Raw genomic sequence first — 115,780 nt, 5'->3', positions numbered from 1 at the left:
ACCGAACACCAAAGTTAAAAATCAAGGTGCAGGTTTGGATGCTTTACTTGCAAACAAAACTTGCGCAAGTAAAGCTGTGCTCGGGTACGCGTGGTGCTCAGCCCAGTTCGAGACGCTTGCAGTGTTTGAACGGCGCACACTGGGGGTAACAACAGCGTGATCGGATGTAATGTGTAACACAAAAAAGAGTTTGCAAAAGCCCGCCCACTCTCCACCGGAAGTGATCTGCTTATGGCTGATAGTATGTGGGCGGAGATTCAAACTGCCAATTAGTGACTTGATCCAGGGCTCAGGTCAAGCTCGAACCTGTGGAGCTAGGCTCATTTACTGCCAGCGAACCAAACCTCCAAAGGTTCGCTCATCTGTACTCCTGCGCTCCTCCTCTGCTGCTCCAGCGCTGCTTCTCCTCCTCTGGTGCTCCAGCGCTGCTTCTCCTCCTCTGATGCTCCAGCGTTGCTTCAGCTCCTCTGGTGCTCCAGCACTGCTCCTCCTCCTCTGATGCTCCAGCGTTGCTTCAGCTCCTCTGGTGCTCCAGCACTGCTCCTCCTCCTCTGATGCTCCAGCGTTGCTTCAGCTCCTCTGGTGCTCCAGCGCTGCTTCTCCTCCTCTGATGCTCCAGCGTTGCTTCAGCTCCTCTGGTGCTCCAGCACTGCTCCTCCTCCTCCTCTGATGCTCCAGCGTTGCTTCAGCTCCTCTGGTGCTCCAGCACTGCTCCTCCTCCTCCTCCTCTGGTGCTCCAGCGCTGCTTCTCCTCCTCTGATGCTCCAGCGTTGCTTCAGCTCCTCTGGTGCTCGAGCGCTGCTCCTCCTCTTCTGTTGCTCCAGTGCTGCTCCTCCTCTTCTGGTGCTCTCGAGCGCTGCTCCTCCTCTTCTGGTGCTCTCGAGCGCTGCTCCTCCTCTTCTGGTGCTCTCGAGCGCTGCTTCACCTCGTCTGGTGTTCGAGTGCTGCTTCTCCTTCTGGTGCTCCTGCACTGCCATGTCGCCAGTTCAAACTGTCAGTCATCAGGATCGCACAGTTCCCCAGCAAGCAGGAAGTTGGGAGGCAGAGGAGCGGTGTGACACTTCCCCTTTAAGATCATTGTCTGTCTCAACACAAAAAAAAATGTAAAGGCAGTGAATATTCCTAGAGATACAGATGGAAGAAGAGTTCACAAGTTCAAGGTTATAAGAGCACTGGTGACACAAACTTGACGTAAAAAGAGGAAGAAGCTGTCACCAGCTGCCACGAGATTCCTGGTGCTCAAAATCCCTCAAGTGACTAGAAAAGATTTAATGGTAGCCGGACTTTTCTTTCAAGCACACGATTTAATCTCAATTTGATTTATTCATGATTTTTCTGCTCTCGTTGCTTCTTGTCAAATAAATAAAGGTCCCTTTTTAATAAGGTTTACATATATGGATTTCTGCATATGATTTTCGCATTTAAGTTTTATGTGTTGTTTAAAAAAAATACACAATGAGCGGTAATTTTAAACTAGTGATTAGAACTCTCCTTCATGTCCCCTGAGGAAGCTGTTAGGCGAAACCCTCCAAGGCAACGAGATGTAAACAATAGTGTTAATATCTTAAGAACGACTGAAAATTTTAAGAAGAAGCAAATAACGAAATTGCTTGTATTTACAAGAACTATCCGAATACCCATTTGTGAAGATGGGTGATTACCCCTGTAAGGATGCCATACCCGACAGACTCTGGCACTGATAATATGCTGTCTTGTCTGGATTACGTCTTTCTAACATTTTTGTCAATTTAAAGTTGTTGAAATCACAGCAAGCGACGGTATAATCTCCATCCATGCTCCAGCTATTATCCCATTAGATCCTCTGAAGCAATACATCAGTATCGTGGTTCCTGCATTTCTCAATGGAAGATAAATTCTTTCCAGATGTCTTGAGTGGAGGATGGGCATTTCTTAAATGGCAACTACCAACACTTAAGGGCTCATGCAGAATCTTGTTCCGAACATGGACCACAATGCTCGAACTGAGCGCAAGTCTCCCGACAGCTTCATATATGCCTACGAGGCTGTCGGTGCAATATGTTCTGTGCTGTAACAGAGTTTCACAGAGCCCTAAGAGCATTCAGTCTTATTGTGGGAATTTGTAAAAATATTTGGGGGTAAATGCAGTTTTAATAATTTTTTGGGGGAAAATGTGGTGACTCAAACTGGCTACAGCTCAGTATATAGAAAAATGACGCTCAGTAATCATCTGGGGTTCATAGGAGGACCAAGATGGTGGTGACCGGGGGCCTTCTGCAGGTCCTGGCTACCATGGCAAACCAATGACTTTTATCAGCATGAAGAAAACTATAAAATCATCACGTCACAAAGTGCATAAAAAATAAATAAATTGCTGTTTACTGCAATTTTGGGCTATGCTCATCTTTTAAGGCCATGCATGTTAAAGTCCCAGCCATGGAAAATACCGTAATAACACTTCTGTGGCAAATGTGGTGGTGGTGGTGGTGGTGGTGGTGGTGGGGGGGGGGGGCATACTGTATATTTGGAAATAAAGCTCAAATAATGGGTTATAATATTGATGTGGTAAATACGGACATATACATTCAGAAATAAAGTGCTCTTCACAGCGAATAATAATGTTTATGTAGCATATGTCGCTAGTGGGGCCATATATAGTCAGAAATAAAGAGCAAGTAATGGCGAATAATAATATTTCTGTGGTAAATGTGGCTGGTGGGAACACATATTCAGAAATGAAGCGCCTGTGGTGGCAAATAATAATTTTTGCGTGGTAAATGTCATTGGTGGGGACATACATTCAGAAATAAAGGGTAAGTTGTGGTAAATAATGCTGATGGGGCCATATCCAGAAATAAAGTGACTGTCATGGCGAAGAATAATATTTGTAGTAAATGTCGCTGGTATGAACACATATTCAGAAATGAAGCTCCTGTTGTGGCAAATAATCATGTTTCTGTAGTAAATGTCACTGGTGGGGACATATATTCAGAAATAAAGATTAAGTTGTGATTAATATGGCTGACAGGGGAGTCATATTCAGAAATAAAGTGCCTCTCATAGCGAGTAATATTTTTGTGGGAAAACATTTAAAAATGAAGCTCTCGTCATGGCAAATAATCGTGTTTCTGTGGTAAATGTCACTGGTGGGGACTTACTCTTTATTTCTGAATATAAGTTGTTGCAATTATGGCTGATAGGGGGACTTATTCAGAAATAAAGTGCCTGTCATGGCCATTATTAATATTTCTGTGGTAAATGTGGCTGGTGGGGACATATATTCAGAAATAAAGCGGCCATCATGGCAAATAATCGTGTGTCTGTGGTAAATGTCAGTGGTGGGAACACACATTAAGAGATAAAGAGTAAGTCGTGGTAAATATGGTTGACAGGGGAGTTATATTCAGAAATAAAATGTCTGTCATAGCAAGTAATAATATTTCTGTGGGAAAACATTCAGAACTGAAGCTCCCGTCGTGGCAAATAATCATGTTTGTGTGCTAAATATTACTGGTGGGGACATATATTCAGAAATAAAGAGTAAGTCGTGGCAAATATGGCTGACAGGGGGACATATTCAGAAATAAAGTGACTGTCATGGCAAACAGTAATATTTCTGTGGTAAATGTGACTGGTGGGGACATATATTCAGAAATAAAGTGCCCTTGGTGCAAATAATCATGTTTCAGTAGTAAATGTCACTGGTGGGGACGTATATTCAAAAATAAAGCGTAGGTTGTGGTAAATATGGCCGACGGGGGGTGGGGGGGGGGGCATATATTCAGAAGTAAAACACCCATCATGAGGAGTAATAATGTTTATGAGGTAAATGTCGCAGGAACGCATTAATTCAGGAATAAGACGCCATTGACGGTGTTAGGTTGACCAATAGGTCATAACAGTTGCCAGCGATGACCAAATGCGGATTGAGTCCCTCAGCCCCAATGATATCCACACAGAAGGCAAGGGCTGTGCGCTCCAAAGAAGATAGTTTATTTTCACACATACAGGGTTTATCAAACTAATAGGGGCGTAGCTATGACGTATACAAAGAATAAGTTTCTGTTTCTCGGCAAAGCATATATGAGTTTCGATTCTTGGTGTAAGCGTAAAACACAACTCTTATTGTCTTAGACTAGGCGCAGGTGTTATCTCTTGTCCTTGGGTCTCCGCATCTAGAGCCCTGGAATGCGCTCTCAGAGTCTTACGTAAACAAGTCTGGTCGTGCTCTTTGCAAAGGCGAATTATATTTCTGTGGTAAATATTAAATATGGCTGACTGGTGGGGGTGGGGGTGAAATAAAGCGCCTGTCATGGCAAGCAGTGATATTTCAGTGGTAAATGTCGCTGGCAGGAACACATTTATTCAAAAATAAGGCACCAGTAATGGCGAATAATAATATTTATGTGGTAAAAGTGGGTTTTGGGGACACATTAAGAAATAAAGTGCTGTCATGACAAATAATGTTTATGTGGTAAATGTCGCTGGATGAGGAGACATATATCCAGAAAAAAAATGGCAATAATGGCGAATATTAACATTTCTGAAGTAATGTGGTTGGTGAGGAGATATAGAAATGAAGCGACTGACGTATTTCTGCGGTAAATATGCATGGTTGGGACGTGAGTATATTATTGATGTGGTAAATGTCGCTGGTGGAGACATCACTCAGATATGGCAAATAATAATAATGTTTATATGGTTGCTGAATCGCCATTGATGTGAAGGGGTTAACTGCTGACTGACATTTGGGCGCGCAATGCTTCGTTACGTCACAAGGTTCTGACAGGTCGCTATTGCGCTTGCGCAGAAAACACCAGCGCTCACTGCCTACGCGTCACGTGCCTCTCGGTGGTCAGCTGACCGGAGCCAGGTCATGTGATGAGGAAACTTCAGCTTCTCCCTCAGTCACTTAGGAAGAGGAGTCCGGTGCGGACGGGATGTTATATCCGCCGCCATAGAGGGAGGAGAACAGCGATACATCTCACCATGCGCGACCTCCCGGCTGCAGTCCGCCTCTCCGCAGCCCTGCTGGGAATCTACCTGCTCACCGCGACCACCTGCACCGCCAGCAACCAGGTATCCGGACCTGCCGTAAAGCGAGGCCGCAGCCGAGTGTCGTAAAGAGCGCCTGCGATGGTTTAAATGACAATTCCTGCTGCTGGGGCGGTTTTTAATCCCTATTTTTGGCTATTTTTTTTTTTTTGCTCATTTACTGCCAGCAAGCAGAGGATTGAGGATTTCAGATCTGCTGGTGCTTAAAAAGGCCAATCTCCTATCCTGCAATTACCTAATATAGTAGGGGGCATTAAGTCCTTGTGATCATTGGACCAGGTTGTTGTTAAGTTAATTTATATAGCAAAAAGGAAAATTGCTTAAATGCCAATTCCATAATGTATTTCTGTGGTTTCTGTGTGCGCCCCATGCTGTCTGAAGGGGGATGTGCAGGGTTATGTCCCCTGAGCTGCCACTCTGCAGGAAAAATACAATTGCTTAAATCCCAATTCTGTAATTTATTCCTGTGGTCTCCCTGTGCGCCCCCTGCTGTCTGGAGGGAGGGGGATGTATGCAGGGTGACGTCCACAGAGCCGCTGCACCCCTGAGAGCTGCCATTCTGCAGGAATAATACAATTGCTTAAATACCAACTCCATAATATGTTACCCTTAGGCTATGTGCCCACGGGAGCTCATACCTGCAGTTATATCCGCAGGTTTACCGCAGCGGCTCCCCGGAATCCGCAGCTATACATAGCTGCGGGATTCCAGCGAAATAGCTGCGTTAAACCTGCGGACATTCATGCGACTTACCTGCGGAAGTCCCGGGCTCTATCTCCATAGTGGAGGGCCGGGATTTCTGCAGGTAAATCCGCAGGAATAATTGACATGTAGTTACGTGCGGCTGCGGGACATTTGCAGCACATTCCACAGCATGGACACACACTCCACATGTCCCATAGGATAACATGGGGAGTGCCTGTACTTGCTAAAACCTGCGGATTTATCTAGAAAATCCAGATAAATCTGCAGGTTTTCTGTGGCAAAATCCGTGGGTGCAGAGTCCTGTGGGCACATGGCCTTAGGCTCTACCTCTGATTCCTCTGCCACTTGGAGCCCGATCTTTGTGTTATTGCTTCTTCCGCTGCTGCCCTCACCTCCTGTGATCACATTAGAATATGTTGTTGCTATTTTGTCAGTTTTCTAGTATTTTCTTCTTATAGTGCAGTCCCCTGTCCTGTGAATGCAGTGTGGTGCCTGGCGCTGGGGCGTGCCTGGGCACACCTGGATACGGCACGCCTAAACATTGCATCCTGGGCTGCATCTGCTGTGATCGTGTATACACCTCTCAGGCAGGTGGGACACTACAACGTCCAGCATGAACAGGGCTGTGGCTTGCAGAACATGAAGGGTTAACACATAGTGAGGACGGCAGTTTGTGGCCTTGGCTGTGACCGTTTGATCATCGGTCTGATCATCTGATGGAGGAGCCGATAACGCTGCGCTGTCAGTGGTCAGACCGGTTATTCCCAGGGCTGTCAGTCTGCTTGCTGCACACAGAGCCTTCCTTAAAGGGGAAGTTGTGGTTAAATTCTTGTTAACCCTTATGTAATGGGCTGGTTTCTTCCTTCTCAGTCTCCTCTATATGTAATTGGGATGAGATGAGCGGTGCCGGACGCTATTCACTGTCGCCTTGTGATGGGAGACATTAGTTACACATTATTATTAATTCACGCCCTACCTTCTGCTCCAAATGAGGTTTAAAGGAGTTAACTAGGATTAGAAAGACTGTTTCAGGAAGAGCGCCACCCCTGACCATGGGATGTCTAGTATTACAACTCAGATCTGTTCACTTCAGTAGGGGCGAGTTGCAATAGCAGACATAACCATTGTTCCAGAGTGGCACTATTTTTTTTCTTTTTTTTTTTTTTAAACATAGAAAGCAGCTATGTTTTTCTTATCCTGAAAAAACCCTTCAACATTCTCTTCCTGCAGAGGTGATTCTGCAGTTCACACAACCACCACTAGAGTGCATGAGTGCACAGCCTGACATAATTACGTACTGTATAGTGGCACTGTTTGCGGTCAGATGGCCGTGGACACATCATGGAGAGGAGATATGTATCACAGAGGTGATTCTGCAGTTCACGCAATCATCACTAGAGTGCACAGCCACCTGCCACAGCCTGGCATACTTGCCTAAAGGGGGCATCGTGTTTCGTGTTAATGGCTGTGGACATTTCATGGAGGGGAGATATGTATCACAGAGGTGGTTATCCTTTGTGATGTAAGCCTGGGAGCAAGCTCCATAACGTATAGTACTGAGAGGTTTTATAGGGCGGACGGAAGGCAGGTTTACAAACAATTGGAGAGATGTGTGGCTGCTCATACATCTCCCACCCCTAGCCATGGGATGGTGGACACAAGAAAGTCCAGGTGTCTTCAATAGCTGTCTGTGTGTGGAGGGAAGAAGGCCTGTGCTCCTGCATGCTGGAGTAACACTTTAGTGCCTTTGCTGGGACTGTGTATCCTGTTTCCCAGAAACAAATAAAGGCATTTATTTCCCTGGTTTGTGTCTCGCTTTATGGAGACTTAACAAAGCAGCCTGGACATTTAATGTCGCCTCCTGACCCTACCTCAACGCCGTTGTGGGCAACTTCATTGGCACGAAGTCCAGCTTACATGTTAAAATTCAAATTGCTTTTCCCACTTTTTTTTTTTTTTTTCCCCTCTAGGTGGCGCCAGTCATCTCAATGGAGCAATTGCTATGGGTGAGCGGCCGAGTGATCGGGGAGGTGGACACTTTCCGTATACCCTTGATCACCTACACCCCTCGGGGGCATCTCCTTGCATTTTCTGAAGCCCGTAAACACTCTGCCTCTGACCTGGGGGCAAAATTTATCGCCACTCGGCGCTCACATGATGGAGGTAGGTGTGATACATCAGAGAGGGTGCAGAATAAATCGTGTGTGTGTGTGTGTGTGTGTGTGTGTGTGTGTAATATATCTATGTACTCTAGATTATCCCATATGGGAAAGCTCCATTAAAGGGAACCTGTCACCACTTTTTTGTCCTATAAGCTGCGGCCACCACCACCGGGCTCTTATATACAGTATTCTAACATGCTGTATATAAGAGCCCAGGCCGCTGTGAGAACATTAAAAACACTTTATAATACTCACCTAACGGTCGCTTGGTTGTCCAGATGGGCGTTTCCGTTCTCCGGTGCGGCCGCCGCCTCTTTCGGCCATCTTCGTCCTCCTTCTCTAGCCGCGGTGCAGGACGGGTCCGACGTCGTACACACACGCCGGCATTCAGGTCCTGAGCGGGGCAGATCAAAGTATTGTAGTGCGCCTGCGCAGGACCGGCGAGTGTGTATGACTTGGCTGCGTCATGCACACAGGCTTCAGAAGAAGGACAAAGATGGCCGAAAGAGGAGGCGCTGGCACCGGAGAACCGAGAAGCCCCTATGGCCAACCGTGCGACCGTTAGGTGAGTATTATAAAGTGTTTTATATGTTCTCACAGCGGCCTGGGCTCTTATATACAGGATGTTTGAATGCTGTATATAAGAGCCCAGTGGTGGTGGCTGCAGCTTATAGGCCAAAAAAGTGGTGACAGGTTCCCTTTAAACCTGCAAATTCCTGGAGTCCTGGTTGCATAGATCTTTGGTAGCAGCATGTCGCCACCTTGTGGCTAATAGGGAGCATAGCAGAATTAAAATTGAAATAACTCCTGGTCCTGGACTTCCCCTGATTTCTTGAGTAATATCTGTCTGTGTTGACTGTTCATTTTATTTATGACCTGCTCTTAATCTAGCGGACCCTCCCCCACCCCCAAAAAGGGGAAGGCTCAGCATTACCACAGGTATTCAAACCAACAGCCAACCATGTAATGCACGGATGGATGGGTCAGGTGTGGCAGAGCCGGAGCCGCTCTTACCCCTTTGAGTACATAGACCTAATCCATATATTGATGTGTTTGTAGGTTACACCTGGGGTCCAACCTCCTTCATAGTGGATGATGGGACGACGCCCGATGGACTGAACCTCGGCGCGGTAGTGGTGGACGACGATACGAAGAATATCTTCTTGGTTTACACGCTGTGTGCCCATTACCTTCAGTGCGAAGTCTCCAGCGTTATGGTGACTAACAGCTCGGATGACGGGATCACCTGGAGCACGCCGAGGAACCTGTCCCAGGAGATCGGCACTAAAATGTTTTCCCCCGGTCCAGGATATGGAATCCAGGTGGGTGCGGGGCCAAGAATGTGGACCCCCCCCCCAACCAGACAGATTAATCTGGCTGCTCTGAATTTTAAAGCATATTTTTTTTTTTCTACACAGAAAAAGTTTTCTCCAAAAATGGGCCGCCTCATTGTCTGCGGGCACGGGACGCTGGATGAGGACGGCATCTTCTGTCTCTTAAGTGACGACCATGGGAACACCTGGAAGCAGGGGGGAAAGTTGGAGGGGCTGCCGTTCAAGCAACAGAAGCGAACGGGGGACTTCAGCCCGGATGAGTGTCAGGTAACTGTAATCTCGCTTTTTTTGGCCCTCAATCCTCTGTGCTGCCTCTAACTGTGTCCTCTTATGTCGCACAGCCCTATGAACTCCCAGATGGCACCGTGGTCATTAACGCCCGGAACCAGTACTTCTATCACTGCCACTGCCGCATCGTGGCCTTCTCCACCGACGGCTGTGACACGCTTCCTCTAGAAAATGTTCGCTTCGACGAGGGATTACCGGACCCGGCGGTGGCAGCTGGTGCTTTGTACAAAGGCGGCGTCACCTACTTTGTCAACGCAGCCAATCAGGCTAAAAGTAAGTCTGTCAGTCGGCTTGTCCTGGTAGAAGTAATCGAGCTGTATAGGGGTGTATATGGGGCAGCGCCATCACTTTCTAGGCCAGAGTTAGAAGTTGTCTAGTGCCGCAGACTTCTGCATCGGGAAGGAGCGGCGCTGATGACGACACTGCTGCACACTCCTATCAGGATGCAGCGTGCACCTTGTTATTTATTAGGAGAGGTGCATGATACCTGCCATGTACATCTTCTTCACCATCACCTTCTTTGCAACCGAGCGATGCTCGACAACCTCTTCACGTCGCAACCAATTTTAATTTCTTCATCGTTCCTATGGGAGACCCAGACCATGGGTGTATAGCTTCTGCCTCCGGAGGACACACAAAGTACTACACTAAAAAGTGTAGCTCCTCCCTCCGAGCTATATACACCCCCTGGATAACCAAATATAGCCAGTTCAATGCTTTGTGTTCAGGAGGCACACATCCACACATGCATTCTCATCTAATTTTTGATTTTAAAGAATTTGAAGAAAAGCGGGTCCAAGCCTGGACTCCCAGCATGTCCCTTCTCACACCACTGTGTCGGCGGTGCTGTTAAGGTTGATTTACAAGGCTGGAGCCTTACATGCCGCGCTCCTTCACCATCCCTCGGGCTCTGGCTTGAAGTGGGAGCCAGCACGGTTCTCACTGCCTTGCAGGAGACCGGTCTCCATCCGCAGCCCTTTCAGGATCCTGCCGGACGGAGCACTCATCCCTCAGGGACCTGGCCCTGCGTCTCACAAGCTAAGTATTTGAGACGTTATTTGGGGGGTCCCTTGTACTTTATTGTTGGGGAGAGTGTGTTATTTAACTTTTGTGACTTTTCCGGCCGGTTCTCTGGTTTTCACCTGAGAACCGCGCCGAGGGTGCCTGCGCGCCGGCCGCATTGTAAAATTTAGGCCCCGGCTTCGCCTGAGGCCTAGTTTCGTTTTCACTGCCCCTGCATGTCAGTCATGCAGAGGGACAGTGCGGCTCCGCCCACCGGCCGTTCGGCACAGGGGAGGACACTCCTCTCTGAGGAGATGTTTCCCTCCCCTGTATATCTCCTTGGCCCTCCGGATCCCGCTCTTTGACTAGGCTCCGCCCCCCTCTCCTCGCTCCGGCGCCATTTTATCAGCGTTCTCACACCGATCGGCGCTGACTGCAGCATCTCTGCTAATCTGTCTGGGGGTCCGAGCTGTGGGATCCGGAGGGCACACAAACGGTCTGGTAAGCCACAACCTCCGGTTGTGGACCTTCTTATACACTCTCTGGGGGTCATTCTGGCTCAGAGCCCCCACTTCAGCAGCATGTCTCACACTAGGAGCAAGGCTGTACTCAATATGCACTGCATGTAGGCTCGTACTGCCTGAACCGAGCACTTATCCACATTGTGACGCCTGCTCTAACATGGTGGTGCCTCAGCCTGGAGTCTCCCCAGTGGTCCCTCCGGCTGCTCCGGCCCCGGTGGCTGAACCCCCGGCTTGGGTAGAATCCTTCTCTAAGTCTATCTCCCAGTCCTTTGCCGACTCCATGGGAGAGTTGTCCCAGACTCTGCTGAGCATACATCAGCCCCCTTCACAGGGCGCCTCTGCTGCTACGGCTCGCTCAGCAGAGCCCACAGAGGATTCTTCACCTGCTCCCAGACCCCGTCCTCCTAAAAGGAGACGCAGGGTCCCCTCTCCTTCCTCGTCCTGCGGCTCTGATTCACGAGCTGACTCGCAGGATGAGGAGGATGCCTTTACAAGGGGCTCGGAGGCTAACTCCATGTGCCCCATTGATCTGACCGAGGGTGACACAGATGTTAGTGATTTGATTGCGTCCATTAATTCTGTACTGGACCTCAATCCACCAGTATCAGAGGAGCAACCCTCTCTGGCAGAAAAACACCAGTTTACCTTGCCTAAGAGAACAAGGAGTGTGTTCTTTAACCACTCCAGTTTTCAGGCCACTGTGACCAAGCCCAGGGCCTGTCCTGACAAACGCTTCCCAAAGCGTGGTTCTGATGACAGTTTTCCCTTTCCACCAGAGGTGGTCAAGGAGTGGGGTCATTCCCCAAAGGTAGACCCCCCTGGTGTCTAGACTCTCAGCCCGGACCGTTGTATCAGTGGCTGATGGCACCTCTCTTAAGGATCCCACTGACCGCCAGGTTGACCTTCTGGCCAAGTCTGTCTATGAGGCGGCAGGGGCCTCGTTCTCCCCGTCTTTTGCAGCAGTGTGGGCTCTTAAGGCCGTCTCTGCCTCTCTGGAGGAGATGCATTCTCTCACCAGGGACTCTATACCCGAGATGGTTGCCTTAACTTCCCAAGCTTCAGCTTTTTCATCCTATGCCATGTCTGCCATGCTGGAGGCTTCTCACCGCACTGCGGTGGCTTCGGCTAATTCCCTCGCTATCCGCAGGATCTTGTGGCTTTGAGAGTGGAAAGCAGACGCTTCTTCCAAGAAGTACCTTGCTGGGCTCCCTTTTGCTGGGTCCCGGCTGTTCGGTGAACAACTGGATGAAATTATTAAGGAAGCTACTGGCGGGAAGAGTACTTCCTTGCCACAGACTAAAACCAGGAAACCTGTCCAGGGCAGGAACCAGTCGAGGTTTCGTTCCTTTTCGTTCCTCTAACTGGTCGTCCTCTAAGCCCTCGGGCTCGTCCACTAACTCAGCCAAGGACCAGAAGCCCAACTGGTGCACAAAGCCGCGTCCACAGAAGACCGCAGGAGGAGCTGCCACCAAGGCAGCCTCCTCTTGACTATCTGGCCGAGCCAGCAACGTCCTTAGTCGGTGGCAGGCTCTCCCACTTTGGCGACGTGTGGTTTCAACACGTCTCCGATCAGTGGGTAAGGGATATCATCTCCCACGGCTACAGGATAGAATTCTCTTCCAGCCCGCCAAACAGATTTTTTCTGTCAACTCCCCCCTGCTCCAAAGCCGCCGCCTTCTCTCAGGCTGTGGCATCCTTGCAGGCAAACGGAGTAATTGTACCAGTTCCCGCCCGGGAACGTTTCAGAGGTTTCTACTCAAATCTCTTCCTAGTCCCCATAAAGGACGGTTCCTTCCGGCCCATCCTGGATCTCAAACTTCTCAACAAGCATGTTCAGGTGCGGCATTTTTGCATGGAGTCTCTGCGATCAGTCATTGCCTCAAGGTGGCTCCCTAAGGTGGTATCTCCTTTCCACCTTAACCAGGACATTTCATTGCCTTCCTTTTGTCCGGCTCCTGTTCATCGCTTTGAAAAAGCGTTGCATACTTTAGATCTGGTGCGGGCGCTCCGGATCTATGTGTCTCGCACCGCTGCTCTTAGGCGGTGCACCTCTCTTTTTGTGCTAACCACAGGTCGGCGTAAGGGCTTCTCTGCTTCTAAACCGACCCTGGCTCGTTGGATTAGGTCGGCCATCTCTGATGCCTACCAGTGTACTCAAGTGCCTCCCCCGCCGGGGATCAAGGCACACTCGACCAGAGCTGTCGGTGCCTCTTGGGATTTTAGGCACCAGGCTACGGCTCAGCAGGTCTGTCAGGCGGCCACTTGGTCTAGTCTGCACACCTTTTCGAAGCACTACCAAGTGCATGCTCATGCTTCGGCAGATGCGAGCTTGGGCAGACGCATCCTTCAGGCGGCTGTCGCCCATTTGTGAAGTTAGGCTCCGCCTACTTCTCAGTTTTCTGTTTATTCCCACCCATGGACTGCTTTGAGACGTCCCATGGTCTGGGTCTCCCATAGGAACGATGAAGAAAAAGAGAATTTTGTTTACTTACCGTAAATTCTTTTTCTTATAGTTCCGTAATGGGAGACCCAGCTCCCTCCCTGTTGCCTGTTGGCAATTTCTTGTTCCGCGTGTTATCACCGGCTGTTGTCGTGGGCAGAGTCTCCGGTTGTTCCGGTTCTTGCTCTATCTCTACTTGTGGGTGGCTATTCTCCTTCAGCTTTTGCACTAAACTGGCTATATTTGGTTATCCAGGGGGTGTATATGCTCGGAGGGAGGAGCTACACTTTCTTCGGCGCTCCATTAGGAGACCCAGACGATTGGGTGTATAGCACTGCCTCCGGAGGCCACACAAAGCATTACACTAAAAAGTGTAAGGCCCCTCCCCTTCTGGCTATACACCCCCAGTGGGATCACTGGCTCACCAGTTTTTCTGCTTTGTGCGAAGGAGGTCAGACATCCACGCATAGCTCCACGGTTTAGTCAGCAGTAGCTGCTGACTATGTCGGATGGAAGAAAAGAGGGCCCATATAGGGCCCCCAGCATGCTCCCTTCTTACCCCACTTGTGGTCTGTAAGGTTGAGGTACCCATTGCGGGTACAGAGGCTGGAGCCCACATGCTGTTTTCCTTCCCCATCCCCCTGAGGGGCTCTGTGGAAGTGGGATCTTACCGGCCCCCAAGCCCTGAGGCCGGGCTCCATCCACAGACCCATTGAACCTGCTGGATACGGAGCTGGGTACCGTTCAGGGACATGGCCCTGCAACTTTCAGGTACTCTGTGTCCCCGTACTGACAGGCACGCACACGCCAGACTTGCTGGGTGTGTTAGTGCGCCGGGGACAGTAGCGCTGCGCGCTGGGGTTTGAGTCACAGCAGCTTAGCTGTGTGCCTTCATGTATTGGGAACTACCGCGCCGGCCACTCTCAGAGCGGCGGCGCGGCTGGGACTTGTAGTGCACCGGGGACTTAGCGCCGACCGCGCTTTTACGGCGGCGGCGCTTATAAATTTACTCCCCGGCTTTTGCGGCCTAGCTCCGCTTCGTTCCCGCCCCCTCCCTGTCAATCAGGGAATGGGACAGGCGCTGTGCAATCGTCAGCGCCGAGGGCTGGAGCCTTATTTACATGCTCCAGCCCTCTCACTAGGCACAGTGGGAAGCAGGTTTCCCGCTTTTAGTCTGAGCACGCCCAGGGCCCGCCCCCCCCTCCACAGGACGCCGGCAGCCATTCCTGCATGCAGTCTGGCTGGAGGACGGACACAGGCTCTGGGAGACCCAGACTAGGGATTTCTGGCGACCACACACCCGCGTTTAGCGGGCGGTAAGCAGCACATAAGTGCTGGCCCCACTACTGCCACAGTGTTGTATTGGTGTACTTTTTCCTGTACCAGATATATATATATATATATATATATATATATATATATATATATATATATATATACTGCACTGGACGGTCGCTTCTTGGCTGTATACCCTATATTGCTCTGAGGAGACAACAACATGTCATCCACAAAACGCAAGGGTGCCAAGGCACGGGCTGTATATACTCCTTGTACAGCATGTGGGGCTAATCTACCAGCAGGCTCCAACGACTCTCATTGTGTGCAATGTTCAGTCCCAGTGGCACTTCGTCAGCCAGAGCCTATGGTGGTGGTAGCCCAGGCAGAGACGCCTGTGAACCCTGCCCCGGTGACTGGGACAGAATTTGCAGTCTTTGCTGATAAAATGTCTGTGACTATGACAAAAATCCTGGAGACCTTGCAGTCCAGGCCAGTTGCTCAGACCATGGACACTGCTGTGTCTATGTTCCCCGGTCCCCCTCAGTTGGATCTAATCCGTACTTCAAGGGGGTCCCAGGCATCACAGGCTGGGGGCTCTGACTCTGATGACAGTCCCAGGCCGCCTAAGCGAGCTCGCTGGGAGAGACCCTCCACGTCATCACGCGGGTCAGGGTCTCAGCGAGAAGAGTCTCTATATGATGAGACAGAGGTGGGTGATCAGGAGTCTAGTCCTGATACCGCACTCAATTTGGATACGCCAGATGGTGACGCCATGGTAAATGACCTTATAGCGGCCATCAATAGGCTGTTGGATATTTCTCCCCCAGCCCCTTCAGCAGAGGAGGCAGCTGCCCAGCAGGAGAAATTCCATTTCCTGTATCCCAAGCGTAAATCGAGTACTTTTCTGGACCACTCTGACTTCAGAGAATCAATCCAGAAACACAATGCTTATCCGGACAAGCGTTTTTCCAAACGTCTTAAGGATACACGTTATCCCTTTCCCCCTGACGTGGTCAAACGCTGGACCCAGTGTCCAAAAGTGGACCCTCCAATATCCAGGCTTGCAGCTAGATCCATTGTTGCAGTGGAGGATGGGGCTTCACTTAAAGATGCCAATGACAGACAGATGGACCTTTGGTTGAAATCTGTCTATGAAGCTATCGGCGCGTCGTTTGCTCCAGCATTCGCGGCCGTGTGGGCGCTCCAAGCTATTTCCGCTGGTCTGGCGCAGGTGGACTCTCTCATACGTCCAGCAGTGCCGCAAGTGGCGTCCTTAACTACGCAAATGACTGCGTTTGCGACTTACGCTATGAATGCGGTACTGGACTCTACGAGCCGTACCTCAATGGCATCTGCCAACTCTGTAGTTTTGCGCAGAGCCTTGTGGTTAAAAGAATGGAAAGCAGATTCTGCTTCTAAAAAATGTTTAACCAGCTTGCCATTATCTGGAGACAGACTGTTTGGTGAGCAATTGGCGGAAATCATTAAACAGTCCAAAGGTAAGGACTCTTCCTTACCCCAGCACAGATCAAGCAAACCTCAACAGAGGAAGTGGCAGTCAAGGTTTCGGTCCTTTCGAGGCTCGGGCAAGCCCCAATTCTCCTCGTCCAAAGGGACTCAGAAAGAGCAAAGGAGCTCTGATTCCTGGCGGGCTCACTCACGCCCCAAGAAAGCAGCCGGAGGTACCACTTCCAAGGCGGCTGCCTCATGACTTTCGGCCGCCTCCCTCCGCATCCTCGGTCGGTGGCAGGCTCTCCCGCTTTTGCGACATTTGGCTGCCACAGGTCAAAGACCGGTGGGTAACAGACATTTTGTCTCACGGGTACAGGATAGAGTTCAGTTCTCGTCCTCCGCCTCGGTTCTTCAGAACTTCCCCACATCCCGACCGAGCAGATGCCCTTCTGCAGGCGGTGAATTCTCTAAGAGCAGAAGGAGTGGTGGTCCCTGTTCCTCTTCGGGAACAAGGACAAGGTTTTTACTCCAATCTCTTTGTGGTGCCAAAAAAGGACGGCTCATTCCGTCCTGTTCTGGACCTAAAACTGCTCAACAAGCATGTGAACGCCAGGCGGTTCCGGATGGAATCCCTCCGCTCAGTCATTGCCTCAATGTCTCAAGGAGATTTCCTAGCATCAATAGACATCAAAGATGCTTATCTCCACGTGCCGATTGCTACAGAGCACCAACGCTTTCTGCGCTTCGCGATAGGAGACGACCATCTTCAGTTCGTAGCTCTGCCATTTGGTCTGGCGACTGCCCCACGGGTGTTCACCAAGGTCATGGCGGCAGTGGTAGCAGTCTTGCACTCTCAGGGACACTCTGTGATCCCTTACTTGGACGATCTACTTGTCAAGGCACCCTCTCGAGGCATGCCAACTCAGCCTGAATGTTGCGCTGGAGACTCTCCAGACGTTCGGGTGGATCATCAACTTCCCAAAGTCCAATCTGTCACCGACCCAATCTCTAACGTATCTTGGCATGGAGTTTCATACTCTCTCAGCGATAGTGAAGCTTCCGATGGACAAGCAGCGTTCACTACAGACAGGGGTGCAGACTCTCCTTCAAAGTCAGTCGCACTCCTTAAGACGCCTCATGCACTTCCTCGGGAAGATGGTGGCGGCAATGGAGGCGGTTCCGTTTGCGCAGTTTCATCTGCGCCCACTTCAATGGGACATTCTCCGCCAATGGGACGGGAAGTCAACATCCCTGGACAGGAAAGTCTCCCTTTCCCAGACGGCCAAGGACTCTCTGCAGTGGTGGCTTCTTCCCACCTCATTATCACAGGGAAGATCCTTCCTACTACCCCCATCCTGGGCGGTGGTCACGACAGACGCGAGCCTGTCAGGGTGGGGAGCAGTTTTTCTCCACCACAGGGCTCAGGGTACGTGGACTCAACAGGAGTCCACCCTTCAGATCAATGTTCTGGAAATCAGAGCAGTGTATCTTGCCCTACTAGCCTTCCAGCAGTGGCTGGAAGGAAGGCAGATCCGAATTCAGTCGGACAACTCCACAGCGGTGGCATACATCAACCACCAAGGCGGGACACGCAGTCGGCAAGCCTTCCAGGAAGTCCGGCGGATTCTGATGTGGGCGGAAGCCACGGCCTCCACCATATCCGCAGTTCACATCCCCGGCGTAGAAAACTGGGAAGCAGACTTCCTCAGTCGCCAGGGCATGGACGCAGGGGAATGGTCCCTTCACCCGGACGTGTTTCAGGAAATCTGTCGCCGCTGGGGAAGGCCGGACGTCGACCTAATGGCGTCCCGGCACAACAACAAGGTCCCAACCTTCATGGCACGGTCTCGCGATCACAAAGCTCTGGCGGCAGACGCCTTAGTGCAAGATTGGTCGCAGTTCCAGCTCCCTTATGTGTTTCCACCTCTGGCACTCTTGCCCAGAGTGCTACGCAAGATCAGATCCGAATGCAGCCGCGTCATACTCGTCGCCCCAGACTGGCCAAGGAGGGCGTGGTATCCGGATCTGTGGCATCTCACGGTCGGCCAACCGTGGGCACTACCAGACCGACCAGACTTACTGTCCCAAGGGCCGTTTTTCCATCGGAATTCTGCGGCCCTGAACCTGACTGTGTGGCCATTGAGTCCTGGATCCTAGCGTCTTCAGGATTATCCCAAGGGGTCGTTGCCACCATGAGACAGGCTAGGAAGCCCACGTCCGCTAAGATCTACCACAGAACGTGGAAGATATTCTTATCCTGGTGCTCTGCTCAGGCAGTGTCTCCCTGGCCATTTGCTTTGCCTACCTTTCTTTCTTTCCTGCAATCTGGGTTAGAAAAAGGTTTGTCGCTCGGTTCCCTTAAAGGGCAAGTCTCGGCGCTATCCGTCTTTTTTCAGAAGCGTCTAGCGCGACTTCCTAAGGTGCGCACGTTCCTGCAGGGGGTTTGTCATATCGTACCCCCGTACAAGCGGCCATTAGATCCATGGGATCTGAACAGGGTACTAGTTGCCCTCCAGAAGCCGCCCTTCGAGCCTCTGAGGGAGGTTTCACTTTCTAGACTATCACAGAAAGTGGCTTTTCTGGTAGCGATCACATCTCTTCGGAGAGTGTCTGAGCTAGCAGCGCTGTCATCCAAGGCTCCCTTCCTGGTCTTCCACCAGGACAAGGTAGTGCTGCGCCCCATTCAGGAGTTTCTCCCGAAGGTGGTATCCTCTTTTCATCTTAATCAGGATATCTTTGCCTTCTTTTTGTCCTCATGCAGTTCATCGGTATGAGAAGGATTTACATTTGTTAGATCTGGTGAGAGCACTCAGAATCTACATTTCCCGCACGGCGCCTCTGCGCCGTTCGGATGCACTCTTTGTCCTTGTCGCTGGTAAGCGCAAAGGGTCGCAGGCTTCTAAGGCCACCCTGGCTCGATGGATCAAAGAACCAATTCTTGAAGCCTACCGTTCTGCTGGGCTTCCGGTTCCATCAGGGCTGAAGGCCCATTCTACCAGAGCCGTGGGTGCGTCCTGGGCATTACGACACCAGGCTACGGCTCAACAGGTGTGCCAGGCAGCTACCTGGTCGAGTCTGCACACTTTCACCAAACATTATCAGGTGCATACCTATGCTTCGGCGGACGCCAGCCTAGGTAGAAGAGTCCTGCAGGCGGCAGTTGCCTCCCCGTAGGGGAGGGCTGTCTTCGCAGCTCTTACATGAGGTATTCTTTACCCACCCAGGGACAGCTTTTGGACGTCCCAATCGTCTGGGTCTCCCAATGGAGCGCCGAAGAAGGGAATTTTGTTACTTACCGTAAATTCCTTTTCTTCGAGCTCCTATTGGGAGTTCCAGCACCCGCCCTGTTGTCCTTCGGGATTTTTGGTTGTTTTTCGGGTACACATGTTGTTCATGTTGAACGGTTTTCTGTTCTCCGAAGTTACTTCGGAGTGAATTTGTTTAAACCAGTTCTTGGCTTTCCTCCTTCTTGCTTTTGCACTAAAACTGGTGAGCCAGTGATCCCACTGGGGGTGTATAGCCAGAAGGGGAGGGGCCTTACACTTTTTAGTGTAATGCTTTGTGTGGCCTCCGGAGGCAGTGCTATACACCCAATCGTCTGGGTCTCCCAATAGGAGCTAGAAGAAAAGGAATTTACGGTAAGTAGCAAAATTCCCTTCTTTAGTGTAGTACTTTGTGTGTCCTCCGGAGGCAGAAGCTATACACCCATGGTCTGGGTCTCCCAATACGGAACTATAAGAAAAAGAATTTACGGTAAGTAAACAAAATTCTCTTTTCTTCAGCGCTCTATTGGGAGACCCAGACGATTGGGGTATAGCTACTGCCCTCCGGAGGCCACACAAAGCACTACACTAAAAAGTGCAAGGCCCCTCCCCTTCTGGCTATACCCCCCCGTGGTATCACGGGTTCTCCAGTTTTCAAGCTTTGTGCGAAGGAGGTCAGACATCCACGCATAGCTCCACAGATTTTAGTCAGCAGCAGCTGCTGACTATTTCGGATGGAAGAAAAGAGGGCCCATATAGGGCCCCCAGCATGCTCCCTTCTCACCCGTGGATGGTGTTGTAAGGTTGAGGTACCTATTGCTGGTACAGGGGCTGGAGCCCCACATGCTGTTTTCCTTCCACATCCCCTTGTAGGGCTCTGTGGAAGTGGGATCCTGCCGGCCTCTAAGCTCTGACGCCGGGCTCCATCCACAGACCCAGTTGAACCTGATGCATATGGAGCAGGAGTACAATCAGGGACATGGCCCTGCATCATACAGGTACTCTGTGTCCCCGGCAGGCACAGACACACTCCGGGCTGGCTGGGTGTTGTAGTGCGCCGGGGACCGTAACGATTGAGTTGGTGTTCCTGCAGTTTACTGGGGGACTTTTGTGTTGTGGGAACGCAGCGCCGACCCCCACTGGACCGGCGGCGCTGCTGTGACTTGTAGTGCGCCGGGGACACGCCGACCGCGCTTTTACGGCGGCGGCGTTTATAAATCCAGTCCCCGGCTTTTGCGGCCTAGCTCCGCTTCGTTCCCGCCCCCACCCTGTCAATCAGGGTAGGGGAGAGACGCTGTTTCGCAGCAGCGACGAGGGCTGGAGCCTGATTTACATGCTCCAGCCCTCTCACTAGGCACAGAGGGAAGCAGGCTTCCCGCTCTTAGCCAGGAACGCCCAGGGCCCGCCCCCCCTCCTCTCCCAGGACGCCGGCAGCCATTACATGCAGTCTGGCTAGAGGAAGGACGCAAGGCTCTGGGAGACCTGGACTAGGGGGCTTTTGGCGACCACACACCCGCTCTTAAGCGGGCGGTAAGCGGCATTTCAGCTGGCCCCTCTAGTGCCTCAGTGTGTATTGGTGTACTGTGTCACCAGATATATATATTTATTTATTTCTTGCACTGTGAGGTCGCTTCCTGGCTGGATACCCCAGATCGCTCTGAGGAGGCAGCAACATGTCATCCACAAAACGCAAGGCTGCCAAGGCTAGGGCTGTGTACACTGCGTGTGCTGCATGTGGGGCTGCTCTACCAGCAGGTTCCAAAGACCCCCATTGTGTGCAATGCTCAGATCCGGTGCTGCTTCGCCAGCCGGAGTCCGGAGGGGTAGTGACCCAGGCTGAGACGCTTGTAAGTCCTGCCCCGGTGTCAGGGACAGACTTTGCAGTTTTTGCTGATGGAATGTCTGTGACTATGGCAAAAATCCTTGAAACTTTGCAATCCATGACTGGGGCTCAGTCTATGGACACGGCGAGGTCTCTGTCCGCTAATCCCCCTCAGTTGGAATTAATCCAGACTGCAAGGGGGTCCCCGGCTTCCCAGGCTGAGTATTATGACTCAGATGATAGCCCCAGCCACCCTAAGCGAGCTCGCTGGGAAAGACCCTCAACGTCATCACACTGCTCAGGGTCTCAGCGCAATCAGTCGCCCTGTGATGCGTCTGAAGAGAGTGATCAGGAGTCTTATCCTGGAACCCCTCTCAATCTGGATACCCCGGATGGGGACGCCATGGTAAACGAGCTTATCTCAGCCATCAATAGACTGTTGGATATTTCTCCCCCAGCTCCTTCTGCAGACGAGGCAGCTGCAGAGCAGGAGAAGTTTCGTTTCCTCTATCCCAAGCGTAAATTGAGTGCTTTCTTGGATCACTCTGACTTCAGAGAGTCAATCCAGAAACACGACGCTCATCCAGAAAGGCATTTCTCTAAACGTTCTAAGGATACACGTTTTCCTTTCCCCCCTGATGTGGTCAAGCGCTGGACCCAGTGTCCAAAAGTAGACCCCCCGATTTCCAAACTTGCAGCTAGATCCATAGTTGCAGTGGAGGATGGCGCTTCACTTAAGGATGCCAATGACAGACAGATGGACCTTTGGTTAAAATCTGTCTATGAAGCTATCGGCGCGTCGTTTGCTCCAGCATTCGCAGCCGTATGGGCACTCCAAGCTATTTCAGCTGGTTTAGCAAAAGTGGATGCTGTCATACATCCAGCGGTGCCGCAAGTGGCGTCCCTTACCTCGCAGATGTCTGCGTTTGCGTCTTACGCTATCAATGCGGTCCTAGAATCTACCAGCCGCACCTCAATGGCGTCCGCCAATTCGGTAGTTTTGCGCAGAGCCTTGTGGTTAAAGGACTGGAAAGCAGATGCTGGTTCCAAAAAATGTTTAACCAGTTTGCCTTTATCTAGAGACAGACTGTTTGGCGAGCCATTGGCTGACATCATTAAACAGTCCAAGGGTAAAGACTCTTCCTTACCCCAGCCCAGATCAAGCAAACCTCAGCAGAAAAAATGGCAGCAGAGGTTTCAGTCCTTTCGAGGTTCGGGCAAGACACAATTCTCCTCGTCCAAAGGGACTCAGAGGACTCAAAGAGTCTCAGATTCCTGGCGGGCTCACGCACGCCCCAAGAAAGCAAATGGAGGAACCGCTTCCAAAGCGGCTACCTCATGACTTCCAGCCCCCCCCCTCCGCATCTCCGGTCGGGGGCAGGCTCTCCCGCTTTTCCGACATTTGGATGTCACAGGTCAAAGACCGGTGGGTGACAAACATTTTGTCTTGCGGGTACAGAATCGAGTTCAGTTCTCGTCCTCCAGCTCGGTTCTTCAGAACCTCCCCACATCCAGACCGAGCAGATGCCCTGCTGCAGGCGGTGGACTCCCTAAGAGCGGAAGGAGTAGTGGTTCCTGTACCGCCTCAGGAACAAGGGCGAGGGTTTTACTCCAATCTCTTTGTGGTTCCAAAAAAGGACGGCTCGTTCCGTCCTGTTCTGGATCTAAAGCTGCTCAACAAACATGTGCACGCCAGACGGTTCCGGATGGAAACCCTCCGCTCTGTCGTTGCCTCAATGTCTCAAGGAGACTTCCTTGCCTCAATAGACATCAAAGATGCTTATCTCCACGTGCCAATTGCTACAGAACATCAACGTTTTCTACGTTTTCTGATAGGAAACGACCATCTTCAGTTCGTAGCTCTGCCATTCGGTCTGGCGACAGCCCCCCGGGTCTTCACCAAGGTCATGGCGGCGGTGGTAGCAGTCTTGCACTCTCAGGGACACTCGGTGATCCCTTACCTAGACGATCTACTTGTCAAGGCACCCTCTCAAGAGGCATGCCAACTCAGTCTACATGCTACGCTGGAGACTCTACAGACGTTCGGATGGATCATCAACTTTCCAAAGTCGAATCTGTCACCGTCACAGTCGCTAACGTATCTTGGCATGGAGTTTCATACTCGAGCAGCGAGAGTGAAGCTTCCGCTGAACAAGCAGCGGTCCCTACAGACAGGGGTGCAATCCCTCCTTCAAGGCCAGTCGCACCCCTTACGGCGCCTCATGCACTTCCTCGGGAAGATGGTGGCAGCCATGGAAGCAGTTCCCTTTGCGCAGTTTCATCTGCGCCCACTTCAATGGGACATTCTCCGCCAATGGGACGGGAAGTCAACGTCCCTGGACAGGAAAGTCTCTCTTTCCCAGACGGCCAAGGACTCTCTACAATGGTGGCTCCTTCCCACCTCATTGTCTCAGGGAAGATCCTTCCTGCCCCCATCCTGGGCAGTGGTCACGACAGATGCGAGTCTGTCAGGGTGGGGAGCAGTGTTTCTCCACCACAGGGCCCAGGGGACGTGGACTCCGCAGGAGTCCACCCTTCAGATCAATGTTCTGGAAATCAGGGCAGTGTATCTTGCCCTACTGGCCTTCCAACAGTGGCTGGAAGGAAAGCAGATCCGAATCCAGTCGGACAACTCCACAGCGGTGGCATACATCAACCACCAAGGAGGGACGCGCAGTCGGCAAGCATTCCAAGAAGTCCGGCGCATTCTAATGTGGGTGGAGGACACAGCATCCACCATATCCGCGGTTCACATCCCAGGCATAGAAAATTGGGAAGCAGACTTCCTCAGTCGCCAGGGCATGGACGCAGGGGAGTGGTCCCTTCACCCGGACGTGTTTCAGGAAATCTGTCGCCGATGGGGAGTGCCGGACGTCGACCTAATGGCGTCCCGGCACAACAACAAGGTCCCGGCATTCATGGCGAGGTCGCGCGATCAAAGAGCTCTGGCGGCAGACGCATTAGTTCAAGATTGGTCGCAGTTCCGGCTCCCATACGTCTTCCCACCTCTGGCACTCTTGCCCAGAGTGTTACGCAAGATCAGATCCGATTGCAGCCGCGTCATACTCGTCGCCCCAGACTGGCCGAGGAGATCGTGGTATCCGGATCTGTGGCATCTCACGGTCGGTCGACCGTGGTCACTGCCAGACCGACCAGACTTACTGTCCCAAGGGCCGTTTTTCCATCAGAATTCTGCGGCCCTGAACCTGACTGTGTGGCCATTGAGTCCTGGATCCTAGCGTCCGCAGGATTATCTCAAGGAGTCGTAGCCACAATGAGACAAGCTAGGAAGTCAACGTCTGCTAAGATCTACCACAGAACGTGGAAGATTTTCTTATCCTGGTGCTCTGCACAGAGAGTATCCCCTTGGCCATTTGCATTGCCCACCTTTCTTTCCTTCCTGCAATCGGGGTTGGAAAAGGGCTTGTCGCTCAGCTCCCTTAAAGGGCAAGTCTCGGCACTATCTGTGTTTTTTCAGAAGCGTCTAGCACGTCTTCCTAAGGTGCGCACGTTCCTACAGGGGGTCTGTCATATTGTGCCCCCGTACAAGCGGCCGTTAGATCCATGGGATCTGAACAGAGTACTAGTTGCTCTGCAAAAGCCGCCCTTCGAGCCTCTAAAGGACGTTTCCTTTTCTCGCCTGTCACAGAAAGTGGCGTTTCTTGTTGCGATCACATCGCTTAGGCGAGTGTCTGAGCTGGCAGCTCTGTCATCCAAGGCTCCCTTCCTGGTGTTCCACCAGGACAAGGTAGTGCTGCGCCCCATTCCGGAGTTTCTCCCTAAGGTCGTATCCTCGTTTCATCTTAATCAGGATATATCCTTGCCTTCCTTTTGTCCTCAGCCGGTTCACCGGTATGAGAAAGACTTACGTTTGCTAGATCTGGTGAGAGCACTCAGAATCTATATTTCTCGCACGGCGCCTATCCGCCGTTCAGATGCACTTTTTGTCCTTGTCGCTGGCCAGCGCAAGGGGTCGCAGGCTTCTAAAGCCACCCTGGCTCGATGGATCAAAGAACCAATTCTGGAAGCCTACCGTTCTGCTGGGCTTCCGGTTCCTTCAGGGCTGAAAGCCCACTCAACCAGAGCTGTGGGTGCGTCCTGGGCTTTGCGACACCAGGCTTCGGCTCAACAGGTGTGCCAGGCAGCTACCTGGTCGAGTCTGCACACTTTCACCAAACATTATCAGGTGCATACCTATGCTTCGGCGGATGCCAGCTTAGGTAGAAGAGTCCTGCAGGCGGCAGTGACATCCCCGTAGGGGAGGGCTGTTTTGCAGCTCTAACATGAGGTATTTCTTTACCCACCCAGGGACAGCTTTTGGACGTCCCAATCGTCTGGGTCTCCCAATAGAGCGACGAAGAAGAAGGGAATTTTGTTACTTACCGTAAATTCCTTTTCTTCTAGCTCTTATTGGGAGACCCAGCACCCGCCCTGTTGTCCTTCGGGATTTTTTTGTTGTTTGCGGGTACACATGTTGTTCATGTTGAACGGTTTTTCAGTTCTCCGACGTTATTCGGAGTTAATTTGTTTAAACCAGTTATTGGCTTCCTCCTTCTTGCTTTGGCACTAAAACTGGAGAACCCGTGATACCACGGGGGGGGTATAGCCAGAAGGGGAGGGGCCTTGCACTTTTTAGTGTAGTGCTTTGTGTGGCCTCCGGAGGGCAGTAGCTATACCCCAATCGTCTGGGTCTCCCAATAAGAGCTAGAAGAAAAGGAATTTACGGTAAGTAACAAAATTCCCTTCTTTTTGCATTTTACGTTTTGTCCATAACTTTTTTTTTTTTTTTTTTTATTGCATTGTTAGAGTTGTGAAAAGCGAAAACCCCACATTTTTAGTGTTTAATTGTTACGGCTTTTTGTTTATGATTTTTCACTTTTCTATTAATATTTTCAGGAACTTTGCTCTATATAATGCAATACTTAAAGAGTAAACGTCAGGTTCAATTTTTGCTCTCTGCAGAAATCAATAGTACACAAGAACAGAAGAAACGTTTTGTGATAGATTTTATCAAAGAAATCTTCTCATTTCTCCTCCCTCTGGACTGATCTTTCACTGTCAATTCAGTGAATACAGATTTATTTATTTTCCCATTTCAGAAACAGGAGATGATAGTTGGTGCTTGTCATGTTCTATGGAGATGGAAGCAGCTAGAGAAAGACAGATTTTCTACTGGAAGTTCTAAAATTAGTTACATTTCTTCATAGAACTTAATGAGCACCAAACATCATCTCCTATCTCAGTAATTGGAAAATCTGTGTTCACTGAAGACTTATTTTACCTGTAAATTGAGGGTGAAAGATCCGTCCTGGAGCAGAAAGAAGCAATTTCCTTCATAAGAAACATTACAAAGGCAGCTGCGGTTATCTTCTTGATCCCCCTCCATACATGCACATCACACATCAGGTATGAGTGTATGTCACTTGTCGGGTTAATGCACCACCCCAAAATCTTCCCAAAGTGACCGCTGCTTTAGTATGATGCTATCAATCTACTTGCAGCCCCATTCCTGTATCCACAGGACAGTCTCGTAGCAGACAGGTGGCCATCATCACCGCAGCTTTTTTTTTCCCTCCCCCTTCCTCCTAACACTTCTTTCTTCTTCCTCCAGGGGTTAATCTCACTCTACGATGGAGCTTCGACTTCGGGGACTCTTGGGAGCAGAATTCTATCCAAATCTGGCCCGGACCCAGCGGCTACTCCAGCCTCACCACCCTGTCACGTAACATCGAAGACAACGAGAACCTCTACATCATCTATGAGAAAGGAAGGCAAGATATCACAGAGTCCATCGCTCTAGTGAAAGTCAACCTGTACGGGAACATCTGACCCCTGCTCAATGCTGAGAAGAATGGACTTGATCCCCTTCTGCCCCAAAGGACAAAATATCAGATGAATGGATTCCTATGTAGTGATGAGCGGGCACTGCCATGCTCGGGGGCTTAGTACTTGTAACTAGTGATGAGCGGGCACTACCATGCTCGGGGGCTCAGTATTCATAACTGGCTCCACTTGTATAGAGTATAATGGAAGTCAATGGGGAACTCAAGCATTTTCTGGGAAATCTTCCGGAAAAATGCTTGAGTTCCCCCATACTGTTCCATTATACTCTGTATGCAAGGTGAGCCTGTCTGAGAGCCCGACCTGCTCGTTTCTAGTACTGGGTACCCGAGCATGGTAGTGCGCGCTCATCACTAGTTACCAGTTCTGAGCACCCGAGCATGGTAGTGCGCGCTCATCACTATTTACCAGTTCTGAGCACCCGAGCATGGTAGTGCCCGCTCATCACTAGTTACTAGTACTGAGCACCTGAGCATGGAAGTGCCCGCTCATCACTAGTTACCAGTTCTGAGCACCCGAGCATGGTAGTGCGCGCTCATCACTATTTACCAGTTCTGAGCACCCGAGCATGGTAGTGCGCGCTCATCACTAGTAGTCATCTCTGTTCTCTCCAGTTTTCCCCCCACTTGTTCTCTCCTCCTATTCGTTCACTTTAAAGAACCAGCCTGGTATCACATACGGAGGTAATAAAGAAGGGGTCTGACTTCCGGGATCACTGAGCGCCTCTTACAATAATGCTGTCCTTGAGGGACCACCGATGTCCCTTCTTTACATGGACACTGAGTGAGGAGATCATAGACAATCACTTTCAGCTTTTAAAAGGATTTTCCACCATATTAGATATAAAAAAAAATGAGGGAACCAGAAAAAAATAAAGTGCAACGCTGCCACTTGAAAAAGTCTCTGCTGGGAGGACCCCTTTAAATTTTTCACGTGGTCTACTGAACTTACGTTCTGGACTTTTTCACCCATCTTTCCCCATTTTTAAATTTTTTTTTTTTTTTTTTTTGTGTCCTAATTGAATGGACACAATTGTGTGAATGGACACACAAAGCGCTTTATCTGTAACATATAGCTGACGATTACTCTACGCTTTGGGATCAGATTCAGACTGCATGTGTGAACAGGGTCATCTCTCGATTTGTAAAATCAATTTCTGTATATAATGTTTGGAAGTAGTAAAAATGGATGAAGTGTAACCGAGAAGTGTAGCAGAGCTGAGCTTGTCATTCAGAGCTGCTTCATTCTTCTGGGCTCTGCTACATCTGTATGGTGGGTACATATTTTTTTTTTTTTTTTGCCTTATGTATAGCGAGATAACCTTGACAAAATTCTGAATGCCAATTTTGATAGTCTCCAGATCCTGGTCTCCAACTTGTCACTTTTTTTTTTCTTAATTACGGCACAATGGGCGTTATAGTACCGCATATGTGAGAGCAGTAAACTGCACATCGCCGTTTTCTAAGGCACCTGAGTAGAAGAACATAGCTCGGGTTCTCCAGAAACTGTGCCGCACCTGTCCGCGGGCTGTAAACAGGTGTGGTGCCGTTCAGCAGCACCATTTAATTTTTCTAATCCTTTTACAACCAATGTGTACATAACGTATGTGGGCGAATACTGGGCACAGATATTGGATGGATGCATCTCTCAAAACACCAAAAATCAAACCTCTTTGTAGTTATTAAATTATTTTTGGAATGTATTCTGTTTTTCTTATTATTTTTTTTGTTCTTTGCACTTTATTTTGGCAGCGACACAGATCATGTTGCCAAAGATCGCTCTGCGCCGCATCACCGGAGATGTCAGAGCCGGTTCTGCGCATGTGCGGGGTGCGATCCACAACCTCCAGGGATTAACACCAGGGGGGGGGTTTAATCCTGTCTCCAAATACAGCCCCCTTTAATAAAGCAGTTGATGGTGAGTGATTTTTGGGAAAGTTCACCCAGGTAATAAGGTCTTTTCTTGTTAATTGCTAGGAAAGACCTGGGCGGTGTACTGCAAACCTTACAAATAAGGGGCGTGCGCTCTGCAGGGATAAATTACTCAGCTTGTGGCAGGAGAATCCACACCGCCGGGGTCCAGAGGTCCAAATGTGAGGAATTACCAAATTCTGCCATGGACTTAAAATCGATCGTTAAGGTAGAAATTAAAAATTTCCTTAATGGTCTAATCTATCACGAAAGACAGAAATGAGGGGAAACTAGATCCAGGGAGTGGTCTAGTGATTCAGATTAGGCCAAAGGAGAATGTGACTCCCTCGGCTGTTGGGGGAAGGCCTTACTTCTTTGTCGCTCCATTGGGAGACCCAGACAATTGGGTGTATAGCTACTGCCTCCGGAGGCCACACAAAGTATTACACTTAAAAGTGTAAGGCCCCTCCCCTTCTGCCTATACACCCCCCGTGGGATCACGGGCTCCTCAGTTTTCATGCTTTGTGCGAAGGAGGTCAGACATCCACGCATAGCTCCACTGTTTAGTCAGCAGCAGCTGCTGACTATGTCGGATGGAAGAAAAGAGGGCCCATACTAGGGCCCCCAGCATGCTCCCTTCTCACCCCACTTTTGTCGGCGGTGTTTGTTAAGGTTGAGGTACCCATTGCGGGTACGGAGGCTGGAGCCCACATGCTGCATCCTTCCCCATCCCCCTTCGGGCTCTGGGTGAAGTGGGATTTTACCGGTCTCCAGGCACTGAGACCGTGCTCCATCCACAGCCCCTGGGGAATCTGCTGGATATGGAGCGGAGTATCGTCAGGGACAGGGCCCTGCTACGTCAAGGTACTCTGTGTCCCCGTACAGACCGCGCGCAGACACACTGCAGCATTGCTGGGTGTGTTAGTGCGCCGGGGACAACAGCGCTGCGCGCTTGTGCCATTACTAACTACAGCTCTGCTGAGTGAGTCAATGTATTGGGAACTGCCGCGCCGGCCGCTGCTGTCAGTTTTACACTGCGGCGCGGCTGGGACTTGTGGTGCGCCGGGGACTTCCGCGCTGGCCGTGCATATATGACGGCCGCGCTTATTACTCGAGTCCCCGGCTTTTGCGGCCTAGTTTCGTTTCGTTCCCGCCCCCAGGCCTGCCAGTCAGGGGAAGGGCGGGACGCTGTACAGAACGTCAGCGCCGAGGGCTGGAGTCTACTTTACATACTCCAGCCCTCACACTGGGCACAGTGGGACGCCAGTTTCCCGCACTTTGTCTGAGGCACGCCCACGGTCCGCCCCTCTTCACAGAACGCCGGCAGCCATTCCTGTGTGCAGTCTGAGCTGGAGAGGGGAGACAAGTTCTGGGAGACCCAGACACGGGATTCTGGCGACCACACACCCGCTTTTGAGCGGGCGGTAAGCAGCACCTCTGGTGCTGACCCCACTAGTGCCGAAGTGTACATTTGTATTTTTATGCTTGCATGCTATACATTGCACTGTACGGTCGCTGTTGATTCTTGGCTATATACCCTCCTAGATTGCTCAGAGGAGACAACAGCATGTCGTCCGCAAAAAGCAAGGGTGCCAAGGCACAGGCTTTCTATGCTGCTTGTACCGCATGTGGGGCTGTTCTACCGGCAGGTTCCACTGACCCCCATTGTGTGCAGTGCTCGGCCCCTGTGGCACTTGCTTGGCCGGGGCCTCTGCTAGAGGTGACCCAGGGAGAACCACCTGTGAATACTGTCCAGGTGACGGGGACGGAGTTTGCAGTTTTTGCTGATAGATTGTCTGTGACTATGACTAAAATTCTAGAAACTTTGCAGTCCAGACCGGTACCTCAGACCATGGGCACTGTTGAATCATTGCTCCCTGGTCCCCCTCAGTTGGAACTGCTCCGGGCTCCGGGGGTGTCCCATGCATCCCAGGGTGAAGGCTCTGACACGGACGACAGTCCCAGACAGCCTAAACGAGCTCGCTATGAGCGGCCCTCGACTTCATCACACTGGTCAGGGTCCCAGCAGGACTCTCGGTATGATGAGGCGGAGGTAGCTGATCAGGATTCTGATCCTGAGACCGCTCTCAATCTGGATACACCTGATGGTGACGCCATAGTGAATGATCTTATAGCGTCCATCAATAGAATGTTGGATATTTCTCCCCCAGCTCCTCCAGTGGAGGAGTCAGCTTCACAGCAGGAGAAATTCCATTTCAGGTATCCCAAGCGTAAATTGAGTACTTTTCTGGACCACTCTGACTTTAGAGAGGCAGTCCAGAAACACCACGCTTATCCAGATAAGCGTTTCTCCAAACGACTTAAGGATACACGTTATCCCTTTCCCCCTGACGTGGTCAAGGGCTGGACCCAGTGTCCCAAGGTGGATCCTCCAATCTCCAGGCTTGCGGCTAGATCCATAGTTGCAGTGGAAGATGGGGCTGCACTTAAAGATGCCACTGACAGACAGATGGAGCTCTGGTTGAAATCCATCTATGAAGCTATCGGTGCGTCGTTTGCTCCAGCATTCGCAGCCGTATGGGCACTCCAAGCTATTTCAGCTGGTCTTACACAGATTGACACGGTCACACGTACATCTGTTCCGCAGGTGGCATCCTTAACCTCTCAAATGTCTGCATTTGCGTCTTACGCGATTAATGCTGTCCTGGACTCTACGAGCCGTACGGCAGTGGCGTCCGCCAACTCCGTGGTTTTACGCAGAGCCTTGTGGTTAAGGGAATGGAAGGCAGATTCTGCTTCCAAAAAGTGCTTAACCAGTTTGCCATTTTCTGGTGACCGACTGTTTGGTGAGCGATTGGATGAAATCATTAAACAGTCCAAGGGTAAGGATTCATCCTTACCCCAGCCCAAACCAAACAAACCCCAACAGAGGAGGGGACAGTCGGGGTTTCGGTCCTTTCGAGGCTCGGGCAGGTCCCAATTCTCCTCGTCCAAAAGGACTCAAAAGGATCAGAGGAGCTCAGATTCTTGGCGGGCTCAGTCACGCCCAAAAAAGACAGCCGGAAGACTCGCTACCAAGGCGGCTTCCTCATGACTTTCGGCCTCCTCTCTCCGCATCCTCGGTCGGTGGCAGGCTCTCCCGCTTTGGCGACATTTGGCTGCCACAGGTCAAAGACCGTTGGGTGAGAGACATTCTGTCTCACGGGTACAGGATAGAGTTCAGTTCTCGTCCTCCAACTCGATTCTTCAGAACTTCTCCACCTCCCGACCGAGCCGATGCTCCTCTGCAGGCGGTGTGCACTCTAAAGGCAGAAGGCGTGGTGACCCCTGTTCCTCTTCAGGAGCAAGGTCACGGTTTTTACTCCAATTTGTTTGTGGTGCCAAAAAAGGACGGGTCTTTCCGTCCCGTTCTGGATCTAAAACTGCTCAACAAGCACGTGAAAACCAGGCGGTTCCGGATGGAATCCCTCCGCTCCGTCATCGCCTCAATGTCTCAAGGAGATTTCCTAGCATCAATAGACATCAAGGATGCTTATCTCCACGTGCCGATTGCTCCAGAGCACCAGCGTTTTCTACGCTTCGTTATAGGAGACGAACACCTTCAGTTCGTAGCCCTGCCTTTCGGGCTGGCGACAGCCCCACGGGTCTTCACCAAGGTCATGGCAGCAGTAGTAGCAGTCCTGCACTCTCAGGGTCACTCTGTGATCCCTTATTTGGACGATCTACTTGTCAAGGCACCCTCTCAAGAGGCATGCCAACACAGCCTGAACGTTGCGCTGGAGACTCTCCAGAGTTTCGGGTGGATCATCAACTTTTCAAAGTCAAATCTGACCCCGACCCAATCGCTAACATATCTTGGCATGGAGTTTCATACTCTCTCAGCGATAGTGAAGCTTCCGCTGGACAAACAGCGTTCACTACAGACAGGGGTGCAATCTCTCCTTCAAGGCCAGTCACACCCCTTGAGACGCCTCATGCACTTCCTAGGGAAGATGGCTGGCCGAGGAGGTCGTGGTACCCGGATCTGTGGCATCTCACGGTAGGCCAACCGTGGGCACTACCAGACCGACCAGACTTGCTGTCTCAAGGGCCGTTTTTCCATCTGAATTCTGCGGCCCTGAACCTGACTGTGTGGCCATTGAGTCCTGGATCCTAGCGTCTTCAGGATTATCTCAAGAGGTCATTGCCACCATGAGACAGGCTAGGAAACCAACCTCCGCCAAGATCTACCACAGGACGTGGAAGATATTCTTATCTTGGTGCTCTGCTCAGGGAGTTTCTCCCTGGCCATTTGCATTGCCTACTTTTCTTTCCTTCCTGCAATCCGGTTTGGAAAAAGGTTTGTCGCTCAGCTCCCTTAAAGGACAAGTCTCAGCACTATCTGTATTTTTTCAGAAGCGCCTAGCACGACTTCCTCAGGTACGCACGTTCCTGCAAGGGGTTTGTCATATCGTCCCTCCTTACAAGCGGCCGTTAGAGCCCTGGGATCTGAACAGGGTTCTAATTGCTCTCCAGAAGCCGCCTTTCGAGCCTATGAGGGAGGTTTCCCTTTCTCGCCTTTCACAGAAAGTGGCCTTTCTAGTAGCGGTCACGTCTCTTCGGAGAGTGTCCGAGCTAGCAGCGCTGTCATGCAAATCTCCCTTCCTGGTGTTTCACCAGGACAAGGTGGTTCTGCGCCCGATTCCGGAGTTTCTCCCTAAGGTGGTATCCACCTTTCATCTCAATCAGGATATCTCCTTACCTTCTTTGTGTCCTCATCCAGTTCATCAATGTGGAAAGGATTTGCATTTGTTGGATCTGGTGAGAGCACTCAGAATCTACATTTCCCGCACGGCGCCCCTGCGCCGCTCGGATGCACTCTTTGTCCTTGTCGCTGGTCAGCGTAAAGGGTCGCAAGCTTCCAAATCCACCCTGGCTCGGTGGATCAAGGAACCAATTCTTGAAGCCTACCGTTCTGCTGGGCTTCCGGTTCCCTCAGGGCTGAAGGCCCATTCTACCAGAGCCGTGGGTGCGTCCTGGGCATTACGGCACCAGGCTACGGCTCAGCAGGTGTGCCAGGCGGCTACCTGGTCGAGTCTGCACACTTTTACCAAGCATTATCAGGTGCATACCTACGCTTCGGCGGACGCCAGCCTAGGTAGACAAGTCCTTCAGGCGGCGATTGCCCACATGTAGGAAAGGGCCGTTTTACGGCCCTATCACGAGATATTATTTTACCCACCCAGGGACTGCTTTTGGACGTCCCAATTGTCTGGGTCTCCCAATGGAGCGACAAAGAAGAAGGGAATTTTGTTTACTTACCGTAAATTCCTTTTCTTCTAGCTCCAATTGGGAGACCCAGCACCCGCCCTGTTTCCTTCGGGCTTTTTGTTTTTTCGGGTACACATGTTGTTCATGTTGAATGGTTTCAGTTCTCCGATATTCCTTCGGATTGAATTTGTTTTTAAACTAGTTATTGGCTTTCCTCCTTCTTGCTTTGGCACTAAAACTGAGGAGCCCGTGATCCCACGGGGGGTGTATAGGCAGAAGGGGAGGGGCTTTACACTTTTAAGTGTAATACTTTGTGTGGCCTCCGGAGGCAGTAGCTATACACCCAATTGTCTGGGTCTCCCAATTGGAGCTAGAAGAAAAGGAATTTACGGTAAGTAAACAAAATTCCCTTCTTCCCCTTCAAAGCTTCGAAGACACAGACAACTTTGGTTAAATGCATAAGGACCACAATGGGCATCACCGAACTTATGGGGTCTCAGTCAGCACAAGATATATTTGGGGGGTTAGTACAGAGTAAACTGCGATCAATAAAAATTTACAGGCTCTCATTAAAAAAGGGACCGCACCGACAAAATAAATTAACAGCCAAGAGAGCACTGCTGATTAAAAATATATTTATTTATTGAAGATATTAAAAATAGAACAAAACAAAAAAAGTGAATAAAATGGGGATAATCAAGGAACAGTTCCTCTTACTCATACAATCCAATTATTAAGCAAGTGTGTTATTACAAAACAGTTCAATACTACAAATACAAAGTAAAGACACCAGAGATATAGATATTATAAATTCAGCCACTGGGGGTCACTATTATGCAAGAGATCAGTCCATACACTACATTTAACCAGATTTTTAGATTTTTTTATATATATATATATATATATATATATATATATATATATATACATACATACATATATACACACACACACACACACACACACTCACACTCACACTCACACTCACACTCTCACACTAACTAGCTGTTCTCAGCCAGCTAACGCTCGGCTCAAGGGTATACAGCTCACTTCGTTGATATATAGCTCCCTCCAAGGGTATACAGCTCACTTCCATGATATATAGCTCCCCCCAAGGGTATACAGCTCTCCTCTCACCCCCCCAAGGGTATACAGCTCACTTTGCTGATATATAGCTCCCCCCAAGGGTATACAGCTCACTTTGCTGATATATAGCTCCCCCCAAGGGTATACAGCTCACTTTGCTGATATATAGCTCCCCCCAAGGGTATACAGCTCAGTTCTCTGATATATTGCTTCCCCCCCCCCAAGGGTATACAGCTCTCCCCCGAGCGTGCAATGTAGACAACAGGATTTGTCTCTGTGCTTACAGGACCTGTGATGATGTCACATGGAGGGGAGGAGTCAGGGGGTCACATGATCAACTCCTCAGTGTATGCAGGACTCTGCTGTGCTAATTGTCATGGTGCTGGATGAGGTGAAGTTTGTGTGGGGTCAGGAGGGTTTTAGGCTATGTGCCCACGGGAGAAAGTAACTGCGGATTTTCTAGATCTTCCAGAAAAATCCACAGGTTTATACAAGTATAGACACTCCCCATGTTATCCTATGGGATTTGAGGAGTACTGTATCAATGCTGCGGTATGTGCAGCCAGCGGAATATGCTGTTTATGTCCCTCAGCCGCACGTAACTGCATGTCAATTATTCCTGCGGAAGTCCTGCTCCTTTACTATGGAGATATAGGCTGGGACTTCCGCAGGAATACCAAATGAAATCCGCACTATTTCTGTAGGTTTACTGCCAACAATTCTGCAGATATACCGCAGCAATGTATAGGTGCGGATTCTGGGGAGCAGCTGCGTGAACCTGCGGAAACACCTGCAGAAAACTCCGCAGGTACGATCTCCCGTGGGCACATGGCCTTAGAGTGTGGATGTAGCAGAGCCGCGTGTGGTAATGTGCAGGATTAGCGAGTAACCACGAGTAATCACAGCGGCTCTTTATATATATATATATATATATATATATATATATATATATATATATATATATATATATATATATATATATATATATAAATAAATCAGTAGATAGATGTGTGCTCAAGCTAGAGTAAAAAACAAATCATTTATAAATATATTGCATAGCCCGTACAACAAAAGATGCTGTAAATAAACATTGCACACATTCCAAGAGGTACTGTGCATAGGACAAAAAATATATTACACAGACCCTGTAGTGGGATGTATAGAATAAAAAGATCCGGAGCAAATAAGGTTGTACAAAAATAGAGGAGTAAGAAATGTTATTTCAAATTTATCCAAAAGGACATGCCCTAATCTTCAATGGCAGACCCTACCAAGAAGGAGACATATAAAAATTAAAAAATCGGCAAAAAAATCTTCACATAGGAAAACTCAAATATAACCAAAGAAGGGAAGATTATGCCTGATAAGAGTGCACCAAGCGAGTATGATAGACAGTATATGTAGGTGAAGAAGATTAGGAAAATTGTCCAGAAAAACAGCACAGCCACATAAGGACAGAATGGCATGCTCAATATATACCATGCAGGATTGAAGAAAAGAGGAATGACTATCCTAACGCGCGTTTCGCCAGGGGCTTCCCCATTAAAAAGGAACGGAGCAATCCAGAAAACAGGTTTGCTACCCTAATTATTAAATAGGAGGTGCCCCTTTGGGGAAACGTCCTGAAGGTAACTGGAGCACTGGCTAAATTGTCCAAAAAAAATCACTACCTTTTGAAGACATGGGAATTCTGAAAGACCCTTTGGATAGGAAGGCTGATAGATATCTAAGGCTATGTGCCCACTGGAGCTTGCACCTGTGGATATATCCACAGGTACGTCCGCAGGTTTCCCGCAGCAGTTCTCCGGAATCCAGCGCAATAGCTGCGGAAAACCTGCGGACATTCATGCGACTTACCTGTGGAAGTCCCGGCCTCTATCTCCATAGTGGAGAGGCGGGATTTCCACAGGTATTTCTGCAGGAATAATGGACATACAGTTACGTATGGCTGCGGGACATCTGCAGCATATTCCGCGGTGGGACATACCGCAGCATTGATACAGCACTCCCCATGTCCCATAGGATAACATGGGGAGTGTCTGGACTTGCTAAAACCTGCGGATTTATCTAGAAAATCCAGATAAATCCGCAGGTTTTCTGCGGGTGCAGAGTCTCGTGGGCACATAGGCTAAGACTTGCTCGGGAGCCCTGGAACCGGCTATTTAAGTGACCGGCAATGCCAGATCCATGATGATCTGGATGGACCGACACGAGGGTCAGCTAAGGAATAGTATACCAAGATAAAAGATCCTCGCTACTCTCCCTCTTTTGTGGTGAGGAGCAGCTTATCTGGCAGACACCTCTGCAGACTCTGAAGTTGTCAGCCAGATCAGTGGGCCTGTCCAGCGCAGCCTGTACGGTGCTGACCAGGAGATGTTTAGTATAAGGCCTCGGTTACACTTGCGTATAGCTTCTGATGGGAGAGCATCTGAAGCGAAATGCTAATGACCCTCTGCTACGAGCGTCAGCCAAGGTCATGCGACTGTGATTTGATCTTGTGATCAGATCACAGCTGTGCAGAAGAGGGAGGGAGCACTTTCTCCCCATCACCTCCACTGTCTGCCTCTGTGTACATCGCACTGTGGTTGGATGACATGTGAGTGCAGTGCGATGTTTCACACGCTCCCATAGACTTGGCCAAACGCACCGTGCTGTGACTCATTTCTTATGCCAATATGGCATGGGAAATCTGTCGCAGATCGACACTGCCCTAGGCTATGTGCACACGCTGTGTTTTTTTGACGCTGCGTATTTGTGCGTTTTTGGCCGATAAAAACGCACCCGCGGCAAAAGAACGCGGCAAAAAACGCATGCGTTTTTACTGCGTTTTTGGCTGCGTTTTTGATCTCTTCGTTTTTCTGCGTTTTTCCAATGGATTGCATGGGGGGAAAACGCAGAAAACCGCAGGAAAGAATTGACATGTCCAATTTTTTTAAGCTCAAAAACGCAGCTTAAAAAAAAGTTGTGTGCGGAGAACAAAAATGAAAACTCATAGACTTTGCTGGGGAAGCAAAGTCATGCAGTTTTGAGGCCAAAAACGCACCCGAAAAACGCAGCGAAAAACGCACTGTGTGCACTATAGTTTTCCCCTCACCCATGACAGCACCACGTGATTATATGGGTGCTGTCATGGGTTCTGGAAAAACCGGCTACCGGTAAGTAATGTCGCGGGCGGAGGAGGGGACGCTGCGCTCTCCCACTGCTTGGGTACGGCCGCCGCTGCTCTGCGGCTGCTGCTGCTGCTCGGTGGCTTGAGCGATGGGCCGGATCCCGGGGACTCGAGCGGCGCTCCTCGCCCGTGAGTGAAAGGGGTTTGGGTTTTTGGGATAGTTTATTGTCCGTGACGCCACCCACGGTTGTGGTGATTGTAGGGACACCACCGCTGCTCTGTATGGGAATCCCGGGAGCGGTGACAGGGAGCAGCTAGTTGTTGATTGACCCCTCCGTGGGTAGGGGGTTTGGTGGTCCCGGGGCCCAGTGATGGGGTTGGGATGGTGGACAGGCGGGTTATGGGGCCTGTGGAGGTGCAGGGACGCAGGGGCAGCGCTGTGCCGCACGGCACGGAGGTACTCACTCAGCCCAAGAATGATGACACAGTTCACGGTAAACAAACGGCTGGTTGGACTGGTCCCTCGGACGGCTACGGTGCTGATGTTTCCTGCAGTTAGCGGTGACGGTCACTTCCCTGCACCTAAGTACGGTTCTTTGGTAGCGATGGATTCCCACCGGTAACCCGCTCCCCAGCTTGGATATGAGCCGGAGGAGCCCCTCTCTTGTCCGCAGGCGCTGGCCCTGGGAAACTGGTGCCTTGGCGGTGGCGGTGTCTCCCCTTAACGGTCGGACTGTTGCCTTCAATCGGGACTTTGTTGCTGGGAGACACGGAGGTCCCCTTCACTGACGGATTTGGCAAATTATGGCGACTCCTAGCCTTGCCGGGATCCGAAAGGCCCCTGCCACTGGTGCTGACTGTTCTTTGTATACCGCTCTGGTACCGCCGGGCCACCACCCGTCCACGGTCCTTTCGGCAACCTCCGAGCAGTCTCTCCTGCAGACGGTCACCGCCGTCTGTCAACCTTGCTGTCTCAGTCCGGGGCACACACCCGGACCAACTTCAGGCTCTTTGCTGTCACTTTTCTCCTCTACCACTTCACTGTTTACTCCTTCACCTCCCTAGCTTAACTGCCTGGTTTTCCCGCCTCCAGGGCTGTGAACTCCTCGGTGGGCGGGACCAACCGCCTGGCCCACCCCCTGGTGTGGACATCAGCCCCTGGAGGAAGGCAACAAGGGTTTCTGGTCTGACCTTGGTGTTCCTGCAGGGAATGTGGGGTGTGTGTTGTGTTGTGACCTGTGACCCCTGGCTTGCCCAGGGCGTCACATTAACCTAGGTGTTTTCCACTGGTGCGAGTGCAAACTGATTGTACTCGTCTGCGCATAACGCACGTGGAACCGAACGCTGAGCCCAAGTTATGTTGTATCCCGTGTGATGGAGAATATTTGGTCCTATTCTTAGTGACTTCCTGAACAAAACCAGATATGGGAAGAAAGGCCTTCTGAACGTGTCTATCCTGCAATATAGGAGATCCTTTTTGGAGGAGAAGGTGTAACCGAAGAAGACCTCCCAGAGAGCAGGAGAAATGGCATTGACAGAAGAAGTACAAATAGAGGCTTCATGTTTGGTGGTCCTTCCTCAGGCGGAAAGATGTCATCCATGTGATGCCGTTCCCCAGGTGGGAGGAAGACTTACCCGCCTCTTCCCCGCCTGGGCAAAGATCACATCCAATGGTTCGATTTGGAGTATAGTAGAGTCAGGCCTGAGGCTGGGGTTCGGGACCATTCCCCCACAGACACTTGCAATAACATCCCACAGAAGATCTTTGGTGGAGCAGAAGGCCCTGCTGGACACGGACGTCATGGATCACCCAAGAGGACGATTTTATACCTTCCTCCCCTCTCCCCACCAGGGAAGCCAGACAGCTCCTTCAGAACCATCAACAATTAGAAGAGACTGAACAGATTCCTGATCTATCGACCTTGCAAGATGGAGTCAAGAAGATCGGCTAGGAAACTTATTTCCAGACGGTTACATGAATGGGCCAGACCCGGAGGATTCTTACTGCCGTGCTCCAATCCATTCAGACATGGCTCAGAGTGGCCCTCTACATAGACACCCAGACCACACATTTTTGTATCATGGGTAGGCACTGCAGAGATAATGCCAGGTCCGTTAGTCACAGATGCCATTCGTTGGCCTCCGCGGAGCCCGTGCTGTCTGCCACGTGAGTCTGGACCCTCCTCTATTGCTGCTGCACAGATGTAGGACAGATTTACTGTTGCCTCAACTTTGGCAAAAAAATAAAATCTCCAGAAATTTTGTTTTAGACTTTCAAGTGTTTAGTGATGTGGAAGCAATGTTATAAAAACTAAACAGATTTTGGCAAGTGATCCAAAGGTGAGACAAGAAATGGGGTGTGTAATGCTAGGCAAGTCATTAGTCATTACCATCAGCACAAACACTGCACCCGCCGGGAGCTTCATGGCCGAGCAGCAGCCGTACATCACCAAGCACAATGCCGAGCCGTACATCACCAAGCACAATGCCGAGCCGTACATCACCAAGCACAATGCCGAGCCGTACATCACCAAGCACAATGCCGAGCCGTACATCACCAAGCACAATGCCGAGCCGTACATCACCAAGCACAATGCCGAGCCGTACATCACCAAGCACAATGCCGAGCCGTACATCACCAAGCACAATGCCGAGCCGTACATCACCAAGCACAATGCCGAGCCATACATCACCAAGACAATGCTGAGCCGTACATCACCAAGACAATGCCGAGCCGTACATCACCAAGCACAATGATGAGCCGTACATCACCAAGCACAATGATGAGCCGTACATCACCAAGACAATGCCGAGCCGTACATCACCAAGACAATGCCAAGCCGTACATCACCAAGCACAATGCTGAGCCCATATATCACCAAGCACAATGCTGAGCCGTACATCACCAAGCACAATGCTAAGCCGTACATCACCAAGCACAATGCCGAGCCGTACATCACCAAGCACAATGCCGAGCCGTACATCACCAAGCACAATGCCGAGCCGTACATCACCAAGCACAATGCCTAGCCATACATCACCAAGCACAAGGCCGAGCCGTACATCACCAAGCACAATGCCGAGCCGTACATCACCAAGCACAATGCCGAACTGTACATCACCAAGCACAATGCCGAGCCGTACATCACCAAGCACAATGCCAAGCCGTACATCACCAAGCACAATGCCGAGCCGTACATCACCAAGCACAATGCTGAGCCGTACATCACCAAGCACAATGCCGAGCCGTACATCACCAAGCACAATGCCGAGCCGTACATCACCAAGCACAATGCCGAGCCGTACATCACCAAGCCCAGTGACGAGCGTCAGATAGAGCGGTGTAAAGCTGCCACCACTGGAGTCTGGAGGACACGTGTTCTGTGCAGTGATGGATCGCACGACTCTATCTGCATCTGATGGATGAGTCTAGGATTGGTGAATGGAGAACGTTACCTCCTGACTGCATTATGCCCACTGTACAGTTTAGTGGAGGATGGGTAATACTATGGGCTGTTATTAGGGGTCAGTTTTGACCCCCGATGCACAAAGTCCATTCAGACATGGTTGGGGGAGTTTGATGGAAGAACATGACTGACTGCACAGATCGCGGACCTCAGCCCCATCCAACACTTTTGGGATGAACTAGATTGGAGACTGTGAGCCTGGCCTCCCCCCAACATCAGTGTCACCCCACAAATGCTCTTCTGGATGAGGGGGCAAAAATTCCCTCAGACGCCTTCACAACTTATGGAAGCTGTTCTGGTGTCAAAGGGGGATACAACCACATAGATAACCGGTCACTTGCAATAAATATGTAACGTATATATTTCCCCTGGTGTAAATGCCGTCGTTCTCCTGAATCCGGCGATGTTTGCCTTTTGTTCCTGCGCCTCTCTGTTTCTTAGATATGGCCTCCTTTTCCCTGTTTATAAATCTACATTTTTTTTAAGCCAAGTGGGCGTGGTCCCCAACTGTTCCCTAGTGTATTATGCTTGGCCACACCCACTTGGCTTAAAGACTAGATTTATATACAGGGAAGAGGAGGCCATATCTCAGGAACAGAGAGGAGCAGGAACAAAAGGAAAACATCGCCGGATTCAGGAGAAGAGTGGCATTTACACCAGGGGGTGTGGAATACATATTTAGATCAAGTGACTATAGACTTAGAACTGGATGAATGTTCCGTATTGTGTAGAGGTCCCAAAACGTTTGTCAGTATGTGTGTGTACATGTATATAATATATAATATATATATATACTGTGTATATATATATATATGTATATATATATATATATATATATATAAATATACTGTATATATATATATATATATATGTATATATACATATATATATATATAAAATATACTGTGTATATATATATATATATATATATATATATATATATATATACACATTTAGCACTACACGTCTGACTGGAGTATATACTTTCTCCATGTATATATACAGTGCCTACAAGTAGTATTCAACCCCCTGCAGATTTAGCAGGTTTACACATTCGGAATGAACTTGGCATTGTGACATTTGGACTGTAGATCACCGTGGAAGTGTGAAATGCAGCAAAAAAGAATGTTATTTATTTATTTTTTTTTTTAAATTGTGAAAAGTTTATTCAGAGGGTCATTTATTATTCAACCCCTCAAACCACCAGAATTCTGTTTGGTTCCCCTAAAGTATTAAGAAGTATTTCAGGCACAAAGAACAATGAGCTTCACATGTTTGGATTAATTATCTATTTTTCCAGCCTTTTCTGACTAATTAAGACCCTCCCCAAACTTGTGAACAGCACTCATACATGGTCAACATGGGAAAGACAAAGGAGCATTCCAAGGCCATCAGAGACAAGATCATGGAGGGTCACAAGTCTGGCAAGGGGTACAAAACCCTTTCCAAGGAGTTGGGCCTACCTGTCTCCACTGTTGGGAGCATCATCCGGAAGTGGAAGGCTTATGGAACTACTGTTAGCCTTCCACAGCCTGGACAGCCTTTGAAAATTTCCACCCGTGCCGAGGCCAGGCTTGTCCGAAGAGTCAAGGCTAACCCAAGGACAACAAGGAAGGAGCTCCGGGAAGATCTCATGGCAGTGGGGACATTGGTTTCAGTCAATACCATATGTAACGTACTCCACCGCAATGGGCTCCGTTCCAGACAAGCCCGTAAGGTACCTTTACTTTCAAAGCGTCATGTCAAGGCTCGTCTACAGTTTGCTCATGATCACTTGGAGGACTCTGAGACAGACTGGTTCAAGGCTCTCTGGTCTGATGAGACCAAGATCGAAATCTTTGGTGCCAACCACACACGTGACGTTTGGAGACTGGATGGCACTGCATACGACCCCAAGAATACCATCCTTACAGTCAAGCATGGTGGTGGCAGCATCATGCTGTGGGGCTGTTTCTCAGCCAAGGGGTCTGGCCATCTGGTCCGCATCCATGGGAAGATGGATAGCATGGCCTACCTGGAGATTTTGGCCAAGAACCTCCACTCCTCCATCAAAGATCTTAAGATGGGTCGTCATTTCATCTTCCAACAAGACAACGACCCAAAGCACACAGCCAAGAAAACCAAGGTCTGGTTCAAGAGGGAAAAAATCAAGGTGTTGCAGTGGCCTAGTCAGTCTCCTGACCTTAACCCAATTGAAAACTTGTGGAAGGAGCTCAAGATTAAAGTCCACATGAGACACCCAAAGAACCTAGATAACTTGGAGAAGATCTGCACGGAGGAGTGGGCCAAGATAACTCCAGAGACCTGTGCCGGCCTGATCAGGTCTTATAAAAGACGATTATTAGCTGTAATTGCAAACAAGGGTTATTCCACAAAATATTAAACCTAGGGGTTGAATAATAATTGACCCACACTTTTATGTTGAAAATTTATTAAAATTTAACTGAGCAACATAACTTGTTGGTTTGTAGGATTTATGCATCTGTTAATAAATCCTGCTCTTGTTTGAAGTTTGCAGGCTCTAACTTATTTGCATCTTATCAAACCAGCTAAATCTGCAGGGGGTTGAATACTACTTGTAGGCACTGTAAATCTGCAGGGGGTTGAATACTACTTGTAGGCACTGTATACTCCTGTAAAGCGTGTGATGGGTGGCGCTGTAGTTGTCTTGTTTCCCACAGATTATAGCTGATCTTTAGGATTTCTCAGTTTATTATGTGTAGCACACGTGTATATAGAGGGAGGGTCCATCCTATATCTGCAGAAGCCCCTTATGGGTGCTAGGATATATGCAAACACATAATATTTTAATGATTTCTAATAACATTATTGCAAACATCTAGTAAATATCCCAGTAATGCAATGTAAAGCAGTTGATGCTGGGTTTGCAGACATACTGGGGCAGATTTGTGATTGTTTCTTTCCATATAATATAGATATAATCATGGTGGACGTTGTGCAGCAGTGGTACCCGGAGATAGAGGATAGTGCTGAGGATGGAGGCAGGCGACTGCCGTGTGTATGGGAGGAGGGCAGAGGATGCTGGAGATGGCAGGGGGGGAGGGGGAGGATGATGCTGAGGAGGAGGAGGAGACGTGTGACTGCAGCGAGAGCAGAGGACACCAACCACCAAGAAAAATACATATCACAACCCACTGGCCTGTGCATCTGTATATATTATATATACTCTGAAGGGACGCCATGACCAGTCAGTCCCAGGGCATCCAGCAGCTGCTGCAGGCAGAGAAGAGGGCGGCCGAGAGGGTGTCAGAGGCCCGGAAACGTAAGGATCTGCCATCTATCTATCTATCTATCTATCCCATATCTATCTATCTATCTATCTATCCCTCTATCTATCTATCTATCTATCTATCTATCTATCTATCCCTCTATCTATCTATCTATCTATCTATCCATCCATCTATCCCTCTATCTATCCATCCATCTATCCCTCTATCTATCTATCTATCTATCTATCCCTCTATCTATCTATCTATCTATCCCTCTATCTATCTATCTATCTATCCATCCATCTATCCCTCTATCTATCTATCTATCTATCCCTCTATCTATCTATCTATCTATCTATCCATCCATCTATCCCTCTATCTATCCATCCATCTATCCCTCTATCTATCTATCTATCCCTCTATCTATCCATCCATCTATCCCTCTATCTATCTATCTATCTATCTATCTATCTATCTATCTATCTATCTATCTATCCCTCTATCTATCCCTCTATCTATCCCTCTATCTATCTATCTGTCTATCTATCTATCTGTCTATCTATCTATCTATCTATCTATCTATCTATCTATCTATCTATCTATCTATCTATCCATCCATCTATCCCTCTATCTATCCATCCATCTATCCCTCTATCTATCTATCTATCTATCCCTCTATCTATCTATCTATCTATCCATCCATCTATCCCTCTATCTATCTATCTATCTATCCCTCTATCTATCTATCTATCTATCTATCTATCCCTCTATCTATCCATCCATCCCATATCTATCTATCTATCCATCTATCTATCTATCCCTCTATCTATCTATCCCTCTATCTATCTATCCCTCTATCTATCTATTCCTCTATCTATCTATCTATCTATCTATCTATCTATCTATCCCTCTATCTATCCATCCATCCCATATCTATCTATCATCTATCTATCCCTCTATCCAGCTATATATCTATCCCTATATATATCTATCCCTATATATATCTATCCCTATATATATCTATCCCTATATATATCTATCCCTATATATATCTATCCCTATGTCCGTCCGTCCGTCCGTCCGTCCGTCCGTCCGTCCGTCCGTCCGTCCGTCCGTCCGTCCGTCCGTCCGTCCGTCCGTCCGTCCGTCCGTATCATCGTGCCCTGTCTGACCCATTCACCCAGCTAATATCCATTATTTCCGGTACTGAGTTTCGGAGTATTATTATCTACAGGTAAGGCCCGGAGGCTGAAACAAGCCAAGGAGGAAGCCCAGGGGGAGATTGAACAATATCGGATAGAAAGGGAGCGGGAATTCCAGAGCCAGCAGCGCACCGTACGTAGATGGCGGGTATTATTCAGGGGTTGGCGGTGGTATGTTCAGTACAGACTGATATAGTGTCCGAAATCAGGGTATGCGCTCAAGAATTAATAATCATGCTAAAAATGCAAAAAAAAAAAAGATTGCTGTAGGGGCCCATACATTGTGATGTCCTCACTAATATACTGGGTGGTCCAAAAGTAGGTGGGCAGTATGTGTAATAGGGTTATGAAGGGGGACTGACTCAGTTGCCCCTAGCAACCAATCAGATTCCACTTTTCATTCTTCACAGACTCTTTGGAAAATGAAAGGTGGAATCTGATTGGTTGCTAAGGGCAACTGAGTCAGTCCCCCTTCATAACCCTATTACACATACTGTCCACCTACTTTTGGACCACCCTGTATACCACCAGGGGCCCATACATTCTGAGGTCCTCACTAATATATACCACCAGGGGCCCATACATTCTGATGTCCTCAATAATATATACCACCAGGAGCCCATACATTCTGATGTCCTCAATAATATATACCACCAGGGGCCCATACATTCTGAGGTCCTCACTAATATATACCACCAGGGGCCCATACATTCTGATGTCCTCACTAATATACACCACCAGGGGCCCATACATTCTGATGTCCTCACTGATATATACCACCAGGGACCCATACATTCTGAGGTCCTCACTAATATATACCACCAGGGACCCATACATTCTGAGGTGCTCACTAATATATACCACTAGGGGCCCATACATTCTGAGGTCCTCACTAATATATACCACCAGGGGACCATACATTCTGAGGTGCTCACTAATATATACCACCAGGGGCCCATACATTCTGAGATCCTCACTAATATATACCACCAGGGACCCATACATTCTGAGGTGCTCACTAATATATACCACTAGGGGCCCATACATTCTGAGGTCCTCACTAATATATACCACCAGGGGACCATACATTCTGAGGTGCTCACTAATATATACCACCAGGGGCTCATACATTCTGAGGTCCTCACTGATGTATACCACTAGGAGCCCATACATTCTGATGTCCTCACTAATATATACCACCAGGGGCCCATACATTTTGAGGTCCTCACTGATATATACCACCAGGAGCCCATACATTCTGAGGTGCTCACTAATATATACCACCAGGGGCTCATACATTCTGAGGTCCTCACTGATGTATACCACTAGGAGCCCATACATTCTGAGGTCCTCACTAATATACACCACCAGGGGCCCATACATTCTGAGGTGCTCACTAATATATACCACCAGGAGCCCATACATTCTGAGGTCCTCACTAATATACACCACCAGGGGCCCATACATTCTGAGGTGCTCACTGATATATACCACCAGGGACCCATACATTCTGAGGTCCTCACTAATATATACCACCAGGGGCCCATACATTCTAATATCCTCACTAATATGTACCACCAGGAGCCCATACATTCTGAGGTGCTCACTAATATATACCATTAGGAGCCCATACATTCTGAGGTCCTCACTAATATATACCACCAGGGGCCCATACATTCTGAGGTCCTCATTAATATATACCACCAGGGGCCCATACATTCTAATATCCTCACTAATATATACCACCAGGAGCCCATACATTCTGAGGTGCTCACTAATATATACCACCAGGAGCCCATACATTCTAATATCCTCACTGATATATACCACCAGGGGCCCATACATTCTGAGGTCCTCATTAATATATACCACCAGGGGCCCATACATTCTAATATCCTCACTAATATGTACCACCAGGAGCCCATACATTCTGAGGTGCTCACTAATATATACCACCAGGAGCCCATACATTCTAATATCCTCACTGATATATACCACCAGGGGCCCATACATTCTGAGGTCCTCATTAATATATACCACCAGGGGCCCATACATTCTAATATCCTCACTAATATGTACCACCAGGAGCCCATACATTCTAATATCCTCACTAATATGTACCACCAGGGGCCCATACATTCTAATATCCTCACTAATATGTACCACCAGGAGCCCATACATTCTGAGGTGCTCACTAATATATACCATTAGGAGCCCATACATTCTGAGATCCTCACTAATATATACCACCAGGGGCCCATACATTCTGAGGTCCTCACTGATATATACCACCAGGAGCCCATACATTCTGAGGTACTCACTAATATATACCACCAGGGGCCCATACATTCTGAGGTCCTCACTGATATATACCATCAGGAGCCCATACATTCTAATATCCTCACTGATATATACCACCAGGGGCCCATACATTCTGAGATCCTCACTGATATATACCACCAGGGGCCCATACATTCTGAGGTCCTCACTGATATATACCATCAGGAGCCCATACATTCTAATATCCTCACTGATATATACCACCAGGGGCCCATACATTCTGAGATCCTCACTAATATATACCACCAGGAGCCCATACATTCTGATGTCCTCACTAATATATACCAGCAGGGGCCCATAGATTCTGAGGTCCTCACTGATATATACCATCAGGAGCCCATACATTCTAATATCCTCGCTAATATATACCACCAGGGGCCCATACATTCTGAGATCCTCACTAATATATACCACCAGGAGCCCATACATTCTGATGTCCTCACTGATATATACCATCAGGAGCCCATACATTCTAATATCCTCACTGATATATACCACCAGGGGCCCATACATTCTGAGATCCTCACTAATATATACCACCAGGAGCCCATACATTCTGATGTCCTCACTAATATATACCAGCAGGGGCCCATACATTCTGAGGTCCTCACTGATATATACCATCAGGAGCCCATACATTCTAATATCCTCGCTAATATATACCACCAGGGGCCCATACATTCTGAGATCCTCACTAATATATACCACCAGGGGCCCATACATTCTGAGGTCCTCACTAATATATACCACAAGGAGCCCATACATTCTAATATCCTCACTGATATATACCACCAGGAGCCCATACATTCTGAGGTCCTCACTGATATATACCATCAGGAGCCCATACATTCTAATATCCTCACTGATATATACCACCAGGGGCCCATACATTCTGAGATCCTCACTAATATATACCACCAGGAGCCCATACATTCTGATGTCCTCACTAATATATACCAGCAGGGGCCCATACATTCTGAGGTCCTCACTGATATATACCATCAGGAGCCCATACATTCTAATATCCTCGCTAATATATACCACCAGGGGCCCATACATTCTGAGATCCTCACTAATATATACCACCAGGAGCCCATACATTCTGATGTCCTCACTAATATATACCAGCAGGGGCCCATACATTCTAATATCCTCACTGATATATACCATCAGGAGCCCATACATTCTGAGGTCCTCACTAATATATACCACCAGGGGCCCATACATTGTAGAAACGCATGCACACACTTTCCACCATTCCATCCCCTCTTTAGTACTTCTGACGGTGACATCATGGTCACATGACCAGTTCCATGATCGTGATGTCACCAAAAGTCATCACGCAGTCTCCACATGGGAGTTACACTGATCACTGCGCAACAAAAAAATAACTTTTCGTCTGCTACTGCGCAAAACCCTTTTGTCCTATACTAAATCGAGAGTGCACATTCCAAATCCGAAGTCAGAATTGTTGTAACACTTCAGGAAATTTTGTTATGTTTAACCCCTTCACCCCTGGGCGATTTTCCGTTTTTCCGTTTTTGTCTCCCCTTCTTCCGAGAACCGTAACTTTTTTTTTTTCCGTCAATCTTGCTATATAAGGGCTTATTTTTTGCAGGACGAGTTGTACTTTTAAATGAAACCATAAGTTTTACTATGTAGTATACTGGAAAACGACAAAAAAATTCCAAGTGCGGAAAATTGCAAAAAATAAGTGCACAATTGTTTTTGGGGTATTTTTTTCACCATGTTCACTATATGGTAAATCTGTTGTGTGGGTGTGATGCCTCAGGTCAGTACGAGTTCGTAGACACCAAACATGTATAGGTTTACTGTTATCTAAGAGGTTAAAAAAATTCAGACGTTTGTCCAAAAAAAGTGGCGCACTTTTTGCGCCATTTTCCAAAACAGTAGTGTTCTCATCTTTCGGGATCTGGGGCTCGGTGATGGTTTACTTTTTGCGTTTCGGGCTGACGTTTTTAATGGTACGATTTTTGCGCACATGCTACGTTTTGATCGCCTGTTATTGCATGTGGCGAATAGGGGGTGATTTTAACTTTTAGCTAGGATTCTTTAAACTTTTTTTTTACTTTTTTTTTTAATTTTACTAATCCCCTAGAGGACTATAAGGCTATGCTCACACCAGGCATTTTTGCTGCGTTTTTTAGCTGCACACTTGCCTTGTTTTTATGGAAATCCATGCTAATAAAAAGCTGCTTTTTACAGGCCCAGCAAAGTCTATGAGATTTCTGAAATCTCATACACACACAAACACCTGCAGATTTTTTCCTGTTTTGTCAAATACCTGCGTTTTTGCTGCAGATTTCAAAGAATGAGCATGTCAATGTTTTTTCATTGATACGACCCATTTTGTAGAAAAAATACACCAAAAATGCCACTAAAAAACGCACCAAAAACGCCACTAAAAAGCACACAAAAAAGCCACTAAAAAACATACCAATAACGCCACTAAAAACGTACAGAAAACGCACCAAAAACGGCACTAAAAACCGCACCAAAAACGCCACTAAAAAGTGCACCAAAAAACGCACCAAAAACGCCACTAAAAAATACCGCACAAAAACGCCACTAAAAAGCGCACCAAAAAACGCACCAAAAACGGCACTAAAAAAACCGCACCAAAAACGCCACTAAAAAGTGCACCAAAAAACGCACCAAAAACGCCACTAAAAAATACCGCACAAAAACGCCACTAAAAAGCGCACCAAAAAACGCACCAAAAACGGCACTAAAAAAAACGCACCAAAAACGCCACTAAAAAGCGCACCAAAAAACGCACCAAAAACGCCACTAAAAAATACCAAAAACGCCGCAGAAAACGCACCAAAAATGCCACCAAAAATGCCACTAAAAACTGCACCAAAAAACCCACTAAAAACGCACCAAAAACGGCACTAAAAAATGCACCAAAAACACCAGTAAAACACACCAAAATGCCACTAAAAACGCACCAAAAACGCCACTAAAAACACACCAAAAATGCTACTAAAAATGTACCAAAAAAGCACCAAAAAAGCCACTAAAAATGCACCAAAAGCGCCACTAATAAAACGCACCAAAAACACACCAAAAACGCCACTATTAAACGCACCAAAAACGCAGATGACTCAAATGAGATTTCCTGCCACAAGATCACGTTTTGTTCAGGAAAAAAAACTTACCAGAAAAAGCCCTTTGTGAACATAGCCTAAGGATCAACAATAGGGAAGATCGAATACCTCAAATATTCGGCTTCGCGAATATTTTCCGAATAGGTCACCACTATTCGCGAATATTCGATGCGCAATGTAAGTCTATGGGAAACCCGAATAACAACTATTCGGAACTATTCGGGCTTCCCATAGACTTACATTGAGCATCGAATATTCGCATAGCGGCGACCTATTCGGAAAATATTCGCGAAGCCAAATATTTGAGGTATTCGATCATCCCTAATCAACAACCATCAGGACCACACGGTCATCATCTCAGAATGCCCCCCACACTCTATTAACCACCTAGATGAGGTAGTCACTATTTGCAGCAGCATCTAAGGGGTTAATTGGCCATGGTCAGTGACAGCACCCATTGTGACTGATACAGCAACATGTCAGCTATACAAGGCCAAAAGAAAAGAAAAAAACAGCTCACGTGCGAGACGTGCACGGATCAGAAAAAACCCAACAGGGAACAAACAAAAGGAGAAAGGATCCAGCAGTGAAAATTAACTCATTTAATGCAAATTACAAGTACAACCTGTGAACATGGAGGAGACAGACACAAACCACACCTGGATCCGGTTTCCGTGTTTCGAGGAAAAACTTCTTAATTACATTGTTATGATTAAGAGCTTGTTCCTCGAAACATGTAAACCGGATCCAGGTGTGGTTTTCGTCTGTCTCCTCCATGTTCACAGGTTGTACTTGTAATATGCATTAAATGAGTTCATTTTCACTGCTGGATCCTTTCCCTTTTTGTTTGTAACATGTCAGCCATGGAGGACAGCCGACAGCTGCTGCATTTCCACCCGTTGGGAGATGCTATTCTCTTATAAGGCAGGTTAGTAAAAAGACTTATTGCGGGTCACTAAGGGGTTAAAGAGAACCTGTCAGGTGTAATATGCGCCCAGAACCACGAGCAGTTCTGAGTCCAAGTTGCTAATCCCTGCCTAACCGTCCCTGTATACACAAGCATAGATAAAGAGATCTTTAGAAAATTTGTAAAGATCCAAAGATCCTTTATGATATGCTAATGAGCGAGGGGACTAGTCCCCGGGGCGTTAGTCCCCCTGACTAGTCGGCTCTATTACCATGTTAGTACACCGCTGTGGGTAACTGATGGCGTCCTAACATACTAATGAAAGTGCAGCGTCGGAGGATGATTTCACTCACCTCTCCGCCGCCATCGCATCCGATGCTGGATTTCGGCTTAGTGCGCATGATACCGGAGTTTTGGTCATGCGCACTACTTTAGTTTGAAGCCAGGACGCTTACACCCGGCTTCATAGTGCGCATGACCCAAACTCCGGGGTCATGTGCACTGAGCTGAAATCACCTGTCGGCGGCAGAGAGGTGAGTGAGATCATCCTGTGACGCTGCACATTCATTAGCATAATAGCACGCCCACAGGGGTATACTAACATGCTACCTAGGGAAGCAACGCCCTTGGGACTAGTCCCCTCTCTCATTAGCATATGATAAAGGATCTCTACAAATACTTTTTCTAAAGATCTCTTTATCTATGCTAGTGTATACAGGGACGGTTAGGCAGGGATTAGCAATATACACCCAGAACTGCTTGTGGTTCTGCCTACATATTGCACCTGACAGGTTCCCTTTAAGATTATAAACTGCTATAACAATAACAGATCCGATCTCTTTTACAAACTCTGTCCAACTTGCCTTATATATTTACTGCTGACATCAACCGATAGACCTGTTTGAGCGACTCCGGAGCGGTCCGGGCATGTGCGCAGGAATATTTACAATATAACTGAATGCATTAATATTATAATGAGGGAATTTAGGCTTTGCATGCTTAACTTAAAATCTAGACGTGCCAGGCAAATTCGGAGTTCATATTTGGAATCAGCGCATTCAACTTAGTATAAATCACATGTTTTTTTCTCAGTAGCAAAATCATTGTTAAACAGTGTTATAATCAGGAGTATATGGTGCCAAATACAGAAATATACTTTATAGAAACAATAGACAGTGAAAGAGGCAAACTCATGTTAAAAATGTGACCAAAAATGACAGCAAATGAATCAAGAAATAGATATGAAAACTCCTGCTGGGCATATAATGAGTACAGAGAATCTGTCAAATGCCGCCACCACCGGATCACAAACCCCTACGTACGTTTCGCATTAGTAATGTAAGGTAGCCACCATGGCCATCACTTCTTCACAGGGCGGACTCCTCCCCCTGATGAAACGAAACGTACGTAGGGGTTTGTGATCCAGTGTTGGCGGATCAGGGTCCGGCCAATCATTTTGCTCAGGTTTGATTTCTTTTAGGGTCTTTTTTATGTACCCGGATGACTTGCATCTCATATGTGTTCTGATTGACACCTTGTATACAGGCTTTGGGCACCCAGGGGGACCTCTCCTCCGAGATTGAGGCCCGAACCCGGCACACGCTCCAGATGGTCCAGAGCAGTCATGGGAAGAATAAAGAGGCCGTGCTGAGGAGACTACTGAGCCTGGTGTGCGACGTGAAACCCGAACTGCACCCCAACTACCGCTTCACCAACTACTGAGTGCCCCCGCCGGGACCCCCTGTCCCCGTGTGTATGTGGAGTGCAAGTGTCCATGTCGTGTCAAGTAGGAGGGGCTCGGCGTCTGTGCGGTTGCAGTCTCAGAAGACATCACATATCCCAGGGGAAGATTTGGAGAAGGAGCCCACCTCCCGCCGCTGCTGTATCTTTACCCATAATCCTCTCTGTTATGTAATTCTGAAACAATAAAGGCACTACTTGTCGTGTAGCCTCTCGTAGCTCTACATGTCAATGGCATAGGACCAAAGACCCTACATACCTATTCATCTCACTGCGGAGAACGTCTTAAAGGGGTATCCTCAAGTTTGAAAGTTATCCCCTGTATATGAGATGGCGGATAACTTCCTAACTGCTGGGGGTCCGACCACTGTGACCCCCGCTGATCCCAATACCCTGAGCTCTGCTGCGCCACTCATTATTCATGTGACCACTGGAGATGGCCGAGCGCGGGGTTCAGATGGTCTTAGTAGTCCCATAGAGGAATGATGAGCGTGACGGACCACCACTAACCCCGTTCACACGGGGGGTTTTTCAGAGCCCAGGTTCTCGGGATCGTAAGGAGGACTTTTGGGCCCCCTCGGTTCCAGGGCTCAGATGTGACTACAACCCCTGCACCTACTATTTGTAGACAGGATACAATTGCGACAAACCCTCAGCTGTGAGAAGTATTGAGCCGCACAGAGAATGTATTGGAGAATGTTTCCATTCACTGACAGCAAGCACAGCGCCTGAAAATGGTGAGTAACTAAAATACAACTGGAGAGATAAAAACACTTTATATAGTCATAGGTTATAATATAATAATAATATAATATTTATTCATTTTTATAGCGCTATTAATTCCACAGCGCTTTACATACATTGGCAACACTGTCCCCATTGGGGCTCACAATCTAGAGTCCCTATCTGTATGTCTTTGGAGTGTGGGAGGAAACCGGAAAACCCGGAGGAAACCCACGCAAACACGGGGAGAACATACAAACTCCTTGCAGATGGTGTCCTTAGTGGGACTAGAGCCCAGGGCCCCAGCGCTGCAAGACTGCAGTGCTAACCACTGAGCCACCACAAGACTGCAGTGCTAGCCACTGAACCACCACAAGACGGCAGTGCTAAACACTGAGCCACCACAAGACGGCAGTGCTAACCACTGAGCCACCACAAGACGGCAGTGCTAACCACTGAGCCACCACAAGACGGCAGTGCTAACCACTGAGCCACCACAAGACTGAAGTGCTAACCACTGAGCCACCACAAGACTGCAGTGCTAACCACTGAGCCACCACAAGACTGCAGTACTAACCACTGAGCCACCACAAGACTGCAGTGCTAACCACTGAGCCACCACAAGACTGCAGTGCTAACCACTGAGCCACCACAAGACTGCAGTGCTAACCACTGAGCCACCACAAGACTGCACTGCTAACCACTGAGCCACCACAAGACTGAAGTGCTAACCATTGAGCCACCACAAGACTGCAGTGCTAACCACTGAGCCACCACAAGACTGCAGTGCTAACCACTGAGCCACCACAAGACTGCAGTGCTAACCACTTAGCCGCCTTGCCACCCACGGTTCTGTGTGCCATTCAGAAGTCTAGCAAAAGCTGGATGTCAGTGGTGTTGTCAGGGCCGTATTTACCATTAGGCACCCGTGGTCCGGTGCCTAGGGCGGCAGATTGTGAGGGGCGGCACCTTCTGGCAGCAAAAAAAAAAAAAAAAAAAAAAAATTTTTTTTTTTTTTTTTTTTTTTACATTTTTTTTTTTTTGTGGCCGCCGAGCACAGGGAGCTGATTGACCCCGGAACTGCCGGCGCCTGCACTTCCGGGGTCAAAGGCGCGCGCCAATCAGCTTCTTCCTCTGTGCTGCGTCCACTGCTGTGTGGACGTCACATGCAGAGCTCACAGCAGGACGCCGCGGAGGACGCCGTGATGGAAGCCGGTGTCAGAAGAGGATACTCACGTGAGCCAGGAAGATGGCGGCGGGCACTGGAGCAGGTAAGTGGATTCATAAGGAGCGTGGGAGTGTCTCTAATGCAGACCAGAGATCTGCGCATGCGGGGGGAGGAGGCGGCAAAGGCAGATACTGGAGGGAGGCAGAGGCTGAGACTGGGGGGAGGCTGGAGGGAGGCAGAGGCTGAGACTGGGGGGAGGCTGGAGGGAGGCAGAGGCTGAGACTGGGGGGAGGCTGGAGGGAGGCAGAGGCTGAGACTGGAGGGAGGCAGAGGCTGAGACTGGGGGGAGGCTGGAGGGAGGCAGAGGCAGAGACTGGGGGAGGCTGGAGGGAGGCAGAGGCAGAGACTGGGGGGAGGCTGGAGGGAGGCAGAGGAAGAGACTGGGGGGAGGCTGGAGGGAGGCAGAGGCAGAGACTGGGGGGAGGCTGGAGGGAGGCAGAGGCTGAGACTGGGGGGAGGCTGGAGGGAGGCAGAGGCAGAGACTGGGGGGAGGCTGGAGGGAGGCAGAGGCAGAGACTGGAGGGAGGCAGAGGCTGAGACTGGAGGGAGGCAGAGGCTGAGACTGGGGGGAGGCTGGAGGGAGGCAGAGGCTGAGACTGGAGAGAGGCAGAGGCTGAGACTGTGGGGAGGCTGGAGGGAGGCAGAGGCTGAGACTGGAGAGAGGCAGAGGCTGAGACTGGGGGGAGGCTGGAGGGAGGCAGAGGCTGAGACTGGAGAGAGGCAGAGGCTGAGACTGTGGGGAGGCTGGAGGGAGGCAGAGGCTGAGACTGGGGGAGGCTGGAGGGAGGCAGAGGCAGAGACTGGGGGGAGGCTGGAGGGAGGCAGAGGCAGAGACTGGGAAGAGGCTGGAGGGAGGCAGAGGCTGAGACTGGGGGGAGGCTGGAGAGAGGCAGAGGCTGAGACTGGGGGAGGCTGGAGGGAGGCAGAGGCAGAGACTGGGGGGAGGCTGGAGGGAGGCAGAGGCAGAGACTGGGGGGAGGCTGGAGGGAGGCAGAGGCAGAGACTGGGGGGAGGCTGGACGGAGGCAGAGGCAGAGACTGGGGGGAGGCTGGAGGGAGGCAGAGGCAGAGACTGGGGGGAGGCTGGAGGGAGGCAGAGGCTGAGACTGGGGGGAGGCTGGAGGGAGGCAGAGGCTGAGACTGTGGGGAGGCTGGAGGGAGGCAGAGGCTGAGACTGGGGGGAGGCTGGAGGGAGACTGAGGCAGAGACTGGGGGGAGGCTGGAGGGAGGCAGAGGCAGAGACTGGGGGGAGGCTGGAGGGAGGCAGAGGCTGAGACTGGGGGGAGGCTGGAGAGAGGCAGAGGCTGAGACTGGGGGGAAGCTGGAGGGAGGCAGAGGCAGAGACTGGGGGGAGGCTGGAGGGAGGCAGAGGCAGAGACTGGGGGGGAGGCTGGAGGGAGGCAGAGTCAGAGACTGGGGGCAGGCTGGAGGGAGGCAGAGGCAGAGACTGGGGGGAGGCTGGAGGGAGGCAGAGGCTGAGACTGGAGGGAGGCTGAGACTGGGGGGAGGCTGGAGGGAGACTGAGGCTGAGACTGGGGGGAGGCTGGAGGGAGGCTGAGGCTGAGACTGAAGGGAGGCTGAGGCTGAGACTGGGGGAGGCTGGAGGGAGGCAGAGACTGGGGGGAGGCTGGAGGGAGGCAGAGGCAGAGACTGGGGGGAGGCTGGAGGGAGGCTGAGGCTGAGACTGGAGGGAGGCTGAGGCTGAGACTTGAGGGAGGCTGAGGCTGAGACTGGAGGGAGGCTGGAGGGAGGCTGAGGCGGAGACTGGGGCAGGCTGAGGCTGGGGGGGAGGCAAAGGCTGAGACTGGGGAAGAGAGGCTGATGCTGAGGGAAGATAGAGGCTGATGCTGGGGGAGAGAGGCTGATGCTGGGGGAGTGGGAGAGAGGGGCTAATGCTAGAGACAGAGGACAAGGGATGAGGGATAGTGCAATGACAAAATCGATTGGGTGGGGGGAGTGTAAGGACTCAGAATAAGAGGGGGCAGCATTGGGAGCTCATTGTGAAGAAGGGGCAGCATGTGTGGGATCAGTATGGAGTGGAGCAATGTAGGGGAGTCAATATCAAGAGTGGGGTAGTGTGTGTGGGGGGGGTCTCAGCATAAGCGTTAGTGTGGTGGTCTTAGCATGAGTGGGGCAATATGAAGGTCTCATTATGGAAAAGAGGAAGGCAGCATTAGGAGCTCATGGAGAGGGACAGCATGCATGGGACATTGTGAGAAGGGGGCAGCATGCATGGGACACTGAGGAGGGGGCAGCATGCATGAGACATTGTGAGAAGGGGGCAGCATGCATGGGACACTGAGGAGGGGGCAGCATGCATGAGACATTGTGAGGAGGGAGCAGCATGCATGGGACATTGTGAGGAAGGAGCAGCATGCATGGGACATTGTGAGGAAGGAGCAGCATGCATGAGACATTGTGCGGAGGGAGCAGCATTCATGGGACATTGTGAGGAGGGAGCAGCATGCATGGGACATTGTGAGGAGGGAGCAGCATGCATGGGACATTGTGAGGAGGGAGCATCAAGCATGAGACATTGTGCGGAGGGAGCAGCATTCATGGGACATTGTGAGGAGGGAGCAGCATGCATGGGACATTGTGAGGAGGGGGCAGCATGCATGGGACATTGTGAGGAGGGAGCAGCATGCATGAGACACTGTGAGGAGGGGGCAGCATGCATGGGACATTGTGAGGCGGGAGCAGCATACATGAGACATTGTGAGGAGGGGGCAGCATGCATGAGACATTGTGAGGAGGGAGCAGCATTCATGGGACATTGTGAGGAGGGAGCAGCATGCATGGGACATTGTGAGGCGGGAGCAGCATACATGAGACATTGTGAGGAGGGGGAAGCATGCATGAGACATTGTGAGGAGGGAGCAGCATTCATGGGACATTGTGAGGAGGGAGCAGCATGCATGGGACATTGTGAGGAGGGGCAGCATGCATGGGACATTGTGAGGAGGGAGCAGCATGCATGGGACATTGTGAAGAGGGGGCAGCATGCATGGGACATTGTGAGGAGAGAGCAGCATGCATGGGACATTGTGAGGAGGGGGCAGCATGCATGGGACATTGTGAGGAGGGGGCAGCATGCATGGGACATTGTGAGGAGGGGGCAGCATGCATGGGACATTGTGAGGAGGGGCAGCATGCATGGGACATTGTGAGGAGGGAGCAGCATGCATGGGACATTGTGAAGAGGGGGCAGCATGCATGGGACATTGTGAGGAGAGAGCAGCATGCAAGGGACATTGTGAGGAGGGAGCAGCATGCATGGGACATTGTGAGGAGGGGGCAGCATGCATGGGACATTGTGAGGAGGGGGCAGCATGCATGGGACATTGTGAGGAGGGGGCAGCATGCAAGGGACATTGTGAGGAGGGGGCAGCATTCATGGGACATTGTGAGGAGGGGGCAGCATGCATGGGACATTGTGAGGAGGGGGCAGCAAGCATGGGACATTGTGAGGAGGGAGCAGCATGCATGGGACATTGTGACGAGGGAGCAGCATGCATGGGACATTGTGAGGAGGGGGCAGCATGCATGGGACATTGTGAGGAGGGGGCAGCATGCATGGGACATTGTGAGGAGGGGGCAGCATGCAAGGGACATTGTGAGGAGGGGGCAGCATTCATGGGACATTGTGAGGAGGGGGCAGCATGCATGGGACATTGTGAGGAGGGGGCAGCAAGCATGGGACATTGTGAGGAGGGAGCAGCATGCATGGGACATTGTGACGAGGGAGCAGCATGCATGGGACATTGTGAGGAGGGGGCAGCATGCATGGGACATTGTGAGGAGGGGGCAGCATGCATGGGACATTGTGAGGAGGGGGCAGCATGCATGGGACATTGTGAGGAGGGGGCAGCATGCATGGGACATTGTCCTCACATCATGCTGCTCCCTCCTCACAATGTACAGATCATATTTCATAATCGAGGAAGGTGTGGTGGATATACAGTAGTTTATAAGGGAGGGCAGTGTGGTGTTTATTAGGGGCAGTGTCACAGTCACAGTATATAAGTGGGGACGGTGTGGTGGGAATATTTTATACTCATGCTATGTTTTGATGTGCCTGTGGTGATTCCCATTGGGGGGGGGGGTTCGTTTCTTATTGATACTTTTTAAAGTGTGCTACAGAGTAGATCTGCCTTAAACAGATGTCGTGTGCGAAAACTCAGTTTTACGTTGTCACTAAGGGGCGCGACCACTTAAAGTGCCTAGGGCAGCACGAAGGCAAAATACAGCCCTGGGTGTTGTTCTACATGATGGTTGTCACCCAACTTTTCCAGAAATTGATATAACGGAAAAACAACTACCGTATATAGAACACAAGGGGGCGTCTCGGACGTCTATATCATTGGGAAATACCGTATACCTGTGTTGTGTACTTCTCTGCCCTCTAGAGGTGGAGTGAGGAATTGCACAATCCATGCACTGGCTGACACTATACAGAATTCTCATGCCTTTACTAAAAACACGTTTTTGCTGTGCAGGGGTATTATTTATTGTTCTCTGTTATCAGCTTCTAGGTTTTTTCCAGTATTATAATGCGTTCTGTTATTTTTTTTTCTTATATAAAGTCTGACTCTTGGTTTTTGCATTGATCAACCCTGCGTTGTTATAACAAGAAATAGTTCCTTCAGGGTAATGTTCACACCCGGGCCCTTCCCAAACCTCCCGCACTGCGCATTCCTCCACATCAGCTGCTCAAACATTGCACATAGTTATCCCGACTCTACTGTAAATATGTAGCCGAACTAGTGCACTGTGTATAGAAAAGTGTCGGGCCGCATACTATATCATCCAGCCCCATTGCCCCAGGTGTATTATGTCCCCCCCCACCCCCCCAAAGACTGTCTACTAAAATGAGACAGAACGGCCGGTGGTAAAGCTCTCACTGATACCAGCGCATCCTGTAATGGAAGCCACTGGGGTAACAAGTCCATTCATGACATTTCTTCCTCCTAAATCTTCCCCATCACCAGTGATTGATATTACTGAGAAATGGAAGGAGCCGCAGCAACTCAGATCCCGTAACCCCAGAGCGGGGGGCCGAGTGCTGAGGATTAGAGGGCAGAAAAGTCACCACCGCTCTGCTGACCCCATAACTGAGAGTCAAGACATCCTCGTCATTGTGCCCTCTACATAGTTTGGTGGAGGAGGGTAATGCTATGGGATGTTATCGGGGGTCGGCCTCGGCTCCTTGATTTCAATGAAGAGAAATCTTCATACTTCGGCTTTGTGGGAACAGTTAGCAGAAGACCCTTTTCTGTTCCCCCTGACAGTGCCCAGTGCACAAGGCCTATACAGACATGGAGGGGGAAGATCATGACGGCTGACCAGAGCCCGGACCTCCCACCCAACACTGGAGATTGTGCGCCCGGCCTCCCCCCAACATCAGTGTCACCTCACAAATGCAACAATTTCCCCAGTCGCCTCCAAAATCTTGTAGAAATCCTCCCCAGAAAAGCGGGAGCCGTTCTATCAGCACAGGGGCAGACTCCATATTAATGTCTATGGATATAGAAGGGAAAGTCAGGTGGATGTGGAGCCCACGATCAGGACCCGCTGCGTCTTGGAGGTGGTGGGTCCTGACCTTTGCGTCAGCGAGTTTCCTACGCAGGAGGCCGCAGCTGCTCGTGCCCATGTAGGTGGTGGTCGATTCTCTCCCCCTCCTGCGATACAGTGTTTTATACCTGCAATATGTATTAATTCTTATCTTATCTATTGATTTAGTATTAGAGCCCACGCACAGCACCACATCCCTGTCAGCCCTGCCACGGGGGCCTCTAGGAGATCACAGTGCAGTTTGGAGGATTAGTTTCCAATATCTGTGCAGGGAGCCTGAAGAAGCAGGGGGTTGTGGGAAATGTAGTTTACAGAGTGGTCACCGAGGCAGCACTGAAGCACCGCCCACTTCCCACTGAGCACAGACACAGACACAGACACACAGATACACAGATACACAGACATGGAGGAGCTGAAGTCAGAAAAATATGTAGGAAATTAGCCAGCTACAATCTGAATTCTGGATTGGGCTGCTTTAGAGAGGCTATTGGGCTACCATGAGTGTGAAGAAATATAATAGATTCTGGAACAACTCCTTTAAGGCTATGTGACCACTTTGCTTTTTTGCGCTTATTTTTTGCACATAAAAAAGTATGTTTTGGCAGGAAAAAAGCAGCTGAAAAAATGCAAATTTTGCGTTTGTGCATTTGTTCACTTGCGTTTTTTTTCTGCATTCTGGTGCTTCTTTTAGCCGTGGCGATCGCGGGGGTTCAGGCACTGTACCCCCACAATCGCTGACGGGTCTCCAGCAGATGTTACAGCCGGGACCCGGCTCTCACTGCCAGGGGCGGAGCTCACACCTCTCCCGTCAGTTTAACCCCCTGAATGCGGCAATCAGTGTGATCACAGTATTCAGAAGGCAGAAAGAGGAGGGATAGGTAAGTGTGCCGCCCTGGCAAAACCAGGGTGTCACAGAGGTCTGCATCCATCTTTTTGGTGCAAATCTCACTCTCCCTTGGGGAGTTTCCCACACCAATACACACCAGCCAATCAGGCCCCACTCGCCCCCTCCTCAGGAAAACGGGAGGGGGAGAGAGGAGCTCGGAGAGATCAGAGTGTAGTTTCAGTCAGTCTGCAGGAGGAGAGAAGTCTGGAAGCAGCTCCAGTGGGAGCTAGGAGAAGTGGTAGTGAGGGCCTCAGGAATAGGCCAGCCGCTTGTGGGACCCGAAGTGGACCGGGTGAGGGTAGTGCCCCCCCCCCCCCAGTGCCGACTGTCAGGACCCAGTCCGGACCTGTGTACGGAGCAGAGACAGACACCAGGCAGGAGAAGAGCACCTGAATTACACACACGGGTGTGGGACCCGACCTCACAGCAGCCGTGGGCACCAGTTACCAGCAACTTGGCTAATTCTTGGACTCGTGTCAGTTATTGCCTTATACTCCTGCAACACCCGGTCCAAGCCGTGGACTGCACCCGTTACTCCCCAATCCATCACACCGGGGTCCCGGGACATCAACACCCTACCCGTGGAGGGAAAATCACCACCTTGCTGCCCATTACCATCCCCGGGATCCTGTGACCGGCAGCAGCGGTGCTCCATTACCTCACCGCACACCACGGGTGGCGTCACGGAACATAGACTACCAATCTCCCCTGTATATGATGCCCCTTTTGTTGTGGTGCCTGGGATCACAGACCGGGTCACGCCACCGTGATACTCACAGAAGTGACCCTTTGGCCCGGATCTGAGTACCCCCTATCCCTGGGCGACACATAATAACTTACTGATTGATGGGATTCCTACAGTATCTACCCGCATCGATCGGCAGAAGAGGGAACTTTTATCCCCATTAGAATGGAGCAGCAGATCGGACGCCCATTTATTCTCTATGGGGTTAGCTGAAAAAGCTCAACATAGGCCATATGGACTGCAAAGATCGATGATAGCGCATGCCCGCTGCCACTCTGTGCTATCGGGAATCAAAACGTCCAATTCTGCCAATCAGTTTTCACTAGACAACCACTTTAAGAAACAAAATCTAAACTAAAATTAAATAAAAATCAGAAAGTTGTAAATCGCTCCAAATGATAACATTTAAAACTATAGCTCGTCACACAAAAAAAAATACAACCCTATTGACTTGAATTAAAAAAAAAAAAATATCAGACAACTTTGAATGCAAAGTGAATGCTATAAAACAAAATGAAAAAAGAAAAAAAACAAAAAAAAACAAACAGAATTGCATTTTACATTTTTTTTTTTGCTGCTTTTTAGTACATTACGTAGTAAAATGATGAGGGTGATTGAAAACTAGAACTGGTCCGGAAAAAAAAGGTTAAGGAGCCCATTACAGAGGAACGTCAGCTGTATTGCAAATTTTGGCAGGACTGACCGATGATCTGCTGGGGTCTGGGGTGTCCTGATTCTTTCCCAGTGGTCACATGTAAGGGAAAGGCTGGATTCATAGGATCATATGGCATCCGATGCGCTTGCATCAGATACGATATGCTAATGACCCTCGGCTCCCGCTGTACTGCCATTGTGAGCTAAGTGTCATGCAACTCCGATCAGATCACAGCTGCTAAGGAGAGGGAGGGATTAATCCCCCATCTCCTCCATTGTCAGCTGATGCGATTATCGCACTGCACTCCGCTGTCATCCTAGTGCAGTCTGATGTTTCATTCGCACCCATAGACTTGTATGGGATAGATAGATAGATGGAAAAAGATAGAGGGATAGATATACGATAAATAGATATGGATTGTTGTTCATGGGAAAATAATAAGACGTCCCCTGAAAATAAGCTCTAGCCCATCTTTGGGAGCAAAAAAATAATATAAGACCCTGTCTTATTTTCACGAAGACACAGGTAGTTAATTTATGGGTTGAAACACTGCTTTTTTTTTTTTTTTTTAATTCCACTCTATGTATACAGACTAAAATATTTTAATCGTTTATCTGATCTTTGGGATGTAGAGAGGAAAAAAAAAACTAAAATTGATTTACTTTAGTCCCACCGTACACCATGAGATTTCTTTGTTTTTTCACGGATAGCTGAGTCGCATCTTCCTATCTCGGCACGGTGGCTCAGTGGTTAGCACTGCAGTCTTGTGGTGGCTCAGTGGTTAGCACTGTAGTCTTGCAGCGCTGGGGTCCTGGGTTCAAATCCCACCAAGGACACCATCTGCAAGGAGTTTGTATGTTCTCCCCGTGTTTGCGTGGGTTTCCTCCGGGTTCTCCGGTTTCCTCCCACACTCCAAAGACATACAGATAGGGACTCTAGATTGTGAGCCCCAATGGGGACAGCGGTGCCAGTGTATGTAAAGCGCTGTGGGATTAATAGCGCTATATAAATAAATAAAATTATTAATTATTATTATTATCTCGGAGACGTGTCCAGACTCCAGACATCTAACTACAGAGAACATCTTTCCGGCTATTGATGTCGATCATTTAGCGTCACTGTTTTTCCTGCTAAACAAGGTGCGGGAACAGAATAATAAAAAAAAAGAAATCTTAGGAATTTGATCTGTTGCTTTCTATTTTTTTCCCCTTTATTATCATTATATTCCTCACATGAGACAACGTCCCCTGCTCTAAATTCTGGCAAAATGAAGACCATGTGGAAGTCCCAGTAATTGACAATGTTATGTTTGTTCTCATATGGCAAGATTGACGGAAAAGTAAAAAGGCTACGGCTCTTGGAACAAGGAAAGCAGAAACCGAAAACGGAAAATCGCCCGGGGGTGAAGGGGCTAAATATTTTGATAGCGCGATCTAAGTGGTTAGCAGGCACGGGTGGATCTCTGCGGGGACGTGTGCGGGGAATACCGTGGCTCGCCCCCCGGGGTCCATAGTAACCGTCCAAGATCGTAAAGGAGTTAAACGTGTTTTTCTCTTTGTTTTTTTTCTACCTCTAACCAGTGTGATTGATTGGGAGTGTCTCACTAATTCTCCCCACCTCGCTTTCGTTGGCTGACAGCCAGGGATTCAATGTGTATTTAAACAGAATCGGTATCAGAAGTGTGAACATGTACCTGAGGGAGGCGTTAATAGGCAAAATGCATTGTACATTGCTAAATATTGTAACCGTTTTTAACAAAAAATAAACATTTTTTTCATTCCAATTTAGATCCACTCTCCACTTTGTACATCTCAATCCATTTTTTAAGGGGTGCGATCACCGACCATATTCTCTTTTACTTTCTTTATGCTAAAATTCCCTGAGGTTATTAGATCAAAGGATGGATTGAGATGCTGGTATTAAAGGGGTTGTCCACTACTTTGACATTGATGGCCTAGCCTTAAGGGGGCTTTACACGCTGCGATATCGGTACCAATATCGCTAGCGAGTGTACCCGCCCCCATCGGTTGTGCGTCACGGGCAAATCGCTGCCTGTGGCGAACAACATCGCTAACACCCATCACACGGACTTACCTTCCCTGTGACGTCGCTCTGGCCGGCGAACCGCCTCCTTTCTAAAGGGGCGGTTCGTGCGGCGCCACAGCGACGTCACACGGCAGCCATCCAATAGAAGCGGAGGGGCGGAGATGAGCGGCCGGAACATGCCGCCCACCTCTTCCTTCCTCATTGCCGGTGGACGCAGGAAAGGAGATGTTCGTCGTTCCCGGGGTGTCACACACAGCGATGTGTGGTGCCGCAGGAACGACAAACAACAACGTACCTGCAGCAGCAACAATATTTGGTAAAGGAGCGACGTGTCAGCGAGCAACGATTTTTCACGTTTTTGTGCTCGTTGATCGTCGCTCCTTGGTGTCACACACTGCGATGTCGCCAATGGCGCCGGATGTGCGTCACTAACGACGTAACCTCGACGATATATCGTTAGCGATGTCACAGTGTGTAAAGCACCCTTTAGGATAGGTCATCAATGTCTTATCAGCCGGGGTCCGACACCCCACATCCCTGCCAATCAGCTGTTTTCGGTTCCAGCGGCAGCAGGCATTCGGAAATGCTCAGTTCTGGAGTTGCTCCATTTTCTATTAGTGGCCACGGCTGGGTACTGCACATCCGCCTCCTATTGATTAGAATGGAAAGCGGATGTGCAGTACCCGGCCACGGCCGCTATCAGAAGGCGGAGCAGCTCCGGAACTGAGCATTTCCAGCTGCCTGCCGCCACTGCCGGGACCGAAAACACCTGATCAGCGGGGGTGCAGAGTGACGGACCCCGGCCGATCAGACATTGATGACCTATCAAAAGGAGAGCCCATCAATGTCAAAGTAGTAGACAACCCCTTTAACTACAGAAGTCTGGAAAAGTCTGATATGTCCAACACAAAATTGCGATTTACCACCGGGGATTCCACATGATCCACTCTAGTATTCCCATTCAGCGGGTCCGATCAGCGGTATCTGGACGTTGCTCTCCTACATGCTTGACCTTTCCACTGCAAGGTGAGTTTAACACCATAATGATATGAAATGGTTAACCACTACACCCAGAAAGTGACGCGTTTTCTCGTTCCTTCACATGACACTCTCCAGCATAATCAAAGTGTAATGTTTACATGGGCTAAACTGGTTTGTTGAGTAGATCTACATAAATATTTTTTTTGCATCTCTCCCTCCCTCTTCCCTCTTGTTATTTGGGATGGTCCGGGGTGGTTATGGGTAGGGCATTGGTTGGGTTTATTCTGTTAGATGCACCTTCTTCTTTCTAATATCACCTTTCTTTGGAATGATGATATGACTTATTTGCTTAAAAATAATACAAAACTACTAATTATGAAATATAATTACCCTTTAATTGTCACTGAAATTCTAAGGCTAATTATTGGATATTTTTTGAGTGTTAATGTTAGTATACTGTCCGGAAACTTCACCTATATTGGTCTTTATTGACCTTGAATTGGTCAAAGACTCATTTTTGGTTTTCTGTTGAGTTAAAGCAACACTCTAGCCGGCCTGTGGAGTGCAATGCTTGACATTGTTAAAGAATACCATAAACGTTTTCGTGTATTTCTTCTGTTTAGCTGATGTGCCTTTTTTTTGGATTGTTTCGCCTGCCTCCTGCTGCTGATAAGTTTTTCCCTGTCAGCTGTTACAAGCAGGGGGCAGGGGAGCTAGGTTGTGTTAGGCTAGGTTCACATTTCCGTCAATTTGTATCAGTCACAATGCGCGGCTCTGGTAAACAACGGTATCCGTTTGGCGGATTCCGTTGTTCCCATAGACTTGTATGAGCGTTGGATTGTAACTGATGATGCTGCGTTGCATCCTCCGCCCGACTGATCAGTCGTGGAACGACTGACCGTCGGGGGGCAGGAACGCAGCATGTAGCGTTTTTTGAGAAGCGGAATCCTTTTGATTTCGCTGCGCATGCTCTCTCTTGGCAGCCGAACGATCAGCTGATCGCTCGGCAGCTGCCTTCTGTGAGCGATCAGCTGATCACCCGGTGGCCGGCTAATGAGAGCGATCAGCTGATCACCCGGTGGCCGGCTAATGAGAGCGATCAGCTGATCACCCGGCTAATGAGAGCGATCAGCTGATCACCCGGCTGCCGGCTAATGAGAGCGATCAGCTGATCATCCGGTGGCCGGCTAATGAGAGCGATCAGCTGATCACTCGGTGGCCAGCTAATGAGAGCGATCAGCTGATCACCCGGTGGCCGGCTAATGAGAACGATCAGCTGATCATCCGGTGGCCGGCTAATGAGAGCGATCAGCTGATCACCCGGCGGCCAGCTAATGAGAGCAATCAGCTAATCACCCGGCGGCCAGCTAATGAGAGCGATCAGCTGATCACCCGGCGGCCGGCTAATGAGAGCGATCAGCTGATCACCCGGCGGCCGGCTAATGAGAGCGATCAGCTGATCATCCGGTGGCCGGCTAATGAGAGCGATCAGCTGATCACTCGGTGGCCAGCTAATGAGAGCGATCAGCTGATCACCTGGCGGCCGGCTAATGAGAACGATCAGCTGATCATCCGGTGGCCGGCTAATGAGAACGTTCAGCTGATCACCCAGTGGCCGGCTAATGAGAGCGATCAGCTGATCACCCGGCAGCCAGCTAATGAGAGCGATCAGCTGATCACCCGGCGGCCAGCTAATGAGAGCGATCAGCTGATCACCCGGCGGCCGGCTAATGAGAGCGATCAGCTGATCACCCGGCGGCCGGCTAATGAGAGCGATCAGCTGATCACCCGGCGGCCAGCTAATGAGAGCGAACAGCTGATCACCCGGCGGCCGGCTAATGAGAGCGATCAGCTGATCACCCGGCGGCCGGCTAATGAGAACGATCAGCTGATCATCCGGTGGCCGGCTAATGAGAGCGATCAGCTGATCACCCGGCAGCCAGCTAATTAGAGCGATCAGCTGATCACCCGGCGGCCAGCTAATGAGAGCGATCAGCTGATCATCTGGTGGCCGGCTAATGAGAGCGATCAGCTGATCACCCGGTGGCCGGCTAATGAGAGCGATCAGCTGATCACCCAGCAGCTGCCTTCTGTGAGCGATAAGCTGATCACCCGGCGGCCGGCTAATGAGAACGATCAGCTGATCACCCGGTGGCCGGCTAATGAGAACGATCAGCTGATCACCCGGTGGCCGGCTAATGAGAACGATCAGCTGATCACCCGGTGGCCGGCTAATGAGAACGATCAGCTGATCACCCGGTGGCCGGCTAATGAGAACGATCAGCTGATCACCCGGCGGCCAGCTAATGAGAGCGATCAGCTGATCACCCAGCAGCTGCCTTCTGTGAGCGATAAGCTGATCACCCGGCGGCCGGCTAATGAGAACGATCAGCTGATCACCCGGTGGCCGGCTAATGAGAACGATCAGCTGATCACCCGGTGGCCGGCTAATGAGAACGATCAGCTGATCACCCGGTGGCCGGCTAATGAGAACGATCAGCTGATCACCCGGTGGCCGGCTAATGAGAACGATCAGCTGATCACCCGGTGGCCGGCTAATGAGAACGATCAGCTGATCACCCGCTGGCCGGCTAATGAGAACGATCAGCTGATCGTTCTCATTAGCCGGCCGCCGGGAGATCATCTGTTCGCTCTCAAAAGCCGGCGGCCGGCTAATGAGAGCGATCACTTGATCATTCTCTCTGTCTCTTGTTTTATAACGGAATCCACTTTCTCTTCCAATACTTGTCATCCGTTGTACAACTCATCAGTCACAAGCGTTAAGCAACGCATCTGACTGATGCAACACAACGGAAATGTGAACATAGTCTTACATAGAGCACAATGCAGATTTTGCACACAGCATCATGATATGATCGGGGTCCCAAAGCTCTGTTTTGGGGGAGGGGGGGGGTTAATGTAGTGGGGTTATGCCTAATACCATTTCACTTGAAATCTTTGGAGTTTATGGAGCTGAGTAAAGAGATTGGCTATCTTCATTGGTGAAATAGACAGATATTGCAAATGAGTGACCACTGATTAACTCAAACTTTTGGGACCCTTGCTGAAGAAATCAATTGGGGTCCCAACAGTGGGGTCCCCGATGTTCATACTTCTATCCTCTACCTTGTGGATACCCCTTTTAATTCACAACACAAAGTCTATTATTTCTTTTGTTCTGCACTCATATATTTAGCAACATTATGTGAACAGTATATGGAAGGGTTTTTTTTAGGTATTCTATGGCGGTATTATTTGAAACCAGAATGCTAGTTTTATTTTGGGCAGTATTGAGAAAGCTCTTTACAGCAGTGATATAAATGCACTATATAGCAGTACATACTAGACAATTCTCCCAGAACATCTAGGAGGCTTAGAGAAAGAAAGGAGATCTCTCAGGTTCCCAGTAGACTTGGCACATACAGTATCCTTTAATCTTTAAATATACAAAATAAAAAAAATGGATAAAAAGTGGAAAACTTTGTATTTTGGAATCTTCATGTTGATGCCAGGCAGTGATAGACATTACATCCTTCTGTTTCATGGTGGTCAATACTCATTGTCCAACAATTTATGGTAAGGAACCATCTCATGGCTTCATGTGTCGAGGTCGTTCTCTTTTTTTTGCATAGTTTTTCGGTGCCCAGCTCATTTTGTGATACCTCAGCCATAACCTTTTGTCCCAGCAATACTCAGGTGATAGCAACTTGGATGGTGGACGTTCCATCGTTAGGTATCTGTTGAGGTGGCTTTCATCGTGCCAGATAGCTTCTACACCCCGTTTCTTGTCTTCTAAGATTCCCCTCAAGCAGCTGGAGGTGAGGTTGGTGAGGTGAGTGGGCGTTCCACCAAACACTGCTCCATGGTAGTAAAACGTACCCATCCATGGAGGTATGAAGGCCACAGATGAAGGGTTCCTCTCAAGGGGAAAATTCTTTTTGCTTGCTAAGTAATATCCAGAATGTAGCTGAGCCACAAGGTCACCAAGAGCCTCTGGTCCGTAATCAGAGGTGAATATCTAAAGATATGAAGAGAAGAAAGAAAATCTAAGAGTATAGTCTTAGATCTATCTAGTCAGTAGGTCTCATTTTTTTTCCTCCTCAAAAGCCTACGATCTATGAGGAAATAGGCAAAACACAAAAGGTAAAAATAAAGTGCTTGTCGTATACGGTCAGAATATCAGTATAGTAAATATGGGTATTCAAATAATGCTGTATAAACCAAACATCAGCCAGTATTTGTGAAAGTACAGGTACAAATTGCTACTGAGTTCCTGGAAAAGAAAAGAGGAGATAGATCGTTAGATTAGTAAGATGACATGATAGCCCAGTCTAAGGAAATGTGTTTTTAGGGTGCACTTGAAACTGTGGATATTGGGAATAAATCGGATTGTCTGGGGTAGTACATCCCAAAAAGCTGGTGCAGCGTGAGAGGAGGATAAAAAAGTGGGAGGTTCGGATTAAAGAGGATGGTAGTCTTAGGTCATTAGCTGAACAAAGAGCACAGGTAGGGTGAGGAGATGTATGGTGGAGTAGAACTGAGGAGAGCTTTGTATGTGTCGCGGGCGGGGAGGACGCGCTCGTCGCTGCGCTCTCGCTAGCGCTCCGGTCCAGCGCTGCTGCGGCTGCTCGGTGGCTCGAGCGGTGGGCCGGATCCGGGGACTCGAGCGGCGCCCCTCACCCGTGAGTGAATGGGGTGGTTGGTTTGGGAGATTTAGTCCATGACGCCACCCACGGGTTGTGGTGAAGGTGGGCACCACCGCTGCTGGTGACGGGGATCCCGGGAGCGATGGTAGGAGCAGCTGGGATGTTGTTTTTCCTCCTCCGTGGGTAGGGGTTGGTGGTCCCGGGGCCCGGTGAGGTGATGGTTGAAGGATGCTGGGTTGGTGAGGTGCAGGGTTGCAGGGAGAGCGCGGCGCGGTGCCGGATGGCACAGGTGTACTCACTCAGCAAGAAAGGTACAAAGTCCTTGGTAAACCAAACGGCTGGATGGACGGGTCCCGCAGCCAGCTGCAGTGTCTTTCTCTCCGGACAGGTGATGGCGGCTGTCTTTCCCTGCATCTTGATGTACTTATTGACTCCAATGGATTCCCAATGGTAGTCCGCTCCCTGGTGTATGGGTACCAGAGGAGCCCATTTGCCCGCAGGCGCTGGCCCTTGGGTCTCTAGCCTTAGGCAGTAGCTGTATACCCTCACGGTGTGGACTGTTGCCTTCAATCGGGACTTTGGCAGCTAGGAAACCCCTGGGGTTCCAGTCACATTCGGATTTGACTATTGTCGGCGGCTCCAAGCCTGGTCGGGGTCCGATGGCCTTGCCTGTGTGTGCTGGCTTCACTTTGCTCCCCCGGTCGGTACCGGCGGGCCAACGCCCGACCCCGGTCCTACGGTTCCACGTTGCTTCACCACTCCTGCAGACGGCCACCACCGTCTGCCGACCTTGCTGTCAGTGCCTGGGCCACTACCCAGACACCCAAGTGTTTACTCCTCACTCTTTGACCTCCAAAACTAATCTGTCACTTTTCCCGCCTCCAGGCCTGTGAACTCCTCGGTGGGTGGGGCCAACCGCTTGGCTCCGCCCTCACCTGGTGTGGACATCAGACCCTGGAGGGAGGCAACAAGGATTTTGTGTTTGGCTGTTGTCCCTGTCTAATGGGGGTGGGGGTGTGTGTGTGTGTTACCTGTGACGACCTGGCTAGTCCAGGGCGCCACAGTATGTAAGGGTGTTTTATATTGGATTCTGTAGTGGGTAACCAGTGCAAATACTGGCACAGGGTGGAGGCTTCAGTGTATTAGTTGGACAGAAATATGACGCTGGTTGCCACATTCATGACAGATTGGAGAGTGGAGAGTTTGGTGAGAGGGAGACAGGTAAGTAGAGAGTTACAATAGTGCAGAAAAAAATGAATCAGAGCAACAGTAAGGGGCACTTTGCACACTGCGACATCGCAGGTGCGATGTCGGTGGGGTCAAATTGAAAATGACGCACTTCCGGCATCGCATGCGACATCGCAGTGTGTAAAGGCTGGATGATACGATTAACGAGCGCAAAAGCGTCGTAATCGTATCATCGGTGCAGCGTCGGCGTAATTCATAATTACGCTGACGCGACGGTCCGATGTTGTTCCTCGCTCCTGCGGCTGCACACATCGCTGTGTGTGAAGTCGCAGGAGCGAGGAACGTCTCCTACCGGCCTCACTGCGGCTTCCGTAGGATATGCGGAAGGAAGGAGGTGGGCAGGATGTTGACATCCTGCTCATCTCCGCCCCTCCGCTCTGATTGGCCGCCTGCCGTGCGACGTCGCAGTGACGCCGCACGACCCGCCCCCTTAACAAGGAGGCGGGTCGCCGGCCACAGGGACGTCGCACGGCAGGTGAGTGTGTGTGTGAAGCTGGCGTAGCGATAACTTTCGCTACGCCAGCTATCACCACATATCGCTGCTGCGACGGGGGCGGGGACTATCACACTCGGCATCGCAGCATCGGGCTGCGATGTCGCAGTGTGCAAAGTGCCCCTAAGAGTCTTTGCTATCAAAGATAAGAAAAATACAAAATCTAGGGTTGTTTTTGAGGCCCAGAGGAATTAGATATAGGGAGTGAAGAAAAGATTTGAGTCAAATGTAACGCCAAAAAAGCGGCTTGCAGGTAGAACTGTCGCGGGCGGAGGAGGGGACGCCGCGCTCTCCCTCTGCTGCTCGGGTCCGGCTGGCACTGCGGCCTGCTGCTGCCGCTGCTCGGTGGCTCGAGCGATGGGCCGGATCCCGGGGACTCGAGCGGCGCTCCTCGCCCGTGAGTGAAAGGGGGTTTGTTTTGGGTGTGGGGATTGTTTATTGTCCGTGACGCCACCCACGGTTGTGGTGATTTGTTAGCACCACCGCTGCTCTGTATGGGGTTCCCGGGAAGGATGGTATGGAGCAGCCAGTTGTTGTGTTGCCCCTCCGTGGGTTGGGGTTGGTGATCCAGGGGCCCAGTGATGAGTTGGGAGATGCAGGGCTTGGTGGGCGCAGGGACGCGGGGGCAGCGCTGTGCCTTGCGGCACTGTGGTACTCACTCAGCCTGAGACGATGACACAGTTCTCGGTAAAACACACGGCTGGAAAGACGGTTCCCACGGACGGCTGCACTTGCTTTCCCCAGTAGGTGACGGTGACGGTCACTCTGTCCTGCACCTATGTTTCTGTGTTGGTAGCGATGGGTTCCCACCGGTAACCCGCTCCCCGGCTTGGATATGGGCCGGAGGAGCCCTACTTTGCCCGCAGGCGCTGGCCCTGAGAAACTGGTGCCCTGGTGGTGGCGGTGTCTCTCTGTTACGGTTGGACTGTTGCCTTCAATCGGGACTTGGTTGTTTGGAGACAGACGTCCCCTTCACTGACGGATTTGGCAAATTTACGGCGACTCCTAGCCTTGCCGGGGTCCGAGAGGCCCCTGCCCTGGGGCTGACTGTTCTTTGTATACTGCTCCAGACCGCTGGGCCACTACCCGTCCACGGTCCTTCGAGCAACCTCCGAGCAGTCCCCCTCCAGACTGTCACCGCCGTCTGCTGACCTTGCTGACCCTGTCCTGCACACAGCCGGACCAACTTCAGGCTTCACTACTCTTTTTCTGTTACTTCAACTTTTCTCCTTTGCTCCACTGCCACTTCCTTCACTTCACTTCACTTCACTCTTCACTCAAGCTCTCCCTGAGCTAAACTCTCTTTCCACTTCCTCCTCCTTTCTCTATCTTGCTTCCTCTCACTTTCCACTTTCACTTCCCTCACTTGACTCAAGCTCTGCCTGAGCTAAACTGCCTGGTTCTTCCCGCCTCCAGGGCTGTGAACTCCTCGGTGGGCGGAGCCAACCGCCTGGCCCACCCCCTGGTGTGAACATCAGCCCCTGGAGGAAGGCAACAAGGATTTCGGTAGCCTTGGTGTTCCTACTGGGGTGTAGGGTGTGGTGGTGTGATGACCTGTGACCCCTGGCTTGCCCAGGGCGTCACATTCCCCCTTAGCAAAATGCAGACCGTCCGCGGGCTGCCCGTCCAACACCGGTTTTATTTTCTGCAAAAGGTAAAAAGATAAATGGTAACATGACAACTTATGACAACATCCCACAACGGGAGGCACATTTCTTAAACGTTACTAACGGTTTACGGTTACGGTTTCCGCTCTCTCCCACCCAAGCAACCTGGCCCTGATGCTGCCCCTAAAACCGAGGCAGCACCCCTTCTCCCAAGTCCAGCATAAGCTACCCGAGCGGGATCTGTCCTTCCCCTCCAGAGGGTAGCCACCGGTTCCTGTGGTGGCTGGGCCCCAGCCTGCTCTGCTGGGGGCCCTCCCTCCAACCTGCCTCTCCGGAGGCGGCAATGCGGAAACGGTAACGGTAAAACAACTTATTTACAAGCCACTAACGTTTGTGGTTACCCTGCAAGTTCACGGGCTTGTCCATGAGCAGTTCCTCATGCAACTTTTTAAACGGTCCCCACGGGGACAACGGTGCCGGCAACGGCCGGTTTAATCACGGTTAATCAGGTCAATCTTCGGTGATTATTCTCATTTTTAAACTTTCAAACTTTTTCAAACACAACTCAGACAAACTCAGTGGTGGTCCCAACGGGGACTGGACAACGGAGCTCCGCTGCCCTACTCCGGACTTTCAGCTTCATCCGAGGGAGGGTGTGCAGGACTCACTCGGCTCTCCTGGCTGCCCCTCAGTTTGGCATCCAGGGCGAACCACCCCCTCTCTCCACAGTGCCGGGTATATTGTACAATGTCACCCGGCATTAGGTTACGGCCGGGGTGCTCTTCAGGCAGGTGGGCATTCACATCCCGCCGGGCTATAAGCACTTCGGCCTCCAGGCCCGGTTCATCTATAAACCCATAGCCCCGGCGGACATCAAACCGCCTCACCTGCCCCTAGTACAGCGGGCCCCAGACTCGAAATGTTGCTTGCCGGAGGTTCTCCTTTTCCCTAATTGCTCGGGCCACCAGCTCCGCCTTCTTCTTTTCCCTCTCGCCGATCTCCGGACCCAGCGGTACCGGCTCCCTGTCCCAATACGGTGCTGCTGCGAGCTCCGGCGCACGGATCGGGCCCCGCGGGACATCCTGGACGTTGCCCACTGTCAGGGCTCTGGGCGGCAGGTCCCGCGGTGTCTTGGCCTTGGGCGCCGCCTGGCAGCGACAACCCGGCGCCACCTCAGCCGAGGTGTGGCGGATGGGCACAGGGGCTTTCCGCGGCTGGGCCTTCGGCTCGGAACGGGTCATCAGCTCCGGCTCGGGGAACTTCTCAGGGGCTGCCTCCGGTGCAGACTTCGGGGCCTTCCATGGCAGCACCTCCGACTTGCTACGGGCTCCGGCTGCAGGTCGGCCCGCCTGGGCGGGCATGCTGGGTAGTGCTACCGGTTGCGGTGGTAGCAGGCCTAGTGGCGGGGTCACGGCCTCCGAGACGGGTGGCGACGGAGGCAGCGAGGGGAGAGGGCTTGGACCGGGTCCCGCAGCCGCGATGACCGGCCCTTCCAGGGCATCGGGGCGTGGGTCACTCACCCTCCCTTCCTCCGCTTCCTCCTCGCGTCTCCGCACGGCTGCTATAACGTCCGCCATGTCGGTCTCCCACTCCTCCATGAGGAGCTGCATCTTGACCTGCAGCCTTAGGTAGAGCTGCGCGGTCCGGATTTCCACCCACGCCGCGGTTCCCGGCGCGGGGGCTACGGTGCTTCGGGACGGCATCCACATTCTGCTGGCAATTCCTTCCAGGAATAGGGTGACTGCAGAGTCCTGGCGTCCCTGCTTTTATAGCTGCGCTCACATGCAGCCAGCCGCCATCGCGTCCCCCTTAGCTTCTTTCCGACCCCTCCTCTATTGGGGCGGAGTTTTTGGCCTTCGCGCCTCTGCTACTCGAGAAGACGCTCGAGCGGGAACTTTTCGCTCCAAAGATGGCGACTTCCGAAATTTTTCAGCCGGATACCTCCGGCGGTCACAAGGCGCACCTCTACCCAACGGCAGAGCGGTAAGATCCTGTTCGTGACGCCAAGTTGTCGCGGGCGGAGGAGGGGACGCCGCGCTCTCCCTCTGCTGCTCGGGTCTGGCTGGCACTGCGGGCTGCTGCTGCTGCTGCTGGGTGGCTCGAGCGATGGGCCGGATCCCGGGGACTCGAGCGGTGCTCCTCGCCCGTGAGTGAAAGGGGGTTTGTTTTGGGTGTGGGGATTGTTTATTGTCCGTGACGCCACCCACGGTTGTGGTGAATTGTTAGCACCACCGCTGCTCTGTATGGGGTTCCCGGGAAGGATGGTATGGAGCAGCCAGTTGTTGTGTTGCCCCTCCGTGGGTAGGGGTTGGTGATCCCGGGGCCCAGTGATGAGTTGGGAGATGCAGGGCTTGGTGGGCGCAGGGACGCGGGGGCAGCGCTGTGCCTTGAGGCACTGTGGTACTCACTCAACCTGAGACGATGACACAGTTCTCGGTAAAACACACGGCTGGAAAGACAGTTCCCACGGACGGCTGCACTTGCTTTCCCCAGTAGGTGACGGTGACGGTCACTCTGTCCTGCACCTATGTTTCTGTGTTGGTAGCGATGGGTTCCCACCGGTAACCCGCTCCCCGGCTTGGATATGAGCCGGAGGAGCCCTACTTTGCCCGCAGGCGCTGGCCCTGAGAAACTGGTGCCCTGGCGGTGGCGGTGTCTCTCTGTTACGGTTGGACTGTTGCCTTCAATCGGGACTTGGTTGTTTGGAGACAGACGTCCCCTTCACTGACGGATTTGGCAAATTTACGGCGACTCTTAGCCTTGCCGGGGTCCGAGAGGCCCCTGCCCTGGGGCTGACTGTTCTTTGTATACTGCTCCAGACCGCCGGGCCACTACCCGTCCGCGGTCCTTCCAGCAACCTCCGAGCAGTCCCCCTCCAGACTGTCACCGCCGTCTGCTGACCTTGCTGACCCTGTCCTGCACACAGCCGGACCAACTTCAGGCTTCACTACTCTTTTTCTGTTACTTCAACTTTTCTCCTTTGCTCCACTGCCACTTCCTTCACTTCACTTCACTTCACTCTTCACTCAAGCTCTCCCTGAGCTAAACTTTATCTTTCCACTTCCTCCTCCTTTCTCTATCTTGCTTCCTCTCACTTTCACTTCCCTCACTTGACTCAAGCGCTGCCTGAGCTAAACTGCCTGGTTCTTCCCGCCTCCAGGGCTGTGAACTCCTCGGTGGGCGGAGCCAACCGCCTGGCCCACCCCCTGGTGTGAACATCAGCCCCTGGAGGAAGGCTACAAGGATTTCGGTAGCCTTGGTGTTCCTACTGGGGTGTAGGGTGTGGTGGTGTGATGACCTGTGACCCCTGGCTTGCCCAGGGCATCACAGAACCACAAACGGAAATGGAAATTTCATAGTAATTCTTACCTGATCAACATCCATACAGAAAAGGTAATCCACTTGATCATGAGCCAGTGGCAGCACTACATCTCTCAGATCCATCATGCGCAGCATGGAAATGTCCTGCCAACGATCTTGTTTGGTCACTTTGAGGATGGTTATAGACATACCGGACCGTTCATGTATTTTTGGCACATCTGATGGACGATCAGTGAGGATATAGACTACGCAGGGCAGCCCAGGCATGAAAAAGCGATTGGCAGAGACAAGAAAGTCTTCAAGGTAGGTCTCAAGATACCTAAGTAGATGAAAGAGGAGATGACCTATGTTTTTCAGCAGTGACCCATCAACTTTCAAGTACGCACAGACTTTTCCTCGCTTTCTCCTTCTTCCACCATACCTACCACCGTGCCTGTTGAGCTTGTGAATATTATTCCCTATATTTTGGAATAATTTGTGACCTGATAGCCCACATACATCATCCTGTATGCTTCTTATGGAAATAAATCATAAGCACTCACTTTCCAACTGCAAAGACTGAGAGGCCAACCACAGTTCCACGAACCCGATGAAGAAGATTTTCCTCCTCACGATCAAATGTTCCTTCCCAAACAATGGGAGCTCCCCAAGACGTTGTAGAAGACTCTTTAGGAAAGCATCTGGAAGAATAGGGAGCGTTTAAAACCCAGAATAATCCCAAAATTTAATTGCCATGTCAGGCTAGGACTCTAGAGCAATCTTGAGTATTGGATTTTTTTTCCTTCTGAAGGATAATACTGATATCAGGGTGACTCCGAATTATACACAAGTACTTGCTGCAGAGTCCTAGTCTATAGATCATCCACTTTTCACTTATTGAGGTCAATGGTAAAAAAAAAATCACAAGGCAAACAGTAAGTAACGGTGAAGTAAGACGAAAATAGAAATGGTGTCACTCCCAGAAGTGTAGTGTAAAGGCCGCTTTACACGCTACGACATCGCTAAAGTGATGTCATTGGGGTCACGGAATTTGTGACGCACATTCGGCTGCATTAGCGATGTCGTTGCGTGTGAAACCTATTAGCGATTTTGAATCGTTGCAAAAATGTTCAAAATCGCTAATCGGTGACATCCCCCCTAATCTCAATTATCGTTGCTGCTGCAGGTATGATGTTGTTCATCGTTCCTGCGGCAGCACACATCACTATGTGTGACACTGAAGGAACGAGGAAGTACAGCGTACCTGCGTCCCGCCAGCAATGAGGAAGGAAGAAGGTGGGCGGATGTTACAGACGCTCATCTCCGCCCCTCCGCTTTGATTGGGCGGCCGCTTACTGACGTTGCTGTGACACCAAACGAACCGCCCCCTTAGAAAGGAGGCGGTACGCCGGTCACAGCGACGTCGCTATGCAGGTAAGTATATGTGATGGGTGTAAGCGATTTTGTGCGCCACGGGCAGCGATTTGCCCGTGACGCACAAACGATGGGGGCGGGTACGCACGCTAGCGATCTCGCTAGCGAGATTGCAGCGTGTAAAGCGGCCTTAAGCATGCAGTGTAGAAACGCAATTCATCCATTTTTTTGGGTGCAGATTTTTTTGGGGGGTTGGTGATTTATTTCTGGCATTCATTATTTGTTAAAAATGACGTGGTAACATGATTTTCCAGGTCAATATGATCTTGTCGTTGCTGAACCTGTATAGATTTGTTTTTTCCTACTGATCAGAAAAAATCATAAGTTTAAAAAAACAAACAAAAAATAAACAAACTGGTTTGTGTCACCATATTTCAAGACTCTAAGGGGTACTTTGCATGTTGCGACATCGCTACTGCGATCTCGTCGGGGTCAAATCGAAAGTGACACATATCCGGTGCCGGTAACGACGTCGCAACGTGTAAAGCCTAGAAGCACCGATAAACGATCGCAAAAGAGTCGAAAATCGGTGATCGGTGTAGTGTCGGTCATTTCCATAATGTAGCTGCAGCTACAGGTACGATGTTGTTCCTCGCTCCTGCGGCAGCACACATCGCTGTGTATGAAGCCGCAGGAGCGAGGAACATCTCCTTACCTGCCTCCACCGACTATGCGGAAGGAAGGAGGTGGGCGGGATGTTTACGTCCCGCTCATCTCCGCCCCCTCCGCTTCTATTGGCCGCCTGCCGTATGACGTCGCTGTGACACCGCACGACCCGCCCCTTTAGGAAGGAGGCGGGTCGCCGGCCAGAGCGACGTCGCAGGGCAGGTAAGTGCGTGTGAAGCTGCCGTAGAGATAATGTTCGCTACGGCAGCTATCACAAGATATCGCAGCTGCGACGGGGGCAGGGACTCTCGCGCTCAGCATCGCTACAATTGGCTAGCAATGTCGCAGCGTGCAAAGTACTCCTAAGGCTGTGTGCACATGTTGCGTTTTTTCCGCGGGTTTTTTTTTTTGCCGTATTTTTTCTTGCAGAGTTATAACAATCTGCACAGAAATCCTTATGCCAGCAAATACTATGAGAATCTTGTATTGTATTGTGCACACATTTAGGATTTTTTTTCCTCGCAGATTTGGCTGCAGAAAAAAATTTGTAGCATGTCAATTCTTTCTGCATTTTTGACCCCCTTCACACGTCAGTGATTCCAGTACATATGAAGCTGTTTTTATACGTACCGGAATCACAGACATACGCAGATACATTACAATCAATGGGTTTACGCACATGTCAGTGATTTCTCACGGACCGTGTGTCTGGTGGCGCACATGCGTGTCCGTGTGTTCCGCACGGAGACATGTCCGTTTTTCTCCGGCAGCACTGATGTCCCACCGACCACACAGTAATGTGATCCGTGTGACACGTACCGGAGAAAACACGTGTCTTTGAAATAAAATGATTTTTATACTCATCTGTCTCTTGCTTCAAGGCCCGATCATTATGCTCATGAATATTCACTACACCGAGGACCCAGAAGCAAGTGTGACCGCAGATATCAGCACCACGGGCAGCAGCCCTGGGGACAGGTGAGTAAAAAGTTCCTTTTCCCCGTGTGCTATCACGGATAGCACATGGAGAACACTTATGTGCCAAAATCACGCCACACAGAGGGCCATACGCACCTTCAACACATCCGTGGAAAACGTGTGCGTTTTCACCATTGAAAGCAAAGGAAAAAAATGCATAAAAAAAACACGTAAAAACGTGACAAATACGCGTGTTTTTGCCACAGTGTTTTTCCTGCCAGGAAATGCAGATTTGGTTGCAGAATGTCAGCAATCAAAATGTTTTGTTTTTTTTCTGTTGATGGAACTCCGCTCGTCCAGTATAAAACTTCATTCAAACGTCCGTCACTTTATCACTGGTTGCTGTGCTTTGTACGTTGAAGTTGAGCGCATTAGCCAGTGGCAGTCATCTCGTCTGCCGCCCCTTGTACAGGTAGCAGTAAAGCCTCTTTCAGATGTCTGTGCATCACGTACGTCTGGATGAGGCTTACACTGACTGAGCAGAACTGAGTGTTCAGAGCGCTGCAGCGTGATGATGACACTGTTCAGCTTTGAAGCGTGATGATGGCACTGTTGAATTTGAACACTGTAGCAGTGGCAGTGGAGGTGAGAACCGTTTGTGAAGCCTGACATTGTACTATTAATAGCAGACTACTGACCTATTTGTAAGGGGTGGGCAGACCCCTTACAAGGAAGCACAGGTTTTCTCTGAAGTGGTTAATGCTGTCCCCATAGAAACTGTACAGGAGGGAGGAGGAGCCGGCAGCTTAGGGGGAAAGGAAGTGTGTGCTGAAGGCAGTTGTGTCCGGGATGGGAGAGAAGAAACAGCCAGGGGCAGAGTGTGGAGCTGAGTGGGCAGAAAGAAAGAAAGAAAGAAGGGAGCTGGAAGAACAGGGAAGCCGGAGAGAAAAGGAGCGGGCGGAACCTCGTAGGGTGAAGCAGTCCGGTGTGGGTCCGGGCTGTGGGTAGCCAGAAGTGGGAGCCGGGCGAAGAGGAGTAGTCAGGCAAGTCACCCACTTGAGGGGACGCTAGGGCAGGCTTTCCCTCAGCTAAAGGAAGCGCCACAGCACTGTGTTTTGTTACTGCCACGTGTGGAGACTTGCGAAGAATAAAACATGTTTGTTATTTGCATTGAACCATGCCTGAAGAGTATTTGTGCGCCGGACGACATCTGCACCACCACACTCTGCCCCACCAAGACATCTCCCGATAGTGACGGCGGAGCCAGGGGTAAGCCTGACAGAAGGGGCCACGACTACAAGCCCAGAGGCGCCCCTGGCACCCCGTTACATGTGGCGTAGTCGGCAGGATGCGGATTCCATGCCTGGGACCCAAGAAGCCGGAGATCAAGTGGTGCCTAGGGCACAGGATCCGGATCATTGGAGAAGATTCCCAGTCCCATGGTGGGAAGAAGAAACAGTGCCTGCAGCGTTGGACCGGGCACAAGATGGCGGCAAGATGGCCGTCGTCTGTGAAGATGAAGAAAGCACGCGAAAAGTTGGCGCCAAAAGAAGAGCCTGGGGCTGGCCAGTGCCGAAAAAGAAGTTCGGAGTACTCCGCCCAAAGAGGGGAGGTGCCGGTCCCAGGGCACGAAGAAAAACATGTGAAGTGGGCGGTGTTTTGTAGAAAAAGAAGAACCGCCGCGGAGGGGTCGATATGATGTGTGAGACTGGGGATGGAGTACACCCAAGAGCGGGAAAAGTGGGCCCGCCTCCACTTCCTCCAGCATCTCCACTGACCTCGCCGCCATTACCAGAAACGCTGACTCCGAGCAAGATGGAGACTCCAGGAAGACAGCAAGCTGCGGTAGCCGCACTAGTAGCGACTAGCCTGGGCAGAGGACGCCCGAAGCAGACTGCGGCTGCGGAAGGACCCACCCTTAACCTACCGGCTGTGCCAGGAGGACCGGAGCGGCCCACTACACAAGAGGCCGCACAGTGGCAACAGGAAATCGAGTGGGAGGAATGCCAATACCGGCGGCGGTCGCAGCAAAGACCGGTGCTGGCTGAACTCTCCCACCCGAGACGTTGGCGCAACCCGCCAACTACGAGCCCTTCCGGAGGCTGCGCCGGTTGCCCGGACAGTCCCTGTCGAAGTACGTGCAGGCCCAACGAGCCGAATGGCAACGTGCATATCATCCGGAGTGACTTTTCAAGACCGGAAGATGGCGGGCCTGTTTTTGTTCAACACCGGCGTTGTTTTGAGCCGGAAGAAGGTGTGTTGTTTGTAACCGTTCAAGTTGCTGAGCCCGGAAGAGAGCCTGATGCTGGACTGAGCCAGGGGCTCCCTCCGCGTCGTTAAGAAGATTTTTGCCGAGTTGTGTTCCTGCCAGCTAACGTCTAAGACCGGGAGTGCTGCAAAAGCCTCCGGGCAGAAACTCCACTAAGACCGGGAGTGCCTGCCGACGGCCTCCGGGCATGACTAAGACCGGGAGCTTCCAGGAGGAACTCCGGGCGCTGGACTGGTGTGCCCTTGCGGGTGCCCTCAGGTGAACATGTTCGCAGTTTCATTAAAATGACTTTGTTTAGTTTTAAAATGTGATTTTTAGATTTGTGCCTTGCCGGGAGGCTTAGGCTTAAAGAGGGGAGGTATGTAAGCGGTGGGCAGACCCCTTACAAGGAAGCACAGGTTTTCTCTGAAGTGGTTAATGCTGTCCCCATAGAAACTGTACAGGAGGGAGGAGGAGCCGGCAGCTTAGGGGGAAAGGAAGTGTGTGCTGAAGGCAGTTGTGTCCGGGACGGGAGAGAAGAAACAGCCAGGGGCAGAGTGTGGAGCTGAGTGGGCAGAAAGAAAGAAAGAAAGAAGGGAGCTGGAAGAACAGGGAAGCCGGAGAGAAAAGGAGCGGGCGGAACCTCGTAGGGTGAAGCAGTCCGGTGTGGGTCCGGGCTGTGGGTAGCCAGAAGTGGGAGCCGGGCGAAGAGGAGTAGTCAGGCAAGTCACCCACTTGAGGGGACGCTAGGGCAGGCTTTCCCTCAGCTAAAGGAAGCGCCACAGCACTGTGTTTTGTTACTGCCACGTGTGGAAACTTGCGAAGAATAAAACATGTTTGTTATTTGCATTGAACCATGCCTGAAGAGTATTTGTGCGCCGGACGACATCTGCACCACCACACTCTGCCCCACCAAGACATCTCCCGTCCCAATAGTGACGGCGGAGCCAGGGGTAAGCCTGACTGAAGGGGCCACGACTACAAGCCCAGAGGCGCCCCTGGCACCCCGTTACATATTCTGCCTCCTGGAAGAAGTCACTGTTGCGGCCCCTGACTCTCTCCATTATTTAAGGTGATGCCTGGAGCATTTCCTGGGGCTAAATTCTAGCAGCAAACCTGTAAAACAGGTATTGATAGTCACCACTGTTTTCTCCCAGACAAAGCATGTCATTTTTCCTCCTTGATCTGGTCGGTTCATAAATATACATCAGATGCACAATGATTATTTGTCTTCATAGTACTACAAAAATACTAGCAACAAGCCAAGAGGAATGGAGACCAATCAACTAAGCCCCACCATTTTTTGGCCTAAAATCCTCTCCCGACTATTTACTGTTCTCAGTGGTTGAATACTCACCGATGGGCACGTTATCACATATCCTTCAGATAACTCTGAGTGATGGGAATAACGTAAGATTGTGTATGTTAAAGGGGTTGTCTAGATAAAATAAAAACTTTGCTCAGGGTTTAGGATATCTAAAAAATAACAAACTCAGCCATACTCACCTAATGGCCCACTGTGTTACATACAGCCTGGCACATTATCTGAGGATGTGCTGCTGAGATCACCTGACCACTGCAGTCAGTCACATGCTGCAGCAGTCCAGGGCTGGGGGAACAGTGACATCACTACTTCCCATCTCTGCACAGAGCAGGGAGCGGCTTACACTGGACCCAGTTTGTTAATTTTTTTTACATTTCCCATCTCCTGGGAAGAGTTTTATGATTCGTTTCATTCTCATAACCTCATGTGAACATAGAAAACTGGTGACGGACCATAATGTTCCAATATCACAGTTGGATTTGGTGGTCTGTCCATTGTATTGAATGCGTGCTACTTGGAGTCATGGTCCATAGTTTACGTAAGAGCCACGGGACTCCATCTTGCATAAAGTCACTTATTTCAGATCCTCTCCTCCACTGTTTTCTTCTCTATTCCACCCCTTTTGTTTCTTCCCTTGCGTCTTACTATTATCCAACTGCTCCCAAACAATGCAGAGCTGGAGGAGATTACTGCCGCTGCAAGCCGCTCCCCAGCCTGACCTTAATAAACCTTTAGCACTCCCTTTTTTAATGTATTGGAGACCTGATGTGTTTGTAGTATTATTAATTTTAGATAATTACAAGCTTAAAGGGAACCTGTCAGGTCCCATATGCATTCCAACCTACAAACAGGGTGATGTGTGGCCTAGAAATACCTTCCTACCCATCCCTGTGTTGTAATATTGTGTAATATGAATGTATTATAAAACATTTATCACTTACATGTTCCCTATGTAAATGGTCAGAGGATCTAGCCCCCTGAGCGTCGCATCGCCCTGTGGGCGTTTGCACGCTTTACATGATTTACATGAGTGACGTCACCATCGCTCCTGGAGATCCCGCACATGCGCACTTGGCATTTCCGCAGCCTTGTTATATGGGTGCTTGCTTCTCGGCTTCAGACGCGCTGAAGACTCCTGCGGTTCCGGTCATGCGCAGAGCAAGCACCCGGATAACAAGGCTGCGGGAATGGCAAGTGCGCATGCGCGGGATCTCAAGGAGCTGACAGTGATGTCGCTCATGTGAATCCATGATATCACGCCCACAGGGTTGTGATACCACAGAAAGCGTGCAAACGCCCACGGGGCGAAGCGACGCCCAAGGGACTAGAGCCTCTGATCATTTACATAGGGAACACGTAAGTTATAAAACTTTTTTTATACATTCATATTACACAATATTACAATACAGGGATTGGTAGGAAGGGGTTACGAGGCCACACATCACCATGTTTGTAGGTCAGGACCATATGGGACCTGACAGGTTCCTTTTAAATTCCTTTTTAATACTCACATTAAGGACCTGATGTAGATGATGTAGCTCAGAGCCAGGAGGGGTGTGCACCAAAGGAGCTGCTGCTTGGAAATCTAGTATTGAGAGATATAAAATTTTTCCAAAATGTTTAGTCCAAAAACACAAATACAATTTTGATGGCTTAACCGAATGTTCACTAAGTTGATCCACTACACAGCTTCTTATCTGAAAAAAAAGCATTTTGAAGGAATCTGATAGAGAGCGTTTCCTACCCAAGTGCATTACAACTTTCCATTTCATCTGGTTGGTGGGCATGGTGTACAGCCCTACAAACTCTACATTTCGGGATAGTATGGTGGCTCCTATTAGAAGAACACATCAAAGAGTTTGGCCACTTACTCTGATGGAGCTGCTTTGTTCCAACAGCATCTGAGAACTTCTGTCTGCCATCAGTAACAGCTGCTCGGCGGGGTGCCATGTGTTTTTACCACCCATTAATCAGATATTGATGACCTATCCTAAAGTTACGGTAGACACCAGGTACCACTCCAGGACTGCAGCAGCTGCCAGGAGGCGCGGGAACAAGGTACAGTAGGGCGAGACAGAGGCATAGTCAGACTGCGGTTCTGGCAGGTAACACAGGATCAGAGTACAAAGCTGAGGTTGGGATGAATGGAACAGCTGTAAGTCCCATGAGGTGGCAAGACCTCAGCCCCCTTTTCACAGACGACATTTGCAAAGGCAAGGTAAAAGGTGGACAGACTCAACACCACAGAAGATAGAGTCCCGGGCGCGCCTGGCCAGTTGGTAGCACAATACGGTCCCCAGTGAATCATCTGACCGGTTGACTAGTCAATAACTTGCATGTGAAAACGCAACCAAGGAAGATTCAGGAGAACAAAGTTTTATAGATCTGGATAGAACAAAGTACACATTTTTTCCAGAATGCCAGGCTCCAACATGCAAAGTGACTGGCAGCATGATATCTCGGATACACTCTACCAGAGCCAGCCCATTCATGGAGCCAATAGCCAGGGGTTGATCTAGCCATCATGTAAGGAGCTGAAGTTGAGAAACTAAATTCTGATGGATGAAGTTTATACGGATACAGAGTGTAGAGGTGCTGCTCTGAACAGAGACCTCACTCTCCAGAACAGGAGAATCTTGGTGAATAGTTTCAGATGGCAAGGATTCCTACCTAGGGTCATCTTTCCAACCAACCCTGGGGGCCAGGGTTCACCAGGCCTCATTGGACACTGTTGGACATAATGCGCTTTGCCTCCAAATAGGATTTTCCCAGGCAAGGACTTGACCGGATAAGGGTACTTTCACACATCCGGATTTTTGCTCTGCGGCACAATACGGCGTTCTGCAGAAAAACCGCAACCGGCTTTTGTAACGCCGATTGCGGTTTTTTTTGCATTGACTTACATTAGTGCCGCATTGTGCCGTAGGGGCTTGCGTTCGGTCCGGTTTTTGCCGCATGCGGCAGATTTAGCCGATGCGGCGGCCAGATCGAACGTACCCTGCAACGTTTTTTGCTCCGGCAAAAAACACCGCATCGCGCCGCATCCGGCCGCTGCGGCGCATTTTTCAATGCATCCCTATGGAGGCCGGATGCGGCGCGATGCGGAAAAAACCGCATCCGGTCGCCGGATGCGGTATTTTCCACTGCGCATGCTCAGTAGCATGCCGCAACCGGAAAAAACCGGACCGGCCGCATGTAAAAACGTATGCAAAGGATGCGGTGTTTTCACCGCATCCGTTGCATAGTTTTCACAGCCGGATTGAGCCGCAGGGCTCAAACCGGATGTGTGAAAGTAGCCTACCACAAATGCAACCTTAGTTTGGTAAGAAGGAAATAGATGAACATGGAGAGTGAAATGGATTAAACACTGGTTAATAAGGCAGCTACTCTCCTTGGGATCTCCATCGAAATGGGAAGGAAGTGGCAGCTATAGCTTAGCATTGCCACCAGATACTGAAGCCTTCAGCGGTTCCCCAGGTGAGGCAGCTAGTCCAGAGGGAGGGTGACCTGACATGGCATAGGCACGGGACAAGGTGGACATTGAGGTGCACAAATCCTGCGTCTGGGTAGCCCTCAGATTAATTGCCTGCCTCAGCTGGGACAGACGCCTCTGTTTCGAATGGACTTAGTTAAACAGGATTTGTACATTTGAATTGGCATCACTAGGTCCTGATCTGTCAGTGGAGTCCATGGCCCGGAGGTGCTGGTAGCGTTCCCGCCAACACCTGAGATCCTGCTGGCGGGAACGCTACCAGCACCTTCGACCTTGGTACCTGGTCGCGGCAGATCAAGTGTGGCCTGGGATGCTATGGTCACCAAAGAAAAGGACTTGCAATTCCCCTTGGAGCCCACCATCACAGCGGGCTCGAATGCAGTGGCCTGCGAGCAACAACTTAGGAAGCTGCTCGCCAAACAGGAGGAACGCCGGGCACAGCAAGAGGTCCTAGAGGTCCGGAACCTGGCCACCAAACAGCGGTGCCGTAAAGAGAGACCCTCAGCCCGGGGACCGCTGCGGCACGGTGTAGTGGTCCGTTTTGACCTGGAGTGGGGGTGGGGATTTGTGATGCCCTGGCAAAACCAGGTAGTCACAGATAGGCCCCTGCATAACACCCTTCCCTCACTTAGGAAACAAACAGCCGACCTGAAACCCTAGTCACCCCCCCTTAGAGAAAGACAGACACACTAGTGGGCTCGACCAGGTGGTTGGACACGCCAACCCAGGGGTCTAGACAGCCTGGGGCGGGAAAACAAGTAGTGAAGTTGAGTAGTTCAAGTTGAGAGGAGTGTGGGCTGGAGCTAGGTGTAGCTCCAGCAGAGGAGGTTCAAGTTGAACGGTGCCAGGGTTGTAGCCCTGGTGCCTTTGGCTAGGCAGCAGATGGTGGTCAGCAGGAGATGGGAAGACGGCTCGGCAGCACCGAGGTGGACCGGGACAGGGTTGGAGCCCGCCAGTACTGACACGAGGAACCGACCCGGAAACCGGAGCACAAAGGGGGGTACTCGGACCCTGAAGCCAGGAACGGGAACCAGCGGCCTGGTTAATTAACCGATTGAGGTAAGGACTAGAGGTCCTGTCCCACCCAAAGTCCCTCATAGAAGACAACAGCCCACCGATAAGGATAGGAGGTCACCGTTAAGGCCCATAGATCCCACGGGCCAGCGTCTGCGGGCACGGCTCCTTAGGCCACATCCAGCCGGGACCGGACTCCTTAGTTTCAGACTAGGAAGTCCACCTTACACAAAGTCAGTCCAGAGGAAAAGGACAGCGACCACCAGCCTGGGTGGCTGCGGCGGGCCACCAGCACCTTTGGTTTACCGAAAGACTCGTGTGATTCATTTACTGTGAGTAACCAAACATCCCCCTGCTTGCTCAGGTGCGCCGGCCCTTGCCATCGCCATACCCTGCACGAAGACACTGGGCCCTGAGGCAACCATCCCTACCCACGGAGGGGTTAACATCCAGCTGCCACCTCATCTTCCCCGGGTATCCCATAACAGCAGCGGTGGTGTCCCACCTCACCACACACCGTGGGTGGCGTCACGAAGTTAATACGGCCTAGCCCGTACATCTACGTCCCCCCTTTTATTCGGTGTGTCCGCGAGACCCCCGGGTCCGGAGACCCTCGAGCCACCCCCTTACAAGGTCCGGATCCGAGCAGCGGCGGCTGCTGGCACGGGGGCGGCACAGATTCATCAGCGAATCCAGGATGACAAGAGACGTATTTGTTTCCCGGAGAGATGTGGAGTCCCACCTCAGCAGAGGACACCCGGATTTCGACCTGTACCTGGGCGATCATGTCACCTACACCCGTTAAAAAGGTGAGAAGGGATATTATGCCCTGGATGTGCAGGTGGACTAGGTGCATGATAACATGGACATGGACTCTGACAGCAAGATGGACACGGGCCATGGCACCAGGGGCTCTTGCGACAAGGAGACCCAGACCAGGGTGTCCATCGCTTACATGCCAACCCGGTAAGCTATAGTGGATCTAAAGACTTTGGACCTCCTGGGCCCTGTATGATAGTTCTGGAAGTTTTGAAATGGACAGCTGGGCCATTGGACTTGGTATGGCCAGGACTTGCTTTGTAAATAATTTGCACCTGTTGTGCACCCTACCAGAATTAATAGGACCCAAAAACCTGTCAGTGTACTGAAGAGGAGAAGCAGAGTTTGGAATGCTCTGAGCACACCCAGAGCCTACGTTGGGGGTTCAGGACAGATCCCCCATATTGTTGCTGCTAGTCTGTTGCACTTAAGGAAAGGAAAATTTTATGTCAAATGAGAAAGTTTATTGCAAGTGAATGTTTTATATCGAAGGAAATGTTTATTGCCCTATGTAAAATGCTTAGTATCGATGTTTATTACATTTGCAGTGTCAACAGGTTTTATATGACAAATGTGAAACGTATGTTTGTAATATTCAAGAGATCCTGCCTCCCATAAAGGGATGAAATGTTGTTATTATGCATATCAAAAAATTCTGCAGTTTCCACCATATTTCCTTATTTTACAGCCCGCGAACGTGCTGTGATTCACTGTGGGTGGGTGTGGCGCCCCTGAGGCTTCTGGCGCCACAAGGTACTGCACCTCACCAGAGGTGCGGTGCTCATCTCGGATACGGAGGAGCTTGTCACCGGTAACCACCACCAAAACACTAATCCAACACACAGGGCCGTATTTAGCATTAGGCACCCGTGGTCCCGTGCCTAGGGCGGCAGGATGCAGGGGCGGCACCTTCTAGCAGTAAAAAAAAAAATTTTTTTTTTTACACATTCATTAAATCCGCTGTATTTTTGGAGGGGGGAGGGGGGAGAGGCGCACCTTTATTTATTTGTATCCGCGTCAATTAAGACGCGAATGCAGACAAACTGCGGCGGCCGGGCACAGAGAGCTGATTGACCCCGGTACTGCACTTCCGGAGTCACAGGCGCGCCAATCAGCTCCTTCCTCTGTGCTGCGTCCAATGCTGTGTGGATTTCACATGCAGAGCTCACAGCAGGACGCCGCAGAGGACGCCGCGATGGAAGCCGGTGTCAGAAGAGGATACTCACGTGAGCCAGGAAGATGACGGCGGGCCCTGGAGCAGGTAAGTGCTCGCAGAGCTGAAGATTCATAAGGAGCGTGGGGGTGTCTCTAATGCAGACTGGAGATCTGCGTATGGGGTGGGAGGAGAAAGGCTGATACTGGGGGAGACTTGGGGGAAGAGAAGCTGATACTGGGGGAGGCTGGGAGGAGAGAGTATGATGCTGGGGGAGGCTGGGAGGGGGGGGGCTGATGTTGCGGAAGGCTGGGATGGGGGGAGGCTAACGCTGGGGGAGGCTGGGAGGAGGGAGGCTGATGCTGAGGGAGGGAGGCTGATGCTGGGGGAGGCTGGGAGGAGAGAGGCTGATGCTGGGGGAGGCTGGGAGGAGAGATGCTGATGCTGGGGGAGGCTAGGAGGAGGGAGGCTGATGCTGAGGGAGGCTGATGCTGGGGGAGGCTGGGAGGAGAGAGGCTGATGCTGGGGGAGGCTGATGCTGGGGGAGGCTGATGCTGGGGGAGGCTGGGAGGAGGGAGGCTGATGCTGAGGGAGGCTGATGCTGGGGGAGGCTGGGAGGAGAGAGGCTGATGCTGAGGGAGGCTGATGCTGGGGGAGGCTGGGAGGAGAGAGGGGGAGGCTGGGAGGAGAGAGGCTGATACTGGGGGAGGCTGATGCTGGGAGAGTTTGGGAGAAGAGAGGCTGATGCTGGGGGAGGCTGGGAGGAGAGAGGCTTGGAGGAGGGAGGCTGATGCTGGGGGAGGCTGGGAGGAGGGAGGCTGATGCTGAGGGAGGCTGGGAGGGGGGAGGCTGATGCTGAGGGAGGCTGATGCTGGGGGAGGCTGGGAGGAAAGAGGCTGATGCTGAGGGAGGCTGATGCTGCGAGAGGCTGATGCTGCGGGAGGCTCGGAGGAGAGAGGCTGATGCTGAGGGAGGCTGATGCTGGGAGAGGCTGATGCTTCGGGAGGCTCGGAGGAGAGAGGCTAATGCTGAGGGAGGCTGATGCTGGGGGAGGCTGGGAGGAGAGAGGCTGATGCTGGGGGAGGCTGGGAGGAAAGAGGCTGATGCTGAGGGAGGCTGATGCTGAGAGAGGCTGATGCTTCGGGAGGCTCGGAGGAGGGAGGCTGATGCTGAGGGAGGCTGATGCTGGGGGAGACTGGGAGGAGAGAGGCTGATGCTGGGGGAGGCTAGGAGGGGGGGTGCTGATGCTGAGGAAGGCTGATGCTGGGGGAGGCTGGGAGGAGGGAGGCTGATGCTGAGGGAGGCTGATGCTGGGGGAGGCTGGGAGGAGAGAGGCTGATGCTGGGGGAGGCTGATGCTGGGGGAGGCTGATGCTGGGGGAGGCTGATGCTGGGGGAGGCTGGGAGGAGGGAGGCTGATGCTGAGGGAGGCTGATGCTGGGGGAGGCTGGGAGGAGAGAGGCTGATGCTGAGGGAGGCTGATGCTGGGGGAGGCTGGGAGGAGAGAGGGGGAGGCTGGGAGGAGAGAGGGGGAGGCTGATGCTGGGAGAGTTTGGGAGGAGAGAGGCTGATGCTGGGGGGAGGCTGATGCTGGGGGAGGCTGATGCTGGGGGAGGCTGGGAGGAGGGAGGCTGATGCTGAGGGAGGCTGATGCTGGGGGAGGCTGGGAGGAGAGAGGCTGATGCTGAGGGAGGCTGATGCTGGGGGAGGCTGGGAGGAGAGAGGGGGAGGCTGGGAGGAGAGAGGGGGAGGCTGATGCTGGGAGAGTTTGGGAGGAGAGAGGCTGATGCTGGGGGAGGCTGGGAGGAGAGAGGCTGGTGCTGGGGGAGGCTGATGCTGGGGGAGGCTGGGAGGAGGGAGGCTGATGCTGGGGGAGGCTGGGAGGAGGGAGGCCGATGCTGGGGGAGGCTGGGAGGGGGAGGCTGGGAGGAGAGAGGCTGATGCTGGGGGAGGCTGGGAGGAGGGAGGCTGATGCTGAGGGAGGCTGATGCTGAGGGAGGCTGGGAGGAAAGAGGCTGATGCTGAGGGAGGCTGATGCTGGGAGAGGCTGATGCTGCGGGAGGCTCGGAGGAGAGAGGCTGATGCTGAGGGAGGCTGATGCTGGGGGAGGCTAGGAGGGGGAGGCTGATGCTGGGGGAGGCTGGGAGGAGGGAGGCTGATGCTGATGGAGGCTGATGCTGGGGGAGGCTGATGCTGTGGGAGGCTCAGAGGAGAGAGGCTGATGCTGAGAGAGGCTGATGCTGGGGGAGGCTAGGAGGGGGGAGGCTGATGCTGGGGGAGGCTGGGAGGAGGGAGGCTGATGCTGAGGGAGGCTGATGCTGGGGGAGGCTGGGAGGAGAGAGGCTGATGCTGGGGAAGGCACCTTCTAGCAGTAAAAAAAAAAAAAATTTTTTTTTTACACATTCATTAAATCCGCTGTATTTTCGGAGGGGGGAGGGGGGAGAGGCGCACCTTTATTTATTTGTATCCGCGTCAATTAAGACGCGAATGCAGACAAACTGCGGCGGCCGGGCTCAGAGAGCTGATTGACCCCGGAACTGCACTTCCGGAGTCACAGGCACGCCAATCAGCTCCTTCCTCTGTGCTGCGTTCAATGCTGTGTGGATTTCACATGCAGAGCTCACAGCAGGACGCCGCAGAGGACGCCACGATGGAAGCCGGTGTCAGAAGAGGATACTCACGTGAGCCAGGAAGATGACGGCGGGCCCTGGAGCAGGTAAGTGCTCGCAGAGCTGAAGATTCATAAGGAGCGTGGGGGTGTCTCTAATGCAGACTGGAGATCTGCGTATGGGGTGGGAGGAGAAAGGCTGATACTGGGGGAGACTTGGGGGAAGAGAAGCTGATACTGGGGGAGGCTGGGAGGAGAGAGTATGATGCTGGGGGAGGCTGGGAGGGGGGAGGCTGATGTTGTGGAAGGCTGGGATGGGGAGAGGCTAACGCTGGGGGAGGCTGGGAGGAGGGAGGCTGATGCTGAGGGAGGCTGATGCTGGGGGAGGCTGGGAGGAGAGAGGCTGATGCTGGGGGAGGCTAGGAGGAGGGAGGCTGATGCTGAGGGAGGCTGATGCTGGGGGAGGCTGGGAGGAGAGAGGCTGATGCTGGGGGAGGCTGATGCTGGGGGAGGCTGATGCTGGGGGAGGCTGGGAGGAGGGAGGCTGATGCTGAGGGAGGCTGATGCTGGGGAGGCTGGGAGGAGAGAGGGGGAGGCTGGGAGGAGAGAGGCTGATACTGGGGGAGGCTGATGCTGGGAGAGTTTGGGAGGAGAGAGGCTGATGCTGGGGGAGGCTGGGAGGAGAGAGGCTGGTGCTGGGGGAGGCTGATGCTGGGGGAGGCTGGGAGGAGGGAGGCTGATGCTGGGGGAGGCTGGGAGGAGGGAGGCTGATGCTGAGGGAGGCTGGGAGGGGGGAGGCTGATGCTGAGGGAGGCTGATGCTGGGGGAGGCTGGGAGGAAAGAGGCTGATGCTGAGGGAGGCTGATGCTGGGAGAGGCTGATGCTGCGGGAGGCTCGGAGGAGAGAGGCTGATGCTGAGGGAGGCTGATGCTGGGAGAGGCTGATGCTTCGGGAGGCTCGGAGGAGAGAGGCTGATGCTGAAGGAGGCTGATGCTGGGGGAGGCTGGGAGGAGAGAGGCTGATGCTGGGGGAGGCTGGGAGGAAAGAGGCTGATGCTGAGGGAGGCTGATGCTGGGAGAGGCTGATGCTGCGGGAGGCTCGGAGGAGAGAGGCTGATGCTGAGGGAGGCTGATGCTGGGAGAGGCTGATGCTTCGGGAGGCTCGGAGGAGAGAGGCTGATGCTGAGGGAGGCTGATGCTGGGGGAGACTGGGAGGAGAGAGGCCTTGGCTGGGGGAGGCTAGGAGGGGGCGTGCTGATGCTGGGGAAGGCTGATGCTGGGGGAGGCTGGGAGGAGGGAGGCTGATGCTGAGGGAGGCTGATGCTGGGGGAGGCTGGGAGGAGAGAGGCTGATGCTGGGGGAGGCTGATGCTGGGGGAGGCTGATGCTGGGGAGGCTGGGAGGGGGGAGGCTGGGAGGAGGGAGGCTGATGCTGAGGGAGGCTGGGAGGAGAGAGGGGGAGGCTGGGAGGAGAGAGGGGGAGCCTGGGAGGAGAGAGGGGGAGGCTGGGGGAGGCTGATGCTGGGAGAGTTTGGGAGGAGAGAGGCTGATGCTGGGGGAGGCTGATGCTGAGGGAGGCTGGGAGGGGGGAGGCTGGGAGGAGAGAGGCTAATGCTGGGGGAGGCTGGGAGGAGGGAGGCTGATGCTGTGGGAGGCTGATGCTGGGGGGGGCTGGGAGGAAAGAGGCTGATGCTGAGGGAGGCTGATGCTGGGAGAGGCTGATGCTGCGGGAGGCTCGGAGGAGAGAAGCTGATGCTGAGGGAGGCTGATGCTGGGGGAGGCTAGGAGGGGGAGGCTGATGCTGGGGGAGGCTGGGAGGAGGGAGGCTGATGCTGAGGGAGGCTGATGCTGGGGGAGGCTGATGCTGCGGGAGGCTCAGAGGAGAGAGGCTGATGCTGAGAGAGGCTGATGCTGGGGGAGGCTAGGAGGGGGAGGCTGATGCTGGGGGAGGCTGGGAGGAGGGAGGCTGATGCTGAGGGAGGCTGATGCTGGGGGAGGCTGGGAGGAGAGAGGCTGATTCTGGGGGAGGCTGGTGCTGGGGGAGGATGATGCTGGGGGAGGCTGGGAGGAGGGAGGCTGATGCTGGGGGAGGCTGGTAGGAGGGAGGCTGATGCTGGGGGAGGCTGGGAGGAGGGAGGCTGATGCTGAGGGAGGCTGAGAGGAGAGAGGCTGATGCTGAGGGAGGCTGGGAGGAGAGAGGCTGATGCTGGGGGAGGCTGGGAGGAGAGAGGCTGATGCTGGGGGAGGCTGGGAGGAAAGAGGCTGATGCTGAGGGAGGCTGATGCTGGGGGAGGCTGGGAGGAGAGAGGCTGATGCTGGGGGAGGCTGATGCTGGGGGAAGCTGGGAGGGGGAGGCTGATGCTGGGGGAGGCTTGGAGGAGAGAGGCTGATGCTGGGGGAGGCTGGGAGAAGAGAGGCTGATGCTGGGGGAGGCTGATGCTGGGGGAGGCTGGGAGGAGAGAGGCTGATGCTGGGGGAGGCTGATACTGGGAGAGGCTGTGAGGGGGGTGGCTGGGAGGGTGGAGGCTGATGCTGGGGGGGCTGGGAGAAGAGAGGCTGATGCTGGGGGCAGAGAGGCTGATGCTGGGAGCAGAGAGGTTGATGCTGGGGGAAGCTGGGGGAGAGAGGCTGATGCTGGGGGAAGCTGGGGGAGAGAGGCTGATGCTGGGGGAATCTGGGGGAGAGAGGCTGATGCTGGGGGACGCTGGGGGGAGAGAGGTTGATGCTGGGGGGGCTGGGGGGAGAGAGGCTGATGCTGGGGGAAGCTGGGGGAGAGAGGTTGATGCTGGGGGGGCTGGGGGGAGAGAGACTGAAGCTGGTGGAGGCTGGGGGGAGAGAGTCTGAAGCTGGGGGACGCTGGGGGAGAGAGGTTGATGCTGGGGGGGCTTGGGGGAGAGAGGCTGATGCTGGGGGAGAGGCTGCTGGTGAAGGCGGGGGAGAGCGGCTGCTGCTGTGGGAATGGGAGAGAGGGGCCAATCCTAGAGACAGAGGACAAGGGTTGAGGGGTAGTGCAATGACAAAATCGATTGGGGGGGAGTGTAAGGACTCAGGATGAGAGGGGGGCAGCATTGGGAGCTCATTATGGAGAAGGGGCAGCATGTGTGGGCTCAGTATGGAGTGGAGCAATGTATGGGAGTCAATATCAAGAGTGGGGTAGTGTGTGTGTGTGTGTGTGTGTGTGTGTGGGAGGGGTGTCTCAGCATAAGCGTTAGTGTGGTGGTCTTAGTATGATGAATGTGGCAGCATGGAGGTGTCATTATGAAAAGGAGGAAGGCAGGATTAGGAGCTCATGGAGAGGGGCAGCATGCATGGGACATTGTGAGAAGGGAACAGCATGCATGCGAAACTGTGAGGAGGGAGCAGCATGCATGGGACATTGTGAGAAGGGAACAGCATGCATGGGAAACGGTGAGCAGGGAGCAGCATGCATGGGACATTGTGAGGAGGGGGCAGCATGCATGGGACATTGTGAGGACGTGGAAGCATGCATGGGACATTGTGAGGAGGGGGAAGCATGCATGGGACATTGTGAGGAGGGGGCAGCATGCATGGGACATTGTGAGGAGGGGGCAGCACGCATGGGACATTGTGAGGAGGGGGCAGCACGCATGGGACATTGTGAGGAGGGGGCAGCATGCATGGGACATTGTGAGGAGGGGGCAGCATGCATGGGAAACTGTGAGGAGGGAGCAGCATGCATGGGACATTGGGAGGAGGGGCAACATGCATGGGACATTGTGAGGAGGGAGCAGCATGCATGGGACACTGTGAGGAGGGGGCAGCATGCATGGGACATTGTGAGGAGGGAGCAGCATGCATGGGACACTGTGAGGAGGGGGCAGCATGCATGGGACATTGGGAGGAGGGGGCAGCATGCATGGGACATTGGGAGGAGGGGGCAGAATGCATGGGACATTGTGAGGAGGGGGCAGCATGCATGGGACACTGTGAGGAGGAGGCAGCATGCATGGGACATTGGGAGGAGGGGGCAGAATGCATGGGACATTGTGAGGAGGGGGCAGCATGCATGGGACATTGTGAGGAGGGGGCAGCATGCATGGGACACTGTGAGGAGGGGGCAGCATGCATGGGACATTGTGAGGAGGGGGCAGCATGCATGGGACATTGTGAAGAGGGGGCAGCATGCATGGGACACTGTGAGAAGTGGGCAGCATGATGTGAGGTCAATCTGCAGATCATATTTCATAATTGAGGAAGGTGTGGTGGGTATAATTTATGAGGGAGGGCAGTGTGTAGTTTATTAGGGGCAGTGTGACAGTCACAGTATATAAGTGGGGATGGTATGGTGGTAATATTTTATACTCATGCTATGTTTTGATGTGCCCGTGGTGATCCCCATTGGGGGGGGGTTAGTGCCCTTCTTTTCTCATTGATACTTTTTCAAGTGTTTTACAGAGTAGATCTGCCTTAAACAGATGTCGTGTGCGAAAACTCAGTGTTACGTTGTCACTAAGGGGCGCGACCACTTAAAGTGCCTAGGGCAGCACGAAGGCAAAATACAGCCCTGCACACATAACACGGGAGCTCTTCCACTGGGACCGGGCTAGGGTAGGTGCTGGGGTGGCCATCATGAGGTATCGGACCTCTTGCCCACTAGTTCATGAATCCGGGAGGCGCAGCAAGAAAGGACACGGATAGCTCGGGGCCCGTGGTCTGGAGCTGGGAGCTCGACCCAGGTTCTTAGGAAGAAGGGGGATACCAGGGCTCGCAGGGAGTGCAGAAGGCACCCATCACCCGTTCCACGGCCCAGGAGCTGGGTTGGAGGGAAACCATCGAAAGGAGACATGTAGAAGGAAACACCAGCCTCGACCTCTGAGGTATCCGGGATCCACTGAGGCCCATCTCAGCGGGACGCAGCACACCAAGGGCAGAGTGACTTCAGTGAATAAAGACAACTTGAACTGCATCCTCCGTGTCGTTCCATCATTGTCGGCACCCTCACCATTGCGCCCCTCTGCCATAGGGAACTACTACCGCCATCGTCCTCCCTGGGGCCTAGCTCTACCTGTGGAGAGCTCAAACACCCAAGCTGCATCACCATCCGCCCCAGAAGAGAGAAGCACCTGCAGCGGCGGCTCATGCTGGCCGTGCACCACAGGTGGAGTCATGAACAACTACTCTCATCATCCCCAGCCTTTTATTGACACTGCCGGGGTCATGGAACCGGGCGAGGTCACCACGGAGCCTCAGGAGAAGAACTTTGGCCTGGTAATGGGTAACCTCTAACCCCATGGGCTCGTCAGAAGCATGATAAAAAACATGAAAGCATGAAAAGAAGTATGAAAAGAAGCATGAAAAAAAAGCATGAAAAGAAGCATGAAAAAAGCATGAAAGCATGAAAAGAAGTATGAAAAGAAGCATGAAAAAAAGCATAAAAGTAAGCATAAAAAAAGCATGAAAGCATGAAAAAAGCATGAAAGTATGAAAAGAAGTATGAATGAAAAGAAGCATGAAAAAAGCATGAAAGTAAGCATGAAAAAAGCATGAAAGCATGAAAGGAAGCATGAAAAAAGCATGAAAGCATGAAAAGAAGTATGAATGAAAAGCATGAAAAAAGCATGAAAAGAAGCATGAATGAAAAAAAGCATGAAAAGAAGCACAAAAAAAGCATGAAAGCATGAAAAGAAGCACAAAAAAGCATGAAAGCGTGAAAAGAAGCACAAAAAAGCATGAAAACATGAAAAGAAACACAAAAAGCATGAAAAAAAGCATGAAAGCATGAAAAAGAGCACAAAAAAGCATGAAAAGAAGCACAAAAAAGCTACCCTGCCAAGACATGCTTTTATTTGTGTTGGAAAAAAAGCACTATGGGCACATAGCCTATTAGTGAAAAATATCAACAGGTCAAATGAACAAAAAGATCACAACAAATCTGAGTTCCCACCTCCAGTAATCATCCATGTGAAACGAATCCATCAGCAATCAGTTGTCTTAGCAGGACAAAGAAAATGGTGCAAAAAGCATCTATTTATCTTGTTAAATAAAAAACAGATATCAGCTGCATTTATTTATTTATTTTTAAACATTGAACTCTATGGGAAACGGATCCCTTAAATTTCCATCTGCTTTTCTTACATTAGTAAAGGGTAGCGGTTTTTTTTTTTGCTTCAAATGGATAATTACTAGTGATGAGTGAATAGTAAAATATTCGGGTTTGTATTATTTGTAGTGAATACTTAGTACTATTCCGTTATTCGTCATGAATAATGAACCTAATGCAAGTCAATGGGGAATCTAGACGGCTGGGGTGGTCTTCAGCTCAGTATAAAAGGCTATAGGATCGTACTTGGATGTCATCAACCACAGGGAAGGAACCAACCTGCTTAATTCTTAAGCTATGTGCCCATGGGACTCTGTATCTGCGGATTTTTGTGCAGCTAAATCCGCAGCATTCCCCCTATCCGCACCTTTTCATAGGTGCTGATTTTGTGCGGATTTGTTGCGCATTTGTCGCGGATTTCGTAGCGGATTTTGCTATTTTTTTACATTCAATTGAATAGGCAAAATCCGCAGGTAAATCCGCAACAATAATTGACATGCTGCAGATTTTTCCGCACGGAAATCCGCATGATTTCCGCTGCGGAAAAATCCGCAGAGTGGGCATAGAATTTCCCAAATGCCATAGAAATGGCTGGGGAGTAGCTGTGCTGCAGATTTCTGAAAAATCCGCGGCATTTCCGCGAGAAATCCGCGGCAAAATCCGCGCATTTTACGCAGCGTGGGCACATAGCCTTAGTAGTACAGGAGGGGTGCAAGATGGCACCATGAACACAATCTGCCCATATATCTTTATATGTGGAACCTGTCTTGCCAGAAATCCAAAAATTCCAGGAAAGTCCATAAAAATATACTTTTTTTGTGTTCTCACTCAGCGCTATTTTTTTTTTTTTAGCTTTGGGGACATGTTCCTATTATTGGAGAGGACAGGGAGCTTGGTACAACAAGATTGTTGTACGTATACCCACTTTCACTTGTAAAGCGCCATGGAATAAATGGCGCTATAATAATAAATAATAATAATAATAATTGCGAGGGCTGCCTAAAATATAGAGGGTGTTGGGGGAGGAAAGGTCTGGAAATATGGATTTTATTCGGATAATAGTTGCAGCTACCCGTAGCCCCTCCGGATGTGGATTGTGGGCAAAATTAAACTTTAAAAACTTATCACATTTTACACTTTGAATATTTATTCCCTTAATCCACACGAGCCGAGCTAATTAATAAATAACATTTACACTTTATCTTCTTTACATCTTCATTATTTTTCAGACGTCTTTTTATTTTGATTAAGATGTTAAAAAAAAAAGTTTTGCAGCAATTTTTTTTTAAGAAAATGTACAAAAATTATATTTAGGGAACTATTTAGTTTTGTGGAAAATCCACAAAAAGTGATGCCATTTTTCTTTATTTTTTTTTTTTTTTTTTTAACGGCACCTCGGAAAGTTTTCAAAGCTGTTGTCAAGAAGTTTGTTAACCCTTCATATGATTATAATTTGTTTCTCCGTTCTTCCTCCCCAAAAAAAGAAAAAAAAATGGACTTCTTAACTTATTTTTATGGCAACTGAAATAGTTTTTAGCTTTTACGGACAGGCATGTGAAGGAGTAATTACAGTGTCTGGCTTGGAGCCTATCTCAAGTACCTCCTCCATTGCAATATACAGACTCTTATGAAAGAAAATAAGAAAAAGTCCTAATAAACACTAGAGAAGTTGTTAAAAAAAAAAATACTACGCAAAACAGAATGGGGGATCCAGGGCTGAAGAAAGAAGCAGAATATCAAATACTATATCGAACACTCACCATGATCTCAGTCCCGGTGTTGACATGCTGGCTCGCAGTTCTGCTTCAAAGCGTCGGAGATATGAGACTGAGTAGAAGGTGCGGTCTCTCATCGCATGCCTAAGGCAATCTGAACCTTCCTTAAACTAAGCCAATGGGTTCTTCTACATTTCAGGTGTCTAACATGAAAAATATCTCGTGTAAGCCAATCCATCGAAAAATAATCCGAGTCGAGAGTCCTCCCTTGTTGACATCTTTTACTGAAAAGCTGATAGCACTTTACAAAACTCTTCCGACTCTTCATCAGGCGTCTGGTATATCACAATATCGGAATAGTCACCTGTATATACCCAACAGGACAATATGGGAATGGGAGAAACAGTCGTGGCAATAATTAATGGAGCAGATGTTAGATAAGGAGTGTCAATGTAAATGACTGAGGTCTGGTCGGAGTGGTAAAGTCTCCCGATGTTCTGAGGAGCACATTCCATAATTGATGTAGAAAGACATAAATCTGTAAGACATGTTCATTCCTGCTCAAGTTTTTATCCCAGACCCCTCCGTCTCTTCGGAACTTGAAGTTCCCCTTAAGAATGAATTTTCTTATGTCCATGATGCTGCGATCAGGGCTACAAAAATGTTTGGCCACAAGAAGAGCTGTCCTATCTTCGATTTTATTGTGTGGCCTTGAAATTGCATCCTTATTCTATGTTTTTGTTCTGTGTCCCCTACAGATAAAGACCTAGTTTGACTTTTGGTGCATATACAGCACGTGAAATAAGTATTGAACACGTCATAATTTTTCTAAGTAAATATATTTGTGTAGGTGCTATTGACATGAAATTATCACCAAATGTCAGTAACAACCAATCCAATCCACTTAAGGCCGCTTTACATGCTACAATAAATCTTACGAAGTGTCGGCGGGGTCACGTCGTAAGTGACGCACATCCGGCATCGTAAGTATGATTGTAACGTGTAAAACCTCCGTGCAATTGCGATTGAACGAAAATCCGTTCATCGCATGCACGTCGTTCATTCATCAAAGATTGAACGTGCGGTTGTGCAATGTTCCCGAGGCAGCACACATCGCAGTGTGTGACACCCCGGGAACGTTGAACGACAGCCTACCTCCGTCCGCGGCTCCCGCCGGCAATGCGGAAGGAAGGAGGTGGGCGGGATGTTTACGTTCCGCTCATCTCCGCCCCTCTGCTTCTATTGGCCGGCTGCCACGTGACGTCGATGTGACGCCGGACGTCCCTCCCACTCCAGGAAGTGGATGTTCGCCGCCCACATCGAGGTCATATCGACGGGTAAGTACGTGTGACAGGGGTTAATGGTTTGTGCGTGCCACAACAAATTGAACGTGCCGCACATACGATGGGGGCGTTGCAAATCGCATATCATATTGTATGCGAAATTGCAATGTGTAAAGCAGGCTTTAGGCAAAAAAAATCAAACCAGAGATGTCCATAAATTTTGTGTGATAATTAGAGATGGCAAGGGGAAAGAGTATTGAACATAAGAAAGAGAGTTGCAAAAAGTCCTGACACCAGCTGAAATCTATCACTTACTAGAAAGCAATTCTGCCACTTAGCGAAAATAATATCATCTGGTTGAACTATTGGCCTATAAAACGGTGTCTCATTACCAAGGTGCCACACAAGAAACATCTAATGATGGGTAAAAGCAGGGAGCTGTCTCAGGACATTTGCAACCTTATTGTTGCAAAACATACTGATAGAATTGATTACAGTATAATTTGTAAACTACTGAAGGTATATGTCAGCACTGTGGGGGCCATAATATGAAAGGGGAAAGAACATCATTTCACCATAAACCGGCCATGACCAGGTGCTCCTCACAAGAATTCAGACAGAGGAGTGAAAAGAATTATCAGAAGAGTTGTGGTCAAGGATCTCCTGCCGAGAGGTACAAGAAGACCTGGAATCACTCTCTATCCATGGCCTGTATGCACGCTCTTGTATGCACGCTCACCATGCAAGACTTCAACGCTGAACAAAAATCAGGTTCAAGGGCGTTTAAAGTTTCATCAACAACATTTAGACAAGCTTGTGAAATACTGAAAGAATTTCCTCGTAGATTGTAGCTTGAGAGAAGGGCCCCCACTCCTCGTGGTATGTGTTGATCTGTGTTACTCTGTAATGACTGATATTGTCTGTACATGTCCCCTCTGAATTGTAAAGTGCTGCAGAATATGTCGGTCCTATAGAAATAAACATTATTATTATAGTATTATATAGTCTTGTCAGATGAGATCACAATTTAACTCTTTGGATGTTATAATACAAACCACGTTTAGAGTCCAAAAGACAAAGTACCTCAAAAACACCAACAACAGTGAAGTGTGGAGGTGGGAACATCATGGTGTGAGGCTGTTTTTCAGCAGATGGCACTGACAAACTCCATATAACTGATGGAAGGATGAATGGACAAATGTAGTGAGACATTCTTGATAACAATATGCTGCCATCTACCAGGATAAAACAAGGGTGGACATTACAGCAAGACATTGATCCCGAACACACAGCCAACGAAACTCTTAATCAAAAAATAAATCTGCTAGCCGATCACCCAACCTGAATCCAATAGGAAATTTATGGAAAGAACTAAAGCTCAGAGTTTGTCACATCTAATGGATGCGACAATCTTGGGCGGCTTCAGGATGCTATTTTTAGGCTGGGGGAGCTTAATAACCATGGGTCTCCTCAGCCTGAGAATATCAATCCCCAGCTGTCGGGCATTATCATGGCCAGGTATCAAAATTGGTGGGGACTGCACGCCATTTATTAAAATTATTTAAATAATTTAAAAAGAAACACTTGTGGTTCTTCCTATTTTGATACACAACCAAGATAAGTGCACGGCTGGGGGCTGCAGCCTGTAGCCTTATGCTTTATCTGTGCCGGGTATCATAATATGGGGGGACCCTACGTCAATTTTTAAAATGTATTTTTATACCACAATAGACGCGCATATCGTGTGTGGAAGCAGTCGGATCACACGCTGACACTCAGGGAGGGGCCGCGTCTGACTGCACCTAATCACTGATGTTGGTGGGTGGGGGAAGCAGTGCATATACATGAAGGTAAATGAGTGGCCCGGGAAGCGAATGAGTGGTCACGGGAGCAGTTATAGCCATGCTGGAGACTCAGTAAGTATGAAGCGTTTGCTCCTATCTCCCTATCCCTTCTACTACCATTTTTATTTGCCGGATTTTGGTTCCCATAGACTTATCTTATACTGCTTCTGGACAGATAACCAGAATCAATTCTGGGCCAGAACCAGATTTTTTTTTAATTCGGACAGGTCCGTCGATCCCAGTAATCTACGAGTCCACCTATCACTAGTTATGAGTACTGAGCACCCAAGCTTGGTAGTGCTTGCTTATCACTAGTCACGAGTATTGAGCACCTGAGCATGGTAGTGCTCCCCAAGCACTACCATGACCGGATACTCGGAACTTGGAACCAGTGAGGAGCGGCACTACCATGCTCAGGTGCTTGATACTCATAATTAGTGATGAGCGGGCACTACCATGCTCGGATGCTCGGAACTCGGCACTAATGATGAGCGAGCACTACCATGCTTGTTACTCATAACTAGTGACGAGCGGGCACTACCATGCTCAGTTGCTCAGTTGCTCGGTACTCGTAACTAGTGATGAGTGAGCACTACCAAGCTCGGGTGCTTGATACTCGTAACTAGTGATGAGCGAGCACTACCATGCTTGGGTGCTCAGTACTCGTAACTAGTGATGAGCGGGCACTACCATGCTCAGGTGCTCTGTACTCGTAACTAGTGATGAGCGGGCACTACCATGCTCGGGTGCTCTGTACTCGTAACTAGTGATGCGCGGGCACTACCATGCTCTGATGCTTGGAACTTGGAACTAATGATGAGCGAGCACTACCATGCTTGTTACTCATAACTAGTGATGAGCGGGCACTACCATGCTCAGGTGCTCGATGCTTGTAACTAGTGATGAGTGAGCACTAACAAGCTCAGGTGCTTGATACTCGTAACTAGTGATGAGCGGGCACTACCATGCTTGGGTGCTCAGTACTTGTAACTAGTGATGAGTGGGCACTACCATGCTCGGGTGCTCTGTACTCGTAACTAGTGATGAGTGGGCACTACCATGCTGGGTACTCGTAAGTAGTGATGAGCGGGCACTACCATGTAATGTAAAAAGGAAGATGTTGCCATCTAGTGGCCGGTTTAGATAATGCTTGTAGAAACAGAGATGTAGGAAGCAGTTAAACTGAGGGAGTGGCCCACAGGGGAGCAGTTACTTACTGTGGGATGAGGAGAGACTCCATCTTAGAGTCAGTTAAGGGAGGGCCAGAAAGAACTGTGGGTGGTCACGTGGGCCTGGCCAGGAACCCCAAACTCCCGGCTGTAAGGACTTTAGGAGCATAAGGCACATGGCTGGTGGTAATGAGACACCCAAAAGCCTCCTTACGTACAGGAGACAAGGAGTCTCTGGGAGAAGGAGTCAGAGAGCCTGAGGCCGAGAGAGAAGGCTGGTAATGCTAGTGAAAACACTGCGCACCGTGCAGTAGGCCCAGTTCTCTACCGTGTTTCCCCGATAGTAAGACACCCCCGATAGTAAGACGTAGTGGGGGTTTTGGGGGGGTCGGCTAATGTAAGACGTACCCCGAAAGTAAGACGTAGAAAAAATTTATTTATTTTTTTCTTCTTTACAGTACAGTTACAGCGGCCAAGCGTTCAGCTGAGCGCCCTGACATACCGGCGGCTTAGTGCTCAGCTGAGAGCTGACACATGCCGGCGGTCTGGCGCTCAGCTGAACGCCCTGACATGCCGGCGGCTGAGCGCTCAGCTGAGAGCTGACACATGCCGGCGGTCTGGCGCTCAGCTGAACGCCCTGACATGCCGGCGGCTGAGCGCTCAGCTGAGAGCTGACACATGCCGGCGGTCGGGCGCTCAGCTGAACGCTCGGCTACCGAGAAATGTTGAAATGTTGCAGTAATGTTGTCCGTGGTCCATCAGGACCATGGACAACATACAAAATCACGCAGCCTCAGGGCCCTCATGTGCAGCCGCTGGTGGTTAAGTTTCCTTAACTTGCGGTACACTTAGGGCGCAATCGCGGCAAGTCCCCATACGGTACATTGCATGGAGACTTGCTGCGATTGCTGTGGGATTTTTTCCAATATAAGACATACCCCGAAAGTAAGACATAGTGGGACTTTTGGGGGTAAAAAGAATGTAAGACACTGTCTTACTTTCGGGGAAACACGGTAGCTCAGAGACTCTTGAGACATCTGGGGAAAGAGGCTTGAGTAGGGTGATCCCAGGCAGGCATCTGAATGTGCTCTTAGCAGAGGAGTACAGATGTGGAGCTGCGGGTGAGAAGGGACTCTGAAGATGGTGTGAACCCAATGAGGAAAATGGAACAGCTTTGAAATATATTGTGAGGTGAAAAGGAACCATTGAAGTGTACTGTGACTAGAAATGGAATCATTGCAGTGTAGCGTGAAACTGGACCATTCAAGTGTATTGTGACGTGAAACCATTGCAGTGTATTGTGACGTGAAATGGAACCATTGAGGTGTATTGTGACGTGAAACTGGACCATTCAAGTGTATTGTGACGTGAAACCATTGAAATGTATTGTAATGTGAAACGGAACCATTAAAGTGTATTGTGACGTGAAATGGAACCATTGAGGTGTATTGTGATATGAAACTGAACCATTGAAGTGTATTGTGACGTGAAATGGAACCATTGAGGTGTATTGTGACGTGAAACTGGACCATTCAAGTGTATTGTGACGTGAAATGGAACCATTGAAGTGTATTGTGACATGAAAAGTATTGTGACGTGAAATGAGATCATTGAAATTTATTGTGACATGAAATGGGACCATTGAGGTGCATTGTGACATGGAACAGAACTTTGAAGTGTATGTGCCTGTTGAGATTTGTTTCCAATGGACAATATCGTTGTTACCAAGTAAAAGTTCTTTTTTGTGAAATGGAATGAAGTGTCTCCTGATTTTATGTGGTGGGCTTCCTGAGATGGAGGAAGCTGAAGGCAGCGGCTAGTAAGTGAGTGCACCGCACCGCACACATTTATTTCGGGAACACGTATTTTCTGTAGAGTGCCTAGGCGTGATACTGTAGTGAAAGCTCGCCCACTATTACCGCTCTCGGCCCACGTTACATTTGCGATCATTTTTTCAGTTTTGTCACTAAAAGCTATTGAGCAGCGAGAATTCTTAATTTTAACTATAAAGCATGAAGTAAAGGTCAAAAATTAATTGTAATATGATAATGGGGAACAAAAGGTCTAAAAATGATAACAAATAAAAAGGAAACAAAGAGATACTCAAGAGAAAAAGGTGGAGATAGTTTGGCCAGAAGGAACCTTCAACCCAAATCCTTTGTTCAGAAGGTCTTATGATGAGTACAATAATTCTCTATTTTTATAAAAACTCATCGCGACTCCTCCTGAACAAGAATTTGGCTATACACAACTAGGAGATCCCATAAGTGAAGTTTCAAACCACGAGAAAAAATTTAGAATTTGAATGAGCACAACAAGTGCCAGACGTGCTCAGACATGCTGAGGAACAAGGGTGCTTCGAGGTGAAGTCTTCTAAGATCATTAGGAATTGCTTGGGCGATGTGCTGCTCCTCTGCACTCTCCTTGTCTGTATGTTTTTGCTTTTAAGGAATCAATTAAAAAAAAAAAAGATTTATGTGGTAATTGTGCCGCCAGCTTTATTTCTTCTACATTTGACTATTTGCTATTACAATATAAGACAGTACCCTTCCGTATACCTTGTTAGCTGTTGTGACGCCCCTGGACTTTTCGGGTCGTCACAGGGTATTGCACAATCTGCCCTCCCGTGCAGTATGCACCTCCTTCTTGGTTTTGGGTCCCTAACTATATGGTGTTGCCTACAACAGCTAATCAAATCCTAGATACACCCTGCACCACACCCACCAAACACACCAGTGGACGGCTTGAGTGGAATAGGGTCGCCCACCTGGGGGGTTGGAGAGGGGAGGTGAGGAGTGTCAAGAAGAGACTGGAGTCTGAGGAGTGAAAGTGAGAGGAGGTCGGGAGTGGCACAGATCTGTCGAGGAGGACAGCCAGCGGCCTTGCACCATCACCGGGCTGGGACCAAGGCACGACGAGGTATGTGGACCCTAGGTCGGGGAGTAGCTTCGGGCAACCCAATAATTTACCCGAGAAGAACGGAGCCTTCAGGATCCATTCCCACCCACTCCAGAATTAGGGCATTAGCACAACGAGGGGGATAGGACTTATCAATCCAAAACGGTCCAGAAAATCCCAAGCGTGAGCCCTAGGAGCAAGCTCCCACACTTGGCCATAGTGGGGAGCGGAACCCGGCAAGTTTCACACTACCGGGACCACCAAAGAAGTAAACTTAGTGTCAGAAGGCAGGTCATGGATCATCAGGCAGCACCGTTGGGGACGTGACCCGGACTAAGCTCCCCTCAGTGGCAGCGGTGTCCAGAGACTTGTTTGACAACGTTGTCGGTGTCTGCTTAATGGACTGAGTGAGTACCACAGTGACCCCCCCTTGCATCCAACGGCATCTTCTCAATCACCCTACCCGTGGTGGGTCACAACACCTGGCTGCCCCATTCCATCGTCCCCGGGTACTCCCCAACTACAGCGGTGGTACTCCTAGTTGCCGCATACCACGGGTGGCGTCACAAACTCTATAACTCCCCTTGTAAATACCCCCCTTCATTTCAGTCCATAGACCCTCGAGCCACTGAGAATCCGGATCCGAGCAGCTCGGCTGCTGACACGGGGGCGGCACACTGTCACCTCTATGGACAACACCAGTAAATGCATAAATACGTCATTTTGTGAATTGTTTAAAAGAACTGAGAGTCCTCAGTGGTTGATACCTTTTAATGGCTAATTTAAAAGATGGTAATAATAGCAGCTCCAGACTATGCAGGTCTCTTCTTCAGGCTCAATATAACACATACTTATAGGTTATAGGTTATATTGAGCCTGAAGAAGAGACCTGAGTAGTCTTGAAAGCTTGCTATTATTACCATCTTTTCAGTTACCCATTAAAAGGTATCAACCACTGAGGACTTCAGTTCTTTTAAACAATTTTTTATCTCTACCGGCTAACACGGTACAAAGATATATTTTACCTGTATCAGTTTGCGAATAAACTAAACTAAAAAATAAAGTTTATCATAGTTTCATCAGTGTAGATGGAAAAATCAAGCAAGAAACAAATGTCAATCAACAAAGTGTCCACGGTCTTCGAAAGAAAGAGTGTAAATGACCGTGCGAAGGGAAGAAAATGACATGTAACTGGAAACCCTATAATAAGAAATGCAAATCCCGTCAATGGAAATGATCCTATCTGCTCAATTTGCTGCCCCATTAGATGCTTGCCGGCGCCAGCACCCGGCAAACCCGGTCAAATGCCGGGGCCCTGAGCTGCCAGGGGGGCCCACTCGCGGTGGCAGGAGTGGCGCACCGCTACTCAGGGGGGCCCGGTGGCCGCGCTGTCACCGCCCCCCGCCGAGGATCGCGCTTTGAATTGCATCGGCATCGCAGGTGCCGATACAATTGAGAGCAATGATGAGATTGTGAGCGGCGCGCTCTCTCTCTTATTCTCCCCGCTGTGACTGTCGGCGTTCTTCTGACAGCTCTGCAGCGAGCGCGGTGACGTCATCACTGCGCGCCTGCAGAGAGGTCAGAGCGAGCGACAGCAATGGACGATGCGCCGAGGAGACCGGATCAGTGGGGGAACGAGAAGTGAGCCGCCCCTCTACTGACACTGGGCTCACCTGACTCACAGGCCGGCCACTACACAGCGGCACTAGTACACATAGGGGCCCGGCAGCCGCTCTGCAGAGCCGGCTGCCGGGCCCCTATGTGTAGTGCCGCTGTGTAGTGGCCGACAATGCGACCGTCAGGGGGCCGGCCTATGAGAGGGGCTCTCTGACCTGCACAGAAGACGGAATACTCCATCCTGCAGGACCTGCGATGATGTCACGCCCATGTGACTGTGTGGGAGGAGACACAGGATGACGGCAGAAAGCAAGAGAACTGAATCCTGAAGGAGAGTTGGACACATGATGACTGGTAATAAGAAAAGAGGGGACATGAGGGGAGGGGCTGCAGGGTGAGTGGCATATGAGGGCTGCAGACCGACAGAAGGATGTGAAGGGGTGCAGAATGTTTGAGAGGGGTAAGTTGGGGTACAGGCAGGGTGAGATGTGTGGGCAGGGTGTGTGAGATATGGGGGTGTGTAGTGTGTGTGATCTGGGGGGTGCAGGCTGTGTGAGATGTGGGGGTGTAGTGTGTATGATATGGGGTGCAGGCTGTATGGGGAGCAGGGTGTGTGAGATATGGGGGTGTAGTGTGTGTGATCTGGGGGGTGCAGTATGTATGTATGCATGCAGAGCAGTATGTGTGTGTCTGTCTGTATGTATGTATGTAGCAGAGCAGTATGTGTGTGTCTGTCTGTATGTATGTATGTAGCAGAGCAGTATGTGTGTGTCTGTCTGTATGTATGTATGTAGCAGAGCAGTATGTGTGTGTCTGTCTGTATGTATGTATGTAGCAGAGCAGTATGTGTGTGTCTGTCTGTATGTATGTATGTAGCAGAGCAGTATGTGTGTGTCTGTCTGTATGTATGTATGTAGCAGAGCAGTATGTGTGTGTGTCTATATGTATGTATGCAGTATAGCAGTGTGTGTCTGTATGTATGCATGTATGATGTGTATCTATGTATGTCAGTGTATATGACTGTATAGATTTGTCTGTTTATATGTATTTTTGTGAGTTTGTCTTTAAATATGTATATGTACGTGTATGTATCTGTGTATGTGTGTGTGTCTGCGTGTTTATGGGGCCCACTGGGACTCTTCCGCCCGGGGCCCACAAAATCCTGGAGCCGGCTGGGCGTATACCACGGAACATCTGTGTTTTGATTGGCCACTAAGGCTAGTTTCACACTTGCGTTGGACGGCTTCTGTAACATTGCGTTGTGTGACGGATGCAACGGATGCGTTGCATATAGTGGCACAACGCAATGCTACGGATCGTACAATATAACGGAAAGCGTTATTTATTTATTTATTTTTTTCTTCTTTACAGTACCAGCAGCCGACTATTGTGAATGATCAGCTGATCGCGCTTAATAGCCGGTGGCCGAGTGCTCTCACATGCCGGCGGCTGGGCGATCAGCTGAGTGCCCTGACATGCCGGCGGCCAAGCGCTCAGCTGAGTGCCCTGACATGCCGGCGGCCAAGCGCTCAGCTGAGTGCCCTGACATGCCGGCGGCCGAGCGCTCAGCTGAACGTTCGGCCACCGAGAAATTAAATAAAGTTTGTGATTAAAAAAAAAAAAAAAGAGCATGCACAGTGAAAAATAAAGGTTTCCGCTGCTCAAAAAAACGTTACATGCAGCGTTCCATCCGCCCGGCGCAGCGTCAAAATAACGATGCAGCGTCGTCTAGCGGATGCAACGCTGACACTTGCGTTACAGTGCGTCGTCCATACAAGTCTATGGAGAATAGCGCAGTGCGTTAACGGACTGCGCTATTCTCCATAGTGACGGACTCCGCTGAACGCAAGTGTGAAAGTAGCCTAACAGAGGATAAAAAATAAAACACCCACAGGGAACTTCGGTCGTATACAAACAGTTGGTTGAAAGGAAAAATTTGCACCATTATTACCGGAAATCAAAACTTTGGAACGGAGTAGAAAAAGAAATACTGTTCAGTGGGAAGCGGAAAATGGAGGAGACTGTTTAAATAAAAAAAAAATCCAGTGAAAAGGTTCTCTAACCCAAACTCATTGGTTACTAGGAACCATGAAAGAAAATAATCTAGACAATAGCTTAAAAGTCAACAAAAAACAAGGTCCAATTTAAGACCATAGAAAAGAGGTCAACATCAAAAAATGGTTTTAAAATAAATTAATTTTATTGTTATATTTAATATTTAATAAAACAGGGAACTATTCCTCCAACAGAGCAAAAAATGAGGACTACGGACACTTAAGCGGGCTTTGCACGCTACGATATCGTTAATGTTTTATCATCGGGGTCACGTTGTTAGTGACGCACATCCGGCGTCATTAACGATATTGCAGTGTGTGACACTGACCAGCGACCTTAAGCGACCTCAAAAATGGTGAAAATCGTTCACCATGGAGAGGTCGTCCCAAAACCAAAAATCGGTAATGGTTGAGTATCAATGTTGTTCGTCGCTCTTGCGGCAGCACACATCACTATGTATGACACCGCAGGAGTGAGGAACATCTCCTTACTTGCCGCCGCCGGCAGCAATACAGAAGGAAGAAGGTGGGCGGGATGTTATGTCCCGCTCATCTCCGCCCCTCCGCTTTGATTGGCCGGACGCTTAGTGACGTCGCGGTGGCGTCGCAGTGATACCGAACGCACCTCCCCCTTGAGGGAGGGATTGTTCGGCAGTCACAGCGACGTCACGGACCAGGTATGTGTGTGTGACGCTGCCGTAGCGATAATGTTTGCTACGGCAGTGATCACACGAAATCGCATGTGCGACGGGGGCGGGTACTTTTGTGTACAATATCGCTAGGAATTGCTAGAAATATTGTAGCGTGTAAAGCCCGCTTTAGAGTCCAATAAATGCAATGTATAAAGTTGACAAAAATCGGGTACATCAACATATAAATATATAAATTATCAATGCCCATATGAGTAACAGTAACCTGCACTAAATTAAAAATTATAAAGTGCATTCACTGTTGATAAATATATATATATATATATATATATATATATATATACATATATATATATATACACGTGTGTGTGCATTCAGATGAGTGCATCTATAGCCATTGGTTTATAAATATGTGCAAAGATCTATAAAGTGCCTTAATAATTTGTTAAAAATAAAAATGTAATTCTATATTTTCACTTTGGTATATCTACAGGCTGAATTAAATAATTATTGTGTAAAGCGGTAGTTGTGCAAAAAATGCATAAAGTGCATCAATACTCTCTTTAATATATGTGTGCAAAATTATGCATAATTAAATAGTAACTATCATGTACAGATTAAAAAATTAATTATTAAACCAAAAAATACCAGCTACCCGGAAAAGAATAAACACACATTTTTTATATATATATACATATATATATATATATATATATATATATATATATATATATATATATATATATATATATATATATATATATATATATAATCAAAAGGCAGAACTCCATCTCTTTCAAATAAAATCTTCTTTATTGGCCCATATCACAGGACGTTTCGGTAGGAGCTGGACCTCGGTCGCAGGGGATCATGACAAGGGGCACAGTCTGTTGAGGAGGACAGCCGGCGGCCTTGTGCCATCACCGGGCAGGGGCCAGGGCACGACGGGGTACGTGGACCCTAGGTCAGGGAGTAGCTTCAGGGGTCCTGACAATTTACCCGACGAAGACGGAGCCTTCAAGATCCGTTCTCCACCCGCTCCAAAATCGGGGTCCTAGCGCAACGAGAGGGATAGGACTTTCCACTACACGGTCCAGAAAATCCCAAGCGTGAACCCTGAGAGCAAGCTCCCTCAGTTAGCCACACTGGGGAGCGGGACCCAATTAGTTTCAGACTAAAGGGACCAACTAGAAGACAAGGTGCCACGGAAAAAGGTCACAGACTAACAGGCAACACCAACAGAAACGGTACCCAGGCGTGCTCCTTCTCAGCGGCAGCGGTGTCCAGAACTTTGGTTTACTACAGTTGTCGATGTCAGCGTTATTGGACTGAGTGTGTACGCAAGTGACCCTTACCGTCCCAACGGCACCTCCCAGTCACCATCACCAAGTCCTGGGGTATCCCCCCTACCCGTGGAGGGATTGAACACTTAGCTGCCCACACCGGGTACTCCCAATCGCAGCGGTGGTACTCTATCTTACCAAGCACCACGGGTAGCGTCACGAACTTTCCACACCATCCCCTGTACATAACCCCCCTTTGTTTGAGCCGCCCGCCCAACCCCCGCGTCCGGAGCCCTCTCGAGCCACCGCAGATCCGGATTCGAGCAGCCCGACTGCTGATGTGGGGGCGACACATATATACTATATATATATATGTTGGACCCTGTGGGGCCCTCGATTATATTAGTTCTAATGTGTTATGGGGGGGTTCTTTGTATGTCGTGTATAAGGTGTATGTCTTAAATGTGTATGTAAAAAATGTTTAATAAAAATAATCTGATTTAGAAAAAAAACAGTCCATACATAGGGCGGCATATCAAGCTGACCCTTTATAAAGGTATCGCTGCGACAATGCAGTTTGTGGGTAAAGTAAAAGATAATAAATTGTTAATATCAGCTAATTAAATGATTTATCAAATTAAAATATTTATATGGCAATCTCTATGGAAAAATCATGAGTCTAATATAGTGAACATTAGGACTAGTTCACACTTGGAAATATGGATGCAAAAAAAAGATAACACTAGTCAACAACAAAATTACATTTGGTTTGTAATATACCAAATCATATGTATTTTTGCCTCTAGATTCCAAATATACCGTCAGAAATGGTGTATCACGTAAGATTTCTTAGATATTGCGCATATTGAAGATTTTTGAAATGTTGTACTTGCTTTGTCACAGCAATCCCTCTTTTGTTTTCTTGTTTGAAATGATTGAATCTCCGACTAAGCATGTGATAGTATTTATTTTGGTGTAATATC

At 50.2% G+C, this 115,780-nt stretch overlaps 3 protein-coding genes across 3 annotated transcripts; 2 read left to right on the top strand and 1 right to left on the bottom strand.

Moving 5' to 3' along the window:
• Positions 1–4,844: 4,844 nt before the first annotated feature.
• Positions 4,845–28,847, top strand: NEU1 (neuraminidase 1). The gene is made up of 6 exons (XM_075323286.1): positions 4,845–5,058; positions 7,710–7,902; positions 8,961–9,223; positions 9,320–9,502; positions 9,577–9,796; positions 26,916–28,847. The coding sequence occupies exons 1-6, from the start codon at positions 4,861–4,863 to the stop codon at positions 27,131–27,133; spliced, it is 1,275 nt and encodes a 424-aa protein (XP_075179401.1). The 5' UTR covers positions 4,845–4,860; the 3' UTR covers positions 27,134–28,847.
• Positions 28,848–44,992: 16,145 nt separating this feature from the next.
• Positions 44,993–54,686, top strand: ATP6V1G2 (ATPase H+ transporting V1 subunit G2). Its single transcript, XM_075322466.1, has 3 exons — positions 44,993–45,211; positions 46,393–46,493; positions 54,284–54,686. Exons 1-3 carry the CDS (start codon positions 45,130–45,132, stop codon positions 54,458–54,460), a joined length of 360 nt encoding a protein of 119 aa, XP_075178581.1. The 5' UTR covers positions 44,993–45,129; the 3' UTR covers positions 54,461–54,686.
• Positions 54,687–70,715: 16,029 nt separating this feature from the next.
• On the bottom strand, positions 70,716–102,205 carry LOC142250322 (N-acetyllactosaminide alpha-1,3-galactosyltransferase-like). The gene is made up of 5 exons (XM_075322465.1): positions 102,045–102,205; positions 86,651–86,724; positions 79,173–79,310; positions 78,679–78,949; positions 70,716–71,333 (listed from the first exon to the last, which is right to left on the bottom strand). Exons 1-5 carry the CDS (start codon positions 102,045–102,047, stop codon positions 70,905–70,907), a joined length of 915 nt encoding a protein of 304 aa, XP_075178580.1. The 5' UTR covers positions 102,048–102,205; the 3' UTR covers positions 70,716–70,904.
• Between the last annotated feature and the right edge of the window lie 13,575 nt (positions 102,206–115,780).

The sequence above is a fragment of the Anomaloglossus baeobatrachus genome, chromosome 9 (assembly GCF_048569485.1).
Source record: "Anomaloglossus baeobatrachus isolate aAnoBae1 chromosome 9, aAnoBae1.hap1, whole genome shotgun sequence".
NCBI lineage: Eukaryota > Metazoa > Chordata > Amphibia > Anura > Aromobatidae > Anomaloglossus > Anomaloglossus baeobatrachus.
Note: the sequence above shows the minus strand (reverse complement) of the source record. Positions and strands in the feature narration are given on the sequence as shown.

Coding starts and splice junctions, on each gene's coding strand:
- NEU1 (XM_075323286.1), top strand. CDS start 4,861: ATGAGGAAACTTCAGCTTCTCCCTCAGTCACTTAGGAAGAGGAGTCCG. Junction 7,903..8,960: donor TCGGCGCTCACATGATGGAG/GTAGGTGTGATA, acceptor ATGTGTTTGTAG/GTTACACCTGGGGTCCAACC. Junction 9,503..9,576: donor TCAGCCCGGATGAGTGTCAG/GTAACTGTAATC, acceptor TATGTCGCACAG/CCCTATGAACTCCCAGATGG.
- ATP6V1G2 (XM_075322466.1), top strand. CDS start 45,130: ATGACCAGTCAGTCCCAGGGCATCCAGCAGCTGCTGCAGGCAGAGAAG. Junction 45,212..46,392: donor GGTGTCAGAGGCCCGGAAAC/GTAAGGATCTGC, acceptor TATTATCTACAG/GTAAGGCCCGGAGGCTGAAA. Junction 46,494..54,283: donor TCCAGAGCCAGCAGCGCACC/GTACGTAGATGG, acceptor CCTTGTATACAG/GCTTTGGGCACCCAGGGGGA.
- LOC142250322 (XM_075322465.1), bottom strand. Junction 78,950..79,172: donor TCAGTCTTTGCAGTTGGAAA/GTGAGTGCTTAT, acceptor TCATCTACTTAG/GTATCTTGAGACCTACCTTG. Junction 71,334..78,678: donor TCTGTATGGATGTTGATCAG/GTAAGAATTACT, acceptor TCATATCTTTAG/ATATTCACCTCTGATTACGG.